Source organism: Lissotriton helveticus, chromosome 3_2, assembly GCF_964261635.1.
Source record: "Lissotriton helveticus chromosome 3_2, aLisHel1.1, whole genome shotgun sequence".
In the NCBI taxonomy this organism is placed as follows: Eukaryota; Metazoa; Chordata; class Amphibia; order Caudata; family Salamandridae; genus Lissotriton; species Lissotriton helveticus.
Genome location: NC_136062.1, coordinates 152495739 through 152617634, shown reverse-complemented (window position 1 = coordinate 152617634; position 121896 = coordinate 152495739). Strand labels below are relative to the sequence as shown.

Sequence of the window (121896 nt, the reverse complement as noted above, 5' to 3'; positions counted from 1 at the left end):
TTCATAAATGTTATTTCATGACTTATTCTGGTAAGCATTTTACAATGTCACACTACATGCTTTGAATGAAAATATTGCTTTTTTAAATGCATACAGCACTAATACTCATTTTTCGTGTACCCCCATTTCAAATGCATTTTATGTATTTTGGGAGGGATTTTTACACATCATGCTTTAGATATGTTTAAAAAATCCTTCGAATTTAGTAATATCGAACATAATAAAGTGGAGTGGGTGTTGTGTAGCATTGTAGAATCCAAGCGTAATTTACCGATTCATGCCCTTTTATAGGTATAATTCACATTGCCCTTAAATAGACGTAGAAATCATACCCATATTTAGACATAACCCATCCAGTCCAAATATAGGCATGGCTACTTCAACTTGTTCCAAAAAGCCACATCGATTTCTTGGAAAACTCGGCTTCAGCAGTAAAGGAATATCCCCTTGCATGAATATTGATTTGTCCTAGAAATCATGGAGTTTTCAAAGAACAACCATTCCCTTGGGGTTCTTTGATGACATTATTATGTCCGACTTTATGTCAAACTAGGCACCTTCAAGGTATAAATATGCCTACACTTGCCCTAGCAAACACATGGTAGTTCGGAGCAGCTCGACTATCTACTTGCCCGACGCAGCTCGCTACAGCAAGTGCCGAAGGAAGCCGACCCTCCAACTGACGCACTGTTCGAGAAGCTGTCCTTTCTCTTGCTGAGAATCCAGCTCCACTGTTTCCAAGCTCCCCTCGAGGGGTGTTGGGAAATCAAGTCCCAAGACAGAGATACCAGACCTCCTTCATTCTAAAACCAAGGTACGGAGCTGATTAGACCCTAAGAGAAATCTTGGTTAGATTCTAGGCAAAGAAAACTAAACCTATGCTACACCTCACTTACTTCTTCCCTCATACTAGACTTAGGTTAGGTACATTGGGGTAGGCGTATTTTAGAAGCACCAGTAGAGTACGTTTAGCTTTTGGTATTTATGTATGTATTTATCTATGGTTTAGAAACCATACAATGCTTTTACAGTATTATTTTATAATACTCTTCTTACTGTACGCATTATACTTTGCAACCAGTATTACGATTGTAGGAGTTCACTTTACTTCCAAGACAAAGAAGACTGTTCAATAAAACCCTTTTATTGAAAACATGCACGATTGACTGAGTAAAATATCTATCTATTGTTTCCACGACTCTGAAGATCTGTTTTATTCTTGGGGAAACAAAGTTGTCAGAAACTAATCCCTTCTTGTATATTTGAGAACGTTTCTAGTGACCTCTGAGCTAGCTGGCACTCACAATTAATTCTAATATATTTGATAGAGACCTAGTCGACCTAAGTCCTACGTCGAATCTATAGGATATATTATTCCAATGCGCAGAGCCTATTGGGAATATAGGAACTACACTACAATATCTCATCTAATACACTCTCAGGGTTGCCACTAGCTGGGTTAGCCTGCCTCTCATTCTCAAAACGTCCTGTTCCTCAGTGGCGCCTATGCTTAGCCGGATCATTGATGCTTCCCTCACAGAAGGCAAGTTCACTGAAAATTATAAAAAATTGGCAGTGAGACCCATCTTAAAAAAGCTAATCTAAACTACAGGCCAATATCCCTTCGGCTCTGTATTGCAAAACTGTAAGAGAACGTAGTCACTAATCACTCCTATGAATATGTTGAACAACACAAGCTATTAGAGACAAACCAGGTGGGGTTCTGCCCTAGGCTAATGTATCAAACTTATTATAGTCTTTATGATCGATAATTCTAGAATGATTGTGGATGGCAGGATATCAGGAGTAGTAATACTCCTGTACCTATCTGCCGTACTTGATACCATCAATCAATCAATCAGTAATCTTATAAAGTGCAAACTCTTCACCCGTGAGGGTCTCAAGGAACTGAAGAGGAGGGGGTGTGGGTGAGTTTGATGTTCAATTGAAGAGCCAGGTCTAGAAGTCCTTCATGAATTGTGGCAGCGATGGTGATTCCTGAGGTGCAGAGGCAGGGAATTCTAGGTCTTCACAGCGAGGTAGGAGAATGTTCTTTCTGCAGCCATGGTCTTGCAGATCCGTTGGATGGTAGCCAGGGACAGTTGGGCAGGGCGGAGATGTTTAGTGGAGTGTAAAAGGAGAGGCGGTGGTTAAGGTGTGCAGATCCAGCATTGTGGAGGGCCTTGTAGGCATGAGTGAGAAGCTTGAACGTGACTCTTTCTTTGATAGATAGCCAGTGAAGGTCTCTCAGGTGATCGGTGATGTGGGTGTGAAGTGGGATGTTCAGGATGAGTCTGTAATTTTTGGGGAGTTTTTGGGTGGTACCGGCATAGAGTGTGTTGTGGTATGTCGAGTCTGCTGCTGACGAGCATAGGGGTGACAGTTTCGCTGGATTCGGTGGAGATCCATTTGAAAATCTTACGAAGGAGGCAGAGCAAGTGGAAGTAGAAGGATGAAATGGCATTGATTTAGCGGTTCATTGAGAGCATGGAGTCCAGGATGATGCCAAGGGTCCCTGCGTGGCTTGTGGGTGTGGGAGAGTTCCGAGCACTGCGGGCCACCAAGAGTTGGCCTAGGCAAAAGAGGAGGAGCCTAGGATGAGGACTTTGGTCTTGTCTGAGTTAAGCTTGAGGCAGCTATCCTTCATCCAGGTGGCTACTGCCTTTATACCATCATGGAAGTTGCTCTTGATGGAGGTTGCGTGCTGAGGTGTTGGCATCCGTGGATGTCTGAGGTAGGTTCTTGCTGAGACAATCAATCATCAGATCCTGCTAATGGATCAAACACTGTCATTGAAAGACTAAACTTTTCAGCCATCTCAAAGGTTTGGTTTATTTATATGCCGCAGATATGCAGATTTTTTTCAATTTAAATGAGGACACATTCAGTTCATCCCCAGGTTACTGTATTATTGCAACATTATCCTTTTGGGTATAAAAATTATCTCAAATTAAATCATGCCAAAATTGGAATCTTATTTATGTTTAATAAAGTCAATTGTTGGAACAATTTATTTTGACTGACCCAACAATGTGACAATCTTAAACCAGTCATCCTCGAAACCTCGGAGTCCTATTGGACTCAGAGCTGAACTTAGATCAGCAGATCACAAATGTCACCCAAACATGTTTCCATCACATCACCCAAACATGTTTCCATCACATCTCCCAAACATGTTTCCATCACATGTGTATTTTGCGACTCCTCTGCTTAAGACATAAGATCATGGTTGTGAAAGCCTTTGTCCACTTACTCTTATACAATGATAACTTTGTTTACCTAGGCCTTGTCACTAAGTCAATCAATCATCTTCAAAAATCCATAAAGCAGTGTTGAGATTCAGTCTCCACCTATGTTCAACAATTTCACTGACTTTCTGCGAAGAAAATGATAATCTTCTAAACATCTTGTATGATGCAAGCAATGTACCACTTTACTGCAGCCAATTTTCTCGCAAACAAGCTAAAAGCATATATTCCTGCTCGCAATCTCAGATCCTGCAATAAAAACAATTTTCTAGTACCCGGCTTGGAAACAAAAAAATTGGGGTGACAGACCATTTAAGAATAGGATAAAGGGAGACATGATATGGAACTCAAACCCTCTTGAGATCCGTTCCCAGACTACATTGGTAGAATGCAGGAAAGACTTAAAAATAGGGGATGGCGTAACTTGCGTAATTCAGTGTCAAAAAATCATGCAGAACTACTTAAGAATTCATACGAATGCGTATAATTACGCGAGAAATAATAGTGCAGTAAGTGCTATTTCTTCGTGCTAAAATTAACCCTCACGCCAAAATGGGTGCAAGAATGCATTTTTGGCTAAGAAATCGTGCTAAATGGAATAATAGCGAGCAGGAGCAATCACTCATGCTCTCTAAATGTGCTTTTGGGGTATGATTTTCACTAACTTACTTCCGTTATTTAGAGTTATTTTCTTAGTTCAAACTGCACCAGAGGATGCAGTTTGATGCTAAGAAATAGCGCTGAATGCAGTATAATACGAATAGCGATCGTGAGCTGATTTTTCCCCCCCGAAATTACTCTCAATTATGCCAAAGGAATAATCGAATTATTATAGGTAATTCAGCATCAAAGAGTAACGCAGAATTACCTAATTACTCTGATTACTTGAAATTCCACCCAGGCCTACTTAGAAACATAGGGGCAGATTTATGAAGGCCTTGCGCCGCCGGTGCGTCACTTTTAACATGGGAAAAAGTGACGCATCGGTGGCGCAACGCTTTCATAAATGAGGCCCATAGATCTATGCTCTTAACATGGCAGATATTTAATACCCAGGCAGATACCTTCTCTAGAGCTACTTAGCACCAATACAGAGTCAAGTAAGTCAATTTTGGACAAACATTATCCAAATAATTATTTGAACCCAAGTTCAACACACTCTTGCCCTTATTCTTGTTGTAGTATGAGGCTCTTGAAAAAAACATAACGCATGACACATTTGTGAAACCTCTAAGTCATATTTCAAAAACAGCACAAAAGCATAGAGCGAAGTCACATTTTCTGTGCAAAGAATGTTTTTTATTCACAGGTTTTCTTTGAACATCAGCAGCAATGCATAAAATGTCAGAAAAATATACAAGGTACTTTGTACTTCATTTTAAAATATCGATGATAAATATTAACAATATTACATAATCAATAAATCATAATAAAAATGATGTAGCTACATTAAATTATAATTTAAAACATTTTGATTTATTCTCTCAATATATAAAGAAAAGCCTTTGGAATGTCTGGAATTAGTCCTCTGTATTTCAGGCTGGAATTCTAGTATGTACAAGACGTGTAGACAGGAATGCAAATTATTTGTCACTTCCTGCTGTTTTCTATTTTTTTTCCCAGTATCTTCATTAATAAACCAGTGGCCTGAAATGAGAGAAAGAAATTATTAGGCTGAGAAATGCAATCCGATTGTTGTCAGATTTAGCACAGAACCACAGGCAAAGAGCTATTCATACAATGTAATGTTAAATCATGTTAAGCTTCAACTTGGAATATTAGACTAAGGTGAAATACATTGACTACACTGAAAACTGCTCACAGTTCTCGACAGTACAGCAGGGTTTTTGTCATTTCTTCAGAGGCAACAAATATCGTGACAATTTAGTCAGAAAATTGGCAATCTCTGAAGTTTATGTGAGTGAGTACTCTGTTATGACGTAATTTCAATACCACAGTAAAGAAAAAAAGGGAGGTCCCCTACTGGTCCAATCTGGGACAGGGGACAAACAGGAAACAAGAAAAGTCCCTAATAACAGTGACGTTCTGTCAAAATGTAAGACAGTCTATTAGACAAAACTGATAGTCATGAGAGTGCCTAAATCAAAATGAACTAGTAATGCTACAATGTCAAAAGATCAACACTACAATTAAAGAAACAATTAAGAATTAATAATAACAAACAAATCATATGTTACATGGAAAAATGTATTAAATACAATTATGTACATATATCATAAAAACATTTCATTAAAATATAATTGTATTTAATACATTTTTCCATGTAACAAATGATTTGTTATTATTAATTCTTAATTGTTTCTTTAATTGTAGTGTTGATCTTTTGACATTGTAGCATTACTAGTTCCTTTTGATTTAGGCACTCTCATGACTACCAGTTTTGTCTAATAGACTGTCTTATATTTTGACAGAACGTCACTGTTATTAGGGACTTTTCTTGTTTCCTGTAATTTCAAACACCTACTTGGAATTTAAAACTATCACACAAGCAGACATATTTGCAAACTGTGTAAAGCTTTATATAAATGAAAATTACAATAAAGGACCTTCTTTCAATATTAACTTCTCAACTGTTTCTACAGTCTTTTCAAGCAATGGAAAGTTTTCAATAGATCTATAGTTGTTGAGCCCAATGTATGTCAATACCAATTTAGAGAGAAGAGCGGAACTACTAAGCGGTTCTTAGAAATGAATAAGTCTTGCTAGCTTTTTTTATCCTAATCACACCAGACAGGTCCTCATACTTCATGCTGTCATTTTGATCTAGGGACTGAAAGCTACCTCTTACAGTATAGTTGTAAGACATACTTTCTAGGGTTGGACCAAACCACATGAATGCTTTTTTGCAAACTTGTTGAGGACGCTCAAAGACAAATTGAGCTTGAGCGAAACACTTGTTGGATAAGAATGTGTGTACTCAGATGTTCTGAGTCAGGACACCAGCAAGGGACTGTACACATGGTTTAATAAAGTTTATATAGTTTAATAAAATGAAGACATATATTTACTTAAGACTCAAGCATTTGTCGTTTGAATGTGTAGTAGAGAGCGATAAAAGTCGATTTAGACTTGCTTGGGTTTGAGCACCATGTTAAAATCATGACTAAATTATGTTGACCATTTCTTAAAATTCACAATTTATTATAGAAATAGTGAACAGAAAGGCACAGCATTCTGTGATGGTACAAACAATGGAGGCAGAGCTAAGGAATTATATGAAATGAAAGGTGGGACACATATGGACACTGTAGGCATATGTAAACAATTGTCTGTATAGGTAAACCAATCTCTGTTGGGACTATTTTGCCATCAACATACAAAGGATTCGCGCTCACTGCTGAGTTGAGCTGGTCCTGGCAGCTGCATTGAGGTACTATGGGCTCAATGCATACCACAATTGGTATACATTGGAGACTTAGGAGACTCAGGAGGGATGGATCCCTTGTGACAGGTTCACCAAAAAGATAAGTGCCTTGGCTACTGTTGTGACCTTACAGTTGCATTTGCATTCCTCAAATTAAAAACAGTGTAGACTGTGGCCACGGAGTAGACGTCTGACCAGCTAATTGACCAATGAGTTTGTAGGGAAGGGGTATAATCAGAGCCACTGGAATTATGCATATCAGTGGCTGTGGTGTTTTCTGCATAATTAAGGATTTGCCACAGTTGCCTCATATCTCATAATCTGCTGCATTGAATACAGATTTTAACAAAAAATGTTTCTCAAACGGATTAAATGTTACAAAAACGATGTGATAAGTGTTGCCTGGCACGGGAAGGCCTTCGCAAAGGTTAACTGATACCTTTCAGCTGATTATTGCTGTATCTACAACGATATCACTGATCCCTTTGCTCTCCCCTGTGCTGACACACAATTAGCTGACATGCGCCGACACAGACATCCTAGCACCATGGTGCAAGGATGCCTGTGTCACAGGGATGATGTCCCTTCCTGCACATAAACAATCTGAAAGCGTTTTGCAACTTCTATGTGTGTTGCATTAGCACATATAAAAGTTTCAAAACATCATTTTTTAATTATTGTTTATATGCAGGAAGCGACGCCTTCCTGCACATAAACAATCACCAGAGGTGATTTCCTCTTACTATAGAAAGAGTTCAAAGAAATGAGGAGAAATTAATAAATTTCTCCTTGTTGCACCACCCAACGCCTCCCCTGGTGAGGAGTAGCATCCAGACTCATTTCCAGGTTTGCGATTTCTCGTAAATCTGGAAATGTGTCAGGTTCCATGGGTGTTGCATGGGAACACCCACAGCAACACCCATGGAACACCCCTTTTATGCAAAGTGCTGTGTGTGAAGGGGCAGTATTTACAAGGACAGGATAAGCCACGCGGGTGGCTTTTCAGGTCCTTGTAAATATAGGGCAGCAAAATGCGCCATTGTAGCGCACCGGCAGCGCAATGGGCTTGTAAATAAGCCCCTGTATAAACACAAATGACGCATATAGAGACATGCTCACAGAAGCGTGAATTTCATATTGAACAGCTAAAATGACACGGCAGACACGAGCAGGAAAGCTCACCTCATTACCCAATAGCAATCCCTAGGGGGCTTCCACCAATTGCCCCTGACACCTTTTAGCCATATCCTCTTATCCAGACCGTTGTCTCCACAGAGTTTCCGCTAGGCCTGAGCCCTTCCCCCTTGAGCCCTCCTCAATCTGGTAGTTTTACATGGTGCTAAGTCAATAACGTGTCAAAGTGCTGATAACAGATAGTGCTGTAGCTCCACGTAGTAGTTCCTGCGTTATTGATCTCGGAAGAATCTGAGAGTTGGCGAGGCTGGGATCCCAGTCTGTAAACTACAACTTCCGCCCAGTCACCTGCATCAAGTCCCCGAGATGTCACCACGAGGACCAGTGTTCCTATCCCCGTCAAGTCAAGCGCAGCGAAGAGGAAAGATCACAGTGCTCGTCAGTACCAAACGCAGACCTTTCCTCACGGCTCCGGGTCGATAAGAGATGGAGAGCTGTTACACTGAATGTCTGTTGTGATTGTTTTTAATGCGTAAAGCCCTTTCAGGCTGCGAGGCGCTCGGGGCCGACATAATTCGAAGGAAATCCCTTCCTTTAAAACTGTTGCGAACCAGTGTGGCCGGCTTCGTGTTAACCGCTAGAATGGACTTCTAGGCACATGGATCATTATATCAAGACTTGTTATCAGCAGTCTGTGTTATGAATGGCCATAGAACCGACTCACACGATCAATGGGGCTTCATCTATTACTGGCTGAGTTTACTCCGGCGTCTTCCTCTCTCCCATGGCCCTTTAGGCTGCTCCGGCCACGTGGATAGCACACACTGGGCTTTAAATTAGTTATTACCCTGCTGGATTATAGCTGCAGACCACGCACAGATCTCTATGACGGTCCCTCTCCCCTCCCCCCCCCCCCAAGTTTACAATTCATTTTTATGTAAGAAGCACATTCTTATCCTTGCTGCCTCTAATCTTTAATCCAGCCTCTTATCAGATGCCATTTTCAGGTTTAATAATACTTCGGCACAGTGTTTTTATTTGGGAACAGGCCTAGACTTAATGAGCAATGGACATGATAAACCAACTCTGTTGAAATCTCTCCTCCCAGAACCTAGCAAAACGTTCGAGGCAGCTGTGAACAGGGCCTTTGTCACGTCACGGGTTGAATGCATTAGCAAGCCCCTTTGATCAAACCAGTGACGCCGTTTCGCTGTTTAGTATCAGCTGCTCAAGGTGCCCGTCCTGCAACCTCGGCTGCTCAAGGTGCAATGATGCCTTTCCTGCAACCTCGGCTGCTCAAGGTGCAATAATGCCCTTCCTGCAACCTCGGCTGCTCAAGATGCAATGATGCATTTCCTGCAACCACTTCATCGTGGATTGGAACCCTGGGTTGACTTTTTTGTCTTCCGTAGGCGGGAGATGAAGTTTGCCCACCCCACCCCTTCGGTTACCTGCACATCTGTTTGCAGCTCCAAAGCAGATTCCTGTTTCACTTTTTACCACCCCTTGCTTCCCACAGCCCTGCCTGGTCCTTCTTTCTCAACCAGTCGCCTGTCTCCTACCCCTTGTCAATTCTCCATCTATCCCTACTATGAACCCGGCTACTATGTGCCCTGTGAATCCCCTATCATGCTGCAGCACCATCGTCGCCCAGCTAGTTGCCTCTGTCTCCAGCTTCCCCTCCTCCAGTAACTGGGGTAGTTACTATCAGGTAGACACTGGCTACTATGCGTTAGCTATAAGCCTTACTGCAACTATGGACATCAATTCACCAGAATGCTAGGGGTAACAGAAGTGACATTGCACGCCACTTGACCTTTACTTTGACTTGCAAACACATGCTTACACATACTAATACATTGACACACTCCCCTGGTTAATCCAAACACACAAATACTTATGAGTATGATGCTAGTTGCATAAGCAGCAAGGTCTTGTTTCAAGAATACACAGCTAATAGAATTACGAGATTCCGTGCCCACTGCGTTTTCAAGATAATTATTGATTTATCTCACTTGCCACGTGATACATGATCTGCTGCATAATCTGCATATTTCAACAAAAATGTGCTTCTTGCTCAAAAGGATCACAAGGTACTAAACTGGTGCCACATATGGTTCCACTCAGTAGTAGCTGTATTAATAAGGTGAAACATTTGGCAAGGCAAAATAACGAGACAATAATGCCACAGAATATGCACATTATGCTGCATCATTTGCCTTTTCTTGAACCATAATTTAGTCCACCTTGTGGTCTTATTTATCCTCCTTTCCCGTATAATTTCAATAGCACTGACATTTACAGACAATGAGTGCATTCACCTTTAGTGTAAATGTAATTGCAAGTTAATCAACAGTTCAGCCTCTCTCAACTGATGCCATCTCATTTGCATTTGAGGTAAATGTATTAATTGGGTGAACTTGCGGTTCATAGCTTTGGTTCTTTTATTGAAGTCAAAGTAAAAACAAACACTACTGTACTGTTGCAAGACCTATTAGAAAAAGCTTCATTTCTACCTCAACCTTGTGCAAGATCCTGAATAAATCATTGATATACCACAGACGTATTCAGGAATGTGTATTATGAAGGTTTCAATGAGAACCTATAAGATTCTGCTTGAGATATAATTTCTCAAAATTGTTAAAGTGGTTTTAGTAATCTTAATTAAAGATTTAGGCACCAGAAAAGTCTTTTGCGGTTGCTCCATGCGCAAATAGATTAAATATTAAAGTTTTACTTATAATGTTGTTTGTTGGTCATGAGTTAGAAAGGATCGGGTGGCTTTTAGACGAGCATTGGCAATGTGACATCAAATATTCTTACTGTTGGGGGGCGTGGCCAACAGCATGGCCGACTAGACGTGCCTCGCCGGAGCTCCGGCCGAGTTGCCCCATAATCCGACTTTAAAACCCTGACATCGAGCTAAAAAGCCCACCAACTTGAAGCGAACCCACCCCGGTTACCGAAGTGCAGGCGGCCGGGGTAGAGGTGCGGTTTCTCCCTGGAATTCGGCGAGCCCGGAGACTGCATCGGGGTGAGGGCGGCCATGATGGCGGCCGCGCGGCGCGGAGGACGGCGAACACACTGACGCTGTGCCCGACAGGCTGCCTGAAGAAACGAGCGGCGGACCACCCAGGGACCCCTCGCGGTCCGAGACTGTGACGCGCGGCTGGGAGAGCAAGCCAGACCCGCTCTCACCACTCGGCGGAGAACAGCCCCGTCCCAAGATGGCGGCCGGTGGGAGATAGAGCGACGGGAGAAGACACCCGGCTCCTGCTGCGGCGCACCACTGAGGGCGGTGGACCAGACACCTACGGTGAGCGGAGGGAGTGAGGGGGACGACCCTCGCCGGGGCACCAACCCATTTCCACGGGCGCCGCGGCCTGCGGCGGCCCCTCTCCCCCCCCCCCCCCCCCCCTGAGACACCGGCTGGAGCCACCTTGATGGTGGAGTGGCCCGGGGGCGCTGGGACCAGCAGCGATGTGGCGGGGACGGCTCACAGAGTGCGGCGAGACTGTGGCCCACAGGAGAGGGGGCTGATCTTGTCACGGGCACCCTGCAGGTGAACCGAGCGGAGAGACCCAGGGCCTGGGGGACTATTGGACGAGGGGAGACGCGGAAGCAGTTACCCACGCTCTCGTCATCCGGCGGCTCACACCCTGACCGGCGCTCTCATACAGAAGCAGGGATCCCGGCATATTCTCCTGGGCGGCTGTGCGGTGAGGAGATGGGGAAGAATAACCCGGCACCCAAACCCCCGCGCCAGGGACCTATGGACAATTTCGCGGCGCCACGGTCCATGGCAGACCATCCAGGCCCCCACACCGACACGGCCATGCTACTGGAGGCCATCCAAGCGTCCAGAACGGACATCCAGGCATCGCGATCTGCCCTAGAGACCAAGATTGGCGAGGTTGGGGCCGAGGTGACGCTTCTGCGCCAGGACTTCCGGAACCTGACCGAAAGAGTAACGGCAGTGGAAGACAAAGTGAAGGAAGACGGGGAGGCGATCACTACGCTCAAGAAAGACATGGCAGAGCTACAGGTTGCGCACCGTCACCTCCAATGGAAGGTGGACGATGCGGAGAACAGGTCCAGGCGCAACAACCTCCGCTTTGTAGGTTTTAGGGAGGGGATTGAGAAAAAGGACATGGCCGCCTTCCTCCTGACCTGGCTGAAAGCTACTTTCCCCGAGGCGCCATTTTCTACATGCTTTATTATTGAAAGAGCACATAGGGCGCTTCTGGCCAAGCCACCTGAGGGCGCGAGACCCAGGCCAGTTATAGCGCGCTTCTTGAACTTTGCCGACCGGGACCTTATTCTGAGGGAGGCCAGGGCCCTGGGAGAGATCCGCCTTGAGAACACTACAATAATGATCTTCCCGGACTACAGCCAGGAGGTCTCGAAACAACGCCGCTCCTTTGACGCAGTGAAGGCGAAACTGAGGTCCCTGAATCTTAAATACATGCTCCTCTTCCCCGCCAAGCTGAAGGTGATATATAAGGACAAGTCTATCTTTTTTGCCCACCCGGAAGACGCTTGGCAGTGGTTGGAGGAGCGCCCTATCTTGAACAGTAGGGAGGCGGCCAGTCGGGACGCAATGGACAGAGAGGTGAGGGACAGATCGAGCTGGGAGCGGCCGAAGCCGCAACGACGGAGGTTACGGAGGACCCAACACACGAGCGCGGCGACGCCATATAGGACCCGAGGATCGGCCAACAACAGGGGAGGCAGATCGGAATCCCCAGGCAAAGACCCAGTGGCGGGATCGCGGTTCAGCAGTCTGAGGCGAGGGGTACGCTCCGAGGGGGATGACGTGGAGGGATCGGAAGGCCCCTCATCCGCCGAGGAAGATATGGACCTCTTAGGCGAATCGCTACACCCCTTGGCTAAGGAGATCCGCCAGTTGGAGCAAGGCTCCTCGGGTCAAGACCCGATCGTAGATACTCAGGACTCCCATTCTTGAAGGCAGGAACATGCAGCTCGGATGAGATAGCAGCTCGGCATCAAGGAGCACGCAAGTTGGCACACCCCCTACAGTTTCTTTTTCGGGTGTCTGAACTGAACACAGTTTAATCTGGGGAGGGATGTGCGGGAGGGCGACTGACCTACTCCCATGGATAGTTTGGTCCCCTGTTGGGGCGCAGCTAGAAGGGGAGGGTGGTGGGGTGGGGGAGGGGGGGGCATGTTGGTACTGTTGTTTCCTCACGTTGGGGAGTTGGGGAGTTGGGGGGGGAGGGGGGTGGTGTCAGTGAAGCAGCATAGCTTACCCTTGCTACTGCCCTGGACCCGGGCTCGGGCACTCGGTGGTCGGTGTGAAGTGCAATGGCAGGTACACTAGCTGAACCTAGCCGGGATGGCGCTGGGGTAAAGGCGCTAACCTGGAATGTAAACGGCCTGGGTTCCAAAATTAAGAGGGGCTTGGTCAATGCCTATATTAAACGCATAGCACCAGACATCATATTCCTCCAGGAAACACATTTGAGGGGGAACCATTGTGCTTTTCTAGCACGTGGGCAGTACACAGTCTTAGCACACGCGGGATACACAACGGGCTCACGGGGCACAGCAATACTCATAAGGAAAACGACGCCATTCACGGTGACACGCACATGGCTGGACCCGCAGGGCACGTTTGCAGGGGTACAGGGGACATGGAGGAGGCGCAGGTACACGCTGCTGTCAGTATATGCTCCACCCAAATTACAAAACCGGACGATGCAGGAGATCACGAACATACTGCTAGCCACTGCTGACACGACACAGATTATGGGAGGGGACTTCAACGATGTGATGTGCACGACCAGTGATAGATCGGGGGACTCTCACGCAGTGACGGCAGTGACGGCTTTGGCCCGTAGAATGGACACGATTGGTCTCACTGATGTGTGGCGGTGGCTCCATCCTGTACAGGCAGCCTACTCCTTTTACTCAGGGGCCCACAAGGTTTTTTCTAGATTGGACTATATATTCACTACGAGGCAGGAACTCTCGACGGGGGACTTGGCAGAATATAGGGCGAGGGGTGTCTCGGACCATTCCCCGCTGTTTGTACATATAGGACGAGGTAGGGGGAGTGGAAAGGCACAGTGGCGTATGTCGCCGTGGGATCTCCAGACTCCTGGAATTCTAGGGGGGATTAGAGCGGATATCAAAGTCTTTGTGGCGGAAAACGAGGGGTCGGTGCAATCGGGAGTTACGCTATGGGAAGCCATGAAAACCGTGTTGAGAGACCGCTTCAGCTCCAGGGTGGGGGAGGCCAGAAGGAAACGCACTGAGGAAATAGCGCAGGAGGAGGCCAACATCTTGATTCAAGAAGCTGAATACCACAGGACGAAGGGGGAGGGACGTCTAAGGATTCTGCTAGACACTCAACGGCTATACAGGGAACTGCTCACGGACGAAGCGCGCACGCAGGCGCTGGCCACCCTTCATCGCATATATGATGTAGGCGACAAATCCGGGAAACTCATGGCGTGGCTGAGCAGGCGGGAGCAAGCGGCCAGATGGGTTGATTGGATTGGGCTCCCGGGTTCGGCACGAGCATCAACAGATGTCACGATAGCAGAGGCCTTTGCGACCTATTTTGAAGAATTCTACAAGGCTAGGGACCTCGGAGATTGCGAGGTGGTAAAGTCGTTCCTGGGTAGTATGGAAGTGCCGCAGTTGACCCCCGAAAATAGTGAGGCTCTGGACGCCGACCTATCCCTGGAAGAAATTACGGAGGCAGTGGCAGTCCTGAAACCAGGGAAAACCCCGGGACCTAACGGCTTCCCGGCGGAGTTTTTCAAACGGACGGGGGACCTCCTGGCACGTCATTTGAAATCACTTTATGTGGGGGCGTTTGACTCCGGAGGTCTCCCGCCGGACCTGGCCCTGGCCACCATAATCCCGATCCATAAGGAGGGCAAGCCCAGGGAGGACTGTTCTTCATATCGCCCTATTTCCCTTCTGAACAGTGAGAATAAAATCCTCGCCACCATCTTGGCACGACGACTCCGACAGGTCATAGCGGACCTTGTGCACCCGGACCAGTCCGGGTTCCTGCCGGACAGGGCCACTAAACTTAACCTGCGGCGCACACATAACTGGCTCCAGGAAGTCTGTGACAAAAGGGAGCCACACTGGTTCCTCTCATTGGACGCGGAGAAGGCATTCGATGCGGTCCACTGGCCCTTCCTGATGGGAACGCTTGAGCGTTTTGGGTTTGGACCCAAGTTCCGACAGTGGGTGAGTCTTCTTTACTCGAACCCGAGGGCGAGAGTGCGGATTAATGGGCGAATGTCGAGAGAATTCGCGATAGAGCGGGGGACACGTCAGGGGTGCCCGCTGTCCCCACTCCTCTTTACCCTTACGATTGAGATCCTGGCGATACGTATTCGGCTCAATCAGGAGGTAACTGGCTTTCACTGGGGAGCCTCGGCAACTGACCAGGAGAAGATCTCCCTGTATGCCGATGACGTGCTGCTATATGTGACGGACCCGGCTAGGACGATCCCGGCCCTCTTCCAGGAACTGGGCGAATTTGGGGCAGTGGCCGGACACACTATAAATTGGCATAAGTCGATTCTCTACGACCCGCAAGGTGAGCGGCGGGGGGAGTGCCTGCCTGAGTTGCTCATTCACACTACGGAAGGCTTCCGGTATTTGGGGGTGTTTATCACCAGGGATAGGCGGCGCTCATACGCAGACAACGTAAATAGGGTAGTGGTGGCAGCGAAGGCGGAGATGGATAGATGGAGACCGCTACCGCTCACCATGTTAGGCAGAGCCGCCCTGTATAAAATGATCCTGTTACCAAAGTTTTTATACGCCCTGCAAAATGAGTACTATCCCTTACCAGAAGCGACACTGCGGACGATCCATGCTGATCTTCGCTCTTTCTTGTGGCTGGGGAAGCAGTCCCGGGTGGCACTCACGACCCTGCAGCGCCACCAATACAGTGGGGGTATCTCGCTGCCTAATCTGGAGGCCTATTACTGGGCAGAACACCTTGCCCCGATCAATGCTTGGTTACACGCCCCGGCTGACCATCCCACTTATGCTTTAGAGAGATCCAAATGGGGCAACAAGACGGTATTACACTTCTTGTATGGTGGGAAAGGGGGCCGCCAGCTCCTACCAGCGACGAAGATCACCCTGACGGCGTGGCGCAGAGCGACAATTAGAATGGGCTGGCATGAAAGGCTCACCCGACAGACACCCCTATGGTCGTGTAGGTGGCTGACAGAGCTACATAAACTGAAGGGATTCCACAGGTGGGATGACATTGGCATCTCCACGGTGGGAGATGTCATAGCAAAGGGGGAACTAAAAACCTTCCAGGCGCTACAGCAGGACTTTGGCCTTCAGAACACCCAATACTATAAATACTTGCAGTTGAGACATGCTTGGGGAGCTCAGCACATATCGCTCACAGACATACCCCAGTTTGCACCACTTGAGGGCCGATTACTACAGGAGCAGATACAGAGGGGGGCAATATCTCTGACATACAAAACACTGACAAATAATATGTTGGGAGACTTGCGGACACTCAGGGAGAGGTGGGAGGCAGATGTGGGCACGATGGAGGACCTGGATTGGGAACTAGCACTCATGCACCCGAGGGAAGTGGCCATAAAATCGAGGCTTCGCCTCATACAGTTTAAGATCCTTCACAGGGCCTACTTCGATAGAGTGAGGCTTGCCCGGATGGGGAGGGTGACCGACACCTCTTGCATACGATGCCAGCGTCAGACAGGCGATTTCTTCCACATCATCTGGGGCTGCACAGTGATACAGGAATATTGGGGTGAGGTATTCAGGGAACTGAGTATGATATTGGAGGTGGAGATTCCTAGGGATCCCAAACTGGCGCATTTGGGCATGTCGACGGAAGTAGACATCACACGATACCTGCTCATTTTCCTGCTGCTGGCTCTGGTAGTAGCAAAAAGAGACATAGCACGAATGTGGGGGGCGCCTGGGAAACCCAACCTGGATGAATGGAGGAGGGGTTTAGATATGTATATGGCGGCCGAAAGAGTGACCTACAAAGCTAGAGGGTGCCCTCGGAAATTTCGAAAAATATGGACTAAGTGGAGGCGATACCATGGACTGGAGTAGGACTGTCCGGGGAGAATGGGCGGGTGGCAGGGGAGACAGCCGGGGATGCACGTTTGTCACTGAATCCAACATAGTTGTTTCTGGAGGGTTTGGGTCGTTGAATTGCCTATATACTGTGTCAAGACTTAGAGGAGGAGAGAGACTCGGGGGCGAGGGGGGTGGCGGAAAAGGGGGGTATGCTGTAGAAGAGGGAGGGGAGTGGGAGGGCGGGAAGAGGGGCTTTTGATAGAGGCTTCTCAGTTGCTGACTTTCTCAGGAGTTAAGGAGGGGGGGGAGGGAGTTTGGGGTGAAAATAAAAAACAAGTTTGTCACGATGAAAGCTATGTACCTGACATTGAAAAGTTGCAGATGATCGGGAAGAGCGGAATGTTGACGCTCCCCCGAATTGTTTTTGTCTCCTGCACCCATGTTCCGCCTGATGCAACAATAAAAATAATTTAAAAAAAAAATATATATATTCTTACTGTTATTGGGAATAAGCATTTCAATGACTTGGCATTATTTTTTGATCACTAAGAGCTTGAAGGACTTTATCTTTAGGGTTATAATTGTTGTGAAGAAGTTATATTGAGGCATTGGATGTCAGCATGTAGGCTGTGGTCTGAAGTGTGTTTGGACGAGACATACATAGCCTGAAGTGTGGTTGATGGAGCAAATAAAGTTGAAATCCCTAGAAACAAAACATGCATTGCTGCAAATTAACTTTTTATGAGCTTGAAAAAATGAAATTTTAAAGATTTTTATGAATGAATTATCTAACTTCACAGTTTTTATGGCACAGTGCTGCTTCTCTACCGCCCAATTTGGCATGTGCAATTTTACATTTCTAGGTATTTCTGGGTCTTTCCCTCTACCTTGAGTATGAAATGATAACGTAAAAAATAATTGCTGAATTTTATTGTGCATCATAACATAACTTGTTTTTTGCAAAATCCAGGTTACATGCTCTCTATGTCCATGAACTAGTTCATAGATTGATTGGCTCCTGTTACTGACATTCTTCCGTATAAAACCAATTAAAAACATCCTATGTTCATTAAAGTCGTATTGCACACCTCTTGCTACGAAATTGTGCAGTAGCGCATCACTATTAAACACTGTCACATATTCTGTTTTAGGGGTTCGCTGGTAAACCTACAGGTCCGTGGGGCAGAATTTCAGATCTCTGGCTGCCTTTGAAATTTACCGTTCATCCATTGTTGGGTTCATAAGCCTATCTTTAAGCAGGAAATCACCCTTTCAGAACAGAAGGATTGCTCCTCAGTCTGTACCCTGCCAACTGAGTCTGCAATTAACATATGTAAACATGAGTCCAGATTTAAGTAATTTGGCAAACATGAGTCCATTCACAGATTCAATGCAACTCTACTACATTTAATAATAGCCAGATCCTATATATCCCTCAAACATGCATTACTGCATAGATTCATTTTATCCCTCTGGCATGAGTCCAACCTATTTTCCCGAACCTGCATCAATATCCAAATTAAATGTATCCCTCAAACATGAGTTTATACTCCGGGTCAGGGCCCCACTCTAGATCCATAGCCAATAATCACATAAATAAGCGGGATTCCATTTTTAATCTTGGCTTAATAGGGTGTTGTACACTTAAGGTACCACAAGAAAAAGAGGGAAAATAGCCGAGAATGCCGCCGGATTAAATGAACTGGAATCTGTAATTTGTAAATCGAGTAGCCTAAGATTCAAGCCACACCTTGGACTACATACACAAAGAGTGCTCAGCCACTATTAAAAGAAATGTGACTACGTCCTGAACCACAGACAGATAGAGTAGTCGGTCAGAGCTGAAAATAAAATGGAAAAATAGAAAATAAGGAAGTGCTTGTGTTGCAATGTGTTAATTTTTAATTGATGCTTACTGGTCATTGCAAACTACATTTTACATCTATGTATCCCAAATCAAGGAGACTCCAATTTTCTAAACAGTCCCTAGCATCTGACGGATCGGCTCTGTCTCTTCAGTTATGCCACCTCTGATCACAGGTACATCTGAAAGCGCTTCAAGAACCTTCAGATCTTCCACCATCCCACCACATGAGTCCCTGCCTGGGCTGAGTGCTTTATATGAATACTGGGATTCGTTTAATAACAATTCATGTTGTGTAAAGTAATATACATTACACCACCGCTTCTAATATTTTGTCACAATTGCAATTTTAATCGATGTAGCAATGAGGGTGGTTTCCTTTGTTCAATAGGTGTGTGTGCGTGAAGGAACATTACTAATAATGAATTACACTAAATATTGCTATGTGAATGTATGATATTACTATGTCAATGTATGATACATTTAAGTGAGTTACTTATGTTGGGTTGACTTCTGTTTCAAGTTTCTGTTAATGTTAAGCTCAGCAGGTTCTTAACTCCAAACTTCTCATGAGCAGCTGCCTCTATGAGTGATCACGTGGTGGGGGATCTTGGAGCTCATCAGGGTCTTGACATAACGGGGTCACACATTCTACAGAGAAAAGGTGCAGAAAGCGTGAAGCGGATGCCTGGGCATCAAGCTCAGATATCCACATGAGTGATGCCCACTAGAGACAAGGATATATTGATTGAGAATCATGCTATGCCGTACTGTCGGCCTGTATATAAATAGATTCCCCGCTGTAGATATAATAGTGCATGAGGGTCTTTGCTTTACAGCTTTACATGCCGCAGACATATAGACCAGGGAATTTTGGGGGGAAGAAGTGGAGCTCAAGCGTTGCATAATTGTACAGTAGCCCAATACAGCCAGAACCGAGAAGAGAGTAATTAATAACCAGATTACCGAGGTAGGAGACAGCGAGCCTGGAAAACCACTAAAGCCAAGAGTGGGAACATCACTACGCCTCTCCCTTAAATATGGCAATGATCTGCAACAGGGAGGAGGGACTGTGGGGGTCTGGACAATAAGAAGCTTTGACTACTTGATATGAACACTTGTCGCTAATGAGAAATTGCCTCTAGCTCTTTCAAACTACGACAACATCATAACAATTATGCTTTTATTGTATTGTATGACTATTAAATACAATAAAATCAATAACATATTTTTTTTTAAAGCGTTGTATGATTGCACCAGGGGCAAATCTAACCCCAGAGCATTCCACGATGAGAATCCTAGAATCGGCCTCTGAATATGATCATGAATCCATTACTGACAAAAGAAGACCATTGTGTCCAGGATGAGATGTGCATAAATGCATAGGCACTCTAACAGCAGAGGAACGATCACAAAAGGAACAGACGGAATAAACAAAACACTGGCTGAGGTCCACCGTCTTCGTATGAAGCTACAGATGGATTGAGAATGCTTTCAGTGCTTTGCTTTTGAAAGGAACACACATCTCTACCTCTACATGCCGATGCAACAGAATACCTTTTGCTTCAGGGCTTTGATCAACCACTTCAGTATGGTTCCTATCAGTGGACATAGGAGATAACACAGGCAAAGAAAAACAATGTTACAGGTATAAACGCAGTACAGTTCAGGACGTTCTCTGTGGTGTGGACTCAAATCCTAGTTATGTTTTGTGTATATCGTGTTTTATGACCATTTAAAAATACTTTTTACAGGATAAGCCAAATAATATTTACAAAGGATGCAAATATTTCACATCTGGTTTTCCTGGTCTCATGCCTTCAAATTTTCTGGTTCATTTTAGTGAGACTCACAATAAAGTATTAAAAAATGTAACTGTGAAGAGTCTTTGACTGCTTTCACACAGGCCAGTCCCCAGTTCCCCATCACAGTTGGCAGGCTTGTAAGGCTCAGTAAGTTATGGGGCTGCTGATGCTACCGTGTGGAAGCCCTCATTGTGCGCGAGACTAAGCATTTCTTTTGCTATTAGGGTGTATAACCAAGGCGTGCGAGTGAACAGAATCACATCATCACTCACGCCCATCCTTTGGATCCAAATCTTCAGTCATTGCTGCTGGTGTCCGCCCTACCTGCTCCAAGATGCACTGTTCAGATTCTCTCCTTCAAAAGATACCCCTACCCCCCACCCCCCAACTTCTGCACTCATAAGATTGTGGATCTTGGTTTCCCATGCTACTGTCTGCCATCAAAAGCCTCATAATTTCTTTTTGCTAAGCGAGTTATAGAGAATTTTTAACAGTCGTACATGCATTGCTTCTTGGCACTACCTGTAAAAAGGGAGAAGTTTGACTGTTGTATGTTCATCTAATCCTTAGAAATAGCCAGGGTTTAAAGGTCTTCCTTAATTGATGCTAGGTGATCATATGAAAACTAGATAAAGACACTGCATGCCCAAATGTTAGGACCAGAATAGAGAAGCCTCATCCACCTTAGTGAAAATGGCAGACCTGTAAAAGATAATGTTTTTTTGATTGGAGCGCCTTCCGGGGATGCATCCAGTTGGCCCCTCACTATTAGTAAGCCTGCATCATCACCTCAGTAAATCCATGAGGTGTATGGATTACTGACATGCACATACCTGTTGACTGAGTAACATCCATACCTATGAACCATATACCTTTTTATTCCCACCTACACAGAGCACTCTTTGTCATGTAGTGCAGAATAGTAAACAAAATCATAATATCATGTGTAACATTCACATCTGCAATGTGTTTTGAGTGATTCCTGATTATCATAGTTTGACAAATGGACCCCCATGCCATGAGCAGGAAGAGAAGGAAAGGATTCCTTGTACCTGGTCATTGAGATCAAGCTTCACGCGGCTCTCGTCCAGTTGTCTTTGCTGCAGGGGTGTTTTGAGGAGATCCCGTATAAGCAGGTCCTTCATGTTCTCAAGGAAGAGATCTGGGCTGCGACGGATGGAGTTCACTGCCTCCCCTTCCTCTGGGTACTCCAGCACCGGGGAGTCCAGTATACTCTTCTTCCCCATGAAGTGACCTGAAAGCGTGCAGAAGAACGGAGAACATGAAGGCAGTTACCAACATAAGCATGGTTCATGAAGCGCTGTAGGGGGCACATTGTGGACCTTTATTGTATTTACTGGTGGTGACCGATGGTAAATTGGCAGAACTGTAAACAAAATATAACTCTCCTGCAGAACAAAAGAAGCATGTACAGGTCCAAAAACCGCTTTTCAGTACTTCCTAAGGATATCTAGAACGGACTACAGAAAAGTTACTTCAGTTTGTAAGTGGCAGTTCAGATCACCAGCCCATTCACTTTCAGGCATCACAGCTGCAGCCAGCAGCAGGTCAGTCAAACTGAGCTGGCTGTGGCTGTGTTTCCTCATGAACAAGATCAGTAACATCATAATATTTGTCTAATTCACCAAATGTCACCCAGGTGTTAATGACTGCTGTTCACAAATGATAAGAGTATGTTTCTACCAATCAGACTTCATTGAAGTGTGGGAAATTCATTAAAGTCCTAAGAGCTCAGCTTCAAAGTCCACCCACCAACTCTCACGTCATCAACCATCCTGAAAATCTCATAACTGACTATTGCACTATGAAACCCGGAAACAGCGTGGACAATGGCCCTCTTGTCTACTGTTGCCTCTGCCTAACTATTACTCATGCCTTAACAGTCAATAGGCAATATCGCACTTTACTACTCTGCCCTGGGTGATAGTGGTCTGCTTTAGCTCATGTAGCATCTTAATCGATTTTCTTATATTAATTTCATTCTCTTGGGTGTCTGCCAACATTTTCAAAACTCCATATCTGTTGACTGCACTAAGAAACTTGGCAATATTCAGTGGCAATATTCAGTGGCATGGCAGAACCCACCGCCTACCAGTCTCTCTGACTTACTCCTACCATGCCTCAGATCAGCGAGCCGCACCTTTGAACTTTTACCACCCTGCCTTAGGCTATGATCACTGCCGTTTTAGCACTCTATAATCTTAAATGTTTTTACTATAACCAACCTTTTCATCCCTGAGAGACTAACATGCACTGCGTGCTTTTATAAATTATTTTACTAGGATAATGAATTGCATCTTTCAGCAAAAGTGGACTTCAATGGGTGCTGTACGGACATTTATGCTCACACGGACAATGAAACATGAATTGTTATGTTTTTTTATAAACTAAACACTTAAAAAGCATTTGACTATCGGGATTCAGGTGACATGAGCGGTGACCCTGTGCATTGTAACATTTGTAGAAGCTGTTCTACCCTGTGGAGTACTCGAGTCTGCCTTGTTAACGGTGCATGATGGGTAGAGTGCGGGCTTTCAGTGTAGTGTGGGAGGCTTTGGGTGTCTGGAGTGATATCTGGAGAGGTGATCCGGTCATGTTATGGCAAGGCTGAAGCTTCTTTCAGGCATGGAGTGGCTGACAAGCGCAAGGCAGGAAGAGTCCCGCTTGTCAAATTCTTACCTATCAAATCTGCTATGATATGCTGAGGGTAAAGGATTCATTGAGCAAATGAAGTCTTAATTGAAAAAGTACTTATTGACTTAAAATTATAAAAATTATATTTTCATTCTGGTGTGAATGTTTTCAGGTCTTGTGACAAACAGACAGCCGTATTGTTGTATCGGTATGTTTTACAAAAGTGAGAAATGTAGAGCAATACCCCCTTTGGCAGAGTCTGAAATTGTCACTCACAGATGTAGACAAACTTACAGGGAAGTGGACTGCCTTTCCTATTGGCCAGCCCACCACTGGCCAGTGGATATGGAGGAGAATGGCCTGACTTAAGTCATCGCTTATACCTCACGGGCAATGATCAACTTCGCACCCCCAGCATCCTGCCCGGTGTTCCTAATGATGGGCTGATAAGTTGTGGCACACTAGACTTCCCTCTGTGATGTCATGTTTCAGCTGTCCAATCAGCTATAAATAGAATAGAATACAATAGAATATGATACTTATATAGCGCACTGCCACACCCAAAGGAGCAATCCTGCCACTAAGCAGAAATGAGTGTGGCTGTATAACTTAGTTAGACTTGGTCAATCTTGGGGGAAAAATGGATCATAGAATAATTGAGTAGCACAGCACAATGGAGATGTCAAACAGCAATGTCTTTGTAGTAGGGACCACCAAGGCAAAATGAGGCAGGTTCATTGTAGTAAAAGCTTCTATATTTATTAATAAGTAAAAGAGACAAAGGAGCCCACAGCAAGAGCTGTAAGAAGGTAGCTGGTCAGGTAATCACTAACTACAATAAGGTTCTGAATGACATAATTAAGTTCTAATAGGAACATTCTAATATTTAAAGGTACAATACTAATAGGACACTTACAGCATACTACATACCACCTCTTATAACAAAAAAATTAATATAATACATAATCGTTGAATCTGACAGGTATTCTGCAATTGCAATGATCACGTACAGATGGCATGGCAGATGTACAGATGTACAGAACACCTAGGAGTTACATTACTAGAATGTTGTGAAAAATCAATAAAGTTAGAGTCATTAGAATGATTGGAAATATCAAAACCAGGTCCAAAAGTAAAATCATTGTCATTTTCATCCATTCTGTTGGCATAAACTACATTGAAAATGTTCACCTGATCATTCTTAACTTTCACAACGTTGTTTTAATTCAACCAACCTTTATTCTCTAATTGAACAGAGGATTTGGTGACAATGGTAACCCGAACAGGTAATGTAAACTTAGATAGACCTTTAGAGATTTTGAATGTTTCTTTGATAAGAACCCAATCATTAGTCTTGATATCAGGGTAGAATGAACCATGAACACTATCGTAAGATTTTTTTTGTAAAAATAGTTTGTCAGTGACTCTATCCTTGATGAATTGAGTATCTGGTGGGGTATTTCTTTAATTGACTAAGTTAGAACCACTCAATAAATTAGAAAACCATTTGGGCACGAGTTTGGTTCTAGCTTCACTGCCTTGGGCACAAGTTTGGTTCTAGCTTCCCTGCCTTCAAGGGCTTTAAAAGGCGAACACCCGTAGTTGAGTGGGATGTTGTTAAATAAGCCCATATTTTTTCCTGTAGAAAACCACCTACATCCGCATTAACTGCGAAGGCAGTTTGAACTCCTTCTTTGATGAACCGTTTTGCTCTCTCAACAAGTCCATTGGAAGAAGGGCTGTATTGAGCAACTTGACAGTGTTTAATATCATGACTTACAATAAAATTGGTGACTGTGTCAGATAGGAAATGTTGGCCATTGTCAGTAATAATACAATTAGGGGTACCTTCAATATTGAACAACCTTTGAAGAAACAAAATTACAATAGATGAATTAGCAGCTTGCACAAAAGAATAATATATCAATTTAGAGTAATAATCAATAGCCACCAAACAGTATCTTTTGTCTGAAGGTAGGAGGTTGAATGGCCTGGAAAAATCGAGTGCAATTTTTTCCCAAGGGGGAATTTGGGAATGGAACTGGCAATAAAGGTTTCTTGTTGGTTTTACCAGTGTTTATCTGAAGCTACACAACTGGGACATTTATCAATGAAAGTAGCAACCTGTTTATCAATTCCTGGCCACCAATAAACGTCTTACATTCTTTTGCAGGTCGCAGAAATACCTGAGTGACCTTCATGCCCAATGTTAATGATTTTCCCCTAAGGGATGTGGGAGGTACAAATAACCCATTGCTGATGCAAATGCCATTTTCAAAAGACAATTGTTCACTTATTCGTGCAAATTGTCTAATTTCATTACTTGAATTTTTATTATTAGGCCATTTGCTTTTAATGAATTTCTCCACTTGTTTAAGAGTTTCATCTGCTTCCATAGCTGACAACCACTCTTCTTGTGATATGGCACCTTGACTCTTGGAAATCACATCAATAATACCAATTACACAATCTTTGTTAACATCAGTCTCACCTTCACTGCAATCAGGTAACGGAATGCGAGAAAGGCAACCTGCCCGGATATTTCTACCTCCTTGAATGTATTTAACAATGAGATTATATTCTTGTAATTTAGACAGAAGTCTTACTAACCTTGATGAAGATTTACCTAATCCATTCCCAGAAAGTAAAGATACCAAAGGTTTATGTTCTGTAAATATATCACATTGATTGTCCCAAATGTAGTTTTTAAATTTTTGGACAGCCCAAACAATGGCCAGAGCCTCTCGTTCAATTGTACTGTAGTTGGAGTAAGAGCACGGGATGCACAGGCGATATTATTTTCTTTGTCATCAACCCATTGACCAAATACTGCTCCTAGACCCTTCTGACTAGCATCTACAGAAACAAAAGACTGGGCATTAGAAACAAAATGTTGTAATGCGGGAGCACTAATGACAAGTGACTTGATTTTCCTAAATACATAATTCCTAGTGTCATTCCAATCAAATTTTACACCTTTTTTAAGTAGATCTCTTAATGGTTGTACAAGATTCGCATAACCAGGTATAAATCTGGCATAATATTCACAAAGTCCCAAGAAGGACCATAGCAAATCTTTGTCATAAGGGTGTGGAGCATTTTGAATAGCTTCTATGTTGGAAAATTTGAGTTTAATGCCTTTGTTGAATATGGGGTGGCCCAAATATTCAACCTCATTAACAAGAACTTTGCATTTGTTGGCTTTGACTGTCATACCTTTATCTTGCAAGGTTTTGAAAACTTTGTTGAGTATTTGTAAATGTTCCTTTTCCGTCTCAGTGTGAATTAGAATATCATCTTGAAAAGCTTGTACTTGAGTGAATTTGCTAAAAAGACTGTCCATAGGTTTTTAGAAAACACTCGCAGCAGATGCGAGGCCAAAAGGGAGTTTAAGGTATTTGAATGCACCAAATGGTGTAACAAAAGCAGTAAGTGCTTGGCAATCAGGAGAAAGAGGAATTTGATGATAGGCAGAGTGAAGGTCTATGGTAGAAAAAAATGTAGACTTGCCAATGTTAGCTATCATTTCTTGTATAAGGGGTAAAGGGTAACAATCAACCAAGATATTTTGATTCAAAGATCTTAGATCCACACAAAGCCTTAGATCCCCATTGCTTTTTTTCTGTAAAACAACTGGAGAAATCCATAGTGAGGAATCTATAGGAGCAATGATACCTCGAGTCAGGAGGTTGTTGAGTAATGCTTTGAAGTCATCTCTAATACAAAGTGGTACTGGTCTGAACTTGTGTATTATAGGAATGGCATTCTTTTTTAAATTATTTTGTGTTCATAACCTTTGACTGTGCCAACCACATCTTTGAATACATCAGGATAAAGTTTAGTAAAACTATCCACAATGTTAACAGGTTGATCAATAGCTAGAATTGAGGATGGCAAGTCACCTAAAATTATTGGTGGGTGTTGTCCAGGTCGCAAAATGATACCAAGTCTAGCAAGGTCTTTCCAACCAATAATATCTCTACCTTTGATAGCCGCATAGATCTTAGTTCTGATGGATCTTCCCAAACATTCTAAAATATCCCAAAAATAACCGATGAGGGCAATATCTTATTCTCCGAATGCTTTAGGATTTATGTCGGGTGCAAGTAGGTTGAATGTAGTAGGCCAAATTTTATGAAATGTGATGTCTGCTAAAATAGTTACAGGAGCACCTGAGTCTGCCATTGCTAAAATAGTTATACCATTAATGGAAATGTCAGTCAAGGGCCCCTTGATAGGTTTATCATCACTATCAGGAACTTCAACAGTGACTATTAAATTCGAGACTTGAGAAATACGGTCTTGAGTATTATCACTGTCTAATGCAATGTTGGAGATATTCACTCTGTTGGTTGATGAGGCTTTAGTAACACTTCTACATAGACCGTGAAAATGTCCAAACTTTAAACATTTAGTGCATTTTTTCCCTAAAGCAGGGCAATTAGGATTGTTCACTATATGAGCCTTAGAACCAAATCTAAAACAGAACGGTTGAGTTCTCTGTGGTGGATTCCTATAAGGTTTCTTATTAAATGTTTGTTTGATATTAACAATATTAGAAGTAGACTTTGTATTTATAGCACAAATAGAATTTCCATCCGAAATTAAACTTACATTATTGGCAACAGAGGGTTGGTTAGGTATATTAGAAGCTTGGATGGCGCGAGTGGAAAGAACTTTAGAGGTAACTATGGATCTTTCTATGCTTTTGGCGATATCAATCGTTTCAGCTAAGGTGGGATTTATAGAAGTGAGAAGACGCTCTTCTATTTTCTTAGAGTGACAGTAGAAGACAAATTGGTCTCATGTATATATCTACATTAGCACCAAAGTCACATTTTTCGGCTAAAACTCTGAGTGACGCTATGTAATCTTCTACTGATTCCTCTGGAGATTGTTTACACATGGCAAAATTAAAGCGTTCCAATAAAACACTTGTAGCATCGGAGTATTGTTTGCCCATACGTAATTTTGCTACGATCAAGACATTCCACGTGGCATCTTCTTCTATAGGAGGTGGATAGTGTGGTAAGTTTTCAAAAACCCTACGACCAGCTGCAGCATTTTCCTTGAAGGTGTGAAGCTTTCTGCATCAATGGCTGTGAGATAATTCTCAAAATCTCTCAGCCATTCAGACCATTTTAAATCAGGTTTGCCAGGTTTTTGTATAAAAGGTGACGTTTGAATGACTCCCTGACTTGAAGCCATGAAGAAATATGAATGATTACTCGACTAAAATACAGCGGGTTAAACTTAGAAATACGTATGTTTTAAAATGAGCTTATGCAAAATTTAACACATAATAAATATAAGAAATGGTATTGTAAAGAACTCTCAATATGCTTGAAATACAAAACAATACTTTCTAAATAGCAAATTGCTTCAGAACTAAATAAACAATTAAAATTAGTAACATCAGTGGTAAAGTGGTGTGCAAATCACTGTAAAATAATTTGCACTGAGAAACTAGTAGAATATGATGGTGTGCGAATCACCGGAGAAATAATCTACACTGGTGTTAATGGTGTGCGAATCACCGATAAGATGTTCCACAGTGAAGTTAGTCTCTGGTGAAATAATCGCACTGAGAAAATAAAGGGTGTGTGATTTCCCGATGATGTATAGTGCTGTAAAATGATTTAAAAATAACTCACAGTTCCGATGAAGACCTTAGAAATGAAACGCTTTGCTGATGTGCTCACAGTTTTGATGAAAATCTTCAAAGTGGAGCGTTTTACCGATGCGCTCACAGTTCTGTTGAAGTTCTTCTCATAGAAGTGATTTGCTGATACAATCACAGTTGGCCACAAACCCAATCCAAAATTACCGCTGTCGACACGTGACGTCACAACGTGTTCCCAGCATGCAATGGATTTTTGTCTGTGGCGCAGATCGTGTGGAAGGCAAGAACGGCAAGACTCCACGATGACGAGATGGAATGGATAGAGCGAGGCAGGTAGGACTTTTGAAAAACGCCTTCTTCAACGGTTAACTGTTCCCAAAGGAAGTATGTCGTAAAACTGTAGTAATTCGTGAGTGAAATAGAAGAAAATATGACCGACCTTATATGCAGTGGTTAAACGTCCATAAGCAGGATAGTAGAAGTCATTGAAGAATCTGTGAATAATCGGTCCGGTGGTCTCCTTCTGGAAAAATTAAGAATAAAACCAGCAACACCTTGAAAAGACCCCACTCCTGGTACCAATGTGTAGTAGGGACCACCAAGGCAAAATGAGGCAAGTTGATTGTAGTAAAAGCTTCTATATTTATTAATCAGTAAAAGAGATAAAGGAGCCCATAGCAAGAGCTGTAAAAAGGTAGCTGGTCAGGTAATCACTGAATACAATAAGGTTCTGAATGACATAACTAAGTTCTAATAGGAACATTCTAATATTTAAAGGTATAATACTAATAGGACACTTACAGCATACTACAGTCTTAAACTGCTGTTTGAAGAACCTTTCTGATTTGATGAATCTCAACTCCCTAGGGAGCTGGTTCCAAGTCCATGTACCCAAAAAGAAGAAGCTTTGGCCTGGAGGGCAATCATATTCTCGTCTTTGACATCCAGCCAAATCTCCATCACTTTACACCCCCCCCGGACCAGTCTCTCTATTTCTGTATCTGCCTGTCTTTCAGTGTTCACGTGCAGTCTCTCTCTCTCTCTCTCTCTCTCTCTATCTGGCTGTTTGTGTGCTCCTGGTCATGGCTCTCTGTATGTCAGAATCGTTCTATTGTTATTTTTGGGTCTCTTAACCTCGTCCTTCTCTTCTGTTATCTACAGGGCTGTAGCTTTTGGGGAAAAGTGTGTTTGGGGTATATCCCCCCTCTGCTCCCCTCCCAAAATAAATGCATTCTTGGGTCTTTGGACCCTGAATCTGGTTTGCTATCTCTGTGTCGGTTTGTCTTGCCAGGCGTGTGCAGTAACTTGTCGCACCCGCCTGCAAGGGGTTCTCTAATCCCCTTTAAAAGTGCAGGCTGGTTGCCACCATCACAGTGAAATACGGAGCAGCTTTTAAAGAACTGCTCCATATTTCACTTGAATGCGCTGCACGTGTTTAGAGATGCCTGGGGGCAGCACATTCATCCTAATATGGCACATTTTCCTTGCTTGCACAGGGTGCACCTTTTGATAGGTGTACTGTAGCACAAACAAGTAACTTTCAACATATTCGTAATGCTGCCAAGGTGTCTGTATTTCAAAATGTGAATCCAGATAACCAGGAATTAATAATACCTTTCCTGCTTGTCCAAATTGTGTGATCCTAGGCAAATATGTTATTTCACACAGTATTTTTTCTTCTTTATCACATATGAGTTCATGTTTAAATACTTGAGTCCAGAATGTGCGCTTTATAAGCATCTCCTATATTTAGTTTAATAGCTTGTAATGTTGCTCCATCTATAATAAGAATCTAGCCACATTTAGGGCTTACGTGACTAGTAACCTGTCTCTTGGATTGACAAATGACAATGTTGTTGAGGTTGGGGCGGCTATAAAAATTATCAATTTGTTTAGTCCTGACACCTTTGGGTGGTTGTCCCCTAAGGTTTTGCGTCCATCCCTCGTTTGTTGCTGAATTGTGTTTGCTGGTTTTCTGTGTACTTTACCACTGCCAATCAGTGCTACAGCGCTTGTACCCTCTACCAAAAAAATTGTGAAATTGGCCTATATCAAATTGGCACATTTCAATTGTTCCACAAGTGCACAGGGCCTAAAATTAAATGGTACTAGAGGGCCTGCAGCATTCAATGTGCCATCCATTAAAAGTAGCACTTCAAAATATGTCTCAGGTCAGCTACTGCGGCCTGTTGTGCAGTTTTAAACTGGCATTTCAACCAGGAAAAAGAAACCTTTTGCCAGGCCTAAACCTTTCAATTAACAACTTATATGTAATGCCTAAATATGCTCGAACAGATCCTAGGGCAGTGTACATGAGTTTTAAAAAGTAGAACATATGGGTTTAAAATGTACATGCCCTAATAGTGAAGAACTCCTAAAGTTTTTTTCACTGTTGCCTTGCTACCTTTCCCATTGCGAAGTGTAACTTCAGATATACTTCTTGGAGTTTTTTGAATTGCAGTGTGAAATCATCATTAATGGCAAAGTTAGATTTTAAGTCACAATTTTAGAAATGCCACCTTAGAAAATTAGCATTCTTGTGCACAAACCTTTAGTGCCTTTCTACCAATGTTATGTTTAGTTATGGTATCTGGTATTTATAGAGTGCTGACACTTCCATGAGTGTCCCGGCGCTGAGAGAAAAAGCCCACATAACAGCAAACTGAAAACCCGCCCTCGCCATAGAATCGGATAGGCCTAGAGCTGGAAAGCTGGAAAAGCCATGTTTTCAGATTCCATCTAAAAGTAAGGAGGTTCGGGATCTGTCTCAGAGGGAGAACGAGGCCATTCCGTAGTCGAGATGCTACTGCTTGAAAAGATCTTCCCCCTACCCGGGAGAGCAGGACCTTCGGTGTCAAGATCAAGCACTGAGTAGAGGACCTCAATGTCCGCTGCGTTGTATAAGGCTGAAATCTTTCCCTTAGGTAGGGGGCTCCGATCTTATGAAAAGCTTTGAAAACCAGGACTAGAGCTTTAAAATGAATTCTTTTCCGCACCGGAAGCCAATGAAGTGAGGACAAAAGATGAGATGTACGAGTCCTAAGTCTAGTCAAAAAGATGGCCCTTGCCCGCCATGTTTTGACTCATCTGTCGTCGGCCGAGTAAGTACTCCTGTAGTGCCAAATACATGGAGTTAACGTAGTCCAGTCTCGACACCACAAGGGCCTGTACCACTGTTTTCCTGTAGGAGACTGGAAGTAGGGGGAGAAAATTCCTCAGCATTTTCAGCACTCCAAAACGGGTCCCAGCCACTGAATGGACTTGCACCTTCATGGAAAGTGCGGCATTCAATTTAACACCCAGGTTTTTCACAATATTAACAGCAGATGAGGGGGGGGGGGGGGCATGTCCTGAGGCCACCAGGTGAGCCAAGCTTCAAATGGACGAGAGCCGAAAAAAATTATCTCTGACTTTTCAGAGTTACATTTCATTTGGTTTCGACTGAGCCAAGAGAATACCTTAGTTAGACAGTTGCTTATCCTAGTCCCATTGAATTCAGTACCCTTCTCATACGTGAACAAGAGTTGAGTGTCATCCGCGTACAACACTATTTTAGCACCATGCTACTCGGCGAGAAGGGCGAAGGGGGCCATATACAAATTAAACAAAGTAGGGCTCAAAATTGAGCCCTGCGGAACCCCGAGGTTCAGTGGGGATTTCTGTGGTGAAAGGTGGTGACCAGATTATTTGTGTGCGGTTACTTAAATAGGATGTAAACCATTTCAGTACCATGCCTCCGATTCCGCCCTCCTTAAGTCTTTGCAGTAATCTATTGTGGGGAACGGTATAGAAGGCAGCGGAGAGTTCCAACAACACCAAGTCCGAGTTACCTCCTCTATCCAACATGGCTTTTATTGTCTCAGTGACTTGTAGCAGGGCCGTTTCCATGCTGAAGTTGGCTGTAAAGCCAGACTGGCTCGGATGCAGAAGATGATTGGCCTCCACATATTTTGTTGTAACTTCATGAACATATTTCTCAGAGACCTTGGAGAAAAAGGGCAGGAGGGAGATGGGTCCATAGTTACTGGCAACCTCAGAGTCTGCCATAGGTTTCTTTAAAAGAGGGAGGATTTTGGCATGTTTCCATGTTTGTGGCATGAGCCCCTCCTGCAGTGTGGTATTTAAAATCGTATTGACTACCGGGAAATCCATGTTCCAGCAAGCGTCCGGGGGAAGATCAGTGGCTTACTCGTGATCAGTCAGCTGACTTAGAATTTTTTCATGGAAAAAGCAGGCTATACGCTTGGTCAAGTCGTTCGTAGGGACAAAATGGAGACTGATAGATGGAGTAGACAAGAAACTTTTTACAATATTAAAAAGTTCTCTGCTTTTGTTAGCCGCCTGATCAATTTTAGTAGAGAAGAAAGATTTTTTTTCCTCTTAAAAGTTCCTATAACGTTCTTTCAGTGCTTGATTGTAGGTGGATTTGTCCGTGGGACTATAGTTCCTCTGCCAGACTCTTTCCAGGTGTTTACACGCACTTTTGCTTTTTTTTAGTGCTTCAGTAAACCAGGGGGCAGAGGCCCGGGTAAGTTTAGCTGCCTTCGTAGTAGGGGGGGCAAGTTCTAGCACCTGAAGTTACAGCCAGTCCTCTAGGGAATGCAATTTCTGTTCAAGATGGCCGCTAAGGTGGATGGGGTGCAGGCTCAGAGCACACTGTATAGCCTTCAGTGAGATCAGATGATAGGATCTAAAACTACTGCAAGTTTGAGAGTTTTTCCCTGTGATTGAGGCTTGTCAGGTTCCCTACTGATTTTAAAACTTAACAGGTTGTGAGCCGACCAGGTTAAAGCGAGGGGAACCTCTGTTTCAATCCTTTTGAGGAAAAGACCTGGTCCAGAGTGTGCCCTTGTTCATGTGTGGGGAGACTAAGGTAGGGGGTTAGATTGAGAATATCGAGGGATTCGCACAGCTTCATGGTCTTGGGATCTAAAGCGTTATCCATATGGATATTGAAACTCCCAAGAACTAGGAATTGGCTGTGTTTGCCCGCTATAGGAGCTATCACGTGGCTAATAGACTCCAGGAATTTTCCTGCCGGGCCAGTAGGGCGATAGATCAATGCTCACGTAATGGACTGATGGGCCGAGACGGTCACAAGGAAGCCCAAGCTCTCTGCCCCCTCTAATTCCGAGATCGGTAGAGGAGTGCAGCTGAGAGAGCTCCTAAAAATTCAAATTAATCCACCGTCCCTTCCCGTAATGCGGTCCTTCCTTAAGATCTGGTACCCCGGGGGGATAGCATTGGCGATAGTGAGGTTAGAGGCTTCAGTTAGCCATGTTTCCGTCAGAAACACCAAGTCAGGGTGGAATCGCCTAGCAAATTGAAGATATGGAGGTCATATTTTTTTGCAGAGCGTGTGTTCAATAGAAAAACCTTCAGGTAATTATCTACATTCCCCTGCGGTAACCTATGTGAGCTGGTGTTGGGTGTGACATCATACATCCCTGGGTTAGATGCGACTACCCAGTTGCAATGTTTGCAACCAGGAGAGGCGTTGCTCCCATACATATAAAAGTGCGGTCTGCAAGACATACAGCTACCAATATCAAGGAGACAATTTCTGCCGTACCTGATCATATTGAACGGCTCTGGCGACAAACCAGCAGCATTCCTGGGCCCGGCCGCATCCGAGACTCTGACGGGAGCAGATGGGCTTGCCTTAGGCACACTAGCGGCGCGCTCGCACAGCGTCCCATTTTAATGTGCCCAGCGTGAAAACAACTAGACCACACCGCCTAAAGAAAGATGGCGGTGTCGGTCAAAAAAGCACCACACATTCAGGGTTTGATTCCCCCTCCCTCTCCAAACAAATTCCCACTTCAAAAATTCAAATTACCCAATAAACTGGGGGGGTTGGACAACGCTTCCCCTTCACAAGGGCGTTTCAAATCTTGCATTGTCGTTATTCTCATTATTGTGCGCTTTCGTTTGTGTCATACAGGAAGAATGCGCCATTGTTTCATCTGCTGGGGATGCGGGGTCTGTTTGTTTTTCCTGTTTTGAAAACTCAATAAAAGATTTAAACCATAAACAGGGTTACTTGACTGTGGCTGTCTCCTCTGTGATGGGTTGTTGACTCCTCCCAGACATGGGGACACAAGGTGCTTAGGTGTGACAGGATTGGCCATAATCGGCTGGAGGGCTGAGGGAGGAGTTGTACCCAGCCCTGAATTACACTTCAAAGACAAAGCCTGCAGCACACACTAAGGGACATGAACTATCCTTTTGCCACCCCAGACATTTGGGTGCCGAACGCAGGAATCAGTGATGACCCTGTTTCTCATTGAAACAGTCCATTGCGTACATAGGTCAACTCACCACTCCACTCGGCAGCCCACTGCTTTTTTATTTGGGAAATTTGAAACCCCCATGCCCCCACAGACCAAATGTCGCAGACTAAGTTACGTCCCTGGCTATTTCTATATTTAGGTCTTTCACTGAGGATGATCTTCACTGGATAAATAATAGCACAGAAAACAAGAGGGGTGGTTCACTGTTTTTAAGAGTGAAAGCAGCACCTATGGATTAGATTCGGAGTCCAAAGCAATGTTTCCAAAAAGAAGGTAAACTATCACTCCTGTCCTTTGGGACTGTTTCATCCCTCCAGCTGAGAGGCGATTGCTAGCAGAATACTTTTGAAGCACAATATCCACAAACGCTTTGCTTTCATCTAAGTTAAAGGATGAAGGAGTAAACCATGGTGCCATGTTAAAATAACAACTGGTGGCAGCTGCATTAGTATGTGGTCAGAGGGGCACAAATTATTTTATGCTGCTTCATTTATTATTGAAGAAATGTTTGATCTGTGATGTATGTTCACTTGTGGATATTCAGTTAAAAAGGATGATTATTTTAAGATACAGGGCATAATTTATTTTAAAAAAATTAAGTGCTGGAACCCAAAGTTGTTTCTTAGAAGCCCATTACTGGCACTGCTAAATGCCAGGGTTGCCACCTACCAAGGATGCTTAACTTAGTTCCTCCACAGGCGTCTTTTTTCTACCAACCTGCAATTCCTGGGTCTTTACTTCCCTCTTGCAGATTTTTCCTCTTACCTGCATTCCCTTTTTGCCACTGTTTTGCTATCATTCTCTTCTTCTTTCTTCCTTTGCTGCCTTTCTCTGGCTTACCCTGGGTCAAGATCTGATAAGGAAAAAATAGGTCCCGGTCCCCAATAATGTGTGCCGGTGCCCATCACCTATACCACTTGTACAAATTAACCACCTAGTCAAGTCAAAAAGAAAGTCTTTAGACTTGCGAATCAGGTACAGCTTCAAATCATGGAATAGCGCCGTGGGTGGCTTCTGCGTGAATGTTGGCGCTTTCATACCTTTTAGACATCACATTGCTTTAGTATGCGAAAGGTGTGGTGGGGCAGATGGTAGTCTCTTATCTCCATTCATGATGACGTCAAGTCATGAGGCATATCAACCACATATCAGCCTCTCTTTTGTCCTGTGTCCAATCTGTACGAATGATGCCCCGGAAAAAATAATTGGGAAAAATAAAGGGAGTTTCCAGGTATGGTGAGTGGTTTCCTTTTTGAACTAAATATAGAGAACTCAATAGAAACCGATGAATAACTCCTACTGCCAAGGTTGAGAACACGGTTCATGTTAGCCTTGTGGCACAAAGAACTGCAATTATTACACACGGAAATCAGCTTTGATATGGTAAATATCAAGCATCCAATTATCATTTGTTATAAGTGACTCATTGATTTTAAACCTGGAGGGCTGCATTTGAATTAACCTGCTTTTTTAAAGTATTTACAGTCGTGGTAGATAGTTTACTGAAATCGTGGTCATACCCGGGCGATAATTTTCAGTTAGTAGATCAGAGTGTAAGACAAATCATGATGTCTACTAGTTTTGAAGGACAGTGTTCGTACATAGCAATTAACAATATTAATAAATAATTAATTGTGTATTTTTCTCAGATGAATACAACTTTGGAGCTAGAAATACATTGTCATTACTCTTCTAACATATGTAGCATCGATTAAAAACAAATGAATTAAAACGCAAATAATTACCAAAATATAGATGAATACTCTACCAACCTGAAGACCTCGAGAGTGGACCATAGGGCCAGGTAACAAAATAAGAGCACAACATGTGCAGTACCTCTAGATATAAATTGTGTGCAATCATGAATTTTGCACCTGCAGTGCTGTGCCACAAGACATGAACCGTTTTGGCTGGTTTCGTTCCAAGCTGATACGCCCGCCTCCCTTGCCCTGACTTTTGAGGGTAGCGGGTTTAGGTGAAATTCCTCCCTGGCTCTGTTTCCTGACAGGTACTGCACCCAGCAAACAGCCTCCTTCTTTCTCTCTGTGTCTTCTGCCCCAGTCAATTCATTTACCTATCCCAGGATAAAATTCTAAAAGATAACATAGGAAGTTAGATTCTTGGAACGTTTCACTATAGTAAAATATAAAAATAGCAAATATTCACCCTTTGCTTGCCCTAAAATAGCTGTGTTTCTTAAAAAAAAAGAGGACCTGCTTAATCGTGATCCTTTAGATTGTATTTGATTCCAATTGTGGAATAACAATGGAAGGTCATATTCTAGTCCTCTGGCCCTTGGCTGCCCTACTGGCAGCCCTTGTCAACTACTCTCACGCAGCGTTCTAGGAAAAATCATATTATGGTAACGAAGGAATACAATAAATGGGCAATTTCTCCCACATCCTTCTCTGTTGGGAGAGTGACTGGTTCCAATAGAAAGAAAATTAAAACTCAAAGCTTCATCCTAGGTCAGGGCATGTGCCTCCAACCTCAGATATTGTTAGACTGTAAGGACCACACACTACATCATGTAAAACCCCAGAAATGAATGCCACTAACGGACTGAGGTCTGCTGTAAACATGAGGCTTGACTATTGCAGTTGCATTGTACACTTTGTTGCCCAAAGCATCACTGTAGGAATCCTAAATGAAGCAGAATACTGGGGTACAGATGGCCCACAGGATAATGAAAACGGATCATCTTTACGAGTTAAGAAGATCGTTTCAATGCTTTCTGAGCTAATTGTATAGCACATATTGGTTGATATAAAGAAAGCCCAGACTTGATTAAGACATGTGCGATAGAGAAACACGACTGCATCAAAATGCTATTGATACATAGAATATATATTGAAGTCTCAGAAATAATGTATGATGTGGCGGAATTAGAAATTTGTGTGACTTCGATGGGCAGTCTTGTAGGAGGTTGTTACCATTTTTGGATGAGACCTCCTAAGGACGGTAGCCTCATTTTTTTTAGTATTACAAGTTGCCACCCATTGCTTTTAAGGATGTATCTGCTTACCTCGGACTTTGATCTGACACTACTTTTTAAAGATGGATCGGAGAATAACATTGGAGTTTTCGTTAATACCCATGGTGCTCACTTTACAAACAATTGTTCAAAGTAATTTGTGAAAATGTGTTAAAATTATTTTTGATTTTTTCAAGTGTATGTTGTGTAAATGTTTGTGTTTGTTTTTAGGCATTTTATATATAAGGATAACAATTGTTTTATATTCTCATACATATTAGTACTATGAGGAAGATCAAAGCATTCCTATGTCCTGAAGAAAGTGGTTTGAATTATACGTTAATCCATCAAAACACGTCAATAAATATCAAGGACTCCAAAAACTTGAAAATACCAAAAGCATGTATTCAACGCTATGTGATTTGTTTTAAGTAAGAGTCATATACATATATGGTTATATGTATTTTATGTAATTTCCCCTTTTTATTGTCTTGGTCTGTTAAGATTGTTTGTTTTGTAAGATTGATTGTAAGATTTGCATACACTTATTTGTTAACTTCCAATAAATTATATGTGTATAGTGTTGCATTTCTTCTTGCACAGTAAGCACATGGGGTATACAAATGAACCACTGGGTAGCCTAGAGGAGGTACTTCTCTTTTCAGACACATAGAGAGCACATTATACCCCTAAACTAATGACACCTCTTGACCTTTAGCATCGGTCCAGGCTCACAATGAGTGCCTCATGGAGCTTGGCTAACAGCACCACATGCTGCATGAAGCTCTCAAAATGCACCCACGATCACCGGAAAATACTAGGCCAGCAAAGGTGGCATACAGCATTGGTCCCAAGGAACAATCAAAGCTGGAACCTCCTATACTTAAGATAGAGGTGCTTGTGTGCATCAACAAGAACTTCAGCACAAAACCCAACCTTGAACATCATCTCTGCAACACAGTACAGAAGACAGAGGTCCTCGTCCTCGGTACCACCCCTTCTGCATGGGACAGCACCTGGTGGCCGACTGCCCTTGGAAGCCCAATTACCCCCTCAGACCACGCCATGAAACTCGGCATCGTACTCGACTCATCCCTCACCATGAACTGACAGATCAATGTCGTCACCTTCAGCTGCTTCAACACCCTCCACATCCTCCGCAAGACCTTCAAGTGGATCCCCCTGAGTCAAGGAAGACAGTCACCCATGCACTAATCACTAGCAGGCTGGACTATGGAAAAGCACTCAATGCCGGCATCAACAAGTCCCTACTCCGCAAACTCCAGACAATACAGAACATCGCCACCAGACTCGTTCTCTGCATTCCCCGACACGAACACATCAGCCAACACCTACAAAGTCTCCACTGGCTCCCCGTGGAGAAAAGAGTCACTTTCAAAATTCTCACTCACGCCTACAAATGCCTACACAACAACGGACCCAAATACCTCAACGACAGAATCAACTTCCACATACCCAAAAGAAACCTCCGATCTTCCAACCTCGCACTGGCTGAAACCCTGCGCATCCACAGAGCCGGAGCAGGTGTAAGATCCTTCTCTCACATTGCAGCCAAGACCTGGAACGATCTACCGGCAGACATCAGACGCTCCCCCTCCCTGAACACCTTCAGGAAGGCCCTCAAGACCTGGCCCTTTGGCTAAACAGATCTGCAGACCCACCCTCTTCCCCTCCCCCACCTCAGCACCTTGAGACCCTCACAGGTGAGTAGCGCACTTACAATTCCCTGATTGATTGACTATGTTGTTGTGTAGATTTTTATGGCGAAGCTTATCACCTGTGAGGGTAGAATGTAAACGTTTCACGATGACTCTCAAAATAAAGTATGTAAAAGTTTGAATATGCATGCTTGAACGTCCTTTCAGCCTAACTGCATTACAGTGAAGAGGCATAGCAATGAAGTAGACTCCAAAACACACAATCACAAAAAAACAGATTTGAAAACCTAAACTTCAATAGCATGGCATGCAATAATTAATGCTGGGCTCACGTTCCTCCCTCAGATTCGAGATACCCAGCTGAACAAGTTCTGCATAGAGGCAACAGCCTGCGTGTATACGTACGAGGTGATGCTGGTAATGCTGGTGAGAGCAGCTGCGTGGAAAAGGCACCCCACTGCTCCCAAGAGACTGGGAATACATTACGGTATCCTCGGTCATTGGGCCTAGGTGCATGAAAAGAAGCCATTCAAGTGTGTGGACGACACAAGCAAAGTTACACGTTATAAAAATATAACCTCTCTGGCACAGGTCCACATAGAACCACAAAATGCAAGCACAATTACACTAATTCCCAACGCCCATGCGCTCACTTTCTAAGGGTAGTTTTTCTGTTTGCCACTCTGCATTATGAATCATATGACACTAAGGCCCCTTAATCGGGAAGTTTATTTATTTATCCATATACATTACACAGTAGACAAGTGCAGTGTACGTAGTCCTTCATACCCCAACAGAGATAAAAGGGGGCAACCCCCTGTGGTCCAGTCAAGTAGTCCAATTCAAATCTCAGAGGGTATTTAACAGTGACCTCCTCATGTTCCACATTGCTGCTAAGTACTTAGTTACAGCAAAGACCACAACCGACGAGAGATCGGACTTAAGAATCCTGTATGCTTGGGCACAGTGGGTTAACCCCAGGTTTTTGCATAACGGGGCAATCCACCTCCTCCTTGGACCAACGTAGGCAGAGCAGAAAAAGACAACATGGACCTCACTTTCTAGGTTGGCGCTGCAACCTGGGCAATTTCCAGGGAATGAAGTGCTCCACTTTGAAGTCAGCGCTCTAATCGGGAGAGAGCCGTGCCGCCATTGTAGGAAAAGCTTCCTCGCCGAGGCTGGGCCCATGTCATCCAAAACTTGCTCATAGAAATAGCTGTCCTTTATTGCTAGGAACGTAGCTGTTAATGTTCCCGTTTGGATGTTGGACAGTAGACGCGTCCTTTTAGTTTCCCGGTACAGCTGGACCAGCTTCAATCTCGAGATCCCTGCACATGCTTGCTCCGGGTCGGACCACATTGCCTCAAGGCCTAGATTCCCAAGTTTCCCTCTAACATGCTTAAACCAGGGTAATTTAGCAACATTTGTTAATCGCAAAATCTCGGTTAACTCTCCCCTGTATACACTCAACTCCGGAGAGACCCAGAGCCGCCTCCAATAAGTTAGTGGTCTTAAGGCCAGCTCTTCTTCTATTGGCCGTAGGCCCAAGTCAAGTCTCAATGGGACCAATGGCGTGCTTGGAGGTAGAGCTACCAGCTGCCTAAGGAATCTATTTTCAGCAATTGCAATTCCCGGGGCAACCTTAAATCCCCACAACTCCGCCCCATAGGACCCAGCCCCCGTGCTCTCAGTTTATATTTTTCAAGATGGGGGCCAAGCGGCTTACTTGATGATTTATTCAACAGTTTCAAAATGCCCCCAGCTATCTGGGTCAACTGAAGTTGTCATCTTACTTGGTGATGAACCCAGTTAAATGATTCATTGAGGGTCAGGCCGAGGTAGTCAAAGGTATAAACCCTTTCAAGCCGTACTCCCTCTATGACAGGGTTTGGGCGGGTTTTAGCAGGCGGGTTAAAGATCGTAAATTTGGTTTTTGCGGTGTTGTTTTCAAGGCCCCGGTCCTGACAAAAAGAAACAAACCAGTCCAGGACTCGCTGGATACCCATCGGCGTTTTTGATAATAACAGGGTATCATCCGCAAACATAATTGCGGGAATCCTGGACCCTGCAAGCCTTGGGGCATCGGTATCCGCTACGGACTCCAGGTGTGCGATTAGCCCGTTGACATAGAGGCAGAACAGGGTTGGTGCCAAGACACAACCCTGTCTTACCCCCCTGCCAACGGGGAATCGAGATGTTAGAGACCCAGCACTACCACATCTAACCTGGGCATAGTTTCCTGCATGGAGGCGGATCAAGATGTTCAAAAGTGAGGGCGTGATCCCTAGTTCACCCAATACAGTCCACAGCTTCCGGTGTGGGACTAGGTCGAAAGCTGCGCGAAGATCTACAAAGACTGTATAGAGTGAACCTCCACCGGCCTTCACAACCTTCCGGTAGAGCATATTCAAACGGAAGATTTGGTCTGTTGTGGATACACACTTTCTGAGCCCGGCTTGATAGGGGCTCAGAATAGATTGTTCCTCAGTCCAATCTAATATGCGATTTAAAATTAGTCTAGCAAAAAGTTTTTGAGGCGCGTCAATAAGACTAATTGGTCTATAGTTGGCTGGGAGCAGAGGCGACCCCTTTTTGAAAATAGGGACAATCTCTGCCCCCAGCCAAGTATCGGGCACCGATATGCCTCCCCATATTGCATTAAAAACAGATGCTAGGTAAGGTGCCCATACCCCGGGTTCGTGTTTTAGAAGGTCACCTGGAACTCTATCCAGCCCCGGGGCTTTCCCTGATGGTAAACTTAGAACCGCCATCTCCACCTCCCCGATGGAAAATTCACCACCTTTAGTACTACTCTGGTGAGGGGAGACAAGTACCTGCCACTTAGGGTTATCACAGTCGTTATCTCCCTGGTAAAGGTTTCCAAAATGCTCTTTCCAAACCTCCGCGGCAATATTGGGTGACACAGCCGCCACAGGATCGGCCGATCCAGTGTTTACAATGTGCCAAAAGTTACGGGCACATTTCACTGCCAGCGATGCAACCAGTTTCACCCAGTGGTCCTCCTCCCATTCTTTTTTCGCGTGGTAAATAAGATGGCGATATGATGCCCTTTTTGTTTTAATTTGGTCTCTGTTTTGGTTATGCTTCAGAGCCTGAATAAGTTCCGTTTTCGCCTTCCTGCACGCTTGGTTATACCAGGAGGATTTTCTACCTGGCCTAGTACCTCCTCCTGTGGGGTTGAAAATCACCGCAAGGTTAGATGTCAAAGCCTGATGCAGTGCCCCCAATTCGGCATGCAAGGAAGGGGAACTGTCCCTGATGAGCAAGGCACCAGCAGCTTCCAGTGCCGTAACAACATGGCCATAGATCTCAGCCAACAGCTCTGGACGGGTTGCTGCTTTATCCCATCTTATCCTTCTTCTATTACTAGATAGGATTGTGCGATTATCCAGTCCATACTCAAACTGGGGGCTAGAATTAGCAATTGTAGGGAACTGAAAAAGTAGTATTAATGCGTTGTGATCGCTGTCACCTCGCTCTTCCACCTTAAACTCCTTGATCCTGGCCCATGCCTTGGTCTCTACAAAAATATAGTCCAGGCGCGCCTTCTGTCCAGGCTTGTTATAAGTGCACCTGGCTGGGATATCTGGAGATACGCGACCATTGCACGCCCTAATTGAGTGGCCTAAAGTCAGGGAAAGTAATTGTACATTCAAGGGCGCCCAAGATTTTGGCGGTGAGCGCACCACCCGAGGAATTTCCCAGTAATCGTCCTCTTCCAAGATCAGCCCATCTAGATGATCTACCAGTGGCTCGAAATGTGAGTTGAAGTCACCGCATACCAGAAGGATTGCATCCTGTGGGACCTTGTCTAAAAACCTAGAGAGTTTGTCAATTGTTTTTGACTCAGTCGTGATACTCACTGGCCTAGAATAGACATTAACCACTATGAGTTTAGACACGTTGGGCCACTCCAAAAGGATACATTGTATGTCCTCAGAGGCGGTATCCATGTTCTTAATACTACAGCCTAGATGGACTTTTACCCAGATTGTTAACCCTCCTGATGGCCTTCCTCTCCCTCCCCACTTCGCTGGAACAAAAAAAGAGACAAAGCCAGAGCGGAATTCCTCCTCTCTTGCCCAAGTCTCCTGGAAGAGGCAGATGTCATTGTTATCAATAAATGACCCCCAATCTGGGCATGCTACTTTATTGGCTAGCACAGCGATGTTCCATGACAGGATTTTTAAGGGCGGTCATTCTATGCTGGCTGCTGGAGTCAACCTTGGGGGGTTCTCAGAAGAAGAGGTTCTTATCCTCGTGGGAGAGTTAATAATAAGAGACCCACAAGAAGGCTCCTGCACCTCCATCTGGTCTTCAACTATGGGAGTATCATCTGGCAAAGTGTTTTTCAGATTGGTACAAGCCGCCTCATAGAGCTCCCCCCTCACGCTCCTCTGGGGTTGATGTCAGTCTACCTGATCCAAGGTGGAATACCTATTCTCATGGAGATAGGTGAGTGGCGGCGAAGGGACGACATAGTGGATTGACCCGTCCCCCCATGACGCCTTAACCGAGCCACCCTCATCCAGCCATCTTCCCTCATAGTGTCAGATACATTGGCCGGAGGAGGGTAGAAGTATGCCAGAGGTCGGGTCTGGATAGAAGTATTCCCTGCAGCCCCCGCCCAGTTGCAAATATAGGAAACAATACCTTCATTCCTAAAGTTGACCAGAACACAGTCCCCTTTAATATTTTTGGCTGTGCGTCCCAACCATGGTACCCTTCTAACCATGACTATTTCGGTCGCTTTATGTGAAGGGAGGGGCCTGTGTATATTTAGCCAGCTAATAACTTTGTTCTTTAGGGAAAGGTAGGATTCTGGAACAGAACCAGTGAGCTCGGGTACTCCGGTGAGTACCACTACCAAAGGGGCAGCCACAGGGGGTAAGTTAACAACCTTGTTCCACCCTGCGTTACCTCCCTCAGCTATGGAACACACCTCCTTGTGGCTGGCCACATCCGTACTGCCACCGGAGTTGGCCCTCTCGCCACCAGCCGGCGCCGGCAGCACAATGGGAGTATCCGTGGTGCCACCGGAGTTGGCCCTATTGCCACCAGCCGTCGCTATAACCGCGGTGAAGATAGGTGGTGAAGCCCCCTTTGCTACTTGAGCAGGGGGTCCAGGTGCAATCAGGCCCTCCCCTGTGATACCTTTGGGACTTTGAATTCTGGGTGCTGAATTAAGATGATTCAGCATCTCACTGGATACCTTTTCCAAATTTTTGAGGGTGCGTTCGATGTGGGTGAGTCTATCCGCCACGGGCTTGAGGGTGGCTTTAAGCGTATTACCCATGGCAAGGAGTAAGTCACCCCCCCCCCTCCCGGTCTAGATCCAAGAGAGCAACAGCAGACCCCCCCTCCTTATCAGGCGTCCTAGCACTTGCTAGGAGGCCAAGTGAAGATCTCCTTGCACTAACTATGCCCTCGGACAAACGTTTCTCCACCACAGTAAGTTAATTGTCCAGTATCGAACTGGCCCTTATAAGGAAACTGTCCAGAGTACCTGCAACCACGGTGCTGGAAGCTGTGGCTTTACTTCTCGTCTCACGAGTAGCCATATGTTCGTCAGCAACTAGTAACCACACTCAAATGGTCCTTAAGGTCCTCGGAATAATCAGAGCCAAGAGGGATGGCCCGGTCCGGTCCTGCCCGGTCTGCTTCCCCCGCGCGCGTCCCGCGTGACGCGTAAGTTGGGCGCGCTTTGTGCACCTGGAGGGGGCGGGAAGAGTCCCAGGTGCGCTAGATTTCCTGCGCGCACTGCCGCCTGGGACTCGCAGTCCCGCGCCCTCACGAAGCAGGGTTGTAACACGGCAGGTCAAGGGTCCAAGTCCCAATGTTAGAGGACAGGCTCAGCAGTTTTATATTCTCCACGCTGGTCACAAGGAATCCCAACAAACGGCTTGCGAGCGGCACCAAGAAGAGCTTGGGTAAATGAAATTTAGTTGAATTATTAATGGCTTCACTTGTAGTCAAAATGGAATGGCAAAAAGACACCTCTCATTTTTGTCTTACGGCCTCTCCCCTCTCTATTTATCAATCATTTGAACTCCAACAAAATGCCTACGAGTGGAGTGGGGATTATCGACTCACTGATTTGTAAATCTAGTCAAATCTAGTCAGATTTCCGTGATAGCTGCAATGAAAGGCAGGCACATTTACATATAGTGATTTTCACTGCAGATTATGTGCTTATTAGTAGCTCATTCGGAAAACCTGGGTGGATTTTACTATTTGCTGGGTTGGCCAGCACTGCTATCAGAGCACTGTACACAAAACTAGATGGACTGGAGAAAAAGTCAGCTTCTTAAGCAGAGGTGACATAGAATTATGAAGGGTATTCCTATTGACCCATTCCTCAGAAGGGGGAGGTAGACTGGACTGAAGGGGAAAGTGGGAGTAGGGAGAGGTCGCTTTAAGGAAATCAGGTTTTCAGAATATACGATGTTACATCGCGGTGTTCACACTGCAATACCTTTAAGATTTAAGACGCAAACATTACAACGACTTGCGCTGGACCTAGGAATAGTATGATTAACTATTCCAAATACAGCCTACGTTACAGTAGGGAAGGTGTTGGAATATTAAATCATACTATTCCTTAGCTTGGTGCGCCATCCAGCGCTAGTCATTGTAATGACTTGCGTTGTAAAGCCCTCGTTGTAAATGTATTGCGGTATGAACACCGCGATGTAACTGATTTTTCCCCCTACAAAGCTCTCCCGCGAGTAGGTCCTGTGTTTATTACAGAAAAAATACAAAGTATGTTCTCGATAGGACTCTTTGTTCTAGTACAGACACAAATTTGGTGGTGCCATCTCACAAACTCTCCTGCTGGGGAGGTGGGTGCTTTCTGTTTGGTAATGCGCAGTACTGGAACGTGCTTACCCTGGAAATAAAATCTGCTTCCTCTCTTTTGAGCTTTCAAAAGCTTTTAAAAACCTGCATTTTCACAGATTTCTAATGGTGGTCTGTCTATTCCTTGTTACTTAGCACAGAGACTCCTGTTGTTGGTATCATTTGCACTCTACAACACTCAAATCAAATCAAATCTAATCAAATACTATTACCAATGAATATCCAAATAATAAAATATCCCATTCAGATCCATTGTACGTTGATGTACATCATTAATATTAATTGTGGAAACCCTGAAGGCACTACGCTGGATTCAGCCTTTAAGGATTGTTTGCAAGTACACTTCAATCACACATCATTAACTTCTGTAGCCTATTCCCTTCTCGCTGATTGTTCACCATAGTAGAGGTTTGAAGAGTTGTTCACGGGCAGAGTCTCCAGGACACATAGAAACTCTTTCTTAAAGAAAAATGTTTGCCTAACTTTTGTTTAATTTCCCCATTCCCTTGTGTGTCTATTCTTCCTCATTATTTCTTTAGTTTCTGTATATTTTTTTGTTTTCATTTTATATCTTTTTTTATTTCTTTGTTGACTTGTGTCGAGGGTGATCTGGAAACCCATTAGAAACGATAAATATATTCTTTTAAGTGTTGTCAAAATAAATAGCCTGTTCTCTTTCCCTGTCCAGCGTGTACATTCTATGATGTCATCACAAGGACCTCGTGCCATCCCTCTGAGAATCTACAGTTCTCTCTATACCAGACCTGCTTGTTCTGGCAATGAAAACCGCCTCTTTTAAAGATAAGATGCATGTTGTTAGGAATGGAAAGTGAATGCATCTCTATATGGATACCATATGGACCACTAGTGGCTTGTATGGTAAAAAATCAAGGTCAAAAACACTGACCTACACATATATGGATTCCAGGGTACTGACTACCAAGATATAGCCAAGGTACATAGGGAAGAATACATTTACTATTAAGTGTATAGTCTTAACTCCACATTTATCTACCTTTAGGATATGTTGTTAATCAATATTTTGTTGAGATTTGGAGTTGAAGTAAGTGCTGGCCGATACTAAAAGCTCAGGATTTTAGTAGAGCATTCTGAGGGCCCAGATCCAGCATAAGTGGTACAATTCTGGAAATTATGATTGACAAAGAACTTCCATCTTATCCATAGATTAATGCCAGATCAAATCAGGTTATCATCTGAGGACCAGAGAAACTATCTCTCATTGCCACGCTTCCAGAGTCTCATTGTGAAACATACAAGATTGAGTGAGTAGCAATGCTTCTAGAGACCACTCTTCAAACTTAGTCATCTTTGATAGCTGTGACCTCTTCCTTCATCTGTTCCAACTTTGGCTACTCTTATAACCTGAGGGTAGACCTCCACAAGATTGCCCCCAACGCTATAGCACACCACACTGAACCTACAGGACCATAAACCTGATACCAAGGATTAAGAAATTAGAAGAGTGTGGAGACACAAACCGTAGTGCAGTAACCTAGGCCGACAAGAAACAATAGGAAGTTTGACTAGTATCTGATACATCTTGCTTGAAAGATGGGAGAAGTAATGTGTTTATAATTTAAAAAGGAGCATGGGAGCCATAGATACTAGAGAAAGGAAGGAGAGGAGAATGAGCGGTTGCAGCTGACATGTCATTACAACAAATATTAAAAGAGGGGAGAGATTCTAAGGGGGATCCCCTCTCTTGAGAAAAAAATGAAAGAAGCAGAAAGGGAAGTAGCAGGAGAGGATTGCTGAGAAGTCCATAGAAAATAATGTGAGACAAAAGAAATTGAGTTGTTTTGTAAAAGGAGCTACGGTCATGGCAGAGGCAGGTTGAAGGGACTGAGGGTTTGCTATTTTTAATGAAAAGGATAGGGAATCAGGTAAGCAGTAGGATGAGGAACAAAGGTCAATGTAATGATAGGTCAGTCCACTCAAATATTGCTGGCATGACTAAAGACCTAAAAAGATTAAGACACATATGAAATCTATAACTCCTTGGGCAACACATCACCCTGGTCTCAGGACGTCACTGGTACCCAAGTAAAGTGATCTATTTGCAGCTCATAGACACTTTCATCATAGACTTAGCTGTAAACAATATTTCTCTCGTATTCTCATTAATTACACTGGTCATTTGATTCACTTCTTTTCTTCTGCAGATCTTGAATTAGTCATGTTGGTGACTTTGCTTTTCAGGTATGGCTTGAGACCTATTGCTTTCAATACAGAGTGCTGGCTTGGATCAGCCTACTTCAGCCATTGGTTTCTTGACGTGCTCCCCTAGCATCCATTAGATGAAATATTGTCAATCTCATCTTGGATCAGCCCAAAGGAGTATTTCTCTCTCACTGCCATACAGTGGTCTTTTGGTTTATCATCATTCTGCCTCCTAGGAAGTGGTTCTATTGCAATACATTAGGGACTATTTCACATCTTCAAAAGTACACTCAATCGTAACACATCCAGTTGTTTTTTTTATCCATGCATTGTGTACGGAAACCATCCTACTGTATTGTCTTTGCTGTGGTAGACTTTATTTAAGGCTTATGTAAGGATTTGATTGCAAGCCTGACCTTAAGCTAGCTATCTAATTCTTTGTAGTGCTCACACCTCGTGATGACCTGCATTTAAAAAGACCTTACTAATATTTTGCTAAATCCCAGCTCCTATCTTTCCTGCCTGCGCCCACTAAGTCATGTGACATGTTTGCTGGGCCACTCCTTACCATTCAGTGCTGAGCACCCAGCTGATGTACTTGCTGTGCCTCTCATTTGGTATGCAGAGCTCACAGAAGACATTCTGTGCAGTAAGACACCCCACTACATTTACCCCTGCAACAACTATATTACCACCACCGCCATCATTAATCGCCACTATTCACACACCACAATTGCCCATGCCACCTCTACCAATATCATTCCCACGACCACTATTACCACTGCCAATAGCAACAATGCTATTAATAATGCCATGATCACCACCACCATCATCATTACTCCGCCTACCATTACCACTATGACCACTAGCTCCATTGCAGTTACCTTTATTACTACCATCACTATTACCATCCCTAAGGCCACCACCATTGGCAAAACCAATACCATAATTACTGCCACCACCACCATTACCAGCACCACTACCATTATCACCCACACCATTAATATTACCACCATCATTAACACCATTACCACCACCACAATTACAACCTTGACCTCCACATCCAGTATTCCTGCCACTGTTACCTGACCACAATTTTCACTACCATTACCACTACCAATATTACCACTACTATCACCACCATTGCAACCCCTACTAAAGCTATTACCACTACCATTGCTAAAGTTATCATCCCCATCACCATCACCCTCACCTCTACTACCACCACCACAATGGTCACGTGTGCATGCAGTCACAATAATGGTTTTTGATAGTGTTTCGTATATAAGAGAAATGGTGATGTGGGCATGAGTCTTAAAGCAATAAAATTAACCTTGAAAAAACCCACTAAGTGGCTGATTACGAGTTTGCCCGTCTTGGAGCGGGCCGCCAAGCCAGCCCCCTGCTTCAAGACCACCAAACACATAGTCTGGCCACCTGCCATATTCCGACTGGAATACAGGTAGGCCAGTCCTGCTACGGTGGTGCCTTTCAAAGTCTCATATTTGAGCCTTAGAAAGGCACTGCTAAGGGAGCACCACAGCACGTTCCTGCATGGCATGGACTTGGCAGTACATGCCATGCAGGATCTTGGGGTGCATGCATACAGGGGGGCACAACATGTGCTCCCCTGGCCCTTAGGCAACAGGGGGCCCTGCAAGGCCCCCTTAGTTTCCTCACTGACACACTTTTAATGGCCGGCTTACCGCCAAGAAAATTGTGGCGGTGAGGAAACTCGTAATATGCTTGTCGGTGCCGCAGTGACACTGTTATCATTTTGCTGGCCTCAGATGGCCCGGGATTGCAGATCCTTGGTGGTAGTAGCGGTCCTATAGTGATCTGACTCGGAATACAGTGGTCGGACCATCGGTGTGGCAAATAGCTGCACCGCTTCTGCGGGATTGATGGCCCATCAGACCGCCAAACTCATAATCAGCCCCTAAGTCTAGATTTAGCCGGGCAGACTAGAACAAACAGCATTTGTCTGTGCCTGTGTTAATAGGAGACCGTCAAATCAACAGGTTCTGTTTTTCTTAAACATTTCCATGTGTGAAGTTCTATGGGCTAAGGAGGGAACACGGACATTACCATTTGCTGTCAGGTTCCTACTGAATAATGGGCACCGCAAGTGATCACCAAACTGGTGACATTTTTGGGGAGTGTGGAGAAGCAACTAAGGATACATTTAGAACCGCAAAACGAAGAAGTGGAGGAACTTTGAATCTTAGTAGCCTTAAGAGATTACCCTCAAATAGACAGAAATCACTGCTTTTTTAACCAAAGAATAATTTATAAAGTCACTAGTTGTTTATCAAATTGTATTTTTAACATTTTTAAAGTTGAGGAAACCTGTGGACAAGCTATGGTTACCTCTTAAATTATTGACACTTACGAAAAACCGTGACAATAGCTATCATCTTGATTTTATTTGGAATTAATGCACTTTGACAGACTTAATTGTCAAAATAAAGTATTTTAGAATTTGACTTGTGTCAAGTTCTAGTACATTACGGTTGTCATTCATTTAATTGTACGTAACTCATGTGTTCAACTGAATCATCATAACAAGCAAGAAGGGACACTTTTAAACAGGAGCGGATTCGTTTCATTTTTATCTTATCTGATCTCGCAGTATTTTTTCTGATGCTTAAAGCTGGTTATCTCCTGTGTAATCCCGTGTGGTGTTTGGAGTACAGTAATTGACGGGAAAGAGCTTTACATGCAGGCGCTGACAGTTATTTGCAGGGCTCAGCACAGCCTACCTCATTTACGGTATAACCCGAGACGCATCGGCATTATGTACTGGCAGACAGAAATGTTTTAGGGATACGAGAGATAAAAAGAAGCATATGCTACAATGACCTGAGTCGCCACTGCATTGAGTCGCACACGCTCACTTGCGTTGTCAGTAGAGAGGGTGGATTCAAATATATTGCAGAAGATCACACACTGTGGCAGCTGGAAGACTGTGCTCAATTTTGCACCCTTCTCGAATCGTTATTTTTATCAACTAACTGGAGTAAAATGTTATTTTTGCATCGGTTAGTCAACGGAAATAACATTTTGTATTGGTCGTAGTTGTACATAATACTAACACAAAACTGACCAAAATCTGTGAGAAACTGCCGGGATCAGTGCAAATTTTCAAACAGTGACACAGTTTCTATTGTATGGGGCTGACTCAGAATCAACCAGTATATTCTGCCATATTCCCTTTATGCTTAGACCATGTAAACAAGGGGAAAATTAATTTGATCCAATGTTGCTGTTTTCCAAAAACACTTGTCAAACTGATTTTGCCATTTGCAAGAAAAAAATGGAATTAGTCATTACCTCTACTCGTGCAACCAGTCTCTATGTCTCCTAACGTCTTCATAGGCGCTCTTGCGGGTACCTAGGAGTTCTAGCCCTTTCTGGGCACCACCTGACCTATTTAGCCTGAAAATGAGCAACATTCTTCCTCTCTGACGTTGAGTCCTGACCTCTCTGACCTCACTAATCAACTAATCCCACAGCTCTAGGACCTCTGCGCTTCAAACCTGCCATTGCCTATTAACATCTGCCTTACAGGCAGGTGCATAGCTATCAATGGTGCAGCTGGTGCAGTGCCACCTAGGTCCAGGGATCTTGGGAGCCGCCCAATTCCCCGCAAAAGGACCTGTGTTTTTTTTAACTTCTAAATCAGGGAATAGGCCAATTTTCCTTGCTTGCATTAGGGCCCATGGCACCCTGGCTACTCCGTGGGTTTCATCTCTAACACCCTTGACCTCTCGGCTGCAATAAACACTATGCCACCCTCCTTTCTACACTCACCTCTCTAGGTATCACAAATCAAGTGATGGATTTCCTTCTATCTTTTGGATCGACTCTTCTGGTTTATGTCCTACTGGTCATTCCCCAAGCGACTTCCCTGCCAGTTGGCATTCCTCAAGGCTCTGGGTCCTCTCTTTTCTCCTTCTACATCACGTACCTTTGAGACATTTCATCTTTTGCTCTCCCATCCACCCTGGTTTAATGCCCATCTGATCTATGGCTTTGAACCACATTTCTTGTTCAATTGCTTGTTTTTGGTTTCAGTAAATACAAAACACAACGAAAAAAATTCTAATAACAATAATAATAATAATACATTCATCAATATTCCCTTGCACTTCATTCTGCTTGTTCTTCCCAGTACCAGCTCTGCTGGGCATCTTCCTGTGGAGTTATGAGGTGTGTTTCTGTAATCCCGTAGCACTCGGCACAGAGCTAGACCAAGTGATATTTGCACCAGCCTTGCCCTATGAATGGCCTTTTTGATGTTTCCCATGAATCTCTCTATCATTCCATTTGCTTGAGGCCACAGCGGAGTTATCTTCCGGTGATTTATCCCCAGGTAGGTCATGCGGAAATCTTCCCCTGAGAATGGAGGACCATTGTCCATTTTTAGTGTTTCTGGTGAACCCCATGCTGCAAATATATCATCCAATATCGGTAGTGTCTCTGTTGCTGATGTCGATGTGACGTGGCGTACTATTGGAAACCGTGAGTATTCATCGATGACCACAAGCAGGTAGTTGCCTGTGTCTAGGGGCCCAGAGTTCAGCTGCTAGTGTTGTCCACACAGCTCTTGGAAGTTCCAACATTTGTAAAGGTTCACTTCTGGCTGGCGATCCTGTTACTTAACAGAGGTGACAGGCCGTTATGGTGTCTTCTATCATGCGATCTAGGCCAGGGAACCACACTTTTCCCGTGATCAGTTTTTTCATTGCCACTATGCCTCGGTGAGACTCATGAGCCAGGTTTACCAGATGCTTCCGGAGTGAGCTGGGTATCACTATTCTTGTGCCTCTCACCATGATCCAGGTGTCGGTTTCTGACAGATCCTCATGGATCTTCTTTAGAGCTAGCATTTCTTCTTTGCATACTCCTGATTACCAGGTGCAGTTATTGTTGACGTGCCTCCATCTTTGCCTTTGCGTTATCTCCATGGCAGTTTGTATCGTGGCATCTTTCTTGGTTTTGCTTGCTACCTCTGTTAGCGTTATTGGCTCCGGGGTGTTTTGTTTCAGTACGAAATTGAGGTATTCTTCTGCCATCGTTGTCGTCTCCTGTGTCAGCGGTAGTGGGTGTCTCGACATGTAGTCAGCCGGGTTGTGGTCTTTTCCTGGTTTGCGCACAATCGTGAAGTCATAATCCATCAGTCTCATGCCCCAGCGTTCAATCCTGGGTGGCATTTTGGCTGATGGCTGACGGGCTGCCATAGATTGTTACGAGTGCCTGGTGGTCAGTTATGATGGTGAATGGCTGCCCGTATGCAAAGATGTGGTAGTGTTCACACGCCCATACCACTGCTAGGCTCTCTTTTTCTGGTTGCGAGTATGCCCTTTCAATGTCTGTTAAACTTTTACTCGCATATGCAACAATCTTTCTTTGTGAGTCTCTTCCTGGCAGGTGCTGTGCTAGTATGGCTCCAAGCCCTACCGGGCTAGCGTCAACAGTCAGTTCAGTGCACAGTAGGTGGTCAAAGTAAGCTAGATGCGACGAAGTCCTGTATGTAGCGAGCACAATAGCTGGTGAGCCCTAGAAAGGAGCGTATTTCTGCAACATCTGTTGGTGCCTTTGCGTTCTTCGATGTTTCAACTTTGCTGGGGTCTGGCCTCATCCCTTGCTTGCTGAAAATATGACCGAAGAACACTAGTTCCCCTCTTCCCAACTCACATTTCTTTTCATTTAGCGATAGGCCTCCTAGCTCCAGTTGTGTACACACTTGACGTAGAGCTGCATCATGTTCTTTGTCTGTTTTTCCAAATACCAGAATATCATCACTGTAGTTCAGGCTGTTCCGTACTGGTCTTATCACTTGTCTTATTGTCTCCTGGAATATCTCTGCTGCCGAAGAGATTCCAAAATTCAATCGTTTGCATCTGAACAGGCTCAGATGCATGGAAAACGTTGTGATGTATCTCGATTGGTGGTCCAGTTCTAGTTGATGATACAATTTGCACAGATCTAGCTTCGAGAACCGGCATGGCCCAGTGAGGCAGCTGATCATGTCATTTAAATGTGGCCCCTGGTGTCGTTCCCTTGCGATTGCAGTGTTCGGAATCCTCATGTCCACACAAATGCGGATCTTTGAGGTGTTCTTCTTAGGGAGGGCCACAATCGGAAATACCAAAGTCGTTGGTCCTTCAGCAGGTTCAATTATATCCTGTGCTAGCAAATTTGTTATTTCTTCCTCAACTTGTGACTGTAGGTGAATTGGTACTCTTCTGAGATGCTGGGTCACCGGCTTGACCACTTCATTTATGTGTAAAGTTATCTGTTTTCCTTTCAGCTTCCCCAGACCCTTCAATATTGCTGGGTACTCTTGTAGGATGCTTCCAGTTTCTGACATGTGATATCTCATGGCCAGCAGTCCAATTACCTGGGCTGTCATGTTGCTGAGCAGGCATGGTGCTGGGATGTCACCTTTGACCACATATATTTCTTCTTGGTATGCTTTGCCTTTGTACGTTAGAGTTTCCTTGAACTTCCCCATGTTATCTACCAGTCGTCGGGAGCCCCACATGAACACATCTACTGTCTACGGTGAAAGGGATGGTTTCACTCTCATCTTTTGGTATTCTGATATGCACATGATGTTGCAAATTGCTCCACTGTCGAGCACAAACTGCCCTTGGTGGTTTCCTACCCCAGTGTCTACAGTGGCTGTTTTCTTTATTTGTGTCTTTTTCATGAGGTGAACATGCTCTGTGTCATAATTCTCTCTTGGTGCGTCTGACATCAGATACAGCCACTCCTCCTTCACTGGTGCTGCCGTCTCTTCTGACTCATCTGAGAAGATGCGATTGGCAGTTTCCATGTGTCGTGCGTATCTGTTACTTGTCATCCGTGGTCTCATCGTTCTGCCTCTTTCATTTCTGAATTGCCTGGTCATGCACATGCTCGAGAAATGATTGTCTCTGTTACACTTCCTGCACTTTTGACCCATTGCGGGGTAAACACAGACGTGCGGGAATTCGAGGCCACATCGATAGCATGTTTGTTCGCCTTTCTTTTGCAGGACCGGTGCCTGGGATTCTTTCTTCTTGAAGTTCCCAGTGACGCGATGTGCTACTGCCACCTTCTTCTCTTTTACCATCTCCATCTGCTTTGCTTGTTCCGTGGCCCGTGATTCAGTGTGAGCCATCGTTAATATTTTCTCCAGCGTCGTTGGTCCTTCAGAACACGTGTTCGGAACTCCACTGATTTGCAACCTTCAATGATGCGCAGTCTTATTGCTTGCTCATTGTCAAATTTTTCAAACTCACAGTATGCAACTTCCTTAGTCTCGTTGCAAAGTCATCTGTGCTCTCTTCTCCTTGCTGGCATGCCGTGTTGAAGGTGTGTCTTTCAAAATCGACATTGCGTTGCGGGTCAAATTTTTGTGTGAGACACTGCTTCACTCCCTTGTAGTCCACGGTCTGGTCAGCGGGGAATGTTAATAGATCTTCTACTTCATCCCCTGTGAGATTTAGTAGTAGGTGTTGTTTCTTGTTGTTCTGGACGTCCTTGGCAATCATGTAGCGCTCAAACTACCTGACCCATCTTTCCCACCTGATGCCTGCTTGCGGTTCTGATAGGCTGAACGGTAATGGCCTGCGAAAGATGGCTTTTGTGCTCTGTTTCTCCTCATTGTCACTCATCTTCCTTTATTTATTTCCTTTATCTCCCACTTTATTCTTCTGTTTCCCCTATTAATTTCTTTAATTTCATTTTAGTTTAATTGTTTTCTCTTCTTTTTCCTCTTTTTTACACTTTGTGTTTAATTTCACTTTATTTTCTTTGTTTTCCTCTTCTTTTTCACCTCTTTTCTCGCTTTTCTTTGTTTTTCTATGTTTTGCACTGGCCGCCTGACTCTAAGATGGCCGCCTCTCTTTTCTGTCTTCTTATTGGCTCAATCGCCTGACCCCCAAAATGGCTGCCGTAGTCTCACGAGATTTCTTGATCTTCCTCGCCTTGCCTGACCTCTTAAAATGACTGCCGCCGTTCCCGGCTTCTGATTGGCCCGGTGCGCCTGACTTTAAAATGGCCGCTGTGAATCTCGCGAGGCTTCGTTTGAATTCACGCGCGCTTTCCTCTTCTCTCTTTAATCTCTTACAGACGCTCTTGGATGCTGGCACTTCTCAGGTTTCCTGCTCGCGACCAGACGCTTTGTGTATTTATTCTGCATAGCGCTCCTATGCCCTTTTGTTTTCGTGCTCTTACCGATGAGCATCAGTCGGGGTGGGCTCCCGCGTCGTACTGCACTCCTCAGACCAGGTTAGGCTCCTGGCTCCACTTCTCACTGCATGTGTCACGCCACTTCACGCTGTATTTTTCAAATTGGCCAGCGGACTAGGGTGGGCTCCTGGTTCCGTCCCACTCCTTCTGGGGACACAGTCTGCTTAACCTCTGTCCCATGGATCCTGCCTCGTCGCTAGTTGTCATGTTCTTTGCTCAGGTAATCACAGGACACAGCTAAGGGTCGCAGTTGTTTATTCTGTCATACAGGTCTTGCCTCTATGCTTCTGTACGTCTGCCCACTGCGATGTCCCTCTCATGAATGCCCCCTCCCACACCCTTGACCGGATGTGGTGTCCGGTTCCCCAGTGTCCACTTAAGGTCCTGCAGGGTCCTAGTGTCCTGCCCTCAAGTCACTACAGCCGCAACATCTAGCAGCCCTTAACTGATGTTCATGTCCAGGTACCATAATACATTGTGCTCAACCTCCAGGTTTTCACTGCATGGACTATCAGTCAAGGAGTACGCATGCATAGACACACATTCAGGTGCACACACTTGCAAACTCGCACACACACATGCAATGACACAGCTGATTCGAGCATGCAATTTCAACACATAGGATCATAAATGAAAGTGAAAGGAAATGTGTAAACTGCACAAATACTCTTAGGCGTGAAGAGCCAGGTCGTGAGGCTTTTCATGAAGGTGTGAAGAGTGGGGGAACATCTGATGTTGACTGGGAGCGCGTTCTAGGTCTTTGCTGTGACATAGGAGAAAGCTCTTCCGCCTGCTCTGATTCTGCATATGCGTGGGTTCTCTGCCAGGGTGAGGTTGGCAGAGCAGAGATTCCTTTTGGGTACATGGAAGGAGACTCTTTCGTTGAGGTATTTAGGTCCGATGTTGTGGAGGGATTGGTAGGCGTGGGTGAGTAGCTTGAAGGTTACTCTCTTTTCGATGGGGAGCCAGTGGAGGTCTTGTAGGTGCTGGGTCATGTGCTCGTGTCGCGGGGTTCCGAATACGAGTCTGGCTGCGGTGTTCTGGATTGTTTGGATCTTGTGTAGCAGGGTTTTGTTGATTCCAGCGAAGTCCAGTCTGCTTGTTATGAGTGCGTGGGTGATGGTCTTTCTACATTCGAGGGGATCCACTTGAAGGTCTTGCGGAGGATGCAGGGGGAGTTGTAGCAGGTGGAGGGGATGGCGTTGATCTGGTGGATCAAGGTGAGTGAGGAGTCTAGAATGATGCAGAGGTTCCCGGCATGGTCCGTTGGGGTGGGTGGGTTTCCGAGGGCCGGGGGCCACCAGGAGCTGTGCTACACTCTGGGGGAGGGTCTGAGGCTGCGGACCTCTGTCTTCTTTGAGTTCAGTTTTCGGCTGCTGTCGCTCATCCAGGCTACGACGCCTTTTATTCCTTCTTGGAAGCAGATTCTGGTGTCTTTGGTTTTCTTTTGTGAGAGAGAGGGTGAGCTGGATGTAATCATCGTAAGATACTATGCTGAGCCCATGCTGTCTGAGGATGGCGGCGAGGGGGGCATGTAGATGTTGGAGAGCGTGGGGCTGAGCGAGGATCCTTGGGGTACTCCACAGTTGATCTCTGTAGGTTCAGAGAGGAAGGGAGGGAGTCAGATCCTTTAGGTTCTGCCGGAGAGAAAGGAGCAGATCCAGTAGAGGGTGGTAATTGTACGCTGGCATCATGGAGTCTGGCTAAGAGAGTGCGGTGAGAGATGGTGTCGAAGGCTGCTGAAAGGTCTAGTAGGATGAGGGCCGCAGTGTGGCGCTGGTCAAGTAGCATGCGGATGTCATCGGTGGTGACGAGGAGGGCAGTCTCGGTGCTGTGGTTGCTGCGGAATCCGGACTGAAAGGAGTCGAGGATGGAGTTCTCTTTGATGAAGGTGGTCAGCTGGGCATTGAAGAATCTCTCGATGACTTTGTCTGTGAAGGGACGGAGGGAGATGGGCAAGTAGTTTTTCAGCTCCATCGGGTCGGCAGAGGGTTTTTTGAGTAAGGGCTTGACCTCTGCCTGCTTCCAGTCGTCGGTGAAGATGCCAGTTTTGAGGGAGGCATGGATGGTCCGGCCTAGTTTGGAAGCTATGGCGACAGCAGTTCAGTGGTAGATTTGCAGTGGGCAGGGGTCTATGGGGGCTCCTGAGTGGGTGTTCTTCATGGTTGTGGTGGTGTCTTCAGTGGTGGCAGGCTTCCAAGTGGTAATGGTCGGCTGGTTGTTGGTGTTGGAGAGCGGTGTTGATTCCAGCGTCTGTTCGCTGAAGTTGTCGTAGTGGGCTTTGATTTTCAGAGGAAAGTAGGCACTGAGCTTGTTGCAGAGGACCTGAGAAGGAGTGACGTCAGCAGCTGCGCTGGGGAGGTTTGGTGAACTGCTGTATGATGTTGAAGTTTTCTTTTGCATTGCTTGCGTTGGTGGGGATTTTGTTCTTGATGATGGTCTGCTTGGTGGCTTTTAGGTATCCGTTCATGGCGTTCCTGTATTTGTTCTCGTCTCCCAGGGCAGGCACAGGTTCACGCCTGCAGCTCATTATAGTAACCAAGCGGGTAGCCTGGGTTTGTGCCCGGTACACACAAGTGAGTTTTTGCCTTAGCACAGATCAGCCATGAGTGCTATATATGATATTGGGACACATGAAAGTACAACACGCCCTTCCACTTGGTCCCTTATAAATGTTTCCTTTTGTATTGAACTAATCCAAGATATTTGCATAAACGTTTACAAAATTAAAACTAAATCTACTAAACTATCTTGTGGAAACTGGCATGTGGGTGATGTAGCGTCAGTTCTCTGCCTGTTGCTGAGTCACATGTGAAACCTACAATGCCACAGCTGGCCCAGTCTCCCTGAGGCCATGTGGAAGCAGTTGCACTGCTCGAACAAGAGCGAACAGATGGAGGGCTCCCTTCTGGAAAGTGCCAGAGTGGCTCAGGAGACAGTGCTCCAGTTGAGGCCTCTTCGTTTAAATGTGAGAAACAAGGCCACATCTGTTCCGTGTTTTCAGGAAACATTTGGGTACTGATCTATCCAGTGAATATAGTTAGTGGTAATAGCTGGTGATTCATTGTTTTCCGAGATCTGTCCTGGCGAGAATGGGTTCTCTAATATAACTTGCAGTTTACACTCCGCTGTTCGCAGCCGGTGAATAATGCACTATACTCAGGGCTTTAAGTGGGAAAAAAACTGGTGGTGCTCTAAAAGGGACGTGGCAAATTTCTTAAAAGGGTGTGGCCTATCTGAGTAGGGGCGTGGTCTAAATAAAGATAACTAGCATTGTGTGCTTAAGAAAATCATGAAGTCGCATTCAGCAAAGGATACTAAAATAGGCAAAAAGGTATATTTATTTAGTATAAGCCATAAAATACCAAACACTTTAAAACATGTAAAAATGATTTACATTACTTAGAAATCTAGTGCAGGATTTCTACCTTTTGCCAGCCAACTCACAGCACACCATAGCAGAGTGGTGGGAGGAGTAGCACTTGAGTCTCAATAGGGCTGTGCCTGCCTCCCCCAATGCTGATGGCCCTGGCCCACACTCACAAAGGAAGAAGAGGTGCACTGGCAGAGTGCACCCATCTGCATGTAGAGTACCTGCAGATGGATCTATTCAGCCTTTTGCTGACTCAGCCAGCTCCCAGGAGCCGCCCCCCAGCCCCTGTCACTCACAAACCAGACAGTCAATACACAACCAGGCAGAGGCACACGGAAAGGTTGAACAGGAAAATAGCCACTTTCTAAAAGTGCTATTTCCAAACTTAGAATTTAAAAAAACATTTTCACTAAAGGATATGTTATTAAATTCTGAGTTCAAGGATACTAGATTCCATATGTCTATCTTGCCTTTATGGGAAGATATGCAGGTAAACATGTTACACAGCATTCCCCATGTTATCCTGTGGGCAAGATAGCCTTTCAATAGTGAAAAACGAAATTGCCATTATTTCACTATCAAGACGTTACCTACACTAGTAACACCAAACAAAAACCAGAATGTCTGGTCATCCTACCTTTGACCTTTGAGGCCCGAAAATAGAGCCCCCTAGATCCCCCTTTTGAGGCCCCCCAAAAAAGCTGGGGGGGGGCTCAGACCCACACGGACCCCCCCCCCACTTAAAGCCCTGACTATAATTTTTTGCCAGCACTCGTATTAAAACCTGTATAGTGCGTCTGGCCCATGCAACAACAATGTTTTAACCTCCTAAGCGACCTTACATAGAACAAACACCTTTCACTTAATGTGTAAATGTAAATGCGCCAACTTAAGACCAGGGATCCACAGAGTTGTGCAGCTGGTGTATTAACCACCTGAGCTACGGTCCTACCACTGTACCCCGAGACTTGCTTGCTAGACACAGATATCCAAATAGGTGACTTGGCAGCCTCGCCCACCTAAGCTATCTTAATATTATGGGGTGTCTTTGTGACCAAAAAAAGTAAGCTAGAACAGATTCACTAATGCACTTTTCCTTGCGGCCATTTCTTTGGGGGTTGTTGCCGACCTTCACATTGGCCATATGTCCTCGACTCTACGCCTTTTGCCTCCGACAGTGGCGTAAAAAAACTTGAGGGGGCCCCCCTGCAAAGCACATGGAGGGGGCCCCTCCCCTCACCCTCCCCCGGCGGCGCGGCCCGCCATGTACCACTTTGGATTGTTGCTATTGAAGCAGCGTCAAGACTGATTTGCATATGGCTGAGCCCAAACTAAGGCGAAATGGAGTTCAGAAGAATGATGGTGTGGAATGCTACTCTTAGCAATTGTCAGTGGTAAAACAAATTGTAAGCATTCGTCCCATTACCTTTTGAGTTTGATGAAAATATAAGCATGCATAACAGATCCTTCCATGCAATAGAATATTAAAGTAAGACCTACTGTCTTTGCATTTAAACAAATAAGTGAACTTATCTTAGACTGCATGTAGAGTTGAGATATTTTTTTCTTCATCCCATATAATACAAGGATGAACTTCCAAAGTGCTATGTATATGACACTATTATGCAAAGATGGATAATTATTCTGTTTGCCCACATTTTCAAACTCAGCTTCACATTCTTGGGGTGTCGGAAATAGCACATACACAATAAAGTTAAAAAAATGTAATCCTCTGTAAAAAAAAAAAGAATTCACTGCTACAGAGGAGGAGGAGGGAATGGTGGAGGTATTACACCATTAGGGTAGGAGAGCAGAGGAGGGGAGGAGCTACTTTGCCAGATGGAGAAAAGGCATAAGGGAAAGATGTGTCATGTGTCTAGCAACAAGAAGGAGAGCTCAAAGTGGCAGGAGAACAGGAGTGTCAGGAACTTTGAGAGTTGAGAGCTGTTGGTTATTGCTGTAGTGAACACTTTCTCTCCAATGTAGCGATCTTCGAGAGTGTAAGAATGTCAGACTAATGATTACACTATTGATGAAAAGAAACAGAAAGGAGAGAGACATACAAGTGATGTTTTGATGGAGGGGTGTGGATTGGTTACAGTCTCGGAGTCTCCAATGACACAGAGAGCTCTATAAAGAACCCTTTGGCTTCTGTATAATGACACAAACCCCAGATTACTTAGGCATCATGAACATTCCCACAACAGTTAGTCGACAACCCTGACTACTGTTTACCAACTGAGAAATGAGAAAATGCTGTGACATGGCCCCCAGCTACCAGGATACACCTGAAGAGCTGAGCAGGATGCTGTGTGATGAAGCAGGTGAGTGTTAGTATTGCATCCAGGGGACTACAGGGATTGATGTACAAGTGCAGTACGATCTGATTTTGTCTGAGAAATATTCGAAAAGCAGGAAAGGATTGGAGACTGTGGAGGATCTGCCCTTGGCGCATTCCTGACAGTGAGTACTTTGGATGTAGCCAAAGAGCCAGGTCGGATAGTGCATGTAGAGGCAGGTCAATATTCCATTACCTATCATGGAAAACTGACACAACAAAATAAAGTGAAGGTAAAAGCCCAAGTCCTGCTTATCAGGGTCGAATTCCAGAGGGACCAAGGAAGGAAAAAAACAAAAGCACCGGGCGCTAAACTGAACTTCACCTGAGTGACGTTTGAACAAGCCCAACAATCACGGCTACCAAATGTCAAATACTATCTTTTAATTGATGCATAGTCTTCTGCCCTGTAAGTGTAGTAGTTCTTGTGCATCCACCTCCTATCAATTGAAAGTACTAAGATTTCTCAGCCCAGGATAAAAGGCCTTCATACTTTGCTCTTCCATAGTTTCCATGTCTGTGTGTATGTATCGCCTTTCTTCCTCAGGGTGATTGTTTAGTGAATGAATGAATGAATACATTTTTATTGTGTGATTGATTAAAATCAGTGCAATTCCTGCTCAATAAATACTTGTTGGGTGTCTTTTCATTGTGGGAATACCCCATGCCCTTACTTATTTTTGGTGCAAGTGAATGTGCGACAAGCCCTAGTATCTTGTCGATTCGTGACAAAGTGGAAAGAGAAGGCAGCAGTGTTTGCCTATCAGGATTCTTTACACCCACATTGCAAACTGAAGCCTTGCGAAACACAAGACTTCTGGGCAGCATATCTTGGGGTAAGGCATCCCAATGTGCAAAGACAGAATGGAATTAGGCGCCCATATTAAGGTTCGGCTCACACTTGAGTCCGACGAAACATCTTACCATAGACTGCTGCGAGGAAGAAAAAGATCAATTTCTACATGCAATTTATGTCTGACAAATAATGACCAGAACTACTGAAATTATGCGATGCCGCGGCCGCTGTGTTCCCTAATTAGCCTAGGCTCGGACCGTCAGACTCGGACACAGACTCACCTGACACCTGACCTGAGGTCTGGGCGCCTGGCCTGCAGCTCACAGTTCTGTAACTGTTAGGAGCAAGGCCGCAAGCAGGACGGGCAGAGAGGCTGCAGTCAGCGCAAGGCTAGCCAGCCAGGTAGGGGGCCCAGGGCCGGGGTGCAAATCATTTAAATTATGGCTAAAGGCCCGGCCGGTGACGCAGTGGACTTTGAAAAGTCCTGACCTGACGCGCACCCACCCCGTACTTTATTCAATTGAAAGAGACTGAGCCTCGCACTGCACACCATGAATAAAGCCCTGCCTCGCCATTTGCATGAGCCTCAGGGGCCCCGGACGAGGCCCTGCACAGTTTCTTAAGAGCCTCACGGGGCCCCAGCCGGTGCCCGCGCATCATTAAACTAGTCTCTCAGGCCAGGCCCCGACCGGGGCCCCGCACGCACCATTTTCAAGAGCACGCGCACCATGTATAAGTTCCTAAAGCCAGGCCTTGCCCGGTCCCGCATGCCGGGGCTGCTGTGTTCCCTCTCAGACATCTAATTAGCCTAGGCTCGGACCGAGTCGGACACAGACTCTGACTCACTTGACACCTGTCCTGACCAGTGGTCGAAGTGGGGCAAAAAAAGTAGGGGAACTGTGGGTGGAGACTCAGGGGCGGGAATAACCAAAGATTGGATCAGTGGGCGGAGTCAGGGGTGTGGCTAGAAATAGCAAAACATACCATTTTTAGTACGTTTACATTTCACTGACAAGTTACAGCTTATAACGTTATTTCATTGAAACAATGGATAAACATGTTTATTTGAGGTTTAATTCAGGAAAAAGCAAACAGTCATAGGGAATACAGGTTTATGTAAAGTGTGTGAAATATAAGCACGAACAACATGTTCCCTTAATGCTTTTACTCTCATTGTTCAGAAATCCAGAACAACTGGTGGACAGAATGCAGAACAATATCATACGTTCACCCCAGTACAGAGATCTGGGCCTAAATCTATCTTTTTTTTGCTCACCATGCCATTCCAGTTTGGCCCCAGCCATATGCAAATCAGTCTTGATCCTACGCCCAATGGGACCAGTCCAGCCCGAACTGCCAGGCCATATGTATTCAAGTGTCCTTTCATTCGGGAAGTGAACACAAAGCAGTACCCACTGAACTATGCACATAAAATATTGCTCTTTGATATGCATGGTACACATTCTTTCCAGCAGGCCTCTTACCCCTCTGTGCTACCTTAGGTGAGTAAAACAGCTACTAGACAAAACATGCTCCCATCTCTCTCCAGCAGGTACATTGATCACCAAAGTTATCTTGGCACTTGTATTGTTGACCGAAAGCTGCTGAATATACAAAGAACTTTGCAGTGTTTTTAAAACTCCTGCACTTGTACAAAACCGGCCCCCCAAACTAAACTGGCCCCCTACCCTTCCAGTCGCCCAGGGAAACGCCTGATGCCTGGAATGGCCAGTCCGGCATTGTTACCTTTTTCAATGCAGTACTGCAGATATGTATGCTTAGTAGATATAAATGTCATGGATCACTATGTTTCAAGTTTAGGGTGCACAGTTTGTTAAACTAGTTTGTGTGCCTCCCTGCACCACAGCATCCTCTACACAGATGATTTTACGCTTCTTGTTCTGGAATCCACTGCTAATCAAGAGCCGATATTGCATTGTCAACAATCTGCTCTGCTCTGTTGTGTCACCAGTTAATTCACAGTGGTCTGATGGCCCTTTCAGTGTTGCTTTGCAGGCCCCTAGATAGAAGGGAAGGGGGAGGAGGTCGTGGGCACTGCAGAGTAGGGTGGCCAACTGGCATGGGTGCAAATTTAGAATGGGGAATGTAAAAGTTCAGGACAAGGGGTCAAAATTCACAACAAAAATTAAGGACAGGAGGTCAAATTTCAGGACACAAATTAAAGGGCAACAGGTATGCTTTGCAGACACATCAGTGGATGTTATGCAATAGTATATAAATAAATAGGCAAGGAACATAAGTACTAGTCACTTCTCCTGCCCTGTCACTTTCTCCTGCCCCGTCACTGCTCCTTCCCGTTCACTGCTCCTGTCCAGTCACTGCTCCTGCCCATTCACTACTCCTGCCCGTTCACTGTTCCGGCCCATTATCTGCTCCTACCCGTTATCTGCTCCTGCTCATGCCTAATCACTTCTCCTGCCCGTCACCTCTCCTGCCCCGTCACTTCTCCTGCCCCGTCACTTCTCCTGCCCCGTCACTGCTCCTGCCCCGTCACCGCTCCTGCCCCCTCACCGCTCCTGCCCTGTTCACCGCTCCTGCCCTGTTCACCGCTCCTGCCCTGTTCACCGCTCCTGCCCTGTTCACCGCTCATGCCCTGATCACCGCTCATGCCCTGATCACCGCTCATGCCCTATGACTGCTCCTGCTCATGCCTAATCACTGTTTCAGCCCAGTCACCTCTCCTGCCCGGTTACCTCTCCTGCCCGGTCACCTCTCCTGCCGGTCACTTCTCCTGCCCGGTCACCACTCCCGCCCACTCACATCTCCTTTCCTCTTGCCTCTCCTGCCCCGTTACGTCACCTGTCCGTCACTTCTACTGCCCAGTCGCTTTTCCGGCCCTGTCACCTCTCCTGCCCTGTCGCCTCTCCTGCCGCCTCTCCTGCCCTGTCGCCTCTCCTGCCCCGTCACTGCTCCTGCCCAGTCACTGCTCCTGCCCCCTCGCTTCTCCTGCCCTGTTCACCGTTCCTGCCCCGTTCACTGCTCCTGCCCCATTCACCGCTCCTGCCCGGTCACCACTCCTGCCCGGTCACCACTCCTGCCCTGTCACCACTCCTGCCCTGTCACCACTCCTGCCCTATCACCACTCCCGCCCAGTCACCACTCCCGCCCTGTCACCACTCCCGCCCGGTCACCACTCGTGCCCAGTCACCACTCATGCCCACTCACCTCTCCTTTCCTGTTGCCTCTCCTGCCCAGTCACTGCTCCTGCCCCGTCACTGCTCCTGCCCCGTCACTGCCCCCGCCCGTCACTGCTCCTGCCCTTTCACTGCTTCTGTCCAGTCAGAACTCCTGCTCATGCACGATCAACGCTCCTGCCTCGTCAATTTCCCTACCCCCTCCTGCCCCGTCACTTCTCCTGCCCTGTTCACCGCTCATGCCCTGTTCACTGCTCATGCCCTGATCACCACTCATGCCCTATGACTGCTCCTGCTCATGCCTAATCACTGCTTCTGCCCAGTAACCTCTCCTGCCCGATCACCACTCCCGCCCGGTCACCACTCCTGCCCGGTCACCACTCGCGCCCGGTCACCACTCGCGCCCGGTCACCACTCGCGCCCGGTCACCTCTCGCGCTGGTGACCACTTGCGCCCGGTCACCACTCCTTCCCACTCACCTCTCCTTTCCTGTTGCCTCTCCTGCCCAGTCACTGCTCCTGCCCCGTCACTGCTCCTGCCCTGTCACTTCTTCTACGCTGTCACTTCTCCTGCCCGTTACTTCTTCTGCCCGGTCACCTTTCCTGCCCCATTACTCTTCTTTCCCGTCGCCTCTTCTGTCCCATCACTGTTCCTGCCCTGTTCACTCTGTGTACAACATGGAGAAATTACACAAGGGGGCAAGTTCCCCAGAGTACTCTTTTTGGGGAAAGCTCCTCTGTCATTACTAACTCTGACCTCATTGCAAACAGGAAAGAAAACGCGTTGTACCACAAATTCCCTGCATGTGCGTCTTCCACCGGACTGCGTTAACACCTGGCGTGCATCGTGTTAGAGGTTTTTTTGTAAGCTTGAACAATAAGGGCACTTTGTAAACTGGGGTATATTTGGAGGATCTGGACTAGAGGTTTTTACAGAAGACATATTATATCCTGAAAAATGATCTATTTAATTCACTGATGACGCAGTATCCTAAAAGTGAAAAGGTCTTCACACCAGGACACTCAAAGGAGGGGGATTTGTCTCTCAGAACACTGTCCCTCAATCTCCAGATCCACAAAAGATCGGCACACCATCGTCAAAGGCAGACGGCGGGCTCATTGTCATTCGAAAGAGGCTAATCAGCCTCAATCAGAATGACAATGGGCTGCCCACGGTCTGTGGAGCTGAGGGAGGGGCTGCTGCAGCCCTCTGGAGTTCACCAGAGAAGTGCGAGCAGCCCCTGGAAGCTGAATGAAAAAGTTATCGTTAAGTAGGACTATTCTTGCCGTCCCGGGACGATTTTTTAAAAGAAAGAAGTAGGGGAACGGACTGAAATAGTTTGTAAAAGTAGGGGCACGCCGTGCCCTTCCGTCCCCGCCCACTTCTACCGCTGGTCCTGACCTGAGAAAGGTCTGGCGGCGGGGCCTGGGCCTGGCCTGCAGGCTGCAGAAGCTCACAGTTCTGTTAGCCGGCGCAAGGCCGAAAGTGGGACGGGCAGAGAGGCTGCGGCCAGCGCAAGGCTAGCTAGCCAGGTAGGGGGCCGGGGTGCAATTTAAATAATTTAAATTATGGCTACAGGGCAGGCCCGGTCGGTGACGCAGTGGACTTCGGACAGTCCTGGCCTGCATAGGAGCATTGCTGCTGGGTCTTGTCATGTTGTTGGATGCAAGTGCCACACCTTACTCTAATCCGCATTGCGCGTCATGAGTCATGACAATTATAATCAGGGGCCAGGAATTGGTCACCAGGCCTGTGTTACGCCCCTGCCGATACCATCATGACCCCTTTCATCGCCGTCCCATCATGTGTGTATATATATATATATATATATATATATATATATATATATATATATATATATATTACCTACTGGCGGTCGCCAGTAGGTATATATAGTTAGGATTTTTTCTCTATGGGTTTTTTGAAAATTCTATGTCTAATAACTTTGGCGTTTGTGGACGGAATTGGCTGAAATTTTCAGGAAACTGGCACATTTTGTTTCTGAGCAGCCCTTAAAAATTTGGGGGGGGTTCGTCCAGTGGGGGCCGAGAAAAAAGGGGGGTCCCAAAACGTGTTTTTAACATTGAGTTTTCCATAGGGCGGTTGGCCTCACTTTTAGCCCGAACGGCTGAATGGATTTGCACGAAACTTGGCAAAATTGTAGGGACTGGTAGCCCGATGTGCCTTTTGTAGGTCTCAATATATGTGCTCCAGTGGATTTTGAGAAATTAACGTTTAAAAAAAGATATATATCTGTAAGCGCGGACCAGGCAGCGCACTGGTTCGCGGACTTTTCGCGCAACGGAGCTTTGTGAAGCGAAGCTGATTGGTTCTCCGGCGTCTGTCAACATTCCAAACAGTCCGTAGCGGCCGCCATCTTGTCTCTCGGTAGGATCGAGAGACAAGAGGAGGTCAAAACAAAGGGGGAAATAACTATAAGGGGGCATAGTAGATCCTCGCTGACCCCCTAGGTTTGATGTGGAGGTTTTAAAAGGGCCCCGCGGGGCAAAAAAAAATAATAATAATAATAATCGAACGGCTGAATGGATTTGCACGAAACTTGGCAAAATTGTAGGGACTGGTAGCCCGATGTGCCTTTGCTAGGTCTCAATATATGTGCTTCAGTGGATTTTGAGAAATTAACGTTCAAAAAAAGATATATATCTGTAACAGCGCACCGCTTCGCGTACTTTTCGCGTTACGGAGCTTTGCGAAGCGAAGCTGATTGGCTCTCCGGTGTCTGTAAACATTCCAAACAGTACGTAGCGGCCGCCATCTTGTCTCTCGGTAGGATCGAGAGACAAGAGGAGGCCAAAGCGAAGGGGCAAATGACCATAAGGGGGCATAGTAGATCCTCGCTGACCCCCTAGGTTTGATGTGGAGGTTTTAAAAGGGCCCCGCGGGGCAAAAAAAAAAAATAATAATAATAATCGAACGGCTGAATGGATTTGCACGAAACTTGGTAAAATATTAGGGACTGGTAGCCCGATGTGCCTTTGCTATGTCTCAATATATGTGCTTCAGTGCATTTTGAGAAATTAACGTTCAAAAACAAGATATATATCTGTAACAGCGCTCCGCTTCGCGGAGATAAAATTATATCTGTATTACCTAGGTGTTGCTAACACCAGTTAGCGACGGCTAGTAGGAGATAGCGACCATCTTGGGTCCCACTTTGCATGTGAGTGATATTTATCACTAATGACATGCAAAGTGGGCATGCCAAGATGTTAGCGACTGGAAACAGTCGCTAACATCGCTATCTCCTATTATCAACTTTTGGAAATATTCGAGATAAGCGCGAATATCTCCAAAAAGTAACAGCTGCCCTGAGCAGTTCTTAGCCATGTTATCCAATGGGAGGTGGATAACATGGCTAAGAGCATTAGCTCGGTAATGCATGAATATCGCGGAGTTTTCAGCGATATTAATGCATTGCGCTCGTTTTTTATCGTATTTGCGATAAACCTTGATAATAGCAAGGTTTATCTGCGATAATTTCTGACGGTAAAAAAATCTTTGCAATGCATCGTTAGGGATAAATATCGCTTAACTTTGGTAATATGCCCCAACGTCTGTTAACGTTCAATTCGAAGGAAATCAGGAATTGTTGAAAAACATTGTGTGCGCCATCTTGTCTTTTTTCAAATGCCACACTTTTGTCGTGCACGGCAGCCATTTTAGATGCCTTGACCAGACCCACTCTGTGCACGCTGTCGATCCTTAGCATGGCTCCCCACCCTCGCAAGCATCTCACCCAGGCAGTGGTCACCCCCGCTCTCTGTCTTATGCATGGGTAATAAACCTCCCCCCATCTGCGCTGCTCTTCCCTGAGAATCACACCCTGTGCCCGCCCGACACCTCCCTTTCGCCCTATTCACTACCGCACCCTCTGACACTCCTTTTCCTCTGTGTCCGATTGTCCAGGCCGGTCCTAGGCTATCAGCTAGCCCTGCAGATGTAGTTTATGGCCACAGCTGTAAAGAATCACCCCTCTTCAAAGGAGTTATAGTAGATCAAGGCCCACACTCGATGAGATCCGTCACAGCAGAAGCGTTGCTATTATCTGAAAACCATCCTGTATTGTGATTGGGGAGGGGACCGAGCGTGAAGCGGAAGATTCCAGGGATGACTCTTTGTACATCAAAGTTTTTACAATTATGTGTCACATTAAAAATATATAGCACTCCGACAAAGTAGTAAGATTATAAAACTTTAATAATTTATAAATATATACAAGAAAACAAAAATAGTAATAACATATAAACATTTTTAGAGAAAAACAACGAAGTAGCGGTCGGCTGTGCGAATAGTCCCAACGCAGCACAACGTCCAGATTTCCGGCGTGGGGCGTCGCGGGGGGTGGGTCATCAGTAGCAAACTGTTGTGCGAATAGTTCCAAGGCAGCAGAACGCGCCGAAATCTAGATGACACGAAAGTGATGTCTAGTAAGTTGCCACCCAGCAAATAACGGCGTGGGGCGTCGCGGGGGGTGGGTCATCAGTAGCAAACTGTTGTGCGAATAGTTCCAAGGCAGCAGAACGATGGCACCAAGGTGATGTCCAGTAAGTTGCCGCACTGGTTTTGGTATCCTACAATGCTGCTCCGAATAACGGCGTGGAGCGCCCCGGGGGAGGCGGCGTGAACGGGCCTCTCCAGGTGGAGTCTCATCTGTTTTAGTGGGGCGCCCCTTTACCGTTTCAGTTGCCATTCCGTCCGCTTTTGGTCCACTGTGTCAAAATCCGCCATTCAGCTGAGTTGCGCCCACTCTTGCGGTGCAGCGATAGGCGGCTGCCACAGGACTCTCAAAATGGCGGCAGGCTCTTTCCTTTTTGGGCGTGGTCCACTGAAATGGCCCTGGGACACCTTGGAAATCGGACGCTTGTCTGCTAGGTCTTGGACCCCATTCTCGAAAGCGTCCCCTCCGCCTTGAGAATTCATCAAAAGTTTTGGGGGCCCCGACTCCTGCAGGCTTCTGGTGGGGAGCGGCTGCCATGATTGCTCGCGGAATGACCACGACGGAGCTACGAGATGGTGGTGCTCTCATGGTGACGCCAGTTTAGTCTGAAACATCCAGAAACAAGGTGGGGCTTTCATCGTTTGGGGGAAAAAAAAAGTTTTCATCCAATGAAAAGTGTTGTTTTTAGGTCATATGATCAAGCCTTCCATCATTAGGAAACCAAAAGTAAAATGAACCAATGAAAAGTTTTATAAACAAGTCACATGACCTGTTATGCGGCATAGGGTATAAAATGCGGAGAAAATACGTTGGCACGTGAGGCGGCGTCAGTAGCGGACCGATGTGCGAATAGGCCGAAGGCAATACAACGCGCCAAGATCCGGATGGCACCGAGGTGGTGTCATAGTTGAGAGTTCTGAGCAGCGGTTGTAACACTGTCTGAAGCTTATTTGCAGCTGCTGCAGCTTCACTACGCGCCAAGATCCGGATGGCACCGAGGTGGTGTGTAGCAAGTTGCCGCACTGGTGTGGCCATCCTACAATGCTGAAAGTCGGCGTGGGGCGCCCCGTTGGCCTGTGAGTTTGCGTCAGTAGCGGACCGATGTGCGAATAGGCCGAAGGCAGCACAACGCGCCAAGATCCGGATGGCACCGAGGTGGTGTCTAGTAAGTTGTCGCACTTCTGTGGCCATCCTACAATGTTGAAAGTCGGCGTGGGGCGCCCCGTTGGCCTGTGAGATGGTGTCAGTAGCGGACTGATGTGTGAATGGGGCCAAAGGCAGCGCAACAATATTTTCTACTATATTTCCGGAGTAGAAGACACCACAAGGCGCTGAGATGCCAAGATCCGGATGGCACCGAGGTGGTGTGTAGCAAGTTGCCGCACTGGTGTGGCCATCCTACAATGCTGAAAGTCGGCGTGGGGCGCCCCGTTGGCCTGTGAGATGGCGTCAGTAGCGGACCGATGTGCGAATAGGCCGAAGGCAGCACAACAATATTTTCTGACTGACACCATAAGGCGCTGAGATGCCAAGATCCGGATGGCACCGAGGTGATGTCTAAGTTGCGGACTGATGTGCGAATGGGGCCAAAGGCAGCGTAACAATATTTTTTGTATGGAAGATACCACTAGGCGTTGAGATGCCAAGATTCGGATGGCACTGAGGTGATGTCTAGCAAGTTGGTGTGGTCATCCTACAATGCTGAAACTCGGCGTGGGTCGCCCCATTAGCCTGTGAGATGGCGTCAGTAGCGGACCGATGTGCGAATAGGCCGAAGGCAGCACAACGCGCCAAGATCCGGATGTCACCGTGGTGGTTTCATAGTTGAGAGGCACTTCATCTGCAGTGGGGCGCCGAGATCCGGATGGCACCGAGGTGATGTCTAGCAAGTTGCTGTACTGGTGTGGTTATTCTACAATGCTGAAAGTCGGCGTGGGGCGCCCCATTAGCCTGTGAGATGGCGTCAGTAGCGGACTGATGTGCGAATGGGGCCAAAGGCAGCGCAACAATATTTTCTGACGAGAAGACACCAAAAGGTGCTGACATTCCAAGATCCGGATGGCACCGAGGTGGTGTCTAAGTTGCGGACTGATGTGCGAATGGGGCCAAAGGCAGCGTAACAATATTTTTTGTATGGAAGATACTACTAGGCGTTGAGATGCCAAGATTCGGATGGCACTGAGGTGATGTCTAGCAAGTTGCTGTACTGGTGTGGTCATCCTACAATGCTGAAACTCGGCGTGGGTCGCCCCATTAGCCTGTGAGATGGCGTCAGTAGCGGACCGATGTGCGAATAGGCCGAAGGCAGCACAACGCGCCAAGATCCGGATGTCACCGTGGTGGTTTCATAGTTGAGAGGCACTTCATCTGCAGTGGGGCGCCGAGATCCGGATGGCACCGAGGTGATGTCTAGCAAGTTGCTGTACTGGTGTGGTCATCCTACAATGCTGAAACTCGGCGTGGGTCGCCCCATTAGCCTGTGAGATGGCGTCAGTAGCGGACCGATGTGCGAATAGGCCGAAGGCAGCACAACGCGCCAAGATCCGGATGTCACCGTGGTGGTTTCATAGTTGAGAGGCACTTCATCTGCAGTGGGGCGCCGAGATCCGGATGGCACCGAGGTGATGTCTAGCAAGTTGCTGTACTTGTGTGGTCATCCTACAATGCTGAAACTCGGCGTGGGTCGCCCCATTAGCCTGTGAGATGGCTGTTCTTTGGATTTGGGCCTGGTCCACCAAAATGGCCCTGGGACACCTTAGAACTCGGACGCTCGATTTTTTTTTCCTTTCCTGTACATGCAAAAAAAGGTAAATGCCCGGTACGTTACACGCTTCATCTGCCACGATGAACTCTCCAGAGGAACCGAAAAAAAATATAGTTGTGGTAACTATACCATGCATCGTCATATGGAGAGGTGGCACCAATTAATTATAGTGCTGCATAAAAGAGAGATTTGGAGGAGAACCCCTGACCTGCTAGTACATTCATCAAAGAAGTGGCACTGAGAGCTTCAGAGGCAAGGGAAACGGTCCCAAATATTTAGAAGAACTTTGGAAAGATTAAAATGACATGTTTAGATTGTGGCAAATTAATTTCATGTGGACATATGAGTGTTACTCTAATAAATACAGCATATGAAGATCATCATAGTCGATGGTTGGTAGAGACATTTTGACTATATCCTGGACCTGCCCGTCCTCGCTCAAAATGGCGCCAGAATAAATGGGACTCGTAACTCCTTGTTGTGTACTGGTTGCAGAACCTTGAAATCACGAGATACGTATGCAGTTTTGAAGCACATGGCGGGCGGGGACGAGAATTGATTGAATATTTCGACATCCCTATTGATATTAAGTTCTGATGTGTTATTGATTACTGTACTGTTGAAAGTTCGAATTAACGTCACCCATGGTACTTGCCCGCAAATGTATATCTAGATAATTTTATTGTAACTGGCCCTGTCGTATTTTAATTATAAAATGTACGTCCACCGATTCCGTAACTGTTAGACACCTTAGTTCTTGCAACCTAATGGCCCGCCCGTTACGTTCCTCTACAGTGTAAGTGTCTATTCATCATATACGATTACAGTTTGCTCTGTGGCAGGCCCACGTGATTATAGGCTCGTATTTGTATAATGACATTTTCACAATAAAGGTTTTTAAAAGAAAACATGGTAGTAGTATATACATTGGTAAAGTTTTTAATATTAGTGACTGTTTTAGAATCATTAAAAGGCAAGTGAAATAAAGCAGACCAATTACATGAAGGGTAAAAGGTATAATACGAAGGAACGCAGTAAAGATAAATGGTCAAGGGCTGTTGTGTTTTCTATTCCTGCAACATAAAGTGATCGATAAGAATCTCATATTCAGGCGTATCGGCGACTAAGACAGCAGGTCGACCCTCTTTTGCTCAACGGCTCCGTCATGGGACGAAGAAACGCTCTTTTTCTCGAAAAAAGAATATATTTTACTTGCAGGACAGTTGTAAAATTTCCGGGAAAGTACATTAGCCTGGAACATTATAACATATATTTAAGAAAAAATAATGTTCGGAAGTAATGAAAAGCGTAATTTTTAGGTCATATGACCAAGCCTTTCATCATTACAATAAGAAAAGTAAAATGAACCAATGAAAAGTTTTATTAACAAGTCACATGACTTGTTATGCTTACGTTACGCGCTGCGCGCCCCGGATGACTTCCGGATGCGCTAACGCGGCGCGTCATATGACGCATTACGCGACAACGCAGGTACAGAATATAGTCAAAATGTCTCCACCAACCAGCGGTCGGAACACAACCCCTTTCAGCAGGCAAAATAGTTCTGTTAAAGGGCAACAGAAGGGACAGGCAACAAGAACCATCAGTCAAAGAGGGGAGGGCTAGTTCTTCTCTACCGGGTTACATTGGGGCGCTACCGGAACTGATCGAATTGGTAGTCTACAGTGTTTCTGGATGTTTCAGACTGAAGCTGGGGTTAGCATGAGAGCAGCACCATTTCGTAGCTCCGTCGTGGTCATTCCGCAACCAATCATGGCAGCCGTCCTTTATCGTTATTTTGGGCGGGGTGGGTGGCGGAGCCGAGCTGTTTTGCAGCCATCATTGTGTGGAGTTCAGTTCATCTCACTAGTTTTGTATTTGTCATGAGGGGTTGTTCCTAATGTTTCTATTTTAGCGAGGTCAAAAAGAGATCCCATTAGTGGCCTACTGATTTTGCTCGATTCCTTTTCTTTTTTTTTACACGATTTTTCGTTATCTGGAAAGACTAAACAGAGTATTGCGACTCTGTGTGTGTTTGTAAATAGAGAATGAACCAAAGAGAACTAATTCTAAAACAGTAAATACTTGGATAACAATCAATCAAATGGAGAGAGAAGCAGGCACGACGGATTACAACGGGGGCAAACGCCTGCGTTAACTACCTTTCACTATCTGCAAAGAGAGAGTACTCCTAATAGAAATGAGGGGGGGGGCACCATTCAAAGCAGATCAGTGTGCATAAACACGAAAATGTTTTCACTTACCACGTACTTGACATTCGACAGCTTATGATATTTGCTATTAAAAAACCATTGAAATTCACTGAAAAAACCATAGGTTATAGACCATATATAGTTAGGAATTAGCATTTACAAAACCTTGAAAATTCACTGAAAAAACCATAGGTTATAGACCATATATAGTTAGGAATTAGCATTTAAAAAACCTTATTTTACTCACACAAAACCATTGAAATTCCATATATAGTTAGTTGCACTAACTATATATCGCGCACCCGCAATCCACTGCTGATCATGTCACATATTACATCATTCATGACATGGTCAGTGACATCACTGATGACATCACTGATGACATCTCAAATGACATCACTGATGACATCACTGATGACATCTCAAATGACATCACTGATGACATCACATCACAACTAAATGAGTGGATGTATAAGTGTCTGAATGAAGGTTTTAGTAGGTGCGTGACTGACTGTATGAGTGAGTGATTAAATGTGTCTCACTGAATGCATAGGTTAGTGACTAAACTGTCTTAATTTGTGCATCATTATGTCTGGTATTCTGTAAACTGCTGCATGTGTTGATCAGTAGCTATATGAGTAACTATATGGGTTATTGATTGATTGTCCAAGTATTTGTATGGGAGACTGAGTGTGTGTGTGGCTGGCTGGGAGATGTGTGACTCTGTGCAGATCAATGTATTCTTGTATCAATGATTTATAAGAGAGTAAGTATGTGTTAGAATATGTTTGAAAATGTAAGGTACTCTATGTTTAACTGTATAGATTAGAAAATGGAAGTGTGATTGATTCTTTACAGGACTGACTAGGTGTGTGAGTAACTCCAAGGATGAGTGGCAGAGTCTGAGTGTCTGTATAGGGTGTATGAGTGCATATGATAGTGTTGTAAAGATGAGTGATTGTATGTATGAATGATTGTATGGGTGAATGAGTGAATGTGTGTGTAGACGTAGGAATCAGTGAGTGCGTATGTAGTAACTAGTATTGGTGTGTCAATTGTTTAAAAGAATATGTTCTGTATTTAACACTGGGTGTAACAGAGGTTATATTAAAGTGTGAGGAGATGCATTGTATTGTCACATGAATGATATCATCAGTGATGTGACCATTGATTTCAAATGAGATGTCATCAGTGATGTCATTTGAGATGTTATCAGTGATGTCATTTGAGATGTTATCAGTGATGTCATCAGTGATGTCATTTGAGATGTCATCAGTGATGTCATCAGTGATGTCATTTGAGATGTCATCAGTGATGTCATCAGTGATGTCACTGACCATGTCATGAATGATGTAATATGTGACATGATCAGCAGTGGATTGCGGGTGCGCGATATATAGTTAGTGCAACTAACTATATATGGAATTTCAATGGTTTTGTGTGAGTAAAATAAGGTTTTTTAAATGCTAATTCCTAACTATATATGGTCTATAACCTATGGTTTTTTCAGTGAATTTTCAAGGTTTTGTAAATGCTAATTCCTAACTATATATGGTCTATAACCTATGGTTTTTTCAGTGAATATATATATATATATTATGTATGTATATATATATATATATACATATATATATATATATATGTATATATATATTTATGTTTATTGGATATTAGATCACCCAAATACATGCAAGTAGGAAATCATCCGGCACTCCGAGGTAGAAAGAAAGTCTTCACTTTATTTTATAGGACAATGTATAGCATCTATGCGTTTCGGGAGTTCAAGCTCCCTTGTTCACGATGATATATGTAGTTTCAATTTAGCAGCATTTTTCCAATGACTTTGATTCTCCCAAGTTCTGTAAATCGTTCACCTAGAGTTAGGTTATAGCAGAGGCGCTGGGGCTGGCAGCAGTGCGCGCTCCTGTAAGACCGCCCCTCCAACCCTCCGGTTCTTACAATATTCCGCGCGCGTCTGTGTGGGACTCTCGGGGCTGACGAGCTCTGCACGCTTTGTTTTCTGACGTTTTTTACGCTACACCGGCAGGTCGAGTCCACGCCTGACAGGTGTAATCTGCTGTCAACAGCCCACCTGAAGGGCGACGCGCGGACTTGCTTCACGCTGGCAACAGAGAAAACGGATTCATCTGGATGTCGTGTTTTGGCAGCTCCTGAGTTAGCGTTTAGCACAGCTACACGGTCTTTTCTGTTAACTTGACCAAAACGAACGGGGGCCATTTTGAATCCCTCCGACTTCCGTTTCCTATGAACACGCTGCCTCGTGGTCAGTGTGCCCTTTCGTCCTTTCTCGATATCCATGGTCACTAGTCTGCTCGGCAACAGGCTATTTTTAGTACTGGTCAAGCGCACATGCGCATTACGCACCAATTGGTCACTCTTCAGGAATGTTCATACTAACTGACCAGTGCTGTTGAAGCTCCTCCCACACGTTGGCTGTGTTCCAAAAATGACCTTATATGTACCTAAAATGTGTAACTTGTAACCGCCTATCTTTTTATTACTATTAAACTGTATAAAAGAGGTCGCGCACCAATGTTCGGTGTGCTACTTCTTACATTACCGAAGGGTGCTGTGGGAATGTATCACCACCCCATGGGGTCTTAATAAACTTGTCTTTTACCTTTTCCAGTGTCCGTGCCAACTTCTATACTAAGGTGTTCGAGAGTTAGCAGAGTATGTAGGCCTGATTTGAACCCAACACCACATGGACACGTGAGGTGTTTTTGTTGCTTATGAGTGGGCCTCAAGTCAGTTTAAATGGTAACTGATCGAGTCCCATTCACTACAGCACTCAGAGAACTCGCTAATTACAACAACAATAATGTTGCATATAAATATGTTCATAACGATATTGCAGGACACGGGGAAAGGTTTATGGGGGCTTCGTGATCAAATAGAACAAGCATCGGTAAAGCCAATCGGTCTCACGCTTTGGCTTTACAACTGCAGTACTGAGGGTTTTGTATTAAAACCATTGGCCAAAACGATTTTTAAAAGGGTTCTTTCCAATACCGAACTCGCAAAATCCGAATAGGCTGGAATAACATGAAATGAGAAGCTGGGAAATGAAATGGACAAGAAAGCTATCCAATCAAGATAAAGGGATTGACTTAAAGCCCATCCTATCTATATATTTTAATGAATAAGAGACAATAGTCTTCCACAAGAGGCAACCATAGCAGTCAGTAGAGCAGACCTGCAAAGGAGGCAGCAGGCCTATGGCCTGTATAAGGTCAAGGAAGGTTAGGTGACTTTCAATACAAGTAGTACATATCGGCAGAGGTAACCCTGGCCACCAGGGTCAGTACAAGAATGTTTACTACCACAGGCTGAGCGTAATTTTACCCTCCCCTGAATTTGTAACGGTCGTTTTTGATGAGTTTGAGGGTGTGTGATGTACCTCACCTGGGGATGTCCTATGTAGCCACCTGGATCTGAATTACTGTAGAACCGCCTCTGATTGTCCTCTTGCCCTAGACCCCCTCCTTCAAGTCTTCTTTTTTAAATTTGTATAAAAGCTTACTCATAGGTCCACTTGTAAATGCTTTGGTACATTAATTACAAGGACACTAACCGCCAATTGTATTACTACACAGTAGCTGAAAATTGAAAGACTGTGGCTCACACTGCGACGAGAGAACTCACCTGATCTAAGGCTTCGAGATTCAAAGCACTAGACATATTTGGTGTCAAAATTACCCTAGCTCAACAGCACTCAAAGATAGACCTTTAAGTGGACCCACCGAGATTCATGGCTTTCATTTGATTTTTACTCACTCAGTAGAAGGAAATGGCCCACTGAGTGTTTTTCCATTCATTTAGCCAACAGCCAAGCAAAACTAGAATATTAACCCCTGCAATGTTACCTTATTTGGAGCGATAAACATGCACTTTTAGGCTTTGAGTTTAGAAAGGTGTTTGCCCTAGGTGCTTTAAGAGCCTTTGCCGCCCCATGTGCAGGAGTGTGAGAGGGTTGAGCGTGCATGTGCTCTCACTCACCCTCCATAGCTTGCCTCTTAGGCCTATGCTTGCCACCCCCTTCCTCAGGTTACCCACTTTCTTGGTAGGGAATGGAATGTCAGGCAAGTAAGAGCTTTGGAGTAAAGTCCAGCTAGACACCGTGCATGTGGAGAAGGAAATACAGAGGAAGGTCAAAAATACCTTTATCTTAGAATCCAAGACAGTCTACTTCCCGAGTAAGGTACATGCATTTTATATGACTTGAAGGGCTGAATCTTTAATTTTTACCATTTTTAGGCCTGGCTTCACAACGAATCTGTATGTTTGACCTATTGTTACCATGTTTTTAAAGTATAAATAGAGTCGCTTTTGTCTCCACCCACCGGAGTATTTCTCTTTCATCTTGTGCTTTTGGATGGACCAAAAAATCAGGAGACTGGGGAGGAAGGGGTTTTCATAAAGTACACCTCACTGTAGTTTTTAAAAATAAATATATATTAATTCATTTTGTGCTATGTTAAGTTACGTTAAATACATTTCTAACCCACACCTCTGCCCACTAGAGGCCTGTTAAAGTTAAATATACAACTTACTTTGGGGAAAGCCGGATTTTAAAGGTTTTATAAAGATGAAGAAGACTTCTTGGAAAAAATAGGGTGTAGAGAATGCCATTCCAATGCAAGGGAGCTAGTTGAGAGAGGGAAACGTCTTCTTTTATCTTCCCTCTCAATGAGGGAACACTATGTTATCTCCTCTGGCCTCATGGAAGAGCAAGGGTGGGGGAGGGGTAATGTTGAAATGTTTTCTCTGATGAATAGAGGACCTCTGTACACAGAACTCTGAATTTTATTTGTTGCTAAACCAGTAGCCAGTGTGACTGATCAACAACCTGAGTGTTCTTTCACACCCGCAAAAGATTTGGAAGAGTGACGTCTTGAATCATTTGAAGACCGTTGCTCAAACGCTATCCAAAAGTACAGGTCGCTGGTGCTATCAGGTTTGGGTGCTACAATTGCTGTGACTGCTAGTACCTGACCTTAGGGAATTTGGAAAAGCCACATCTTGTGAAGGAACTTTAGACAAGCTACTGAACGTATCTGAGGCTGACTACAGATGCTACATTGCATCCTCGCACAAGATTAAAGTCCTATGGTGCCTGCTCTTACATGCAGCATCTGAATCATACTACCATTGAGCATTGCGCCAGAGAAACAGAGGGAATTATAAAATATCAAAGGTAAGTGTCATCACCACAGTAGTGAAAATGAAAGTTGGATGATGAAGTGAGTAGCCCTAGAGCGTGGACCGAGATACTACAGGTAATTGAGGACAGATGTGAGTTCTGTGGAGGTACACAGGGAAGATAGCTCGAACAGGAAAGAAATTAAACAAAAGGATTTATCCCACCAGAAAAGATCTGAACCGTATATGCGCTAGGTCTACTGTCCCATTGCTTACCTGGCGACCACTTAATACATTATGATCAATAATGTAGACACCATGAATCTCAGTCCGTTATACAGTGAGTCTCACTGTAAAGCATCTCCTGTCCTTAGTACAATGTACCTGTCTCATTGAAGATAGCACGGACAGATAGTCAGACAATGGACATAGCTGAAGGAACAACTCCGTTCTTAATGCAGGCTAGGTACCAGGCACCCTTTATACAACACAGCCTGCGTGAGACTATATAGAGCAGTCTTTAATCTGCTGTGTCCCACAATAAGTTAACTGCCCAGGACTTGACACAATGCATCTGTCTGTTATTTAAATGATCACTTCTTTAAACAATGTTACTGCCCGTTAGATAAGCAATCTAGTTTTGACGCAATGTATTCAACTATAGGTTAGGCGCCTACTCCTTAAAGCAATTTTATTGACTATAGGAAAAAACAATGTAGTCTTTGATATAATATATCAGACTGTAGTTTAAAAATACAATTTCTTCAAAGAGTGCAACGGAAAGTAGGTTAAAAAATCCAGCCCTTCAGTGAAAATAAAGTCCACTCCTTTAAGCAATGTTACTGACTGTTGGTTAACTAATAGAGCCCTACAGATAACGTGTCAGCCTACAAGTTAAATCCCACTCCATTAAACACTGTGACTGACTGAAGGTTAAACAGTCAACTCCTTGATACAATATTGTTAGACTGCAGTTTTAATGTGACTCACTGAAGGTTAAACAGTGCACATATTGTTATCCTGTAGTTTTAAAGCCCTCTCCCTTAAACAATGTTACTGGCTGAACAGTTCACTTTTTAGATGCAATATTGTTAGGCTGTAGTTTTAAAGCCCGCTCCATTAAACAGTGTTACTGACTGAAGGTTACACAGTCCTCATATTGTTAAAATGTAAAGCCCACTCCGCTAAACAATGTTACTGACTGAACAGTCCACTTTTTGATACAATATTGTTAGGCTGTAGTTTTAAAGGCCACTACGGTAAACATTGTTAGCGACTAGATTCTGAACAAGACCTTTACATAATGCAACAGCCTTCTTTGAACCTAACTACAAACTGTAGATTAAATAGTCCAAGTATAGACGCAATGTATCCTACTGCAGATTAAAACAATTCTTTTGAACAATATAGGTTAGCAACCCAGTCCTTTGTACAGTATATCAGACTGTAAGTAAAACCTACTAAGATAAACACTTTTTCAGACTGGAGGTTAAAGGGTCAGATCATAGACACACTGTCTGACTATAGATGATAACAACCTCTTTTGAGTAATTAGGTTACAAATCTAGTCCTTTATATAGTATAACTGACTGTAGGTAAAACGCCCTAAATTAAACAATGTTACAGGCTACTATAGGTGAAAAGGTCCAGTCAGTGACACAATGTATCTGACTAAAGGACACACAGTACATGATACAGTCCGTCTGGCTGTAGGGTGAACACCTGGTGCTCCTTAGAACGTGTCGTGTAGGAGGTGCTGTCAGGCGTATGAGGAGGGGGGCTGTGTGTTGGTTGAGGGCACCTGACTCCCTGGGTAACAACCACCAGTCACTTGCTATTAATCTGGCAAAGTTCGTGAAAAGGCGATTCCGCTCAGATCCCTGCCTCTCGGCTAAGGACAGGACCTGACTGAGGGACACACAGTACATGTCATTCCTCTTGGACTTAGCAGCGGATGTTTAATTCATTCATTGCATGGCGCTCGATGAAAGCAGCTCCAGGACCGGTGCCAACCAGTGCCGCAGGAGATAGGGAGGGTGTCTGCCCACGAGGCAAAGGGAGAAAATACCATTTAAAACCAGTTTTCGCATCAAACCACGTTCTGCATCCCTGTTAGAGCATCCAGACCTGTGAATCTAATAAAAATGTAAAACTGCAGAGACAACAGCACAGGCAGAGGCACCCTGGGCCTCCTACCCGACAAATCACTGTAGTGTGACATAAACTGCAAAGAAAATATACTCTCCTGTTTTTTTTGTATCTTGAATGCTCAGTATTATTAGCAGGGCACTGGTAATATGCTATTCTGCTGCTGCAGTGTTTTTAGATTAATTATGATTTTGCACGTTTGTCACACAATCAATCACTAGCTACATAATCTGTAGATTTGAACAAAAACAATTATTTCTGGCTCAAATGGATCAAAAGTTAATAAAAGCTTGCATGTGTCTTTGCATAGAGGACAGCCTTTCACACAAGATTTACTGGCCATATTCATCTACTTATTGCTGTATTTGGGTCTTAAACTGGTACTAATAAATAAGGTGCAATATTTGCCCAGGCAGTGGTACCATGTGTAAAGATAACAAAAGAATAAAGTAATACTATAGTACAATGTGCCGCATAATTTCGTCAACTCTGCTGCATAACTTGGCAATCCCCTGCTGCATAATTCCAGTGGTTCTGAATATTGTAATTCTTAAACCGTAGTCCGGGTCTTACAAGATGCATCGCTGTAAAATGCACTCAGTTTAGTGATTTGCGCAAATCAATACATAAGGGTTTGGTGTTTAATACTGTTTGTTTAAGGTGTTGGAGGAAATCATCAGAATGTAATCAGAAACTGATGGGCAGATGTAATATAAACAGCCACGATAATCACTAAATGTACTAAAATATTGGCTTCTTTTTGCTGCACGAAACGTGTGCTCCTACCACGCAGTTCAATGGCAGTCAGTGTACTGACCCCCGAAAGATGAAAGGACGGGCCATGAAGCCCTCCCTCCTGCAGGTTGCATCGCAAACATATCCCTGCAGCTGCCGCATTAACTCACCGAGTTTTAATATCGGGCAATATATACATACATTAACGTACACGAGTATTTTGTAGGTACATTAAACATGATTACCTTCTGCTGTTTTGACCACTTGCTAAGAAAAATGTATTTCAATCTGGCGCTATATTAATTACGTTTCCTACCTTGTTTGTTGTAGTAACTATACTTTTACACTACCTACCACATAATTTGTGCGTTATTCATCAAACTGTGAAAACGAATTATAAAGTAGATTTAGGCTGTGATTAAACGTTTCAAATGTTCAAATATTATTTGAACACCATGTGACAAGCACGTTACACTTTCACATTCAAACGAATGAAACAAAAGCCCTTAAATTCATTAAAATACTGCTACTATTTATCATCTCATATAAAAAAAAGATCATTAATTTCTAATCTGTCAATCATGGCCATATAGTGTCGTTTCGGGGTTCGAATGGCGTTGACGTACCACTCCAGCTTTGCTCTCGTGTTTTGCCACGTCATCAAAAGCCCGAGATGGATTTGTAGAACTGAAATACGGGATTATAAGTGGACAGACTCATGTTTCCTCTGTCTCTGATTAATAAAAATTAGATTCGCTAACATAACAGGCGTGGAGCACGGATCTGTGTAAGGAACTGCACGTGCGCAGCCCCGCACGCTCTGGTGATTTATAGCGCTAGAACAGCACACGCTGTACTGATGTGTGTTATGCCCAGCGAGATGCACGCCAAATGAGGAATATTGGTAACCCGTGTGGTTATGTAGCACACGGTATATTTCCCAGATCTTCTAAGCACTTTACATTGCTTGCACTAGAAACACTTTCCCCCCATTCCTTGCACTCATTTTATGACCCTCAGATGCATGAAATCCTGTATTGCCCAATTCAGGGATACTCGTTTGATCAACTTTAGAAGGATTAGAGTGAGTGAGTCTGCCAAAACTGGAATCAGACCTGTGACCCCGGGGAGTGCACAGCGCTCTTTGCAGCTGACACATTAACCCATTGACCTCTCTTACTGGGAAGGAAACCTGAGATCCACAAGTAATAAACTCGTCTTTACAGCAGGTGCCTTAATATAGCGAACTATCTGGAAAGAATTAGAATGAGCGGCGAGCGGCTCACACACGGATCTGAGCATCAGGAGCATTAACCCACTGGTCTACCATGCAAGAATTTGAACCTCTACCCTATCCTGTTTGATACAAGCTTCTATCTCTTCAGCAAGTACTTTACCCCCACTTAGCTATCTCTCCAGGAGAGGGAAAGACGAGACAGATACCTGTGGCCCAGAGTTTGTTCCTGGGGTTGACTTTGATATCGTGCACCTTGCCGTGCAGCTCGGACTGGTGGTAGTCGACTTTGACGGCGGCCGTGGCTACGATGAAGGCGGAGAGCAGCAGGTAGGCGAGGCAGCCGAGCTGCAGCAGCCTGGGCACGGACAGCGGGGCCATGTCAGGAGGCTGGGGGAGGATGGGGCTCTGCTCTCTGGGGATCTCTCGCTGCTGCTTCTCCGGAGTTCTCACTTGTCTGCTCTCCGACTCTCTGGTCCCTTCCAGCCCCTCTCTCCTCTGCTCTCTCCTACTTCGCCTCCTCCGTTTAAGTACCCAGGCGCCGGGTGGGGGCTGCTTGCTGAATAACAAACACTCCGCACTTACGTACGAGTGTGCGCGCGTGTCACTCTTTGGGGCTTTCTCTTTACCCCTTGTAGGGTACGCCTCCAGGAGGGGCTGACAGGAGACAGGTGAAATGACTCATCTAGAGAGGTGTGTGTGCGTGTGTGGGAGGGGGTTTGGGGGTCTTCTCCGCCACGCACTGCCTGCTCTGTGTGCTTAGCCCAAACAGGAGTCCAGTCACAGCATCCTTGTGCAGGAAGACCACAGAGGACTTTTCTTCCTGCCCTGCCTGCTCTCTCTCTGTGCTGCCCTAGGAGGTACAGGCAGGGGTCCAGTGACCGGACTCGTGTACTGGTAGGAGGGGGTGTCTCCTTTGTGTCCTGGCTGCGCTGTGTACTGGGAGGGGGTGTCTCCTCATGCCCTGTCTGCTCTATGCTGTGCCCCAGGGACCCCAGCAGGCACAGACAGGAGTCCAGTGTCCAGACTCGTGCACTGGGAGGGGGTGTCTCCTCCGTGCCCTGCCTGCTCTGTGCTGTGCCCCAGGGACCCCAGGAGGCACAGACAGGAGTCCAGTGTCCAGACTCGTGTACTGGTAGGAGGGGTTGTCTCCTCCGTGTCCTGCCTGCTCTGTGTACTGGACCAGGGACCCCAGGAGGCACAGACAGGAGTCCAGTGTCCAGACTCGTGTACTGGTAGGAGGGGTTGTCTCCTCCGTGTCCTGCCTGCTCTGTGTACTGGACCAGGGACCCCAGCAGGCACAGACAGGAGTCCAGTGTCCGGACTCATGTACTGGGAGGGGGTGTCCCCACCATGCCCTGCATGCCTGTTCTGCTCAGGGACTCCGAGAGGTTCAGGGAAGAGTCTAGTGGTGGGACTCATGTGTAAGGGGATATTTTTTTTCCGTATGCTGCTTGTTCTCATGCCTGCCTCGGGCAGAAGCCCAGTGTACTCGTTGTACCGAGATAAGGAGAGGGATTCTTCTTCATGTGCTGCCTGCTACGCCTGCCTGACTGAGGGACCCCAGGAGGCACTGGCAGGGGCGCTGCGCTGCTCCTTGTTGTGAGAAGTTGGCCTGGTATATGCTGTCCACTAGTTCTAGTGGGCACCTTGCACCAGTCCAAACAACGAAAGGATAAGTTAAAAGACAACCTTTATTGAAAGGTATCCTTGTGGTAGCTATGGAGTGCAGCCTTCAGGCTAAATCTTGAAAGAGTGTAAAGCAGCTTGGTTTACCAGATTATAACCTCTTGAATGTCTAAATAAAAGGAGAACCACACAAGGTATATATAAAATATATATATATATTACTAAACACTCTCTAGTAATCTCTTTGTGGGATTACAAAGCAAAGTACACAATTTAAACACAATAGAACTTCAGTAAATAGCACAATATAGAATGGGCCCCCAGTGGGAGACCAAACTATATATATGAAGAAAGTGGTATAGGAAACACAACTTAACTAGACACAGTGCCTAGAGCATGTAGAATTGCTGGAACCCCAAGGAACCACCGAAGGTAGTGACACACGGGATCCACGGGGGACTGGTGCAGTGTGAGAACACAGTCGCGAGCCCCCTTAACTTCTATGGGGAAAGTAGTAGTTGGAATTTTAAAGTTTAAGGACACTTAGGAGAGGACTTTGAGCAAACCCCTTTACACTTAAGGGGTTCTAGAGCCAACACCCATGGGAGCATCAGAGTACTCGAGTTACCTCACCCAGGGAAGCCAGGTGCATAGGTGTCAAATGGTGTCGGGAATCGTCGTTGATTTCAATGGCGATCTGCTGCAAAGTGCTGCTGCCGGGAAGAAGGAAAGTGTCCAGTGTGATCCATGCCTGGATCCAAGATGTGAAGAACCTGAGAGCAGAGGAGACAGAGTCTGTGTCACTTGCCAGTGACCTGGGGCACGATAGACGAATGCCCACCGATGTCGGGTGCTTCAGGTGCGAAGAGGTGAAGCTTGACTCTGCAGCCACGAGGACCAGGAGGCTTTGACGATAACCAGGAGCAGGATTCGAGCTGTACCACAAAGAATGTCGAGTGCTGCAGCGTATGTGCTCAAATTGAACACAACAAGCCTTGGCTTCAGCAACCCACGCACAAAGAGGAAAGATACTTCGGTGTGGACCAGCAAGGTCCAGGGGACTCCCCAAGCAATGGAGAGTCAGGGCACATCTGGACCAACCAGGGAAGCCCAAGGAAAGTTAAAGTTGCCTTCTCAGGGACCCAAAGGTTGACGGACCATGGATCGTAATGGTACCATGAGAGAAAACACAAAGGGCCAGCTCACGGGACACTCGTGGAGTGTAGGCCGGCAATCTTCAACGGAATTACTGCTCGGTGCCTGGGCTACAAGTAACCCAAAGCACAGCCTCAAGGATCGCCAATAAGCATATGCACTTGCAAATGTGCACAGTGTCCAGAGGTTCCAGTTCCACGGTCCCCACTAGGGCTACGGGTCTCAACATTGCTGGGAGCTCGGGTCGGCCTCTGGGAAGTATGGGAACCCACCTTCTGTGTTGCAAATTCTTCATAGTCTGGTGGGAGCTTCAGGGATGCAACTGGTCAGATGCGTCTCTGGTGCCTGCCACGCAGGGGAGTAACTCCTTTTCCGTCAAAATTCCAGGATTCAGTATCAGAGTTTTGTCCAGGTAAATTCAAAGTCCTGCGGTCAGGGGTTCCTACTTTTAACCCAAGGAAGGGGTGGGAAAAACTCTGGGTACCCACCTGTGGGAGGGTTTGGAAAGATGGGTGGCTACACCCATTTCCTTTGTCCAGTTTCGCGCCAGAGTAGGGGCCAGGCCCTGCAACCATTTGTACTGGGCTATGCACAGGGACACCAAATGTGCCCCCAGTGCAGACTTCAAAGCACTCTTGGCGTGCAGTCACCCAGCCCCAATATACTAAAGCCTGCCTGGAAGGTGGTTGCACCTTCTTGTGACAGGAAACCTATTGTCCAGGCCTCCCCTGCCGGAGTTTCGTCCAGCAGCAGGAGGCCAAACTCGTGTCTGTGGCTGCAGCATTCATTTTGTGATGCCAGGGTTCTGTTAAGCTGGTACCGGGTGTACCTGTGTCACCATGTTTCTCCCTCTAGGAGGGTGAAATCATACCTCTGCCGCCAGTACTGGTGGGGAGGTATGATTCCAAGGTGTTTGACACGAAACACAACTTGTTTCCTTGCAGCCATTCCAAAGTTAGCATTTACCTCAAGGTTATAATGCACTTAAGAGTATATGGTCTGGCTGCATCAGAGAACAACCCCGGAGAATAGATTCCAAAGGCTGCAGAGGGGCCTGCTCATGCATTGGCAGCCTCTCACATAAAACTCAACACCCTGCCTTCAGTATTGATAATGTCTGCCATAGGGGTGACTGCTAGGTTTATATGTGCAGTGATAAAAGGTAGATATAGGAACCTATATCTAAGTAAGGGGTGCATATACCACTTTACACAGGCTGCTGTAGCAGACCTGTGGTGTCATTTTGGAAGGCTGCCTAGGGGTGGTATAATACATGCTTCAGCCCCTGGTAGGCCATTGGGGTACCTATGCTCTTGGTGCATAGTGTACCATATACTAGGGACTCATAAGGGTACCCCAGTATACAATCTGGAGTGTACCTAAAGTACATGGAATCATGTGAGAGAGGAAGCAGCTAGGCTGAGGTCCTAGATAGCAGGGCCTCAGCCAGACTAAAGTGGGAAAACAGTGAAACATCAGCAGAAAGTGGGAACTATAAGAAGCAGATCCTACTCTCCTACATAACCCCCAAATGCAGGGACATCAAACTAACCGTAACCAGATGAGTATTCATGTCCTAAGTGGAAATATATGGAGACTCCATCTGCATTGGCTTGGTTACTCCCAGGTCTATGTTCCACTGTATAGTCCACCCCCTGTAGGGAAATAGACCACCTCAAAAGTTTGGGGTTTTCACCCTTCATCTGTTTTAGCCATACAAGGGGCTTATGGCCTGCCTGAACAATGAAGCGAGTGGATATGTCCTCAGCTTCTTCAGAGCCACAGCAAAGGCCTCCCTCTCAATGGCTGACCAATATCTCTCTCTGGGGGGGTCAGTCTTCTGCTAATAAAAGCTGCTGGCTGATCCTTACCTTCATCATTCAATTGTGATAACACAGCCCCTACCCCCAAATCAGATCTGTTTGAACAATGAATTATTGAACAATGAATTATTTGGAGTAGTTAGGACTTTGCAGAATGGGAGCAGTGTACATGGCCTGCTTCAGGTCATCAAATGCCTTTTGACACCTAACTATTCACTGAACTTTCTTTGGCATTCTTTTAGAAGTTAAGTCATTCAGGGGGGTCACTATGGATGCATGCACCCTGACAAATCTTCTGTAGTACTCAGTCAGGCCCAAGAAAGCTCTGACCTGAGTCTGGGTGCTTGGAGCAACCCAGTCCATGATGGTCTGGATTTTGCTCTGTAAAGGTTGAGCATGACTTCCACCTACAAGGTGGCCCAGGTACACAACCTGACTCAGCCCTATCTGGCACTTGCCTTGATAGTTAGGCCTGATTTCAGCAGGGCCTCCAAAACATTTCTCATGTGGACCAGGGGATCCTCACAGGTGGAGCTAAAGACAGCAATATCATCTAGGTATTCTGCACTATATTCTTCCAGGCCTGTTAAGAATTTATTCACCAACCAATGTGCATCACCACAAATTGCTAATGCTCCTTGCTCAGATCTGCCCTGGAAGGGCCCCTGTACCCAAGAAGTCAACTTGATTAGGTTCAAACTCATCTGGGACAGTTCCTTCTTCAGGACTAAGATCATTTACCTCAAGAGACTGATCTGTACATGATAACCTTCTGCTGTTTTGACCACTTGCTAAGAAAAATGTATTTCAATCTGGCGCTATATTAATTACGTTTCCTACCTTGTGTGTTGTAGTAACTATACTTTTACACTCGCTACCACATAATTTGTGCGTTAAACATCAAACTGTGAGAACGAACTATAAAGTAGATTTAGACTGTGATTAAACGTTTCAAATGTTCAAATATTATTTGAACACCATGTGACAAGCACAACGCTACACTTTAACATTCAAACGAATGAAACAAAAGCCCTTAAATTCATTAAAATACTACTACTATTTATCATCTCATATAAAAAAACAGATAATTAATTTCTAATCTGTCAGTCATGGCCATATTGTCAAGGGCTGCACTCTGCAGGATTGATGCGGCGTGATAAGCTCCACCTCCGGACCTCCCAAACACCCTGAATACAAGATCACAGGGTGTTCAAGTGATACGGCGAGGGAAAAACCCCTAAAAGGGGAAAAAACCCGGGAAGGAAAGGGAGGGAGCAGCTGGGAAAAGGAAGCTGTGAAAAGAAAGACACATAAGTTAATATATTGCGCAAAACCCTACTCTCTTTCATCTCTCACTGAAAAAACAAACTAAACACCACCTGCCTCTGGCTATCCTTTTGGTAGCGTCCATCCAACAAGCGTTCCTCCTTCACACCTTCCCTGTATAACATGAAAACCAGCATTATTATATGTGCACACAATGGAACTAAGGGGAAGACATATGTAAAGGAAACAAGCCTACCCCGGGGGGAATAACCACCCGCTGTAATCCAAATCCTAGATACTTGTAGAGCAGCAAAAATGAATTCCGTCATCCACTAATGCAGATACATTCATAATAGAAGTAGCAGAGTCAAATCATACCCCAAACACGGCAGAGCGTAGTTAACAGCACTACCACCCTCCGCTTTGGTACTTGTAATCCAAGCACAAGATAATTGTCACCCCAAACACGGCAGAGCGTAGGTAACAGCACTACTGCCCTCCGCTTTGGTACTTGAAATCCAAACACAAGATAATTGCCACCCCAAATACGGCAGAGCGTAGTTAGCAGCACTACTGCCCTCCGCTTTGGTACTTGAAATCCAAACACAAGATAATTGCCACCCCAAATACGGCAGAGCGTAGTTAGCAGCACCACAACCCTCCGCTTTGGTACCTGTACTCCAAAACACGATAACCGTGCGAGACTAAGCTTTGCTTCGTGACGGTAATGTGAAGGGAAAGAAACGCCCCCTCTACACTCCGCCACTAGACGAGACGAATACCCTGTTTAGCCAAACATCAGGTAAGCGATAACCACCACGTCCCCACCAGACACTATGTCCTGTGCGCCAGATGCCACTAACCCAGTCATCGAGCTGAGAGCAAAGCTCACAAACAAAGGCACCTGAGCGCTTGCCAAACAAAGCGCGGTACTTTACCACCAACGCTGATTCCAGCCGGGAATCCACTTCTAAGTTCTTACTCGAACCAGAGCAGATCACAGGAACTCAAACCGCCGGCGCTTCCGCGGGAAACAAACAAGGAAGAATCAAGTACGCCCGTTCCCTGGTCTGGCCGCGCTATGACACCGCGCCGCAAAGGATCAAGGGACTTGTAGTTTTCTGCCATAGCATCATGGGGGTTGTAGTTCGGCAGGCGCAAGTCAGTTCCTGACAGTACGCCCTCCTCCCAAGCGCCTCCTAGGGCCTGGTTTGGACGGACACCTCAAGTGGAAGGAACGAACAGCCCGTGGCGCGTGGACGTTGTTCCATGGTTCCCAGGAATCGTTCTCGGCAGGATACCCCTTCCAGGAGACCAGATACCAGAGCACTCCACGACGCAACTTGGAATCACGTATGGAACGCACCTCGTACTCCACTCCATTTTCACCATCCACAGGTGGCGGCGCTACTCTGCGCGCCGAATGAGCTCTTTTCAAAAGGTGCACGTGGAACACTGGGTGGATTCGTAAGGAGCCAGGTAACCGCAACCTGTATGCCACGGGATTCACTTGCCGAACAATCGGGTAAGGACCGATGTAACGGGGGTGGAACACGCTCCTCAACTTAAATCGGATGTTCTTCGTGGAGAGCCATACCCTGTCTCCCACCTGAAATAAGGGACCCGGCCTTCTGTGTTTATCCGCCCACCTCTTGTACACCTCCTTAGCCTTTGCCAAATGCTTTTGGACGCCTTGGTGCACCTTTCTCAACACCCGAACGTGTGCCAGGACTGAGGGATGATTGGACACTTCTACAGGAACGTCTACTGGTAGAGTGTGTGCATCATAACCGTAGTTGGCCTTAAACGGAGACATCCCTGTGGAGCTATGCCAGGCGTTGTTGTAGGCCAACTCCGCCATCCACAACAAATTCACCCATGATTCGTGCGCCTCCCTGGAATAACACCGTAAGTATTTTTTCAAAGTTTGATTCAACCTTTCGGTTTGTCCATCCGTTTGTGGATGAAAGCTGGTTGAAAGAGCCACTTCAATGCCCAATGCTTTACACCACATTTTCCAAAAACGGGCCACGAACTGGGGACCCCTATCAGACACTATCACCCGTGGAAGACCGTGTAACCGTAAGACCTGTGAGGCCAACAGCTGAGCAGTTTGTCCTGCGGTAGGGAGATTTTTACAGGGGATAAAATGTCCCATTTTGGTCAGATTGTCCACCACCACCATGATTGCTGAAAACCCCTGATCCATAGGTAAGCCTGTGGTGAAATCCAGACTTATGTTCTGCCACGGACGAGCAGGCGACGGCATAGGCATCAACAAACCTTTTTGTTTGTTGTTGTCTCCTTTTGCTCTGGCACAGGTGTCGCACTTTTGTACCCACTGGGCCGCATCTGTGGCCAATGTTTCCCACCAAAAATGCCTTTTTAGGAGGTTCACTGTTTTAGTCACACCAGGGTGCCCGGCCATGGGAGCCTCATGACACCACTCAAACGCCTTTCTCCGTAGCACCTTATTAGGCAGGAACAAACATTTCCCTTGCAGGGGGAGCCCTTGTTTCAACACCCTTCCCGGGGCAGCAGCAGTCCAAAGCCCCCAAGCTGCCGTTGATTTGCAGTTCCTGATTTCTTCCAGAAAGGTCTCAGCCCGAACCACACACAACACCTTGGCAGAGGGGATGATAGCATGCTGGGTTTCTGTCTGCTGTTCGTTTGGTACTTGTTGTCTTGACAGCGCGTCAGCCTTTCTGTTGTCTGTACCTGGTCTGAAGGTCACCACGAAATTGTATTCCGCAAAGAAAAGCATCCATCGCATTTGTCTTTGCGTTAGGTGCCTAGCGGAGGTCATATATTGCAGATTTTTATGATCAGTGTACACTGTCACAGCGTGACAAGCCCCCCATAGGTACTGCCTCCATTCCTGAAATGCCCTCTTGATGGCTAGTAGTTCCTTCTCTGCAATGGTATAGTTGTATTCAGCGGAAGACAACTTTCTGGAGAGATAGGCCACCGGATGGAGTTGACCAGTAAGAGGATCTCGCTGAGACAGGACCGCTCCTATCGCTTCGTCTGAAGCGTCAGCCTCCACCACAAACGGATGTTCCAACACCGGGTGTGCCAACACCGGCGCTGAAGTGAAAGCCTTCTTTATTGTCCGGAAAGCCTCTTCCGCCTCTGCAGTCCACATAAAGGGAGCCCCTTTTCTCAGCAGTCTGGTAATGGGGACAGCGATCTGTGAGAAATGGACTATAAATCGGCGATAGTAATTGGCGAACCCCAGGAAGCTCTGTACTTCACGCACGTTCCCTGGGGCAGGCCAATCCCTCACCGCCTGCACTTTCCGGTCGGACATTTGTAGTCCCTTTGCACTGAGGTTAACCCCCAGAAACTCCACCTCGCTGACCCCAAACTCACATTTACTCAATTTGACATAGAGCCGGTTGTCTCTCAACTTATCCAGAACCATTTTGACCTGTTCTGTATGAGTTTCCTCAATCTGAGAGTACACCAGTATATCGTCTATGTATACTACTACAAAACGATCCACGTAGTCCTTTAGCACATCATTAATAAAGAATTGAAATGCCGCAGGGGCGTTACACAAACCAAAAGGCATCACCAGGTACTCATATAACCCGTATCGCGTCTTGAACGCGGTTTTCCACTCATCCCCCTCGCGGACTCTGACCAGGTGATAAGCCCCCCTTAGATCCAACCGGGTGTACACCTTGGCTTCTCTCACCTGGTCGAGCAAAACAGGAATGAGAGGGAGAGGGTAACGATTCCGCACGGTGTTCCTGTTCAAGACGCGATAATCCACACAAGCCCGGAGATCGCCATTAGCTTTCGCTATAAAGAACAGAGGGGAGGCTGCTGGTGAACGGGATGGTCTAATGAACCCCAGCCGAAGATAGTGGTCTATGTATTCCCTCAAATGAGCTGTTTCAGGTACGGACAGCGCGTAAACTCGACAAGAGGGTATCGTAGCCCCCTCCACCAAATCTATGCGACAATCATAGTCTCTATGTGGTGGCAGGGTTTCCGCCTTGCTCTCGCTGAATACATCGCTATAGAGACTGTATTCTTTGGGTAGTTGCACATTCTTCTCCACCGCAGTAGCAGCGGAATATGATGAAGACAATACTGCGACGTGTGAGGAAGGGTAGGGCACCATATGTGCTCCACAGATCTCGGGCAAAAACCGGAACGTTTTTGACTTCCAGTCCACGGCCGGATTGTGATGACACAACCATGGCATACCAAGGATCACCTCATACTGGGGGGCAGCTATAATGTTTAGCGATAAGGTTTCAGAGTGTACAATTCCATTTTGTCTTATTGACAGCCCTACCTCACAGGTTTTTTCTGTGATCTGTCCGGATTTCAACGGCTGTCCATCCACAGCCAGTACTTCCTCCGGATTGTCTCTGGGTACACGAGGCAAGGCCAGCCTAGACACCAAGCCGTCATCGATGAAGTTACCCGTGGCTCCGGAATCCAACATTACCAACACCTGATGGAACAGATGCTCACATTCCAAGGTCATGCCTATAACCAGATGGGATTCCGTCTCTCCTATACCAATAGTAGAGAGAGAGGTGAGTTTCCACTCCTTCTCCTCGTCCACTACCTGCCTTTTATCCTTAACCTGTTCGGTGTCAGCCCCTGTGGTAGACACCGCCACTTTCTTGAAACGACTACCAACAGTAGTCTTAGGCTTAGAAGGGCATTCACGGACGTAGTGTCCTTTTTTACCACAGTACATACATAACCCTTGGGTTCTCCGCACTTCCCTTTCTTCTTTTGACAACGGAGCTCTGAGCGCTCCTATCTCCATCGGCTCTGGGCTACTCTCCGCTCCCCCTGACACCTTACGAGGGGAATGATCCACGTACACTGACCCTCTCTCCCATCTTCTCCTAGAACCCCCTCTTTCAGTCAATCTGCTGTCCAATCTCAAAGCTAGATTGATCATGTCAACACATGTCCTAGGCTGGGGATCCACCTGAGCTATGACATCTTTCAGATCGTCCTTCAAACCCTGATAGAAAAGGGACATTCTTTTTTCTTCGGGCCACTCAGCCTCCGCTACCAACTTGTTGAACTTAGTCAAATAGGTAATCAACTCACCCCTTCCCTGTCTCAACTCCAATAACTCCTTATCGGCGCTAAAATTAGTGGCCCTGCGGTCAAACACCTTCTCGAACTCTGTTCGAAAAGCCGACCAGTCAGACAAGATGGCATCGTTATTCTTTACTAAAGGCACCGCCCAGTTAGCAGCATCCCCTACCAAATAAGATATGGCGAAAGCCACTCGGGAATGATTGGTTGGGAACGAAGCCGGCTTACATGAAAAATGCATCAACACCTGGGTCAAAAATACTTGTATTTTCCCTGGATCCCCCGAGTACCTTTCAGGATTGGCTAAAGGAATGGGCGGAGGAACTGTTACCTGTATGGAAGACGCAGCAGAAGAGGCATTAAACGGGTTCTTTGATAACTGTTCTACCTTGTCTCGCAGTGCCGCAGTTTCGGCTTTAGAAGAAGCCAACTCCTGCTGCACTAAAACCAACGCATGCAACACATCCTCCATGGACGCCATTTATCACACCACACCAACCGGGCAGAGTGAAATTCGTGGGTACTTGATTCTGTCAAGGGCTGCACTCTGCAGGATTGATGCGGCGTGATAAGCTCCACCTCCGGACCTCCCAAACACCCTGAATACAAGATCACAGGGTGTTCAAGTGATACGGCGAGGGAAAAACCCCTAAAAGGGGAAAAAACCCGGGAAGGAAAGGGAGGGAGCAGCTGGGAAAAGGAAGCTGTGAAAAGAAAGACACATAAGTTAATATATTGCGCAAAACCCTACTCTCTTTCATCTCTCACTGAAAAAACAAACTAAACACCACCTGCCTCTGGCTATCCTTTTGGTAGCGTCCATCCAACAAGCGTTCCTCCTTCACACCTTCCCTGTATAACATGAAAACCAGCATTATTATATGTGCACACAATGGAACTAAGGGGAAGACATATGTAAAGGAAACAAGCCTACCCCGGGGGGAATAACCACCCGCTGTAATCCAAATCCTAGATACTTGTAGAGCAGCAAAAATGAATTCCGTCATCCACTAATGCAGATACATTCATAATAGAAGTAGCAGAGTCAAATCATACCCCAAACACGGCAGAGCGTAGTTAACAGCACTACCACCCTCCGCTTTGGTACTTGTAATCCAAGCACAAGATAATTGTCACCCCAAACACGGCAGAGCGTAGGTAACAGCACTACTGCCCTCCGCTTTGGTACTTGAAATCCAAACACAAGATAATTGCCACCCCAAATACGGCAGAGCGTAGTTAGCAGCACTACTGCCCTCCGCTTTGGTACTTGAAATCCAAACACAAGATAATTGCCACCCCAAATACGGCAGAGCGTAGTTAGCAGCACCACAACCCTCCGCTTTGGTACCTGTACTCCAAAACACGATAACCGTGCAAGACTAAGCTTTGCTTCGTGACGGTAATGTGAAGGGAAAGAAACGCCCCCTCTACACTCCGCCACTAGACGAGACGAATACCCTGTTTAGCCAAACATCAGGTAAGCGATAACCACCACGTCCCCACCAGACACTATGTCCTGTGCGCCAGATGCCGCTAACCCAGTCATCGAGCTGAGAGCAAAGCTCACAAACAAAGGCACCGGAGCGCTAGCCAAACAAAGCGCGGTACTTTACCACCAACGCTGATTCCAGCCGGGAATCCACTTCTAAGTTCTTACTCGAACCAGAGCAGATCACAGGAACTCAAACCGCCGGCGCTTCCGCGGGAAACAAACAAGGAAGAATCAAGTACGCCCGTTCCCTGGTCTGGCCGCGCTATGACACCGCGCCGCAAAGGATCAAGGGACTTGTAGTTTTCTGCCATAGCATCATGGGGGTTGTAGTTCGGCAGGCGCAAGTCAGTTCCTGACACATATAGTGTCGTTTCGGGGTTCGAATGGCGTTGACGTACCACTCCAGCTTTGCTCTAGTGGTTTGCCACGTCATCAAAAGCCCGCGATGGATTTGTAGAACTGAAATACGGGATTATAAGTGGACCGTCTCATGTTTCCTCTGTCTCTGATTAATAAAAATTAGATTCGGTAACATAACAGGCGTGGAGCACGGATCTGTGTAAGGAACTGCACGTGCGCAGCCCCGCACGCTCCCGTGATTTATAGCGCTAGAACAGCACATGCTGTACTGGTGTGTGCTATGCCCAGCGAGATGCACACTAAATGAGGAATATTGGTAACCCGTGTGGTTATGTAGCACAAGGTATATTTCCCAGATCTTCTAAGCACTTTACATTGCTTGCACTAGAAACACTTTCCCCCTATTCCTTGCACTCATTTTATGACCCTCAGATGCATGAAATCCTGTATTGCCCAATTCAGGGATACTCGTTTGATCAACTTTAGAAGGATAAGAGTGAGTGAGTCTGCCAAAACTGGAATCAGACCTGTGACCCCGGGGAGTGCACAGCGCTCTTTGCAGCTGACACATTAACCCATTGACCTCCCTTACTGGGAAGGAAACCTGAGATCCGCAAGTAATAAACTCGTCTTTACAGCAGGTGCCTTAATATAGCGAACTATCTGGAAAGGATTAGAATGAGCAGCGAGCGGCTCTCAAACAGATCTGAGCATTAACCCACTGGTCTACCATGCAAGAATTTGAACCTCTACCCTATCCTGTTTGATACAAGCTTCTATCTTTTCAGCAAGTACTTTACCCCACTTAGCTGTCTCTTCAGGAGTGGGAAAGACGAGACAGATACCTGTGGCCCAGAGTTTGTTCTTGGGGTTGAGTTTGATATTGTGCACCTTGCCGTGCGGCTCAGACTGGTGGTGGTCGACTTTGACAGCGGCCGTGGCTGCGATGAAGGCAGAGAGCAGCAGGTAGGCGAGGCAGCCATCGGGGCCGCAGTGAGAAGGACTACGCCCCTAGACTCCTCAGCGGCTCAAGCCGCACACGCCAATCACCGCGCCCGGAGGCGCTTTAAATCCTGCTTGCCTCCGGTGGAGCGGGTTGTGCGCAACACATTTGGGGGCATTTGCTGTTTTACCTTTTGGCTCCTGGAGGGTCTCTACTGACGCTGGTCTCCTGCTGTGCCCTAGTCCTCCCGCCGCCGCTCATACCATCGCGGCCGCAGTGAGTAGGACTACGTCCCCCAGACTCCTCAGCAGCTCAAGCCGCACAGGCCAATCACCACGCCCGGAGGCGCTTTAAATCCCGCTTGCCTCCCGCGTCGCGGGAACGCGTGCGGAACGCGCCGGGAGAAGCCCGAGACAATTTGGGACCGTCAGTGGCCGTCCGAGGCCGATAGAGGCCGGGCTGGGCCATCCCTCTAAGGTTGGGATTAAGCATTCAAGAAGTAAGATTGTATCACATATTGCTACATTGACTTTTTTATGGACCAGTTGTGTTCAAGCTAGCTAAATGAAATGAATACTTAACAGACAGGAGATATACATTTGAATTAATAGGCACTGAGTTAAACATAATAATAGCATATGTAAAAATGACCACAAAAGCAGGTATTCAAAGAAAGATCCCAGTAGGAGGAACACTTAAGGGGACTTTCAGATCAGTTCCTTACATGGGCTACTACGGCCATAGAACGCGAGATCGTTCGGGCCGAGCGCTGCCTATCCCAAGAATCTATGTAATAAACGTTCTTCATTGGGATTAATTGAACTAGCTCTGACACCACCTGTGCCTGGGGACGATAAGGATCCAAGTACTATTTTGAGTACTTCACCACACATGGTCCAAGAAACCGTTAGGGCCCTGAGTAGGGAATCTATTAACATGAATATGGGACCCCCTCTAAATATACTTTCTAGGTCAGGGAAAGAGGGGAAAACAACAACAACAAATACAATTTCCCTCACGACCTCTTAAGGTATTTACCAAACAATTTTGTATCCACTTATTTTAAACACAAGGTGACTCCATATACAATTATTTTTAACCTTTTTTTATTTATTTATTCATTTTATATCATTTCTTTAAATTCTTCATTCATTTCATAGAAAAAGATTTATACAGGAAAACATTTAAAATTTATGAAGCAATTCATCACTAGACATCGTACAGACAAAAAAACACTAAATATTCATTTGTTATACACTCATACAACCCTTGTCATACATACTACATTCACTCTACAATCTGTGTCGGAGGGATCACGTGTAGTTGTGTGATCTGATACGCAAGGTCGACGCGTTTCGGTGGGTTATGACCACCTTCCTCAGGACCTCTTGACAGAATAGTCGTTCACTCCAAAAAACATTAAACGTTCTGTATCGACATCTGTAATAATAAATAACATTCAATACATCTATTACATCCCGTGATATATTTGCTTAATTCAAATCACAATGTCTATACAATTTCTACAGTTGAGCCTCGTATTTTTTACATACACCCTGTGGAACTGTCATAGCAACTCAGTATCAAAAATATATTTCATTACTTACTGCTATTTTAATTTTAGATAAATAGACACGCTTGTGATAAACAACAGGACGATAAGGATATACCCCATTGGTATTCGGAACACATATGATTTAAACTACACACGACAAGGTTAGTAGACGATGTTTGTTAATCAGATGTTAGGATTAATGTGAAGAATTATACCTAGTACTAAAGTCATTCTGTAAATACAGACATATATATCTTTTTCAGTAGATATACCTACTCTTTGACGCTCCTCATGTCCATGGTTATTTGAAGTTATGAACAACATGTTTTAACTTGCAGGTAAGACCTGTGTTCACTCTGAGATATATGTTGATCAAAGGTAGATCAAAACCTAGCCATAAAATCAGATTTAATCAATGCAGATAATTAATAATGTGGTAGAGAGTTTATCCCAAGTCGATCATGAATACATCGGACCTCTTGTAACAAAGTATTTTCATCTCATGCAGATACTTTTTGAAATAGTGGATGGCATACAAATCGCTACAAGCCATACCAGAATAGAATAGTGGGACTACACTATCGTACTTCTTTAGGTGAGGAATTTACTGTTGATCTCTTTCACCTAATTTAGACTTAGGTACTATCGATAAACTTCAAAGTTTTTAAACTACTCTCTCCCTCTCTTGTTTTGAATTTCTTTGGGCTTTTTTCCATCACCTCTCCTCCTCTTTCTTTTTTATCTTTGCTTGTAAACCCTCAATTGTTCCTATGAGTTAAATATAGGTGCTTCTTTGCAGTGTTGGAGCTCTCTCACAAAAACTATAAAGTAATGAAATATATTTTTGATACTGAGTTGCTATGACAGTTCCACAGGGTGTATGTAAAAAATACGAGGCTCAACTGTAGAAATTGTATAGACATTGTGATTTGAATTAAGCAAATATATCACGGGATGTAATAGATGTATTGAATGTTATTTATTATTACAGATGTCGATACAGAACGTTTAATGTTTTTTGGAGTGAACGACTATTCTGTCAAGAGGTCCTGAGGAAGGTGGTCATAACCCACCGAAACGCGTCGACCTTGCGTATCAGATCACACAACTACACGTGATCCCTCCGACACAGATTGTAGAGTGAATGTAGTATGTATGACAAGGGTTGTATGAGTGTATAACAAATGAATATTTAGTGTTTTTTTGTCTGTACGATGTCTAGTGATGAATTGCTTCATAAATTTTAAATGTTTTCCTGTATAAATCTTTTTCTATGAAATGAATGAAGAATTTAAAGAAATGATATAAAATGAATAAATAAATAAAAAAAAGGTTAAAAATAATTGTATATGGAGTCACCTTGTGTTTAAAATAAGTGGATACAAAATTGTTTGGTAAATACCTTAAGAGGTCGTGAGGGAAATTGTATTTGTTCCTGAGTAGGGAATCTACACGGGAAGATTTGAGCATAGAGCCCTGTTTGGAAATCATTTCAGAAGAGAGTTTTCTAGCCTTAACACCGACCTTACTAACTAAAGACAGCTTACAATCTATCCCGTATGGTCAGGGCCCATCCTCTAAAAGGAAACGTGGGGGGGGGGTTAGACACAGGGGAAGATCAGCGAAAGCTACAAACCTACATATAAGTCCTCCCAAGACTAGTATCCGAAACCCCAAAATGAAGGCTGACTTACCTCCACAAAGGCCTCTTCAAACTCAACCTCAAGACTTATTGGGCAAAATCGAACTATTAGTGAAATCTTTGATTTTGCCTTTAGTTGAAAGAGTGAAAAGAATAGGGGAGAAAGTGGAGACCATAGAGGAAGCAATTACGTCTAATACAGTACTCATTAAGAAACCAGTGGATCATTCACAATCCCACATCCCCATACAGAATCAGTTGGGCAAAACTAATGAGGTGGTTAAAACTAACAATCCAAGTGAGCCGCCTCCCTTGATATTACCATCATTAAATTCACAGGACCCATTACTAACCTCTAAAAACGTTCGATCACATACTGAGACAGGAAAAGCAGGGCAGACAACTAAACCAAAAAGTATAGATAAGGAAGGCAGGAATTTAGTTAGGCCTAAGAGACCTCAACCTCGCATTGATCTACCCCCAGAGGCAGCTCCTTATGTTAGTGTCCTGACCGGGGTGCCGGAACTAGCAGATGGAGTAGTAGAAGGGTATCAAGAGCTAAAAAATAAAGTAATTTTTGGGCTATGTAAAAACAGACCACTTCCACCTAGCATTGATGGGGAAATTCTCCATGTTAGGCGGGTAGGATGGTTGGGACACAGGTTAAAGGACGTCCCAGGTGATCTGGTTATTGTTAACTTTAAGGACAGACGCGTGATTCCTTACCTCCAAACTTGGCAACCTCAAGGAGGAGATGGATGTATATCCATGTGGGACCTGGGTCATTTTTATCCCAGGCCCCCACGCATCCCCTTTGGGAGACAAATAAGAAATCCTTATCTGGGAAGACCGGCAGGTCCTAGCCTAAAAGGTTATAGTGTTCCAACTTTTAATCGGTTTGATATGTTTTCATGCTTGGAAGCTGTTGACTGACTCACCAGAGATACTTTCAAGTCTAATGGAAATCGAATTCCCCCAGAAAGCCTGACAGAAGAGGTACAAATGATAGTAAGTGTGCCCCATGAGGGGTTGGTTGAGTCATTTCATGTGGTACAGGACCCATTAGAGAAAGGTCTTTTGGAAGAGGGGGAACTATTAAATCTCATACCTCAAGCTGTGATAGATAATGTTGGACAAGATCGATTATCTAGAAATATAGTTACAGCAGGTGACCTGGCAAGGGGAGGGGTGTCTGCTGCAGTTAATATTTCTGGGAATTCTATTAGTACCATTGAAAATGGGGAACTGTGCTGCTTCATGTTTTGGAATGTGGCAGGTTTCAAATCGAAAATACATAATACCTTATGGGAAAATATTATAAATATGTATGACATTCTAGGATTTCAGGAGACATGGGTAACAGAGCCCTTACACCTTAGCGGGTACAAAACCATCTTTACACCAGCTGTGGGGGGGTTACATGGCAGGGCCAAGGGAGGTTTGTGTTTATACCTGTCAAACCAGCTTAAATACGAGAAAGTACAACTGCTTTCCCATAATTGTTATTACCAACTGGTTAAGTTAGGGATCAATAAGGCGGCCTGTGTCATAATTATTAATTTTTATAATAACATCCCAGCTATTGATACTCCAACAACGTTAAAAAAGTTTGGTGTTGATTTAAAACATGAAATGGATATATCCAAGAATGAAGTATCGGTCATTTTTGGGGGGGGGAGGGGGGAGAATTTAACTGTGCCCTATGTAGGAGGGGCCAACAAGAAATCTGTGGCATTATGATGGACCAGGATACTACCCTAACACATTTTGAACATTTTGCATGCGGGGACTCCTTGAATGATATTCTGTTCTCCTGCGATCTGGGATACGCAAATGAGATTAGTCAAATAGAGACCCCTTTTGCTCCGACTTTTATCGGCAGGGGTGCATCCACTACAATTGATTTTATTTTATTTTCTGTCAGGTATGGGCGCCAGATTAAAACTTTTAAGACTCTTAATATTGCGTTTAGCGATCACGGACCACTGACTATAGAGATCGTAGACCCATTTCGGGATTTAGATAGAGAGCAGTTACCAAGGCAATTAGCCCCAAATGTGTTGCTTGGAAGACAAAATAGTTACTCCCTTAAGTGGAGTAAACTGACCCCAGAAAAATTCATACACAAATTGATGACAGAATGTTTTATTAGCGTTCTGATCTGTCTGGATGGGGATGCTGATAGTCAGAAGATAATTAAACACTTTTATACTATTAGCTCCTGTATTAAGGATTGTTTATGGGTTGAACTAAAGAAGGCAGAGAAATAAATAGGAGTTGGTTTGATCACCCTGCACAAAGGCACTTTCAGAGCTCAAGAATGCTATACATGGGACTCCCCACGACCTCCTGCTGGTTAGAGGATTGCGAAAAACTTATAATGAGGCTGCAATAAAAAGGGATGCCTGGGAGACACTGTGCAAGGCTTCGCACAGTAGAGATTCAGCTGCCTTCTGGAAAGCGGTGAATGCTCCTTTCCTCTATGACAATACTAAGGCACGCATAGAAATTGCGATCACAGAGGATGAATGGGTAAACCATTTCTCCCAGCTCTATAGTACTACACATGGAGAACATCAGACGCTATTGCATACTACTGGACAAGAAAGGGCTAAGGACATGAAACTGGATGTCATCCTGAAAGAAGTAATGCTGAGCCTTAAAGCAACTCGGGGAGGAAAACCCGCAGGGCCAGATGGCGTCCCGGCAGATTTGTTCAAAAATAATATCGAGCTCTGGGGGCCTATTTTGGTGCAAGTTTTTAATGCTACCACGGAGAAGGGCCTTATTGCCTCGTGGTTTACCTCTGTAATCGTGCCTATATTTAAGAAGGGAGATAGGCAAAATTGTGAATGTTACCGACCCATCTCCCTATTAGATTCATCCATAAAGATCCTTGGGAGAGTTATTTTGGGGAGACTCCAAAGCTGGGCTGAAGATAAAGGATAATCAGCGATTTGCAATATGGCTTCCAGAAAGGGGTGGGAACGATAGAGCAGGGCCTAAATTTATATATTTTACCACAGAAATATACCAGGGCAAGGGGAGAACGCATATATTTCACATTCGTTGACTTACCGTCAGCATTTGATTGCGTTTCTCATAGTAAACTATGGGCGATATTCGAAACCTTGGGGGTGGAAGAAACTATTATTCGCTTTCTAAGGGAATTGTATTCAGGTGCCACCACATCCGTTCGCTATAGGAAGAACGGAGAGTGCTCCAGATCATTTGGGATAGGCCGTGGGGTACGCCAGGGGTGCGTTTTGGCACCTTTTCTATTTTTAGTCTATGTGAGAAGTTGGCCTGATGTGCAGTGTTCACTATTCTAGTGATCACTATATATCAGTCCAAACAACCCTTATTGATGATTGGTTGTAAGTCAACCTTATAGACCAGCTATCCTAGTAGCATGGATACGAGCAGTCTAAGGCTAAGACTCTAGAGGGCGTGTTAAGCCAGCTGTTTTACCATCACATTACCCCTTGAACACCCAGTGAAAGGACACCACACAAGTGTTATGAAAATAAACAATGTATTTATTAGAATCACAACAGCCCTGTACTCTTTATGAGGACAGGGTGCTAGGCACACAACAAAACTCTTACGAAAATACTTAAGTTAGCACGGTATACACAAATGCCCGAGGGGCACGAAAAACCATATACTTTAAAAGTGGAATGCGAAATTACTAGCAGGTAAGTACAGTACTAATAGGCTTTGGAATCGCTAGGACTTGACTATGGAATCGTTAGATTACTTCGAGGAGGCCTAGGGGGCTCGGGTGCAGAGTGTGCACTCTCACGCGGGATGCGGGACAAAGTCTATGGAAGCTAGTAACGCTAAAGTTAGTGTTCACGGGCGAACCCGACCTGGTAGGGAGAAAACGACAGTGGATCCTGACCCTTGGATAGTGAGGCTATGCTGGGGCACCGAAATGCCGAAGTTACCTAGCCCAGGGGCTGCAGCTGCATAGGTCTCAAAAGACGTCGGGAATCCTCGTTGCCGGACCAGGAGCCTGGAAGAAAGATGCTGGCAGGCGACCAGTGAAGATAGTTCGAAGTGATCCAAGCCTGGATCTGGAAGATGGATGACACCTGAAAGCAGAGGGGACCAAGTTCGTGACTACTAGCCAGTAGTCAGTGGGCACCAGGAGGGCACCGGATGGTAGTCACCTCGACTAGGTGAGTGGGCGACGCTGTGCTCTGCAGATCTCACGGACCAGGAGGCGTTGTCGGCGACCAGGATGGAGAGGCGAGCTGTCCCACGATGGATGAAGCTGTCGGCGTCGAAGTACCCAGGATTGGGCAACAAAGCCTTGGCTAATTCAAGCCCACGCGGTGGACTCAAAATGGCGTCTTGGGTGGACCAGGAGGGTCCGGGGTGCTCCTCTTCTGGAAGGGAGCAAGAGCCAGTCTGGAGCAACCAGACTAGCAGCAGTGATGTCGTCGGGCGTCGTTCAGAAGGCCACAAGCCAGCGGGCTAGTAGCCAAACAACGCGGTGAGCAGCAAAAAGCAGAAGGGCCCCACGCCGATCGTGGAGATGCTGGGGGGCTACTCTTCGGTGCTGGAGCTGCTCAGGGTCGGGGCTTCTCGGACCCCAAAGCACTCACCAGGAAATTACTCGGCGGGCTTGCTGTGCAGAAGTCGTGCAGTCTTGGCAATAGTCGGTCCCTTGAGGTCTCGTCGCACTCACGGTTCTCAGCTTGGCTGTAGAGGTGAGTAGAGGTCGGAGGTGCCAGGGAAGCCGGGTCTTGTCGAGCTGGGCAGTCGGATTCCGGAGGAAGGACTTACAGCAGACCGCAGTGTTCTTGCGATGGTGCCTGCGGATGCAGGGTGACTACTCCTTAGTCACAAGGGAGAATCTTGAAGAAGGAAATCTTGAAGTCCTTTCGCAGAAAGTCGTATCTTGATTCCAAAGATGATCTAATTTGGAAGGGGGCCTGCTCCTACCTTTATCTGGGAAAAGGGGGCTGGCACGCGACTAAGTCCTGCCCTATGGGTGGGACCAGGAGGGGGGTGGTTACACCCACTTCCTTGGCGGGCTTTTCCCCAGCTCAGGGTCTGGAGTGTCCCTGGAACTGGTTCAAGCCGGCCTATGCATAGTGAGCACCGGGGTGCCACTTGCAGTCACCTTCCTCTGAAGCCCTGCCTGCCTAGGATACACAAAATCCTGTCTGGGACGGTGCTGGCACCGCCCCTGGCAGGAAACCCTTTGTCCTTATCTCCTGCTCTAGGAGGACTCCCAGCAGCAGGAGGGCAGACTTGTGTCTCGGTGGCAGCATCCATTTTGTGGAGCTGAGGCTCTGTTTGACTTTAACCGGGGTTAGGGGTTACATACATGTCGTGTCCCTCTAGAAGGGTGGAATGCTAACCCCGTCGCCAGAATTGGCGAGGGGTTAGTATTCCAATTCGTATGACACCTTACTCGACATGTTTTGATAAAGCGATACCAGAGTTGGCATATAACCACGAGGATTATAATGCACTTAAGAGTATATGGTATGCAATATCATGGAAACGGCTAAGGGATGGATCCCGAAAGCCGCAGACAGGCTCAGCTCATGCCAGAGCACCATCTCACACGATTCCAAGCACTCTGCCTTCAGGATTGTTAAGGCCTGCCATAGGAGTGACTGATAGGAGATCTGTGTGTCCATTTTTAGGGTTAGATATAGGTATACTATATCTAAAGCAAAGGGTGATTACACCACCTTGCCCCAGCTGTCAAGCAGCCAGTTGTGTCAGATTTGGATGGCCAGCCAGGGGTGGCATAATACATGCTGCAGCCCCTGGTAGGTCCTGGGTACACCTATGCCCTGGGTACCTAAGGTACACTGTACAGGGACTGATAAGGTGACTCAGTATCCAATTTAGATATGTACCTAAGGTACATGGAATCCATTTTACAGAGAGAGCAGTAGGCCTGGGGCCCTGAATAGCAGGGTCCCAGGTCAACTAAGTCAGAAAACCAGCAAAACACCAGGCAAAAAGTTGGGGGCAACCATAGTCAGGGATCTACCTTCCTACAGTCTACATTAATGACCTTGAAAGAACCCTACTGCAAGAGTGCAGGGATATGCCCATGGTGGATAAAAGATCAATCCCTGCACTCTTATACGCAGATGATGCGGTCATAATGGCACGGACCCCTCTTGCCCTCCAGGGCCTGTTAACATGTTTTAACACCTTCATGTTAAACCTAGATCTGAAAATTAATTGCACAACGACCTTTACAATGTATTGTGGCCCTGGTAATAAACAACGGAGAAAAACTATGTTTATTGAGGAGAGACCCCTGGATTGCACCCCTGTTTTCTCTTATTTAGGCATTTTGTTCCATGAGTCTGGTACATGGGCAAGTGCTATAAAAGCGAGAAGCCTTATGTTTTCTAAGTCGATAATGCCCTTGAAAAACTTTACAAAAAAAATGGGGAAAAAGCCAATTAGGGAACTACCTGTATATCAATTGCTATTTATGGCTCGGGAATCTGGGGATATGCGAATATAAATTCCATCCAACTAATGGAAAACACGTTCCTGAGATACATCTTAGCGGTACCTGAGAGTGTCTCAAGTTACGTTTGTCACATGGAATTAGGTCAGCCATACATCGAAGATATAGTTAAAGTCCAGCCTATACTGCTTTGGCATAGGGTCTGGACTACTGAAGAATGTACACTGAACCGAACCATTATGATGGATGTTTTAAATTTAGAACATGTAAGTAGGATTAAATGGCTTGTCTATGTGAAAGACTTTTATGTTTAAAGTATTTTTATTAGAAAGGTACAGTGGTAGAGGTAAACAATCATACAAAGGGTCAGTGCTCGCGCCAAAGGCGTCTCCGGAATGCAGTTCAAATGTCCCGGCCTCCGAGGGCCGCCTAGCACCCGACCCAGCAAGTCGTAATATGCAAGAAACAAGGTGTTAGAAGCCACACCCAAACCAACCGAACCCTCCATGAATAAACAAACTCCCCCCCACAGTCCCTCCCCCCCCCCTACGCCACTCTGTCCAGCGCTACGTAAAACAAAAGCCTTGGTGTTGTCTCGGGCACTCACCCTCCCTGCAGCACCACCCGCTGGTCACACTCATTCACTCCACTCAAACAGCTCCTTACATCGGCGGCATAAGCCTCATGAGCCTCAGGTATCTAGGGCACGTTATTTCCTTGAATTCCGTGGACAGCAGTGCGTGAAAAGGCTGCCACAGCTCCTCAAAACTGTCCACCTCCCCCGCTAATGTGAGAGAGAGCTTTTCCATCCCCAGAACATGCCACAGCCTGTGTAGCCACCCGGTTAAGGAGGGAATGGTGGGTGTGCGCCAGTGTATTAAAATATTCTGAACCGCTGAGCCCAACATGATTGCAATCTGTCTCCCCCGTCTAGATTTCAAAGGATACATTAACCTATTAGGGAGGCCTAGCAAGGTATAGGCAGGAAATCTGGGCAGTTCAATCGCAAAGCACACATCAATCTCATCAAGTATCTCCGACCAGTACGCCTGTATAACTGGACAGTCCCACAGGATATGTGTTAGCGTGCCTTTCTGCCCACAGTTGCGCCAGCACCTATCATCGATCAGGCGGTTCATCTCGTGTAGCCGTTCTGGAGTGCGGTACCAATAAGTAGAGACCTTGGTAAACGTTTCTGTGAGGCCTACATGGTAAGCTGAATGCCGTGCTCGGTATGATATTTGTTCCCATTCCTTATGGCTAAGAGTCCTCCCAAACTCCCTGTGCCACCGCTCCCTGCCGGGGATATGGAAATGTGAGGGTGGAAGCTGCAGCATCTTGTACAGGTCGGATATTAGTTTCGCGTCTGAAGTGCGCGTCACTAACCATTTTTCATACGGCAACAGTTTCCTGTCCGCCGATTCTCTAACCTGTGGGTGAAGGGCCCAGTGCCTAACTTGCCAATATCTCATACGGTCCGTTTCGTCCATCTGGAAATCATCTTTCAGGCTTTGAAAGGGGACAATCCCATCAGTCGTGTACATGTGGTATAGTGCCTTACAACCCCTCTCCCTCCAGCGTGAAAAGCCCCCAGGTTCTGTCCCCGGTGTGAAGTCGGGATTGCCCACGATAGGCGTGAACGGGGAGGGGAATGTGGTGAGATCAAATGCACGATTGGTGGCGTCCCACACCCTTAACGGGACCCGTGTGACATGAGAGGCATAGAGATTCGGGGGACGGTGTGATCGGCGGAGAAACGGTATGTCTTGCAACGGACGCCCGGCTACCGCCTGATCCTGGAAGAGCCAGTGTTTGTCAGATTCCAACCTGCTCCATTCCACCAGGTATCTCAATTGAGATGCCTGGAAGTATTTGCACAAGTCTGGGGCCCCTAATCCTCCCGATTCCGGCGCCAGAGTAGTAAGTGCACGGCGCATTCGGGGGGCGCGGCCCTGCCACACAAATTGGGACACCTCAGTTTGCATCCGTTGAATCCACCCCTTGGGGGGCTGCAAGGGCAGAGCGCGAAACAGGTATAGAATTTGGGGTAAGACCGTCATCTTGACAGCCGCCACCCGTCCCAGCCAAGATATGGTCCCCTTGTTCCATCTCCCCATTTCTTCCTTAACCTTCTTACTCATCGCCTCATAGTTGATAGTAACCGTTGCCTGCAGCGTGGGAGCCAGCGCGATCCCCAAGTATTGCACTTGGTCCCGCGACCAACGCAGGGGGAAGAGCCCCCGCAGCTCGTGTTTAGTCGCGGGTCGGAGGGAGACATCTAAAGCAGTGGACTTCGCCACATTCATTCTGAAGCCTGCTACTCTCTCAAAAGCCTCGAGTTCGGCTATGCTCGCGGGCAATGACCGCCCCGGGTTCTCTAGCGCGAAAATTACATCGTCCGCATAGAGACTGATCGCGTGGGTATAGCCGCCCATTCTTATGCCTGTCACTTCCGGATTCTGTCGCACTCTCTGAGCGAAGGGCTCCATGTAGAGCGCGAAGAGAAGAGGGGAGAGAGGGCACCCCTGTCTCGTACCGCGCTCGATAGTGAATCGCCCCGAACTGCAGCCATTCACCCGCACCACCGCGGACGGGAACTTATAACAGTTAAACACCATGCACCGAAATTTCTCCCCCATCCCTAACCGTGCCATAACACTCTCAAGGTAGGGCCAGTGGACACGGTCAAATGCTTTCTCGGCATCCACCGAAAGCAACATCCTCTCCCCCGGAATACGCGTGGCTTTTTCCAAAACGTGCACCAGTCTTTTCGTGTTATCAACAGTCTGTCTGCCCGGCACAAAGCCAGACTGATCCGGTTCAATCAAGCCAGGGAGGTATTGCGCAAGTCGCGCCGCCAAGATCCCTGTATAAAGTTTTAGATCCACATTCAAGAGAGAGATCGGCCTATACGAGCCGCATTGGGTCCTATCCTTCCCTGGTTTGGGTATCACCGAGACCGTTGCTTGCAAGAGATCCGGAGGAATAGCCCCTGGGTCTGAGAAGGAATTATACAGCTTGGTCAGAATAGGGGCGAGCGTCGAGCTAAACGTTTTATAGAAAAGGGCCGTGTACCCATCTGGGCCCGGAGCCTTCCCATGCTTAAGTCTGGAAATCGCTGCCACCACTTCCTCAATCCTTATCTCCCTTTCCAGATAGATGGCTTGGTCTGGGGTCAAGGACGGGAGGGGCACCGAATCCAAGTAGGCTTCCGGCTCCTCGACCCGTGTGTCATCTGCTGCATATAGGTCAGCGTAAAACCGACGGAAGACGTCTGCCACGGCATCGTCATCCGTGATCAGCTCCCCCGCCGTACCCCGTAGCTCCTTCACCCGACGGCACTGGTGCACTGCTCTAAGTTTAGCTGCTAGTAAACGGCCACACCGGTCTCCCCCCGTGTAATAGGCGTGTTTCATTCGCAGCGCAGCGTATTCCGCCCTATCTAAATCCAAAGAAGACAAGAGTTTCCTGGCCGCCTTGAGCTGTCTCCAAATCCTCGGAGCCCCTGTCCGGCGATGTACCTGTTCCAGTTCCCGTACCTTCTGAGTAAGTTCGTCCCGTTTTAGTGTCCTATCCTTATTGTCTGCAGCCGAAACCGCAATGAATTCTCCCCGCAGCACCGCCTTAAGGGCTCCCCACTGAGTAGACAGTGAGGTATCCGAGTTAGAATTATGTAACTGAAAGTCCTTTACTGAGTCGGTGATCCGCTGCACTACCGTTTTTTTGTGAAGGAGTGTGTCCCGCAACCGCCAAACCCCACGCCTCGCAGCACTCAACTGGAGCTGGAAAGTTCCCGAGACCGGCGCGTGGTCCGAAAGACTAATAACTCCTATTTCCGAGGTCGTGGCCATATTACGGACAGGACCTGTGACCAGCAAGGGGTCCAACCTGGCGTATGTTTTGTGTGCGTGCGAGTAGTAAGAGAAATCCCTGTCTGCCGGGTGTAGACTCCGCCAGAGGTCGTGCATGTCCAAATCCACCAACTGGGCTTTAACTGTCGGAGACAGCTCCCCAGCCTGGGGACGTCGCTGCGCAGATCTATCCGCGGAGGAATCAAAGACCATGTTAATATCCCCTCCCAGGATGATGTTCCTGTCCGGGGAAGCGGTAATGTCGTCAAGGGCGGCGCGCATGAACCTATCCTGCTGCTCGTTCGGGCCGTAAATCGTCCCCACCGTGTATGTTATGTTATGTTATGTTATGTTAGCTGCATTTATTTTGCGCACAGCTGCTCCAGCGAAGGAGCGTCCTGGCGCATGGAAAAGGTGAACATAACACAACGCGGAAAAAATAGGTGAGAAGTCAACATAAGAAAATTAAAACAAGTGGGTTTTCACGGCCCTGCGAAATGCTAGAAGCTCCTCTAACAGGCGGATTTCCAAAGGAAGCGAATTCCAGAGAGCCGCAGCTCTCACACGGAAGGAGCGGCCGCCCATCCGGCTAAGCCTGAAACGCGGGGTAACCGCAAGGGATTGCCCTAGGGATCTGAGGGAGCGAGTCGGGACATAGGGGGATATAAGGTTATTGAGGATCTCAGGTGCCGATCCTTTTAAAATTTTAAAAGCAAGGCTGAGTGCCTTAAAATGGATTCGGCTTTTCACTGGTAACCAGTGTAAGGACCTCAAAGTGTTGGACGTGGGACATGACCTCGGCAGGCCCACCACTGCTCTCGCAGCCGCGTTCTGGACGCGCTGCAGGCGGACGATCTCAGCTTGGTTAGCTCCCAGCAGGAGCGAGCTGGCATAGTCCAGCCGGGAGATGATCGTCGCTTGGATGACCAACTGTCTCGTCGGGGCATCAAAAAATTTAAGCACCGGCCTCAGTCCGCGCAGAACACCAAAGCAGCATGCTGCCACTCTCTTAGTGTGGGTGGTAAAACATAAGGTGTGGTCGAGCCATACTCCCAGGTTTCTGAGCTCCATCACCGGTATGGGGGCAGGCCCGAGCTCCTGAGGCCACCAATTGTCCCCCCAGCAGTCCGTTCCTCTTCCCACGATCATCACCTCGGTTTTTTTTGCGTTCAGCTGGAGACAGTTGTTATTCATCCAGCTGGCCACCTCTCTCAGCCCATCTCGGAACCTGGGGGCATCCAGTTCGGCATCCCCGCTGATCGTGACCGCTAGCTGTGTGTCGTCGGCATATGAGACCATAGTAAGGCCCCACTGCCTGGCGACATCAGCCAGCGGCCGCACGTAGAGATTGAAAAGCGTGGGACTCAGCGAGGAGCCCTGGGGGACCCCCAGGTCCAACTGATGGAATTTGGACTGGAAAGGAGAGGTGGCAACGCAGAAGGAACGATCGCTGAGGAAGGAACGGAACCACTGCAGAGCGAGGCCACAAATGCCAATGTTCTCCAGGCGGTGTAGGAGGATGCGATGGGACACTGTGTCAAAGGCAGCGCTAAGATCTAATAGAATAAGCGCTGCCGTTTGACCTGCATCCAACACACTCCGCAGATGTTCCACCATTGCCAGAAGGGCGGTCTCCGTGCTGTGCCCAGCACGGAACCCATTCTGCGTAGGATCGAGAACATTGGCCAGGGCCAGATGCTCAGATAAGGCTAGGTTAACATGGGCCTCCATGACTTTGGCCGGCCAGGGAAGCAATGAGATCGGGCGATAGTTTTCCGGTTTTAGAGGATCCAAAGATGGTTTTTTCAGGATCGGGGAAACCACCGCCTGCTTCCACTTGGCAGGAACAGTGCCTGAAGTCAGGGAGAGATTGATTAATGAACACACTGCCGTGCGCCCCTGAAAAGACGGATCTCTGAAGAGAGCAGGTCTGAGTGGGTCCGCCGGGGAGCCGGACTTGACACGTTGTGCCAGCTTAACAAACCCATCCCAGGAGAGGATAGGGAGAGAATGTAATACCAGGCGGCTACAGAGGTCATTCCGAGGAGAAAGTGGTAATGTCATGCTGGAAAATGACAAATAGATGTTCTTAACTTTCTCCAAAAAGAAAGCAGCCAGAATCTCACACTGTGAGGTGGAACCATCCACAGGCGGAGCCGCTCTCTTAGCCATCAAGTCTTTTAAGGCTTTAAAGATGGTCTTCGAGGGGTTATGGCTATTACGGAATTCCGTTGCGTAGAACGCCGCGCGGGCTCTACAGATGGCATGTATTGTATTGTATTGTATTGTAACTGTGTTTTGTATCGCGCCAACTCACCGACAGGTCTCAAAGCGCTACTGACCAAGTACAGCAACAAGATGGAATAAAAGTACGGGGGTGTCTGATCTAATAGCCGATTATTGGGATGGAGAAACATCCCTGAAGAGTAAAGTTTTCAGGGTTTTCCTAAAGTGAAGGAGGTTAGGTTCTCTGCGAAGCGCCTCCGGTAACTTATTCCAGATGGTTGGTGCCTGAACTGAAAAGGATCTGCCTCCTTTAGTTGTTAACTTGAAGCGTGGACAAGATAACAGAAAAGATCCGGACGATCGCAGGGCGCGCTTTGGTTCGTATAACTTGAGCCTTTCTTTTACATAGGCTGGCGCGTGTCCGTGGACAGCTTTGTGGCAGATACACATACTCTTAAATTCAACTCTCTGCGCTATAGGCAGCCAGTGTAGCCTATAGAGCAGAGGGGAGGCGTGAGACCTCCTCGGCAATCCGAAGATCAAGCGTGCTGCATCATTCAGGATAACCTGAAGACGGTTGATGGAGCTCTTTGGGAGGCCGAGGTACAAAGCATTGCCATAGTCTATTCTAGACACTATGGTGGCTGATACAATGGTTCGCAGCATATTTCTCGAGAGCAAGGGGGCGAGTTTACGTAGTTGTCTGATCAGGTTGGTACAGGAGCCAACTACGGTGGATACTTGGTTGACCATCGAGAGTTCCTGGTCAATTTTCATGCCAAGGCTCTTAACACTGGAGCAGGGCTTTGGGGTAGGTCCTAACTCTGGTGGCCAAAACAAATCATTCCAGGGGGAAGTAGAGGTGGAAACTACAAGCACTTCCGTCTTGTCTGGATTGATTTTCAGCAAATTGGACGACATCCAATTCACTGTAAATCGTAGAATGTCTTGGGCCAGGGACTGAGCCGATGGAGTATTGTCGATACTCAGCAACAGCTGAGTGTCGTCAGCGTAATTGAAGACTTTGCAATTCATGTTTGCCAGGGACTCAATCAATGGTTGTAGGTACATGTTAAATAAAAGCGGAGAGAGTGCCGATCCCTGCGGGACTCCACAGGCCAGCATGCCCACATCTGAGACCTGGTCTGCCAACTGAATCCTCTGCGTCCTTCCTGTCAGAAAAGCTGTTAGCCATTTAAGGGCTTGCTCTCCTATCCCACATCTAGCCAGTCTGTCCAGGAGCAATGCATGGCTGACGGTATCAAACGCCGCTGAGAGATCTAGTAAAATCAGGGCGCTTGGCCTTTTACCGTCAGCCATGCATCTTAGCTCATCTAGTACCGACAGCATTACCAGTTCTGTGCTATGGTGGGCACGAAAACCAGCTTGCCGCTCCTGGAGAAGATGGTGAGATTCCAGGAGGGATGACAGTGATTTTAGTACATGCTGTTCTAGTACTTTTGACAGGAATGGCAACTGGGAGATTGGCCTATAGTTCTTTAAATTAGTGGGATCTGCTCCGGGCTTCTTTAACAGGGGCCTGACGCGTGCTTCTTTAAAGGAAGATGGCAAAGTTCCCGTGGCTAATGAGGTATTTAGAAGGTCTAAGATTTGGTCTTCTAGGAGTGGTATTGCCAGCCGGAGGATATCAGGTGGGCAAGGGTCGGCGGGAGAGCCAGATTTGGTGGAAGATACAAGTTGTCTCAAAGTGGTGGGATCAATTTCAGGGAAGCTGGAGAGGACAAGGGATGGAAGTTGTGAAGAAGATTCGGTGGGGGAGACTGGGTTGTCCTTCTTGATATCGGACAGGATGGTCGCAACTTTTTCCAGGAAATAACCCTGAAAGGTCTCACACTCAATCAGAATGTCAGCCTTTCCTTCCTTCTTACTCAGCTCTTTCAGGATTTGAAAGGTCTCTCTCTGGATGTTGGTAGCCTTATTGATACGTGTCTCATAGTAATCCTTCTTAGCTGATATTAAGAGCTTTTTGTAAGAGTGAAACGATAATCTAAATGATTCCCTGTCAATATCAGTTTTGGATTTCCTCCAACATCTTTCGAGGTAACGAAGTTTCCTCTTTTGTTCTCGTAAGCCTTCGGTAAACCAGGGAGCTCCTTTCCCTGCACCTTTTACTTTTTGTGTTTTTTCAGGGGCTAGCTCATCGATTGATTGCCTAAGGGTGGTTGTTATTGCACCATACTTTGCGTCTAGGTCGGAGCTATCAGCAAGGGTAAAGGAGTTCTGTTTGTATTTAGGCAGGGCTTTAGTTAAGGTCTCAGTAGTTACTTTCTTCCATTGGCGTACTCTTTTTGTTTCCAGCGGCAGCTTAGCCTGGTAAATATTGTGCGGTAGATCATATGATATAAGATAGTGATCCGACCAAATACAAGGTGAAATATCTGTAATGACTGTTCTTGGTATCGAGGACCTTGGTACCGTGAACAATTGGGATCCCAGTTTGAGGCGATAGGCCAGAAGTCGACCTTTCTGTTCCGTGAGTTTGTGCAACACCTCCCCCCGGAAGGACTTGGAGAATAGGATAGCCACCCCGGCTGTTTTAGTCGCGTTGGAGGAGAAGAATTGCGTGGGGAAATGTCGGGACCTCAATCTGTGGCAGTCAGCCGCCAGTAGGTGGGTCTCCTGAAGCAGACAGGTGTCCGCCTGAGAGCCTTCAAGCAGCGATAGAATCGCCCTTCTTTTCGTAGGATTATTTAACCCCTTAACATTCAGGGTCACTACCTTCAGTGTCGCCATGAGGTGTCTGGGTCATCCCCCCTGCGCAGTGTATCGAAGGTGTGCAACCCGGAGAGTGTATGTAATCACGCACGTGATGCAGGACAGGTATGTGTATACGCCCCTAGAGCGCCGGACAGAGTAGCCTCAAGCCCCCAACTCCCCAACTCTCCCCTACCCAACTCCCAAACTTAATCAACCCCCCACTTTCCCTCCGTCCCCAGTTCCCCCCCCTATCCCACAACTCACACCCCAACTTCCCCAGAACTTCCTGAAATAGTCCCAGACAGGCCCAAGTGGACCAGTCCGTGGAATGTTACCTTAGTGGATGTCCAGCCACACGTGTCCAATCCGGCGCCCCCTCCCCCCCCACCCCAAGCCAGCAGTTGAATCGTTGCTATGGCGAACTCCCCCCGGAGCACATTCAAGCGGTCAATGCCACCCCCACCACGCCTCCAAGCTCCTCAGAGGCTGTCTGGACAGCATCCACTTGTCCTGCCCTGATAGTCGGAGATCCCGGCCTTCGTGATACCCCCGTCATCCTCCTGCGTGCCACTCGTTGCCATCCCCCGGTCGTCGTGCGTCGCCTCCTCGGTGTGTGGGATTCCTCCTCCTCCGCAGTGATGCCCAGGATTTCGCAAGTGTCCTGTAGGGATCTCAATTGGTGAGTCTCTCCTTGCCACTTGAAAATTATACGGAAGGGGTGACCCCAGAAGTAGGGCGTGTCGTGCTGCCTGAGGAAGTCCGTCACAATCTTAAACGCTTTACGCCTCTGAAGCGTGAGTGTGGACAGGTCTTGATACAGCGCCACAGGGTGATCACGAAAGGTGAATGAGCGTGCTTTCCGTGCCTCCCCCATTATCCTCTCTTTCAGTGGGAAGTCCGGGAGGAATGCTAGAATGTCCGGAGGGGGGCCATTAGCCCTTCTGACGGGACCCACCCTGTGTGCTCTGTCAATTCTGATGGGGAAATCATCCCCTTCGCCTAGGACTGATCGAAAGAGTTCCTGCAGGTACCTAACTATATCCGGGTTCTCCTCAGAGGATGGCACACCTCGGACCCGTATGTTGTTTCTTCGCGACCTGTTCTCCAAATCCTCGTTATGCAATTGGAGGTCCAAGTGCTGTTCTCGGAGAGTCAGCACTTCTTGCTGCAGAAAGGTGATCTCCTCGTCTTGTCTGTGCGTGGAGTCCTCCACTGTGGCGACCCTCTCGCCCAGTCCGTCCAACTCCCTGCGGAGTTCTCTCACCTCTCCTGCCACTTCCTGCTTCAGGGCCTGGAAGTCCTCCCGCAACGTACCAAACAGGGATTCCAAAAAGGATCTGGTGACCGGGGGTCCGCCGCCGCGCCAGACTGTGAGCTCCCAGCTGTTCCAGGTGAGGAGGAGGTCTTATCTCCTTTGTTCTGAGGTCTGCTGAGCATCTCCGGCAGCGTGCGATCGTTCCGTTTACCACCCCTTTTAGCGGCCATGATGCCGGCCTTGCCACCGATCTGCGTGCCTGTCGCCGCTTTACACCCCACTGATCCTCACTCCTCCAGAAATCTGCCCCCAATCCAGGGCGGGCGTTGGTCAGTGACACCCCCAAAGACCGTGGTCGACCAGGATCGAATGTCGCACCTCAGTTCAAGACGGGGCGCACACCGTCCTAAAGGTGCTCTCGGCGCTGCGTTTCTGGAGTGGGCCGTGGCGCAGAGGCCCCAATGCTGTGTCGAGGTCCGCGGGACCCGGGGTCAAGGCCTTCACCCCACCACCACGGCTCCTGGTAGTGCTCCACGTCACCCCTCGAGACGGCCCCTCGCTCCTCCCTAGGCCATACCCCAGTCGTGGCTCCCTCAGGCGGGGGCTGCCGCCTGTACCGTCGCTGTCCCCCGAGATGTCTGTGGTGGAGAGAGCCACGCCGGGGGGGGGGGGGGTTCGCTGCACCCACGTCCGTTGCGTGGCCCGGTCTGCTGTGGGCCTCCTAGGCGGTGTCGCACAGAGGCAAGCTGGTGCCGGGGGGCCGCGGGGGCTATGTGTATGTGACCTCCCGGCCGCGCTCGTCAGGGGCGCGACTCCACAGCCTGCCGCTCCTGGCCCCCGCGCCGCTCGGAGAGGGCCGCCAAGCCGGGCACTCGCGTAGTTCCCACCCCAGCCGAGTCAGCACCCCGGGGCGGGGAGAGCACCAGCCGCCAGTCAGTGGGTCCGCTGCTTCAGGCACTCTGCCCGGTTCGCTGCCGAGAGCACCAACCTGATGACGGGAATCGGCAGCCTCAGTCGCGGTCCCTCTTTCCGGACCCCGGTCTCCACTCAGGACAGGGCGAAAAACTCCGGCCTCAGCTTGCCGCCATCTTGGGCCGCTGGGGGAAGGGCGGAAGCTCCTCAGGTACCCCGCAGCGCCGTGTAGTCACGATCGGCTCCTTGGCCCAGGGTCCGCCGGCGCAGATCGGCTCCGCTCACTCAATCTGGGGAGGACTCCGCTTCTCTGCCGCCCCGTAGTCCGCTGCACAGCCGGGACGGAGGCGCCCCGCCAGCTCAGGTCGGCACCGGTCAGCCACTCAGCCCTCCGAACTCGGTGAGTTCGCGCTTTGCGGGGTTCAGGCGGCGGCAGTCGGGCAGCTACCGACACCCCTGCTCGTTCAGCGTCCCAGTGCAGCTCCGGGGGGGAGAATTGAGCTGTAAGTAGGGCTCGGGGCCTTAGATGGGATCAGGAGCTCCGGCAAACACGTCCTTCTACCCCGCCATCTTGGCCACGCCCCTATGTGAAAGACTTTTTAGTGAAAATGGACTGCCAGAAATAATTTGATGATCCCACCTCAATGTGTAACATCCCAAGAAAGGTACTGAAAAAACAATGCATGGAGTATCTGTGGGTTAAAAGAGCTAGTGAGGAAACAAAGAAAAAGCCTGTAAGCTCACATCAATTGATATTGAGTCAGGATAAATTACAGCCATATTTAACCTTACATATGAGTAACTATGAGAGGTTTGTTCTGACACGTTTTAGGTTAAATATCCTTTTTAGAGCTCTCAGTTTCCCTGTTATGAATTCCTGGTCATATGATTTAATTAAGTGCCCGTGTGACGATACATCAGTTCAATCGGACATTCATATTTTATTCTTCTGTAAATTTTATATATTGTATCGGAGGAAACTGATTATTCCAATTTTAAAGGAAATGAATGCGAAACGCTGTCGCCCAGCCTTTATAGAAATGCAGAAACTAATTACAGTGGCATATAATTCAGTATTTTTAAAAAATGTTTTTAGATTACGAAAATCAATTTGTCTGTAAGAAATTCTACATTTAAAAATTGTTGCTGACCTTTGATGATTAGCCTTTTAAAATGATATTTTTAGAACGCATTTCATGTATGATACTTCGTTTTAATGCACTTCTCGTATGTACTTTCATGGTTATCATTGATTAACCAAATAAAGATTAAAAAGAAAAAACCTACGACATGATTCTAACTGTAATTGCCTTGTTTTTTAAGTAATTCAAGATTAGCATAAACCTCAGTTATGGCAATTATATAAAATCATTGGGCGGATAGGATGAGGACTCAATGGATAATGTGTGTGTTTATTTGCTGATGCAAATAGAGGGAGAATTTAGACACATCCATAGGTATTGATCTAGGACAGAAATGATAAGATTGTGCATATGAGTTGCCAAAGAGAGAACAAATAGGCAGGAACACCTATAGCGAGGAAGGAGAGTCTTGAATTAGGGTCCTCCTTTCTGTCCATTCATTCTAGAATCTTATAAATATACTCTAAATATATAAAATACTGTCAAAAATTAGTACCAACCAAATTAATATGGTGAAACTAGGTCAAAACAGCATACTATATATATTATGGACCTCCTGAGGTTTTATTTGGTGGGACATTTGTGATGCCAAGCATGGCAAATTAAATGTGTCCAGAGCAATAGAGTTTATTGAAAAAGAAAAAAAGAGAACAAAAATTGTTGTAGAAAAAGCCCAGGTATGCATAGGCCAATAAAAGTTTTTCATATATTCCAGAATAGGGATTGATTGCTTAGCTTAGTAATGAGCATGAGCCGCGTTATCAAGTGCGGGGGACCCTTTGCGTTTCAGACTGCGTTGGACTGGGTTCACAGGCTCAACCTTCAAACAATTTGTTGACTTGTGGATACTACATGCATGTCGCACCTTTTTTATCTGTTCCTTCAAGAGTGATTCGGCACAAATTCGGAGCGCCATTTTATTCATTGTTTTTTCTGAGCTTCAACTAGTATACTTCAAACTCTGATGTTGG

At 46.1% G+C, this 121896-nt stretch overlaps 1 protein-coding gene across 1 annotated transcript; it reads right to left on the bottom strand.

Annotated features, from left to right (window-relative positions):
* Positions 1-4525: 4525 nt before the first annotated feature.
* Positions 4526-85915, bottom strand: NMB (neuromedin B). The gene is made up of 3 exons (XM_078684615.1): positions 85627-85915; positions 21564-21766; positions 4526-4895 (listed from the first exon to the last, which is right to left on the bottom strand). Exons 1-3 carry the CDS (start codon positions 85796-85798, stop codon positions 4839-4841), a joined length of 432 nt encoding a protein of 143 aa, XP_078540741.1. The 5' UTR covers positions 85799-85915; the 3' UTR covers positions 4526-4838.
* Positions 85916-121896: the final 35981 nt, after the last annotated feature.

Coding starts and splice junctions, on each gene's coding strand:
- NMB (XM_078684615.1), bottom strand. CDS start 85,798: ATGGCCCCGCTGTCCGTGCCCAGGCTGCTGCAGCTCGGCTGCCTCGCC. Junction 21,767..85,626: donor GAACAAACTCTGGGCCACAG/GTATCTGTCTCG, acceptor GCACGCTTTCAG/GTCACTTCATGGGGAAGAAG. Junction 4,896..21,563: donor AGCTTGATCTCAATGACCAG/GTACAAGGAATC, acceptor CTCTCATTTCAG/GCCACTGGTTTATTAATGAA.